The sequence below is a fragment of the Zosterops lateralis genome, assembly GCF_965231275.1.
Source record: "Zosterops lateralis genome assembly, chromosome: 14".
Taxonomy (NCBI): Eukaryota; Metazoa; Chordata; class Aves; order Passeriformes; family Zosteropidae; genus Zosterops; species Zosterops lateralis.
In genome coordinates, this window is record NC_139774.1 from 521897 (window position 1) to 664199 (window position 142303).

Below are 142303 nucleotides of genomic sequence, written 5' to 3' on the forward strand. Positions count from 1 at the left end.
GCAAAGAAAGGTAAAGTTGATCTTCATCTAAATCACTGACATGGATTATTGCAATTGATTACAATGAACAAAGGGCTTTTCAAGTTTCAAAGTTATGTGGTCTTTTATTTCCCCAAGTAGTGATCTGTACTGTTTAAGTTATTGCACAAGAATCATCTTAGCGAGAGCTGTCCATATTACATTCCTTTTTGAGAACATTTTTGTGCTAGGCTGTTGTGATTCCCCAGCACCATACAGAACTTTTATTCCTTCTGGTGGCAGAAAGGCACTTGATTTTCTTCACTCAGTCCAGATAGAGAAGGAGGAAGAGGAGCATTAGCTGAAGCTAATGCTTGGGAAGTTGTGTTTTAATCTATATTTGGAAAAAATCCTATTTTATTTATGGTTTTATCTGCCATTATTCCCAAGCTTAACCTCCTAATTGGATTAGTGTGTTACCCATTTCAGGACACTTGTGACACCTGGGTATCCAGACAGCAGCACACAAGGGAAGGATGTGACCTAGCTTCACAGCATTTTTCTGACCAGTGATTATGTGCAACTGAGAAAAAAAATGAGGGGAGCTGTTAGTCTGTCCTCCCAAATCACCCAGCTTGCTCTGTGCCAGAGCTTGCTCCATGCACTTCAGCCCTGCTTTACAGCTTGATGTCCCTCAGCATTTACACTGTGCTCTTGTCAGGCAGAGACTTGCGCCCAAACTAATCTTTGCACCGCTCAGGAGCCTTTTGAAATTATGTGGTTAAAATCAACTCTGTGTTTGCAAGAGTGATCCCTCAGCTTGAATTTAAGATGCTAACTTCCAGGTACTTCCACAGGGCAGTAGGTGCCAACATGGTCGTGAAAGACCCTCTGTGTCTTCAGGGAAGCCTAGCAGTGTGTCTGCTCTGCTTCTCTCCACTGCTTCAGGTCTCTTCAAAAATCCACACCAGCTCTAAGGGCAGCAGTTCTTAAAACATGACCCTGAAGCTTAACGGAAGGACTAATTATTAGTTAATAAAGCTTGTGGTTTATGGACTGGAGTGATAGAGAAGGCTGGCTCAGTACAGAGCTGTTAAACACCAGGGCTGCTGGAGCGGTTCAGCTGCTTTCATATGAGCCAGAGGGCCAGCCCTTCAGAGGGTGTAAATCAGCAAAAGATCCATTAACTTCAGTGCATCTCATCTACTTTACATCAGCTGAGGACACGACCCTGAGAACTTAATTGGTGGTACAATATAAAGACATTACAGTCTCTTGTTCACCTGTACATGCCGTTCCCATTACTGGTAATGGGAGCAGCCTGTGGGGGAATGCCAGCCATGGGTGGGCACGGCTGGTGCCAGTCCTGGGCTGCTCCCACCAGGGCTGCTGTCCTGTTAAGCTGCTCCCAGCCTCCAGAGAGCCCATGCTCTCAAGTGGAGTGGGAAACCTAAGCAAAACAGTTAATAATTAAATAAGCCTTCTACTCCCTTGGACTGGTGGGATGGAGCAAGAGCTCTGAGGGCACCTGTGAGGGCCGGGTGTGTGCTGTCGGCCTCACCAGGCAGACACCCTACCAGCAGGGCATGAGGCTGGATGGATGGGAGAGCAGCTTCTCTCATGCCATCGCTGCAGGCCAGCATGAAGCATGGCCTGAGCTGTGTTTCCCTTGGAAATCTGGAAAACAGGGAATTTTAGCACAGCAGAAAATATTTCTAGATCTGGACAAAAGGTATTCCAGGAGTAGCCTGGGATAAAGCCTCCTGACTGCAGCCCACAGGCAGAGGTTCCAGGTTGTTCAGTTCCCCCATGCCAGCTCTTCTCTTGTCCCCCCCAGATGTGCCCAGCTCTGGCCCTGGCAGCACAGGAGAAACAGAAAAGGTGGGGATGCTTTTGTTGTCACAGAGCTGCAGACTGGGTGGAGGAAACAGTGATCCTTCAAGATTTCATCAAGTCCCTTTTCTTAAGTCTTTTAGACCCTTGAGGCTGGCGCACGGGCAGGCAGGTTGATATGTAGGAGATGGTTCCTTCATAGACAGCAGAGATGTTGTGGTAATGCAGCAGACATGTTGTGGTAATTCATCTTGTTTTGGTTCTGGCACCTAAAAATCTCTTTGGGGAGCTGCAGTCCTGCACCCTGCTTCATGGATTATCCTAATCTGTGCTCCAGATCAGAACTTCAAAGCACTACTTAGGCATGCTTTTTTAAGGTTTTGTTTGTTTGTTTGTTTGTGTTTGTTTGTTTGTTTTAGTTTCTAAAAATACTTTTTTTCATCCTTGTGACTTGTCTTCTGTGGGTATCCTGTCTCCATGTTGCCTTTCTGCTCCTGGCTGAGGCACATATTGTTTTCTCTCAGGTCACAGCCTGCCATTTCTGGTCTTGTGAAGCTCCTCGGCCTTTATTTTCAGTCAGTTCTGCCAGCTTCTGAGGCTCCTGCTCCCAGGTTTCCTCTGCTCCCAGCTTTCCTCTCTGCACAGGTGCATGGCTGCTCTCTGCCTGGAGCCAAGGGACCCCTCAGCATTTTACTGCTTAAATGGCACCCTAATGTTGTTCTGTTTTCTTTTTGTAGAGTTGCAGGGGAAAAAAAGTAGGATGTTGCCTCTTGCCCAGAGAAGCTGAGATGGGTAATTGATTCTGAAAGCAGTTTGCACAGTTGGGGACTCGCTCACTGAAGCTGTTGCATTGCACTGGGGAGCTTTGCTGTTTTGGTGCTCCAGCGGAGCAGCTGTTGTACCCAGCATTGCTTCCAGATTGTCACGGGCTGTGGAGGTTCCCCTGTCCTCAGACTGTTCATCAGGAATGCTTTCAACTTGAATTTGTCCACTTTAGTCAGCAGGAGGCCAATGGTGAGTGTGGGGCTTCTGGGGGAGGAGCCTTTTCTGTATTGAATCAGCACATCAGGGTTAGTGGTTTCACTTTGAAACTCCATTTTAGAGCCTTCAAGCCCAGTGCATCCATGTCCCATGCTGACTTCCCATGTGGCAAAAGGAGATTGTCTCTGAGAGCTCATGCAGGGAAAAAGCCTTTCCCACTCTTTCTAGGCTGAAATATTATGGAGTACCTGATGTAACTGAAGTGTTCAGGATAAAAACAATTGCAGGACTTTTTTTGGAGATCTGAAATGTGATCCTCCTCTAAATCATCAAGGGTGGAAATTGTAGGGGTTTAGGGCTTTTTCTTCTGCCTTGTCATGCTTGTGGCTTTCCTACATTGATCTCAGTGAAGTTGACCTTTTCTGTCTCCAGCCAAGTGCTCAGAGGGGAAAGGATGTACTTTTGCTGCATGGAGGGGCTGGGGTGAAACCATTTTAACTGTCATAGGGAATAAAGCAGGGAAAATAAAGTGTACCTTCCTCATATCAGGATTTTCCTTCATGCTGCAGGCAAATTTTCAAAAACATTCTTAAATGGGGCTCCCAACCCCTGTGTGACTGACTCTGTCAAACTGCTCCAAGGGAGATCATTATGGCACAAATCTCTGTTTGATGTTGAAGCTTTTAGCTTCCTGTGTTGATCAAAATTCATAAGAACAACTGTTTTTCCCTATTTGCTCTGCAGGGTCCCCAGGCAGGCCTGCAAAGGCAGTTGCCTTTGTCACACCACACAGAGCAAAGTCCATCAGCCATTTGTCCATCCAGGCTTGTGTTCCTACAGCTCAGATGAGACTTCTATGAGACTTCCATGAGTGGGAGCTAAACCAGAGGAAACCGATTGAAGTGCACAACAGAAATCACTGTTCACTAGTTCAGATGGAAAAAAAGAGACCCTCCCTCAGTCTCATCCATCTCTGTTTACTTCTGCTTCCTGACTTGCTTTGGATGCCAGTCTGCAGTTTCCCAGCTGCAGCTGGAACACCTCCCACTGCGCTGGCTCATTTCCTCAGTGGTGTTTGTTGCTTTGCTCTTTGTCTTCATCCCTGGCCAAGACTTTTCCTTCTTATAAATTCAAATTAACAGTGGGGCAGAAGCAGAAATGCACGAGGTGTGATCCACATTCTGGCTGTGCTGGTTGTGGCACTGGGTGAGGTGGGAAAGCTCTGATGGTTTGAGGGGGAGTGGAGCATGAGCTGGTGGGACTGGAGGGCAGGAAGTGATGGAAATGCAGCAAGTGGGAAAGCTTCAGAGGAAGATCAGAGAAAGGAGACACCCCAGACCTCTGTGCATGCACAGAAAACTGAGAAGGAGGGGGAAAGCCAGGAACGATCAAGAAGAGCAAAGCTGGAAGCGGGAGTGATGGGAAGACCTGGGAGAGAGCAGAGGAAGGGCTGTGCAGAGTTGTCGTGGTGGGGAAGAGACATGAGGATGCCTGGAGCAGAGGGAAACTCTACCGTGGAGCTCTGCTGGACTTCCAGTTGGGGAAAGGAATCCTTTTTTGTGTTTAAAACCTCAGTGCAGTGCGGCTGTACGTGAGCAAGCAATCGGGTACTGCCTTAGAAATGGAAATGGCTTGGCATGAGTTCCTGCTGAGGGCCAGGGAGGGAGTGCACAGTGCACTGTGCTGGGGTCCCACTGGATAGCGAGCACTGGGACAGCTCCGTGGTGAAATCATCAGCACACCGGGCAAGACAGAAAATAGCAAAAAAGGGTAAAACGCGGCAAGAAGGGCAAAAATCCGGCAGAGTGCAGTAAGCAGGGGTTGCAGAACAGCTGAAAAGGGAGGGTGGAAGCAAAAGAGAGCAATAAGACCCGAGGAAATGCAGGCGAACTCCCCCGAACAACAGGAAGCTCCGAGAAGCGGCTCCAGCAGCACCTCGCAGCGAGCGGCTGGAGCAAGGCCGGGGAAAGCGGGGCCGCGCTGCCCAGCCGACATCTGCTCTCGGTGACAAAAGCACGGCCTGACAAGTTCATTGTGGCTCGGCACGGGGCAGCAGGTGGGAGAGGCAGCATGTGCAGCCACCTGCTCAGCCGCCTGTGTGCTCGTCCCCCCGGGCTGCCGCAGGAGCTCTGCCGCACCCCAGCCCCTGGAGGGGCGGCCCAGGCCCGGAGGGCGGCCAGTGCTTCCCTCACGTAGAGAGGGAGGCTGACACTCACTTATGGGGGCTGTGCTGGAGGGAGGCTCTTAAGGTAGCTGTGGAAGGGTCAAGCTTCTAGTTTTTATAGATTTCACTTGGGTAGAGAGCAACCTTTTTTTTTTTTTTTTTTTTTTTTTTTTTTTTTTTTTTTTTTTTTTTTTTTTTTCTCTCTCCTTCATTCCAAAATAATAAATCTCCTTTAAGATAATTTTTGTGTTTGGAATTCAGTGACGTGTCATGGAAATGTGTATGAAAACAGATGTATGAGCGTGTATGAAAACAGATGAGGCAAAAACAAAGCAGCCAAGCCAAATCCTACACCTGTAACTCTTCCTGAACCCAACAGGCAGTGGAAGAGCTCAGCTGCTCCCAGCCCTTGGCTGGTGCCGCCTGAATGTCATTAGCGTACAATAGGGTTTGATCGGAATTGGCATCGCTCTTGCCAGGGAGTGAATGAGCTGAGAGCGACTGAAGCAGCCGAGGATGCAGCCTCCTGCACCGAGCTTAGTAAGTACTCGAGCAGCAGTCAGCTCTGGTTTAGAGGCCAAAGTGAATTCTGAATAACACCAGTAAACTCGGGCTGTGCACTCCCGATCAGCCCTGCCGTAGGCCAGGCAGAGCCAGGAGGGAATTTCCCCCCTTCTCTGTGTGTAAGTGCCAGGAACAGCAGGGTCTGTCAGAATAGGGCAGCATGAGGAACTCGCTGTGTCGTGGTGGTTGCTGCACAAGTCTTTGCGGAGCTCTTCGGCGATTCCTCGTATGCTGGGACAGAACGTTCATAGAGATGTTCTGATTTACCGAAAATCTGGCTCACGGGCCCCATTTCACAATCCCCTTGGCTGCCAAATTCTTCAGTGCACGTTTCAGTTTGAGTTTTCGCCTTCATAAGTGCATGCAGTTTTGCAGATCGCAGCTCCAAAGCTTGGTCTGGAGCGAGCCCCGCGCGGGAGCGGGCGGCGGGGGCGGCTCCGGCGGGGCTGCAGTGACCCCCCTGGGGGCTTCGTGCGCCCTCGAGGGCAGTGCTGCAGAGGATGCCCTCAGGCTGAGCTGCACACAGCTGCAGGGAGCAAACACAAACCCGACCGCACAGATCCCTCTTCTATGGCGGCATTAAAATAGCAGGCTTGCTTCTGGTGCGACAGCCAAAACCCCCGCTAATCGGGAGGGGAAAGGGAGGCTGGAAATGTTGCTGTCTTCGTGCAAAAGCCAAGATCCACGTTGCTGGTTTTAATGGCAGATACGGTATGGTAGAGCTGGTTTCACAGGAACAGCTGCTGGGAGCTCGGGGGATGCAGCACCTTTAAGGGGGTCACAGCCTGTCTGTCCATCCTCCTGTCCCCTCACGCCTCCGGTCTTAAACTGGTCTTAAAAAGGATTGCAAAGCTCGCTGCTTCAGCCGTGCAGCCGTGCTTGCCCAGCTCACGGAGCACAGCACTCTAGTTCTCTAATTAAAAATGTATTTCCAGATTTCAAGGGATCTCAGGGTTACAAATTTTTTGATGCCAACCTCCGGCGTTTTAAGATGTTTGCTCAGAACAACAGGAAGATCTAAATGGGCGTTTTAAAAGAAAATCAGCCTAAGGTATTTAGAGATCTGCTTTTAATTACGAAGCGTAAATTAAAATGTAGTTGTTCCATGGCAAGGTCATCTTAATTCAGTGTCTAATTATACAGGTATTAAATTTCTCCCAAATAAAGCCTTATTTGAGCTAAGATAATTCATTTAAAAAGTAATCCAGTCTTGAATGAAATATCCCTAATGATGAAGAATCTATTCAAAATTTAAGTACTTAGTCACAGCCACAGTAAAAATTAATATAGTGCGCTTTTTTTTTTTTTTTTTTTTTTTCCCTTTTCTCCTGGATTTGTATAATTTTAGCTTCTAGCCCTTGGAACCAGTGGCACGCTTGTTTGCTCAATGCTACCGAGTCCTACACAGGAGACTCACGTTTACATCACCCCCTGGTTTCTCTTTGTTCAACTTAACAAACTGCTCCCGTCCTCTGACTTTACTTCCAGAGGGATCTCTCCCGCTGGAAATGTGCTTTGTTGGAAGCCAAAGCAAAGTCCTGGAGCAGAGGATGCTCTCAGGAATAAGTGTGATGCTTCCCTGCTCCTGACATATTCTGTTCAACAGCTTCAGGTTTTGTGCTGTGGCTCTTCTAGAGGCTGAATTAATCTTGCCAACATCGAAAATTAGCAGCCTGTTACCAGGATGGCTTTAATTTGGTTCTCTAGGAAATTATACAAGTGACCTTATTTTATCTTCGGGTGGCGTATAACCACATCAGAACCAGAAACTAGTGGAAGACAAACTGGAGAGCTGAGACTCCTCCCAACAGCTCTGAGAGCATGAAGGAGTCGTTTTGGCAATGTGGACTAAGAACTGTAGTTAGATCTTGATTATGCTAAAATGGCCAGGAGTGAAATAATTATACAGATATTTGCTTTCTCCTGAGTTTCAGCGTTAACAGCCCATTCTGCCAAGCAAGGCTATCTCATGTGTCAAGGATCCTGGATGCTTCAGACACGGAAAGTCTCAAGAATATTAATCTCTCTTATTTTCGAGACTCGAGGGTAGTCTGAAACCAATTAAATTAAAATTTAATTCTTGAGCTGGGTTTGTTTCCCAGTTCTATGAGCACACGCGCGGCGCCTCAGGGTAAAGCCAATCCGGCTTTTTGTGCTCCCGGGCTGGGGTGGAAGGGAGTCAGAGCTCGAGCGATCCTTGGGCCGGTTCCCGGTCCCCGGGAGCGGGGTCAGACCTCACCTGGGCCGGTCTTCGCTCCCCGGGAGCAGCGGCGGCGCAGCCGGACCCCGGTAACGCCGGGCTGCCTCTCCTCAAAGGCGCTCTTGTCCTGCCTCGCCAAAATTTATTGGTGCGAGGGCTGATAATGGATGGCTCTGAAAGCTGCATTGTGGGGCTCAGCCGCGGGAGAGGGGCGCGTTAATGGGGCATTGTGCGGGCCCCCGAGCCCAACATGCGCTGTCGGCTGGGAAAAGTTAGCAAGGAGAAGCCTTGTTCCACCCGCGCTGCCTACGCTGATTTACGGCGGCTCCCCTGCTCTCGGAAGTGCTGCGACATTCCCCAGTAAATAGGGATGTATGAACGATTCTCTTTCCCTCCTTTCCTCCTCTTATCCCCTCTTCCCAAATATGTAAACTTTGAACAGGCTTTATTCTTCAATGATCATTCAATTGTCTCCAGACTCTATCTTTTGGCAAATTTATTGCTGGCTATAAAAAAAACCCCAAAAAACAAACAAACAAACAAAAAAAAAACCCAAAACCCCAAACACAAACCAACTCAAATGCATTTTGCATATTAACATGTAACTCTTGTTCCTGTCTGCTCAGTTTCAAAATGGTTGGATTGCTTTTATAAAGAAAAAAATGGCTAATAAAATTGGCCTCAGCACCGCTGCTTTGCAATTCTTATGAACAGTAAAGTGCCTCTTACAGTCATTGATGTTAAAAGCTATTTCTAAATTATGGTGCCATTTATTATCTCTAGTGTCCAAAGTAAGTTTAAATGATGCTTATAATTCATGTTTTACCAAATTTCCTTTTCCCCCTGAGGATACCTCTGATTAACTTATGCACATTTAAGCGCTTTTTAAATTCTTCTTTTATTGCCATTATGCTCTGAAAATCTCAGCGATTCTCAAAAATGGGTAATAAACTTGAGATAAAATGCTGCAGTTTTAGATCAATGCTGACATATCACTGTGGTGATTTCTTCAGAGCTAAAGTGATAATGCTTCATATTTACAGAATATATACTAGGTTACTACTACAATATTACCATTTTGTTCTAAGATGAAATGAGTAATTTACCAATTTATTAAACAGTTACATTTAAGTATTGCTTAGGACATTACCACCCCAATCTGTTTACTTAGCTTGAAGAGTTACCATTAAGAAACCCTGTTTATTTAGGTAAAATTTGTAATGATTGTCCCCTTCATTAAGAAACTTATTTTTCTGCAAGCCTAATTGCCTGGAAATGAGTTTCTCCTTATTTACTATGGTGAATTTTGTTAAGACAGCTAAAACCACCACCCTCACAAGAAGTGCTGGAGAAATTAATAATACATACATGGAACAGTTTTAATTAGTATAATGCCAAATGTTAATAAAAGATTTATGATCCAGTTAAAAGTTCTAATGATCACAACAGGAAAAGGGCTGAAATGTGGTGGCGGTGATCTGTTAAAAAAAAAAACAAATGCTGCCAAACTTTCCAAATCGAGGATAGAGGATACTTTTCTTCTTTTCCTGCCCCTATGTGAGTCCTGGCTCAATGATCTGTAAGGTCAGGCTCTGGCCCCACAGAAAGCAGAGTAAATCCAGAATGGCAGGAGGATAGCCATGGGAGTTATCCTGTGTGACAGGCAGGGAGGGAGATGCCCAGTGCAGGGGGAGAGGCTGCATTTAACTAAGCTGGTGCCACTGGACTGGGAGCAGGCAGCTCCTGCCTGGGAGACCCCAACCCCAGCCAGTACCAGGTGGGTTTAGCCCCAGGTGGCTTTAGCAGAGCTCCAGCATCACTGGCACAACCTTTTAGCCCAGCTCTAGGAAAGGAGTCCATGTAGCTCAGAAGGCCAGTGGTGGAGGATGCAGACCGAGTCATCTTGGCTCCAGCCAAAGGCAGGTGCAATAAGCAGCAGTTGAATTTCCAGAGGTTATTTTCTCAAGAGGAGCCCACCAAAAGGCCTCTCAAATCACAAGTATCTCAGATGCACCTTGCACCTCTGCTCGTGTGGAGCATGGACAGCCCCTGCCAAAGCTGAGCCAGCTGGACACACAGATGGAGGAGCCCTCACAGAGCTGGGCTGGGGAAGGAGCTCTGGGGAAGGACAGCATCAATCCAAATCTTTGAACATTGGAATGAGGATCTCAAGTGAGACCCTCTGTAACTGCATGGGTGGTGTGCCTGGGGAAGGACCTCTGTGGGGGGGACACTGGTCACTGCTGAGACCTGCTCTGAGAGTATTTAGTCAGATGAGATAAATTAAGATCCTGCCTTTATCCTGCCCCTGGAATATGCCTGGCTGGATGTCGTCCCTGAATTTCTTGCCTTCAAGTGTTTGAGTCTTTGCAGCAGCTTCTCACGCTGCTTCATGTAAACAATATTTTATTCTTAGAAATTATCTGTATGTTTTGCATTCTTGTTCTCTGAGAGAGAACTTGACTGATGGTCATATTGACAAATAGAGTCAGGAGGTTGTAACCTCCTTGGGCCAATCTTGGCCGTCTGTACAAAATGTATATAAGCCTACTGGAGTCAGATAATAAAGAGCTTTCCATGATTCACCAAGCTGCTGCCTGCTGTCCTCTGTCAAGGTCCGCTCCCACGTCACAACGTGTTGCCCCTCTAAAAGGCTTGGGATAACAGCTGGGCATCTCACTGGTGTCTTCAAGATGAAGCCCCAGAATATGAAGTTGGAAACGTGAAGATTCAGAGCACAAGTGGATATTGCTTGCTTGGATTTGGGGGATTTTGGGGCAGGACCAAGTGCTGTGATTTTTACTGTTTTCTTGAATGCTGCCTGGATTTGTTTCCCAGAAGCACTGACAGGAGTGGGACTCTTCTGGCACAAGTGTGAGGATACTCAAAGCCAGTATCAGAAGCAGTACTGCATCCCATCAAGGTGTTCAACCTCAGAGAGCCCGGTGGGATCTCACTCCCTGTGCAGGTCCAGCAGGAGCAGAGCCGCTGCACTGTGCACAGGTAATTCCTTACCTGGGCCAAGAACCAGCACATGGCAGCAGTGTGACTCTGACCGAGGGGCAGCGAGGCCAGAGGGGGGCTGAGAATGAGCATTCCCAGCAGACTGGCTCCAGCTGAAGGCCTGCCACTAGAGGATGAATGTGTAGAGTGTGTAAGATCACAGAATCACAGAATTAACTAGGCTGGAAAAGACCTTTGGGATCACTGAGTCCAAGATGAATGTCTTGCTGCTGGGGTTGGGCTTCCTTGCTGCATTGGGTGAGGCTAGTACTCCAGAACAAATAACTGATGGAAAAGTGCGTGTCAATAACAAAATTGTAGTCGTATCCCTGTCACAACCTTTGCTTTTGGAGCAGTGAATAGCTGAGTGGTTATAAAACAGGACCAGTTTATTGTTTCCTTTTGCCAGAGTGCTGGGATAGACACAGCTTGGGGAGGGTTGGTGAACTTCTCTTGTTCCTCAGCAGTAAAATTCTTAATTGCTCACCGTGCCAAACCCTTCAACGTGACACTCAGCATGCTGGAGAGGATGTATACTGTCTACTGGGGCCTGTTTCCTTTTTAAAAACTCCTCTTAGGAAATTCCCTGTGAAAAATCTGAACTGAAGTCCTAGGCTGAGTCCCCAGTGTCGCCTGTGCAGCCTGGGAATGTACTTGCTCTGCTCTGGAGAACAATTGAATGTCAAGAGATTTACTGAATTGTCTGGGCAGAGATTTTATTCATTCCTAAACTTCAGAATGTGACTTTCCCTATTTGTTCTTTCCAAGGCCAGAAAAGGAAACACCATATTTATTCTTGCTAATGTAGGAATATTGATTAAGTCATAAAGCACATACAAATACATATTGACTCATACTACATTAAAGTATCTATCACTACTTGCTCCTAAATAACACTATAGTTATATTAAAAAAATGCATTAAAATTGGCATTACCTCAAGGAGAGTAGGATCTGCCATCATTATTAATATTAGGTTTTAGTAGGGAAAAAAAAGCTTTAAAGAGGATGTAAGTGTTAAAAATGGAAACCCACCTCCCTTTTCCCTGAACAGTGACCAGATACTTCTGGCTGTCCCAGTCTTTTGGTCCCAGGTCCTGAGCTCTCAAATCAGTACTTTGGTTGTGCTGGAAAACTGTGCTGTGGGTGATGTCCTGCATGACAGGATGAGGGGAGTGATATCCGTCAGCATCAGCACATCCCTGCTGAGCTGGGGGTTGGAAGGAAGGGCAGGTTGGTGCTTGGCTGGGTGTTGGAGCACAGTGGGCAGCCTCCTTCTCAAAGACGTGTTTGCAACTCATCTGCTCCCACTAAACAGAAGTTTAAAGCCTGAACTGAAACTTGAGATCCTCAGAATCCCCACTTAATTCTAATGGTTCCTCCCAGTGGTGTGCCCTTTGCTTTCTGTCTCCCAAGTCTCTCAGGTGCCAGGATTTTGGCAGGTCTCAAATGCTGTCACAGATCACTTCACTCTGGTTGTGTGCAGCAGGCATTCGGCTGCATTCATGATAAACCCTGAGCAATGAACAAGGATGGACAATGCCATCATGTTTTCCCACTGGAAGTCATGTGCTTCTTCTCAGAAGAAGGTCCTTTTTCCCTGGCCCAGACAATGATATGAGGTGGTATGGAATAACCTCCAGGTCCTGGCCAAAACCAGGACAGAAAGGTAAACCTCATATTTGGGAGTATAAATAGGGCAAAAATTGCAGGAAAGGCACTCAGTTTCTTGCTGAGGGAAATCAAGCATTTTTGGACATCAGGGCTGGGTGAGGTGACTTTGATGAACACACCAGGTTGATAAAGAACTGAGTGCACCCAGGCTCCAGGAATGCTCAGGAGCGTCTGAGCTCCTGAGCATTTAGAGCTGCTCCAGAGGAGGAACATGGCCATGGCAGGGGAGTGAGCAGGAGGTGAGTGGGATGCACTGTGCTGCCTCACTTCTCCTCTGCAAAGCCTCCAGGACCTGGAATTGTGTTGCAGGTTGATTGTGCAGAGGTTTAAGGATTTGTTAGTTTGAAGAAGTTGGTCTGTATGCGGATTTGGCTGCTGCTTCATACAGCCTGGGAGATTGTCTGAACATATGCTGCCTCCTCATGTATAGCACTAAATTAGGGAAACCAGAAGAGAAATTGTTTTAATACCCATATTTCTTTTTTGCAGAATGTGTTTAGCCTTTTCTGTGCAAAGAAAAACTCCAGCAAAATACTGTCCACATGGCTATTTTATGCTTCTGCCCATCTTTTCTTCTCTTTACAATTATCCTAATATGATATCTGATCCCTGCTCTTTTTAGTGTTTGTGTGCCAGTCTGACAGCCCTAGTGCTGTTATTTCTTAGAGAAGTTAATCACTTCTTAATGACTGGACAAGGTATCCTTATTTAACTGCATAAAGAGATTTAACTTTTCCTGTTAAGATGTGACAACTGGATTATGTTTTGTTAATGACATGTAATGTTGGTGTGAGGCTCAGGTGGTACATGTCAGAGAGGGCTTGGGTGTATGGTTTTAGAGGCTGTGAAAGAGGTGGGGAGAGGAACTTGTTCTCTATTAATCTGATTTTATTAGGAAAGCCCTCTTGTGAGCCTGGTTAGCTGCTGCTCTTGCTTCATGGCCCAGTGTGTGGCCACAGGCTGGTACTGCAAAATCAGAGGTGGGTTCAAGTGACCTCACCTCCTGTGTGCTTATGTTTGAACACATACACAAGTGCTTATTTGTAGCATTAAGTGCTTGCTGAAGATCATTGTAAGATTACTATCTTCTAATCAACAAAATAAACATATTCCTAAAATGTGGGAGCACAAGGAGCCATGGTCATTTAGATCCATGTGTGCGCAGTGCATGCTGGCACGGTGCTCACTGCAGCAGGCCTGTCTGTGCTGGGCTGGTGGAAGACGGGGGATGCTGCTGGGAGCAGGACTGGGGACAAGACAACTGAATTTAAAAGCCTGATCCCCTCTACCCTGAGATAAAGGACCCAGACACAGAATGGGCTGTTCACCATTGTGAAGAAATGTACTTTCAGGGTAAGGTGTACTCTGTGTAAAAATGAAAGAAGAGAATGAGGCCAGTGAAAATACAACAAAGCATTTATCTGAGCTTCAAGAAGTTACTGGAGATTTGTCCAGGAACAAAACTCCCAGAATCTCTGAGCTTAGAGCTCATGAGTCCTCCTGCTCCAGGTCCACAAAAGTCTGCAGATGTAAGGGATGAACTGGTTTTATCTATCAATCCCCTGGGCATATGAGTTCTGGCTGCAGCTCCAAGCTCACTGTGGGGCTCTGAGACTGGTTTTTTTCAGCACCATTTAGAACAGAGCTCATAGAATGCAGCAGAAACATGACATACTCCAGGCCTGAACCCAGGTGTGCTGTTGCCTTCTTGGGGCTGGGTCCTCTTCTAGGGCAGGAGAAGGAGTACTCAGATGGAAACCAGGCCCTTTAAAGCATCTGAAACTGGCCTGCCAAAACTGAAGACAGCAGAAGCCCTTCCCTTCTTTATTTGAAAGTTTTGTCCCTAACATTTCTGAGTATCCTAAAGTACTCAGCAGCAAATCTGTATGCCTGCCTGACAAGAAAAAGCCAGGCCATTCCTTGGAGTTTTAATTTTACTGGCTGTCTCTTAATGTCAGTCTTATTAATTATGTCTTTTCTTCCCTGGTAGCATATTCTAACAAGAAACTAAATCATAGAAAAAGCTTCTGACATCTCCATTTTGTGGGCTTTTACCTCCATCTACAGCATGTTTACAAGAAACATTAATTGCTGGAGTGCTTGCTTGCAATATTGAAAGAGCTGATCCCGATATTTTGAAAACGGGGTCCTGCTCTGCTTCACAGCCTGGTCCTGGGATCAAACCTGGACCAGGCTCTAAACCACACCCTGGAGCTTTGGGCCTCCAGGCCAGGCACTGGGAAAAGAGAAGCAGCTGGTGAGTCACTGTAGAGGAGCAAACAGATGATTCAGCTGTACATTTGGAAGTAGGTTGTGCATGCACAGAGCAGAAATGGGGATCCTTGGGTCAGATTTATGAGGGTTTCAGACCTGGAGTAGTGTGGGTGGTGAAGTGGTCTGAGTGTGAGCAATGGAAATCCAATTCAGAAACACAAAACCCTGGTGGGGGCACAGGGATGCAGTGGCAAAGGGGAGAAACATCTGATAGTACTGATAGTACATCTGTGTACTGTAAGGAACTCTTCAAACACAACAGAATGGGGCATCTTATGGTGTTTTTAGGCTGTGCTGTTGCAGAGGTGTGAGCAGGGCTGGAACAGACCCACCAGCCCATGCCAAACCCACCCCCACCTCCTGACTGCCTGTGTGTCAGGAGCATTAATACCCTCTTTGGAGATCGGTGAATGGGGGTAGCAAGAGGTCAAGTGGCTTCATTAGGCCCCAGAGGGTCTCTCAGCGGGAGCTGAACACGGAGTGTGGCGCGGTGGGAGTGCTTTGTCCCGCTCTGCCCTCACAGGCAATGCTCACACGCTCTCATCTTGCCCTTGAACTCGCACTTAACTCTGTCCCTCACAATTTTGGCTGCCGGTGTGGTGGGTGCTTAGGGTTTCTGACAGGGCTCTGCAGGCTCCCGGGGTGGCTTGGATGCCCTCACCATGGGGTGTCTCTGCTGGGGACACTGCCATGCTCATGTGGGATTCAGCCTCCCCCCATACCCTGCAGGGGCCCAAGGGGCAAGAGGCATCTATGGGCAATTCTGGCATCAACTGCAAGAGTAATAACAATTAGCAATTTTGCAGAGTTATATGCCTTTGGTGCCTATTACAAGCATCAATGAGGAGCTCTGTTTCCTACTTGTAGCTGGCCTGATGATGCATTTTAATGGCAGATGCTCTGAGATAATTAGAGTGGCTGCAGATGAACCCCGGGGGTGGTTTGCTGCTGCTGCAGTGTGGCATGGCCACTCAACCTTCCCAGCCCTCTAGCATGTGCCAAGCCCTCGATGGTTGAAAGCCACGTGCCATATAGCCTGTATTTTGGAGAAGCGGGGGGGAAAAAAGAGAAATGGTCTCTGCTGCCCACAGCAGAGTTGTCCTAGGGTCCATCTCTGGGAAAGAGAACTGGATGGCAGGTACTGCTCTGGAGCTGTGGGGCCCGCGGGGAACAGCACTGCTGTGTCCTTGCCTGCTGTGCTGTCTGCAGCTGAGGCTGCTAACAGAGAAGGTGAAAATGAGGGCTGGGAGGCTGCAGAGCTCCCGCCAGCCCGCAGCACTCCCTCCCCGCTGGCGCCGGGAGCAAACGCGCTCTGCGAGCAGAGGAAACACAGATCTGTGCTGCAGCTTCTCCTCCCTCCCTCCAGTTCCCCGAGAAAAAAAATGGTTAATGTAATATTACATCAGATTGGACTCTGAGGAGCAGAAAGACAATTTTGGGGGAATGTGAGCCAACCTACATTTAACTGGGATGTTGATATTTACTGTTGCAGTGATCCGGGCCTGTAGCATGGGTGAAGTCACTGGCTGGGGATTCAAAGTCCAATTAGGCAGTGTTAATAGAGGAGGCAGTGATGCTTCATTGAGAGGAATTACTAAAATTGTACTTTCAGGACAGTCAATTAGCTGTGTTTTGACAAAGCAACAAAAAGATGAAACTGAAGCCCTTGGAAAAAAGAATGAGAGAATTCAGAGAGAACATGTCTGTTTGGGGAATCCTAATATTTTTTGTTGAAATCATTAAGTGAAATTAAATACTATTTTAAACTGAAGGGATAGAATATCTAATTAAGATAGAAAAAAGGTTTGGGGAAGGGTATTGTTGAGGGGATTAGAGAAATGGTTTACAATTCATGTTGACTGAGGTGGGGCCCCCTGAATGTATTAGGTATATTAGTAACGGGAAAAATTTCTCAACAAGCAAATCTGAAGTTTAGGAAAGGGTTTCTTTAGGGTGACTCTAAGACTCACAGACTCCAGAGTAGTGTGGGAATGAAGCAAGGGAAATCAAGGTGTGGTGGTGGAGCTGCACTGGAGCTCCCAGGCTGTGCCTGCTTCCAGTGCTGGTGTGGAGTTGCTCCTCAAGCCCTGGGGTGGACAAGCAGCAAGGGGGAGGAGGATCTGGGCAGTCCAGGGCCCCCTAAATGGTGGGAGCAAGGGAACTCCTGCCACGGGAGAATACAGACAGTGGCCCCATGGTACACCCTGTGCTGCAGGAGCCTATCCCTGAGCCCTGGCTGAACTGCTGCCAGGGCCCTGGAGAACACATGGCAGGAGCTTGGGTGCCTTTGTGTGCTCACTCTTCATCCGGTTGTGTTTATTCTAAGACCTTCACCTCTGCTTTGCCTTTATGGTTCCACAACTTGGTCTAAGACCAATGTGCTTTTCCAGAGCAAAGAGTGGGAGGAAGGGCTGGGGATCCCTCCTGGCCATTTCCATGATGATTTGTGAGACCCGTGCACACATCAATCCCTGGAGCAAAGCCCCAGTGCATGGACATGGCTGGCTGGAAATGTCAGGCTTCTTTGACAATTTCTCAGTAACCTGGGATGATTTTCCCATATTATGCAGCCAGTGTTCCCACTCTTAACACACAGCTCCAGTAAAACTCTTCTGCCTAAAGACCTCTCCTAAAGAACTCCTTTTTTGACTGATATCATCCCACTGCTTAATTCATTTGATATACAGAGACAGTTAGAGAAATATGCATGCTATATTATATTAAAGAGAAATGTAACCTTCAATTGGTATCTGATGTGCACTTTGCAATAACTGCTATTAGTTGTCTATAAAACTCCTAGACATTATTTGATTTTATTACCATTATATCATTTTACTTGGGAACATATAGGAGGAGTGGTGATTGCAGGTCTTCAAGTGCTTACTGGGAAATATTTAACACAGAATGTTTTATTTATTAGCATAAAGAGACACAACAGATTGTTGGTGATTAAAGTGATGATACTGCTGCCATACTTGTCAAAAATATAGACCTAATTCAATAGAAAGGCGACAGTCAGTCTCTGTGTTGATCTATGCTGCAGCAAACTGCATCTGAAAGCAGTACAAAGCCTGAATTGGCCTCTTAATTTTATGCTCTAGGGCGTAGTATAAAAAAGGGAATTCTTTCTAAGTGCCTGTAATTGCACGTTACCAGAACCTAAAATATAAGCCAAATTTTTGAAATCATAAGTGTTAAGTTTTCCATTTCAATTCCTTCCCCTCCTCCTCCAAAAAATACCATCAAAACAGAAGAGCTTTAAAATGCCTTGCTGTCCCATGTCATTAATAAAATATAGAGTATACTCAGCCTTTAATTGCAAATGTACATTTTGAAAGAAAATACTTTTTAAAAAATAACTCATTTTCCTTCTCTCCTGGGCATCAGGCACTGGAGCAGGAACCTGCTGGCTGCGCTGTACATGTCACTCTGTGTTCTGCAGTGGTGTGTTTTAAACAACAGCAATGTCCTGCCTGACTTGGGTCTGCTTGGGTGGGCTGGACTTTTATTTCCCTCCCTGAGCTGGGGAAGGCTGGGAACTAGGTAAATCATGCAGGTCACTGTGTATTAAAAGGAGGGAAGCAGCCCCACAACCCCCAGGTGGGTTTGGGGTTACTTGACCCAGGCTGGTGATACTGGGGCTCCTGCCACCTCCCAGAGGTCGAGTCAGTGTAGTGATGCCAGGGACATGGCTCAGCAAGGTAGGTCCAAACCACTCAGATGGAGTAGCTTTCCACTGGGAGTGTGGAGTGGGAAGGACTTGTGTCCTTCCTTTGCCCTGTGCTAAAATTGGATTTGCTTTGCACAGACACAAATCAGGATTTGCCTTGAAAAAAGTTCAATGTATCTCCCCTGCCACACTCCTTGCATGGATCAGTGTTTACAACTTCACTCCTCTGAACAGACAGCAGGGGAAAAAAATAAGATTAACCATTTTGTACACTTGATGGCTTCATTGGACAGGCAATAAATCAATACAATTGAATTGAAGCAGATAGTGTTCAAATGCTATTATTCGCCTCTCTGTTACTGAGCTGGGATCCTTGGAATGACATAGAGAGATCCCTCCAGCTCCAGGATTCCCTTCCCTTTCCTGCAGGAAACCTGCAGGATTCAACCTGTTCCGGGGTTCACCTGACCCCACTGGGCAGCCCTGCACTTTGCTGCAGATTTAATCCTTTCTGGGTTTGTTACCCAAACCTCCTCCATTCTGGGTTTGCTGTTCTATAGTTCAGACATTGCATGCAAGCAGAAAATCATCTTAACTACTAATGCTGGCAACAGTGTGAGACCCTGTGCTCATCATGAGAGGAGAAGTCCACTGGCAGAGCCGAGGGTGGCAATGCTGTGTGCTCCAGGAAGTGTTTCCAGGACTAGAAGCAGAGGCTTTGGAGAACTCATCTGCTCCTGTGTGTGTTTGTTGCTCTCTTGTAGTGAGACCACCAGTGAAGGTCAGGCTGCTGAAGTCCGTGCAATCATGGCCATTTATTAATTCAGGCCTGCTTTGAGAGCACAGGGGTTTTACCAAGGAATTTCCTGGTGCTCCCTGCCATCGTTCAGGTGTCTGTATTTCCAAAAATTCTCAGGATAGATGATGGCACTGGGAAGTTTGGTTTTCGCAGAAAGTAAGAGTCATATGTAAAAGCTTAAGATACTCAAAAGGTCAAATTTAATGTTGATTAAATGGAACTGCAGCACAGTCACACCTTCGTAAAAGCAACTGAACCTTGCAGTGTTCAGCCAAAACCTGAACACTGCAAGGACTGAGGTTCAGTTCAAGACTTGAGCTATGTTTTGTTAGCACAATGTTCTGTTTCCCTAGCACAGAGTTCAGTGTTTGGGGGTCATGCTCCCATGAGGTTAGGGTTCAGGTGCAGTGTGCAGGTGCTGTGTCCAGGTGCTGTCTCCAAGTGTTGTCCCCAGGTGCTGTCCCCAGGTCCTGTCCCAGGTCCTGTCCCAGTCCTGTCCCAGGTCCTACCCCAGGTCTCCTATCCCCAGGTCCTGTCCCAGGTCCTGTCCCCAGGTCCTGTCCCAGGTGCTGTCCTGTTGGGAAAGATGTGACAGGAAGGCCTTGCATGTATAATAGCCTGGCAAGAAATACTGGAGATGTAAAAACCTGTGAGTGAAATAGAAATGAAAGCCAGCTTTGAGATGTGATCATGGCAGGCAGGAAGACAGTGATTAGCTGGAGATAGGTTGAGGGATAGAAAACAAAAGGACCCAAGGGTGTAGCCCCTCTCCACCCTGCCAAGGTATCAGGGAAAAAGTAGATAAGAAAAGTAGTCTTTAAGGTTTAGAATATAGGATGATATGGTAATATAGTAGTTCTCATAGGCTGCATGCAAAGTTTGGAGGTTTTGTATCTCGCAGCGGTTGGCCACTGTAAATTAGAATATTTAACACAAAAGGAGATATAATGTATTGTAATAAGGTCCTTGCCCTCTTACTGCTCTTACCTGTACCAGCTCTCTTAGCCCTCTTAGCTCTCTTAGCTCTTTTACCTCCCTTACCCCAGCTATCTCCCTTACCTCATACCCCCTCTCTCCATTTCTCTCTCTTTGGGGCTTCCCTTCAGCAGAGGCTGGTGGCTGAAAGCAAGCCCTTTTTACCCACGATCCTTGCAATAAAACCACGTGTTTCTAGAATATCTCAGGTCAGCAGGGTTCCTTCTCCCTGCCGTCCACGGATGCTCCTACACTGTCCCAGGACCTATCCCCAGGTCCTCCCCCAGGTCCTATCCCCAGGTCCTGTCCCCAGGTCCTCCCCCAGGTCCTATCCCCAGGTCCTGTCCCCAGGTCCTCCCCCAGGTCCTATCCCCAGGTCCTGTCCCCAGGTCCTGCCTCAGGTCCTATCCCCAGGTCCTATCTCCAGGCCCTGTCCCAGGCCCTGTCCCAGGCCCTGTCCCAGGCCCTGTCCCAGGCCCTGTCCCCTCTCCCGCCCGTCCCGCCCTGCTCTGGACGCGGCTCCCTACGAGATCTGCGGTTCCAGAGCGCCCTCTGGTGCCCGGACACCGCCACGGCCCCGCCGGCCCTGCCCTGCCCCAGCTCGGCGTCCACTCAGCCCCGGTCCCCGGGGAGCCCCCGATTCCCGAGCAGCCCCCGAACCCACGGGTGGCTCCCGGACCCAGGAGCGGTCCTTGGACCCAGGAGCGGCCCCCGGAACCACGAGGGGCCACAGGTGCGAGTCCTTAGCCTCAACTGCACAGCCATGAACTCGGCTTGAGCCCCTGGGAGCTCCCAGACTTTGCATTAGTTAAGGAAGAGTTCTGCTGGTCTGATGGTGACATCAGAGCCCAGAGCTGTGATAAAAATGGTTTCATGTTGCTACTGATGAGAAGACCTGGAGCATGGGGCCTTGGAGGGCAGGGGCTGTCTCAGGGGTGACACTGCTCTCGCTCAGTGGGGATCCCAGCATGGAACGTGGCTGCAGAACTGATCCAAATATACCAATGTATCAACAAGAAACAAGTGAGCCAAAATCATCCTTGCTCTGCGTCCAGTGGGTTTATCTGGAGGATGATATTCTTACACAGACTAATGACATTTATATTAGCTGAGACTCTGATCTGTTTTTCATTACACGGAATGACTTTTTTTTAAGGTCTATTAGTTTTGGAAACATAAGTCTCCAACAATGCTATGTCCTGTAAAACAAAACTAGTGGAACCTTTGTGGACCAGAGGCCTCAGTACAACAGGGAGGAGCAGGTGTGTTATGGGATGGTTCTAGGAGCATGATGGCTCTGCAGGGACCTTGGATCCTGGCAGCAGGTGGCAATAAAGTGTGCCAGGTCTAACAAATGAGTGTCAGAGACCCTCTCAGTTGACTTTTGCTCCTCTATGGCCAATATATACATGGTGGGTTTGCAACTGCATCTCTTTAGATTGTGTCTGATACCACCTGTTGTGGGCACCATGATGCCCATAACAGCACAAGGAGGACTGGGACCTCATGGACCTTGAGGAGCTGATCCACCTGGTGTCCTGCTCAGCTCCAGCATTGCCACGTGCCCCTTACTTTGAGGGATGCCTCAGCACATGGGAGGTGTTCCGGCTACATGCCAAGACCAGAACATACAAGATGATGCAGGTGAGTGTCACACAGTGACAGCACATGGGTTGACACAGTGGCAGCATATAGGTGCAGTACAAGACAGATGGGAACTCTTATTTTGAGGTTGCTGTCAGCACTCAGACTTCCAAATTTGTGATGAAATGGAAGAATTTCTTCTTGAAGAAGCTGGATATCCTTTTTTGAAAGGAAGCAATATGTTATTTTGAGAGCTAACATACCACAGGGCCCCAACCACTGGTAGACCCACCACCCACTTTTTGAAAACCTACATCTCACAGACATGCACCATTCACAACCAGGTTCCCAACCAGCTTGGGGAATGCAGAGAATTAAACATGGAGTCTGTGTGTTTTTCATTTGTGTCATCCAAGAACAAGGGCACTGGGTAACCTTCCTCCAGGGATTAGTTTTCCCCACTATAGGATACAGTTGTGAGAAGAGCATTGAGATAATTGTATGAATATTTTGTCACCTCTCTATCTTTATCTGCTGCAGATTACCACCAGCAGTACAACAGAGACTTCATCTTAAGTAAGTTTCTGATGCAGGTGATAGTACAAGCATGTAGGAGCCCCTGCCATCACTGAAGAGCCTTCCACTGTGGAATTGCCAAAGCTGGCTGCACTTGGATGGAAACAGTCGGCCAAAATATCCTAAACCTCTGTTCTGTGTGACCAGCCTCAAAAATGGACTCTGTTCTGGACGTGGATCTTGCACCCAGCACTGTGGGGCCCACTGGACTGGAGCCCAGCCTGGGTCCAAGCGCTTGAAGATGCAGGTGCTGGGAACCTCTGTCTCTGTAACACCACATCACATTGAGTGCTCAGCTAGCCCAGTGTCTCCAACAGTGCCTGGAAGAAATGTGTGAGAGCAGACTAAGATTACAGTGATTTTTTCCCCAGAATACCTTCCAAGGATTTATTGAGCCACAGAACAGCATATTTTGCTTATTCTCTCTCACTGCTTTTTCTTTTCCCATGAGCGCTGTCTGATGCTCATGAAGTTCTGACGTCCTCAGCATCCTGTGGCAGACTTGCACCATTCTGCTATGTGTTGGCTGAGGATCTTCCTCTTTATTTTTTTTATATTTAATCTGCCACCTACAAGTTTCATTTTATGTCCTCTATTTCTTGTATTAGGGGAGACATAAGGCAGTTGTTTCTTGTTCTCCATGCTTCTTGTTATTGAATAGCCCTTTATTTTGTCTTTTTTTTCCCCAACATGACTATTGCTACCTACAGTAGGCAAGATGTGGTTGTATCCCACACTCATACAGACCTAATGATATTTGCTGTTTATCTCCCAGAGATTCTATTCAAGTTGATTTTTGACTTTTGCAGTGCTTCACACAGATCACAGAAGTGTGTATTACATCTTTAAACTCACACTTGTGATCAGAGATCCAACCAAAGCCCTTTGTTTCATCTTTAAGATTTTTCAAAACTGTTGTTTGAAAATGTGATAAATGTTCATTTGTTAAGTAAATATCTTTGTCCATAAGCCTGCTGAAGCCTATAAGCACACATATATACATATTGATATACATACAATCGTATCAAGTGATCTGTGGGTGTTTTTTATGCAGGAGCCAGTAACCCACCCTGGAATACTGCTGTGATGATAAAACCCCATCATGCTGCCCCAGCTGGACACATTCAACCTAGTCTGCAGAGTGGTTTAATACTGTTGCTCACATTAGATAAGTTTAGGAAAGTCCAGGAAATAAATTGATTCATGTGTATGGCTTTAAATATACATCATGTTCTCCCTGGTTTTGAGAGCTGTGATCCAGATCTGTATGTATAACCACATGGCTTCAGATTCCTGGTTTCCAAGAGTGCCCTCTAGCTCAAGCTGGGAACAGGGAACTGTTTTAGTCTAATGATCAAGTAGAAATACAAGAGTTTGCCACATGTATCCCCCATAGTACGGTTTTCCTGGCCATGGCCTTGTTGATGCAGGAGGTGCTGGATATATCAAAATTCCTTAGCAAGAGCAGTCAGATACTTGGTGTCCTTCTGTTTCCTCTCCTGCAGCACCTTGAGCCTGCAAGTTGCCCTGATGAAGAGTCAAGGAACTGAGAGAAGGCAGTAGTGAAATTTGCACATTGTCCCAGCTAGGATGAGTAGAGGCACAAAATGATACTGCTATCAACATGATACCCTTCTGCCTTTTTATCCACCACAGGGGCCCTGGAGACTCTTGTGAAGAGGGTGAAATGCAGCAGTGGAGGAGCTGGGATGATAACAACACATCAACCTCTCCAGGTTTGTCTGTGGATCCAGCAGATGTTTTGTGGTGGGGTTTTTTTTTTTTTTTTTTTGGTTGGTTGGTTGGTTGGTGTTTTTTTTTGTTTTTGGTTTTTGGTTTTTTTTTTTTTTTTTTTTTTTTTTTTTTTTTTTTTTTTTTTTTTTTTTTTTTTTTTTTTTTTTTTGAAGGGGTGTAATGGGGAAAAGAACATAAGGGCCCACTGCGCTTTGGAGGTGTGGAGATGCCTTTCTGCCTGTGCTTGAAGTTGTTGGCCATCTCCTGACATCTGTATTATGACCTGTACATGTCAGTGACACCCTGGGGACAAAATACCACCTTTGGCTGGTGTGCTTGAGGTCCTTACACAACATGTTGACTGAGGTCAAATCAGTAGAACCAAGCAGTGAACCAAAGGGAAGGATGAGAGGGGTTATTTTCTTTCCCTGGACAGATTTATTTTAAATGTGGAATCTGCCCAAGGGGGCAAGTAAAATTCTCACTGAGCCAAATGGGGTCTGGAACACAGCTCTGCCACCTTTTCTGGCCTAGGATTTAGTTTGGATCACACCACCCCAGCTCTGAGCTCTATGGCTGGGGCCAAGGACAATCAGCCTCCCCATGCGAGACCTTCTAGTAAACAACCCTCTAGTAGGAAGAGTGTAGTACGCAGACACAGACAGGCAAACCTCAGCTGAGACACCTGAGGCATGGATGAAACTTGGGAGAAGGCAGGCAGCTGTGTAGGAAGCTGATTTGGAATCACTAGATGGTGCTATCGACCTTGAAATGCAAACTGACAGTGCTGAGATGAGGGAACATCCTTCTTGAACTTTTAGCCAGAGCATCTGTGCAAAGTTACAGTTGATTAACAGCATCCTGCATGTTACTCAAACACCAAATGGACACCCTCAGGCTCTGGGAGTGAAGCTGTACAAATGGAGTATAACAAACACAGGAAAATCAGAAACTGGACACGATTGTGCTGGCCCCATGGCCTTATGTCTGCTCTTCTAAACCCTGCAGGAACCATGGGACACAGGGACAATATTTCAAAGCTTGTGCTGCAGGAGCAGTGGGTGTGAAAAGTGACCACCAGAACAGGCTATTTTTATGTGGAGTACCAGGTGTTGCCTTCCATCTCCATGGCCCTGGCTCCCTATGGGTGGTCAGCACAACTCATGTACCCTGGCAGTGGTACAGAACATCATTTTGAGATTGAGTCCATGGGGCTTAACAAGCAGAGCAGTGCTGTGGGCTGGCAGCAGGTATAGTGTCAGTACACAGCAGCAAATGATATTGCAGGGGGAGTCGTGGCTCATGGGACAAGGAAATCTGGCATCGCTGAGGAGAGAACATTAGGTGCAGTCTGCCTTGCCAGCTTTACAGACACATGGTTTATGGAGCTCTTCACTGCAACCCCCCTTCCTGATGCATCTGAGCCCCACCATCTCCAAACTCCTACTATTACTTCTACTGGGAGCTGGCCTTGCCTTTGGAACCTGCAGGGCATTGAAAGTTTTAAAGTGTCCTGGCTTTTCTCCCAGTTTCAGTCAGGACAGGGTTAATTTTTGCAGTAACCAGGAAGGGTCATGGCCAGGGCCCAGAGGCTATTCTGTACTGAATATTAAAAAAAAAAAAAAAAAAAAAAAGAGAGACATTTCAGGCTATCTCATTTTTTACTGTTGTGACACTGATACATGTAATCTGTGTAACCTTACTTCTTATCATCACTGATACTTGAGTGCTTCCCCTGTGTCCTGGCTCATCTGTCATTCCTCCCTTTTATGGCTGTATGCCTGAAATTGGGCCCTAACAGGAGAAGGATCCCATGAAAGCTCTATGCAAAACCACAGAAGAGATGGAGCAGCACAAGCTGGGTCTCACCAGCCTCCCTCTGCTCCCCATATGCAGCATTTTCTGGTGCTGAAGGACCTTCTGATGCAGCTCTTCATGCTGATCTGAATGATTAATGTGCTACAGGCAAAGCTGGAGATGGAACAGGCACTACAGAAAGAGGGAAGATGAAGACTTCCAGCGCCACTTACAGCAGGGTCAGTAGCAAAAAGCAGACTGTGGGTAAGAAAGAAGACAACCAGGTAAGGATGGTCCCTCCATCACAGCTCCGTCCTGAGCTGGCTGCAAACCAGCCTGCAAGTGAAGGGAAATTACAAATGCAAGGCCAAATCTTCTCAAAGCAGCACCAGGAGATGCAGCACTCACCTGTGTTCAGGGTGTTCACCTGGCACCCAGCAAGGCAGCTCTGTCCCTGCTGCCACCGCGGTGCCCAGACAGCACATTGCTCCTTCTGGTACCCCCAGTTCATGGGGATGAGGACAGCTAACACCTGCCTCTTGCTGCCCTATCTGGGGATGGCAATATGCAGCTATTTCAGGCTAAAGTGAAATATTTGGATTTTCTGGTGCGCAAGTGATCTCTTTTTGAGATCAAGAAGGCTGTTTTGATGCCACTTAGATTTTAGCCCTTAGTTCACTGGGACAGAAACTGTTGACTGGTGAAGGGAGGAGGAGCCCAGTGGAGAGGTTATGTGACAGCCATGGGGCAGGGCAGCTGAAGATTATTTCATTATGTCAGTGTGTAAATTAAGATTGCATAGGAAATCTTTACTCTCTCTGTAGCTTCTGATTGTTTGATTACAACTGTGCTGTGGTTTTAACCATGCTTAAAGTACAAATTCCTAAGTTTTGTAAAAACTCACTAAAAAGAGAATTCCATTAAGGGAAACTCCAATTTTCCCTTAGTTGTCCCTGTACAGCTGTTTTTAAATCACCTGTAAGCCTTTGCTGCTGTGCCAAGTATTATACAGCACAGAGCAGAGCAAAGTAAAATGATCGATATTGTAATGGACTTCTCGTCCTAGTACCATAGCAGAAATAATAAATGTCATGATATAGGACAGCCCTTGTAAAGCCCTATGGAGCCAAACAAGACGTAGTAAGCATATATCTCCTACTTCCTACCCTTGTTTTGCTTCTCTGTGTCTGTCCTTTGTTTCCTCCCACATTTATTTCCTCCAAAATGGAAGAATGTAATTGAATTAAAAGTGACTCTGCATGCAGGAGGACATGCTGTGGTTGCACTGTTCCCTCCAGCAGACCGGAGTGGACTTCGGGAGCTGCAGTTTGCGGGCTGCTCGGTGCCCTGGAGGCAGGGTTTTGGGTGGGTTTGACCAGCAGCCATGTCCTCCTGTTGACATTATACCAGGTAACTGTAATTCACTCCTTTCCACTATTACTGTGTAGGATTCACCTTCCAGCTCCAGTCTGACATGAGGGTCATGCCATAACTTGAAGTTTTGATACTAGCTCCCATTTTCAAGCCAAACCAAACAAATGCCTCATCTGCACAGCTCTTAAGGCTGAGATGTCTGATCAGTTAATGGTGCCTCTCTCTGCCAGGGATACCAGCCACTGCTCTCTGTGTGTATCTTCCCCATAGTTGCTGCTCTTCCTATCCTAAGGGCCACACTCAGCAGTAGTTACTTTGTAAAGATAATAAGAAATTAACCAAACCAAATGTTACAAAATGAAATAAACAGTTTGTTCCCTGGTTCCTTGTGAGGTTTTAAGGGGAGTAAATGACAGAATATCCATCCTCGCTCACATCACAGAATCACAGAATCACAGAATGTGTAGGTTGGAAGAGACCTTCAAGATCATCGAGTCCAACCCAGCCCTAATGCCTCAAATACATCATGGCATTGAGTCTTTTTTTAAACACATCCAGGGATAGTGACTCCACCACCTCCCCAGGCAGACTATTCCAGTATTTAATCACTCTTTCTATGAAAAACTTCTTCCTAATATCCACCTGTATTTCCCTTGATGCAGCCTGAGACCATGTCCTCTTGTTCTGTCAGTTGCTGCCTGGAGAAAGAGACCAACCCCCAGCTGTCGACAACCACCCTTCAGAAAGTTATCGAGAGTGATAAGGTCACCTCTGAGTCTCCTTTCCTCCAGGCCAAAAAACCCCAGCTTCCTCAGTCGTCCTTCATATGGCTTGTGTTCCAAGACCCTCACCAGCCTTGTTGCCCTCCTCTGGATGCATTCAAGCATCTCAACGTCCTTCCTAAACTGAGGGGCACAGAATTGGACACAGCACTCAAGGTGTGGCCTCATCAGTGCTGAGTACAGGGGAAGAATGACCTCCCTGCTCCTGCTGGCCACACCATTCCTGATACAGACCTGGATGCCATTGGCCCACTTGACCACTGCTGGGTCATGTTCAGCCGGCTGCTGACCAGAACCCCCAGGTCCCTTTCCTCCTGGGCACTGTCCAGACACAGCGTATAATGCTGCAGGGGGTTATTGTGGCCAAAGTGCAGGACTCGGTACTTGGACTTATTAAACTTCATCTTGTTAGACTCTGTCTACCCATACAACCGTTCCAAGTCTCTCTGCAGAGCCATCCTATCTTCCAACAGGTCAACACACGCTCCCAGCTTAGTGTCGTCCACAAAATTACTAATGAAAGATTCAATAGCCTCATCCATGTCATCAATGAAAATATTGAACAGAGCTGACCCCAGCATGGACCCCTGAGGAACACCACTGGTGTCTGGCCGCCGGCTGGATGCAGCACCATTCCCCACCACTCTGGGCCCAGCCATCCAGCCAGTTCCTAACCCAGCAAAGAGTGCTCCTGTCCGAGCCCTGGGCTGCCAGCTTTTCCAGGAATGTGCTGTGGGAGACAGTGTCAAAAGCCTTGCCGAAGTCCAAAGAGACAACATCCACAGCCTTCCCTGCATCCACCAGGCGGGTCACCTGGTCATAAAAGGAGACCAGGTTGGTTAAACATGACCTACCCCTCGTAAACCTGTGCTGGCTGGGCCTGAGACCCTGGCTATCCTGTAAATTGTATGTGATGACACTCGGTATAAACTGTTCCATTATCTTGCCAGGTACTGAGATCAGACTGATTGGTCTATAATTACTGGGATACTCCTTCCCACCCTTTTTGTGAATGGGTGTCACATTGGCCAGTTTCCAATCATCCAGAATCTCACCAGTGAGCCATGACTGATTATAAACGATGGAGAGTGGCTTTGCAAGCTCATCTGCCAGCTCCCTCATCACCCTGGGATGGAACCCATCTGCCCCCATAGATTTATGAATATCCAAGCATCTCAGCAGTTCTCTGACTGCCTCCTCTTGGATAATGGTCCCCCCATTCTGTTCCCTGACACCATCAACCAATCCAGGAGGACAGTTGTCTTGAAGGCAAGTCATCTTCCCACTAAAAACTGAGGCAAAGCAGGCATTAAGCGCTTCTGTCTTCTCCTCATCTGCAGCTACTAAGTTCCCTCCCTTATCCAATAGAGAACAAAGATTGGGCTTACCTTTCCTTTTATCATTAATATATTTATAGAAACACTTTTTATTATCATTTACAGAAGTTGCCATTTCAAGTTCAAACTGAGCTTTGGCCTCCCTAATTTTTTTCCCACATGCTCTAGCAGCTCCTTTAAATACTTCCTGAGAGACCTGACCCTCCTTCCGAAGATGATACATCCTCTTTTTATTCCTAAGTTCCTCCAAAACCTCATTGCCTATCCAGGCTGGATGTTTACCTCGTTGACCCATCTTTCGGCACTCAGGGACAGTCTGTTCCTGTGCCCTCAAAATCTCTGTTTTGAAGAACAACCAGCTTTCCTGAACTCCTTTGTTTTTAAGGGCTGCCTCCCAAGGAACTCTCTGAATAAGTCTCCTAAATACGCCAAAGCCCGCCCTCCGGAAGTCCAATTGATGTACCTCCTGACTTCACCAATTATCGAGAACTCTATAATTTCATGATCACTCTGCCCCAATCGTCCTCTAACCACCACATCTCCCACCAACCCATCTCTATTTGCGAATAACAGGTCTAACATAGTCCTTCCCCTGGTGGGCTCACCCACCAGCTGCAACAAAAAGTTGTCATCCACGGACTCTAAAAATTTCCTGGACTGCCTCTTTTCTGCTGTATTAAGTTCCCAGCAGATGGCTGGCAGGTTGAAGTCACCTGCAAAAACAAGGACTGATGATCCTGAAACATTCTCCAGCTGTTTATAGAATAAGTTGTCCATCTCTTCCTCCTGGTTGGGTGGACGATAACAAACTCCCAGTAGGATGTCAGCCTTGATGGCTTTCCCCTTAATTCTTACCCATAGGGATTCAACTCCATCTTCATTAGTTTCAAGATCTGTGGCGTCAAAAGCCTTCTTAATATAAAGGGCCACTCCTCCACCTCTTCTCCCTTTCCTGTCTCTTCTGAAGAGCCTGTAGCCATTGAGTGCAGTGCTCCAGCTACATGAGTCATTCCACCATGTTTCTGTGATGGCGACTACATCATAGCTTTGCTGTTGCACCATGACCTCCAGCTCTTCCTGTTTGTTACCCATGCTGTGTGCATTGGTATACATGCACTTCAGCTGGGCTACTGATTTCACCCCTATGCTAAGATGCACTCCAATTTATTCCTGTACCTTGTTTTCGCACACAATTTAACTGCTATTGAATTTTAGTCAGCCTGTGGCAATCCACCTGAAACACTTCAGTGGACAAACTGCCCTAATATTAACAGGATTGTAGAGGATTATATCCTGGTGAAAACATCACTCAGGTAATCTCTGATTTGGAAAAGTAAATTGTATTTTTCAAATAGGAGACTTTACACTCAAAACTAAGCTGGATGTGTATCCTGTGGAACTTTTTGTATTTTGTATTTGCTGTTTGCAAAGGGGCCAGCTTCGTGGAAGAGTGAGGAAGGAGAATCTTAGGATAAGTTTCATTTTCCCACTGTGTCAGTTATTTTTCCCTTCCGTTTGTGTCATTTTCAGCAGCATCATTTAATGTTGTTCCTTTATGAATGCAAATGAAGGAAACACGAATACATTTCAAATCAGTGGAAAGATAAGAGCACCAAGAGCTTTTATACTTTTTTTTTTTTTTTTTTTTTTTTTTTTTTTTTTTTTTTTTTTTTTCAGAGTAAGTGTTCAGGTAAGTGTGAGATTAGTATGCAAGGGACCTTCTGTGCAGACCAGCCCTCAGACACGATAGCTAGGAATGTGGAGATGGTGAGCCCAGCCCAGGGCCAGTGGTGGCCTCCAATTGCTGCGGCAAACAAGTCTTTCCAGGGCTGGTGGCTGTAAGTATAAAATAACCCTGTGACTTATAATTGTGCTGTGACAGATTTCCCCGTGCGTTAATTCACATTAAGAAGTGGTATGTTCCCATCACACACCAGCTGAAAAGGAGGTTGCCACAGTGTTGTTTTCCCTGGCCTCCAGAGCCAGTAGCATAGGGAGCAGTAGCTCGAGATGGGAGCTCATCCTAACAGGTATTGCACAGGAAATAAGCTACTTTCGTTAATTTATTGTCTTAGTCAAAGATGACAACAGCAACCAGCTGCCGGCACAGAGTGAGGAGAGCACGTTCCACTGCAGCCAGGCTCTCCGGCCAGCGGAACCGCTAGGACTGGTGCGGCTGCAGGCCCTGTGCCACGCCCAGGGCTGTGGCGGCGCCCCTCAGCGCCCCACGTGTGGCGCGGCCGTGCAGAGGAAGGCTGCGGTTCCCAGCCACAGCTCTGCCCCAGGTGTGGTGCGGCCCTGGGGCGGAACGGTGCGATCCACGCGGCACCAGAGCAGCCCCGGCTCCACGCCGGCGGTCTCGGGCCCGTGCGGGGCAGGGACCCGGATCCTTCACACGGCCCCAGCCCCGCGACGCCCCCTGGCGGCCCATCCTGCCCCGCGTGCGACTACCGTCCGCATGCGCGCGTGCGCAGGGCAACGCGCGGGGCCGAGGGGCGGGCCCGGAGCGCTGCTCTCGCGAGAACTTGAGGCTATATCAGCGGGTGGGCGGGCACGGGGCTTCCTCTAGTGCGCGTCCGCTCGCAGCGCAGCAGCTTCAGTCAGTGGTGACCCAGCCCCGCGATGGAGGACAGCAGCATGGACATAGAGAGCATGGGCCCCCTTCGCCCGCAGACTTTCCTCTTCGGTAACGTTCATCGCGGCTGCGCTCTCCCTAGGGGCCGCTGGCCCCGTCGCCGCCGCTGGCCCCGTCGCCCCTGCAGGCCCCGGGGCCAAGCGCCGTGCGGGCGCCTTGCGGGGCCGCGGCCTGTGCCAGCGTCGCGCCGCCCCCCGCGTGCGGGGCAAGGGCAGGGGGCTCGGTCGGGGCCGGGGGCGCGCAGCGGCCGTTCCCGCGCGCTCCATATGCGGCGCGCGGCCCGCACGTGGCGGGGCCTGTTCCGCGCTTTGTTCCCGGTGTCTCCGGCTGTTCCTAAGGACGCGGCGCGCCGGGAGCGCCCGCGGAGCACGTGGCAGCGCGGCCGGAGGCGGAGCACGTGGAGCGCCGCGCGGCCGTGCGCGCCGTGCTGTCCATCGCCCCGGGCAGGCCTGGCCGCCCGCGGCGGGCGATTACCGAGGTGCCATCGCCCCGGTTACCGCGGGGGACGCTCGGCGGGGATGGTCTTAAAGCTGCTGGGCTTGAAAGGGCCGTGCGGGGAGCTGCGTGGTCGGCAGCAGGCCGCGCGCTCGCCTGAGGGTTTCCTCACCCCACGTGGTCCGCTCCGTGCGTTCCTGGAGTGCCGCTAGTTCTCTGTAAGTCCGAGGCCTTGGAGCAGCAAACTGCGAAATAACTCATTAGCAAATACTTGCGTCTTCAATGTAACAGTGGGCTTATAATTAAATTGTCTTACAGGCTGCGAGCTTAAAGCGGATAAGGAGTTCCAGTTTAAAGTAGATGATGAAGAAAATGAACATCAGTTGTCTCTGAGAACGGCAAGTAGTGTTTGGTTTTTACAGTCTCCATTTTAAATATGGTGTGCTGTGAGATGTGAATTTTTAACGCGTAACTTATTTCTCCAGTCGTAATTCTAATGATAATTGTTATGTAAATTTGTTAAAAATAAACGTCTCTTACTGACAATAAAACATATTCTGTAATTTCACATATTTTCTGTATTGAACTAGTTTCCGCACTGATGTTTCATTGTTGACAGCAAGCAAATGCAAAGCTGGAAAAAAATATAAATCAACTTAAAGTGGGTTGATAAATATATGCTTAATAGAATTAAATGGCAGGGTATACCCTCAGGCATCACTAATGCAAATAGTGCAGATGCTACAGGAGCACAGGGGGAAGGATAGATTTTTAAGAGTCATACATAGGCACATTCTTGTAGAGTACTAGAAACTTAATTTTGAAAACCATTTCAGTTTCTTTGCAAACGTAACTCCCTCTTTCTTTCCCAGAAGCAGATAATAAGTAAATCAAAAAGTTTTTGTTTTGATTTATTGTCCTTGGTTTGCTCTCTCCAAGGATGTAACTGGGAAACCCCATTTTTCATTCAGATAATTAATCTAACAGACTCCTGGAGAGTTCTTGGCTATATCCTTGGAGCTTTCTGGTCCCACACAAACCAGACACAATATTTCAATGTTTTTATTCTGGACTAACCGTAGTTTTTTTGGGTTGCAGAGCAATAATATACCCTATCTTAACACACAGGAAATTAAAGAGTTGTAGCATTTCTGTTGCTTATTGCTGTGTTAATTTAAATGCAAGGAAATGCTTCAAACCTGGAAGCAAGAGAGTCTTAAAATTGTGGAGTAATTCCTACAGCAGAATTGCTTCCTGGAGGTCACTTGCATAATAATGATTTCCAAACACTTAATGGATTTAGTTAAAACACTTCTGTGTTTGTTATGCGAGTCATATGTTTTTCATCCTTGAATATTATGAAAAGTACAGCCTGGACTTGACAATTACAATTCCTTTTGATGGAAGAATATAACAGTAATGTATAGTTCAAGTCCACGTGCAGGATTCTTCTATCTAAATGTTTGTTATGCAGATAGAATTAGTGATACTTAAATTGTACTGTTTTACTCAAAGATTCCTTTTCTATTTATTTATGTTTTCAAAATTACCTGTAGTATTTCTTCTGATGTTGTACACTGTGGGGGATAAAGCAAATCAATCCACACCACTACTTTGTTGTTAGGCTTGTGGGGGAATAAAGTCTTATGTCATTACCCTCTTCTCATAGAATATAAAAGAATGATGGGGGAATGGGATTAAGATACCAAAGGACAAACTAGAAAATATTTAACAGATCTGAAGACTTGGAAAGTCTGGGACATGGTTGCAAACAAAAAAGACATTCAGTAGAAGAAAAACTTTAAGTAAGGAAGGTGCAAAGGCAGCAAATATTTGGGGGCTGATCTGTGCTCCTGATAAAAGCTCAGCTAAGTAAAGAGAGTGCCTGTTAAAATACAAAGTGTGGTGGTAGACTTGGGCATGAGGTAAAACCAGATGGGGAGAAAAGAGGGCTAAAGGGAAAAGAGGAGGATGGATGCAAGCAGTAAAAGTGCTATGGGTTTCTCTACCAATGACAGTCAAGAACAGGGATGGTAACTGCTTCACCACCTATTCAGCAAGCATTCCTTCTGTGTAGAAATTAAAACAAGTGCATGGATGCTTGCCAAATGTGGCAAATTAATAAAAAGTAAGTGGTATAGTATTGAACTGGGGCAAATGACAGCCTGCACTAAAATTTTTGTCCCACTAGGTGAACAATTGAGTGTTGTTGACAAAACACTTAAGATCAGAGATGCAGTTTCACCTCTTAAAATTGCTAATAACAAAATTTGTGAGAAGTTGTGAATCCAATATTCCATTTCCCAGCCTTCAGTCTAAGTCTGGACCATTGCAGCCTCCTTAAAGCTCAGCTCCTGGAGAACAGAAACTTGTGTGCCTCTACATGAAGTGTTCACACCCACATCTCCTGTGGGGGTTGGAAAGCTTTCTTTGTTTAAACTTTGGGAAAGGAAACACAGCCTTACACACTGCTGCTGGGAATAGTTATAGTACAAGAGATTTTTGGTTTTCACATCTTCTGCATGTAGTCCTGTCTAAGAGGTTCAGTGAACTGGAATTTCAGGCCTGACTGCTGTCACTCACTCACTTGTATCCTTGCAGCTATGAGTTTTGACTTTTCAGAAAGTGCCAGACTCTTACTCAATTCAGAGTAAGGATCCAGGCACTTGGGTTTAGAAATGCTTTGGGACAGCAGTTCTTGGTCCATGGTAAACTAATGTGCATAAATTCAGGTATTCAACTAAGTTGCTGTTAGACTTGAGTCCTCAGTGAATGTCAAATACGCAAAAGGTGCACACTGTGGTAAAGGGAAGCAATTTGCAGATAAAATGTGGCAGGATGGGAAGGCTATAGGCTGTGATTCTGTAGAGGTGATGTGGTTGTACTTCTTTCCTTGAATCATCCGTAGAGCTGACTGAACTTCCCACTGCCTCTTTATAGTGCAGTGATCCAGCAGCAAGTGACCTGATTAAACTGTCATCACAACTTGCCCGGAGGTGCACCTTGGAAGTTTCAGTGTTGTGGAGAAAGGGTATCAGCTTGGAATGGAGTCTGATGGAGTCATTCATAGTCAGAAATGCAGATTTCAGTATTGATCGATGCAGAACAGTGAATGGAGTTTGGAAGGTTTTAAAATGTTTGGGACGATGCTCAGACTGTGCCCTGTTCTTGACTTCACAGGTTACTTTAGGAGCTGGAGCCAAAGATGAATTACACATTGTAGAAGCAGAAGCACTGGACTATGAGGGCAACCCTACTAAAGTGGTACTGGCATCTCTGAAAATGTCAGTGCAGCCTACAGTAAGTGCAGAAACATCAGAACATCTACTGTAAATTTGGTCTCTACTGAGAATGAATTTAGAAATGGCTTGGGTCAGCTGAATTTTAGTGAAACTAACCAGTGTGTTTAGAAAAGTGTCTATTTCACTGATAGTAAATACAAGCATCTTTTTTGTGCCTAGTAGAGTGACTTGAGTCATCTGGAGATAATTGACTTGTTCAAATTACACATTTTTGAAGTTACAGTAATTGTGCATGGCAGCTATATATAACACGTCTAGGCATATGCAAGCAGATGCATCTTTAGGTTGTGATGCTTTCTTTAAACCTGGGATGAGAACAGCTGATTTTTTTCTGCAACTATTATTATCTTTGGCAACTCTGAAGATAATTGCTACTCTGTTGATTTAAGGGCAGCCTGTTGTCATTTCTGCTGTCTGGAATGTAATTTGACTCAGTTGCTGATAGTGAACTATACCATGCTGGGGCAAGTTGGGATGGATAATACTCAAATTGACATTGTCAGGTGTATTGGTCTGGCTTTCATGTGCTTAAACTGGGATAAGCAACAAGTGTACTAAACCCCTGTTGGTGGCATATTGACCCTGAGTTGACTCTTTGACACTTGCGGAATGCTCTGTCAAATGGTAACTTGAGGGCAGCTGTTAGCCAAGGAGTCTCTAGCTGTTAATGTTGTTTCCGCTTAGGTGGAAGTGCCTGTTGAGTAGACTTTGCCTGCAGTATTCAACTGAATACCAATGCTTTGTCCAACAGGTTTCACTGGGTGGCTTTGAGATCACACCACCAGTGGTCTTGAGGTTGAAATGTGGTTCAGGGCCTGTTTACATCAGCGGTCAACACCTCGTAGGTATGTATGTCTGCTCACTGCTGTGTCCTGGCACCTGGCTGCACCAGCAGAAGTTAAGGGACATAGAGCTGTTGCCTCAGGCAGTGCTTTTGCTGGTACTGGGCCTGAATCTTAAAGGCATTGAGTGGCTGTAGGGCAGAAGTTCAGAATGCTTGCATGCATTTGCTTGGTGCTTGGTTTGTATGGATAAGGGGCATTTATCAGCCTTGCAATTTCAGTTCTAATTTCTCCATGTAGAAGTGGGTGTTAGTGTCCCACTGTAGGCTTTCTGCTTAACAATTGAGTGTGGGCAGACTGCCCATGAGATAGTTCTGGTTTTTAACTAAACTAACCTAGGAGTAGCCTTCTCCTTTGGAGAATTGTCTTTGCTCTTTTTCTCTACTCGTTCTGAAATGTATCTCCTTAGCAATGGAGAAGACGTTATTTTTGACTTTCTATGGTTTGTGGAGTGTTCCGAGCAGTGTGTGGAGTGGTTGTTCACTTGGTTGGGATGTCCCTGTAGTAGTATCTGCTTCAGTCAGCTGGAAAACGTCCTAGTCAGTGACCTCCAGATCATTAGTGGGAAGCTTCCTGCTATCAATTCAGCACCTCAGCCAGACCAAACCTACTCAGTTGTCGGTGATGCTCTTTGTTTCTTACTAGCAGTCTTGCTTTATATTGTTAAATTAGGTAAGGTTTTTACACTTTGCCTTTGCTTTATCAGCATTAGAAGAAGAACCAGAATCAGATGAGGAGGAAGATGATACAAAAATTGTTAATGCTTCAACAAAGAGACCAGCAAGTGGAGGAGGAGCTAAAACACCACAGGTATATGGACTTGGAGTCACTTTGTTTACAACATTTCCTTTTAGTCTGGTATTAGTGCTGCCTCAAGGTGGAAGCAGTTAGATGCCTTGCTATTATAAGTGGGAAGGTATTATTTTGTACTAATAACAGAAGTGTATTAAAGTACAGAAGGTCCCCAAAGTTTTGCTGAAGGATTAAATATAATGGCTACTTTTGTAGAACTTCTGTCCTCTGCAGTAACTGCAGATTGTAGTATAAATATCTGTACTGCAAGAGTTGAAATGCTCGTACTACAGAGAAAAGGTTTCTATGGTCAGAACATACGCAGTGACCTTGTCAGTTTGGACTTAGTAGCTGTAAGTTCCTGGATTTAGCTAGATTGATGGAAATTGTACTTACTCCAGAGTTGTTGTGGATGGCAGTTGCACTTTATTACCACAAAAATGGTACCAACACTTAACAGACTTTATTTTTTAAAGAAAAAACCAAAATTAGCGGAAGATGATGAGGACGATGATGAAGATGAGGATGATGATGATGAGTATGTATTCTTGTTTTGACAATGTATTTTAAAATACAGGGCTGACTTTCAGAACATGAATTGTGTGACATAACTGGATGCTAAGTGAAAAAGCTTCTGTATCTTGGCTAGGGAAGAAGCATCCTTGCCTTATTTATCTCTGCAATGCTGTCTAAATTAACATTCTTCAGATATGTCGTACTGGGCTTCCCGCTACACATTAACTTTTAATAGTAGTAGTGGAAGTCCCTAGGATATATCCCCTTAGTATTAAAGAGGAGGGAATGCATTTAACTGTTTTAAAGGTAGTATTTGCCCTAGCACTTAGCCATGTGTTAAGTTATAAAGTAAACTTGGAAAGATTGCTTGCTTCCTTCATGAATAAAACATTTTACTGGGAGGGAGGGGGAAGATAATTCCTAACATGAATCTTGAGTTATGGTGAGTGACTTCCTTTCTAATTGTAGTGATGAGGATGACTTAGAGGATGATGAGGAAGAAATTAAAGCACCAATAAAGAAAGTAAGTGGCTAATACTGTGATATGACAGTAATCGAGCAGGTAGTCCCTTAAATTAATGAATTAGCACAGCTCTCTGGAATGGGTGAATGAGGGTTGGATTAGGTTTAGCTCAGTCTGTGTAAAGAAATTGTAATAGGGTGTGAGAACACTTCAGAGTGAATGTGCATCCATCCAGTCCACGTTTTATTTCCTTGGCTGCAAAGGGGTGACTGGGTCATAGCAGCACAGGGTTGCAGCTGTCAGACTGGTGTGGACCTATATATATATATGGCAAATGAAATCTTGCTCAAAGGGGGTTGTGCTTAGCAGTTCCAGTCATGCATGCCATGGAAAGGACCTTCAGCGATTTCAGCTACAGAAGGCTGTAAATGGGTGAGCCTCTGGAAGGATTCACTGCAGTTCAATACAGAGTGGATGCGGTGTGACAGGGAGGTGCCCGGAGGTGCCGGTTCATCGGCCCTCGAGGGCCATCTGGTGGTGCGGTGAACGCACAGCAGAGCAGGGAGGCATTTCCGTGTTCTCATGCTTGAGTACTTTCGGCTTGAATTTTTATATTCACACCTACTGTTTAGAAACAGATGTTTAATGTTTTACTTCACTGTGTGCTGCTCTGTCCCTACTGAATTTCCATAGATGATAATGCACAATGGCCTGGTAAAGACAATCTGAACTGAACTGCAGATTCCTGCCATCTGGTGTGATCTAGGGTGACTGAACAAAATGGTCCTTTGATTTATATAGGCATTTTAGACTCCATGTCTTAGGATATGTGTGTGGTAATATGCCTCATGCACATCCCAGACAATATTTTTGAATAAAATGCCAAATGAGGTAATGTTTGTATTACAATAAAAACATAGCACTGAATGAGGTCAGGTAACTGCAGTGCCACCAAAAATTAATCTTCAAGCAGTATCTGCCTCCAAAGACTGCACGTTGATATATAAGGAACAGTGATCTATTTAAGGAGAATATGGTGGGAGCTCCACACAGTTGTATGGTATCATAACAGAACTTGTTCTTTGGTGTGTGATTGTGCTGCACCAAGAGGTTTTCCTTCGGGTTCCTGTAACATGCTATCTTGAGTTTACTTGCAGTTCAAATGAACTTGTATGCTTGCTTTTCAGCCTGTTCGTGAGGTTGCAGGAAAAAATATGCAGAAGGCAAAGCAAAATGGAAAAGACTCTAAGCTGTCCACGCCAGCATCTAAATCAAAAGTGAGTGAAAACAGCTGAGTAAAACAAAGGCTTATTCTAGTGGGGAAGCTAGTTTTCTTGCCTAATGGTAACTTCAAATAGCATAGTAATTTTCAAGGTAGGTTTTTAAATCTTCATATGAAGCATGTTGATGATAGTGTTCACTGCTTCATGTTCTCTGTGAAACTCTTCTGTGATAAATATGTAGCTACAGTGGTCAAGATCAGACATCCTATTCCTTGAGAATATTGGTAGTTCTTGGGTTTGAAGGACTAAATCTATTGTTTTTGAGCAGCACCTTGTATAGGAGGGTGACTGCCAAGTGTGTTTCCACTGGAGGCTGCTGCTGCCAAGGATCTCTGGTGACCATGACCCACTGCAGGACTGGCGGTTTCATTGTTAATGCTGTCTAATTGTGCCCTGCTTCCTTGCTGCATGTTCTCAGACATCATGCCAGGAAGGTTCATACAGAAATGAGCATGGCATGCATGGCAGGACAGCATCTGAAAAGCACTGCAGGTGTGCCTTTTAAAGCATGACCTAATCTGGCTGCAGGTGTGGAGTAAATTCTGAATCACTAAATATTTTGTCTGATTTTGATTTAATTTCTTTTAAAAGAGCTGCGGAGGCACTTGCCCAGAAGCATAAGATACCAGCTATGCTAACTATAATTATAATAAGTCCAGACTTGAAAATAGTTCTTTTTCGTTCATGGACTGTGTGGGAAGCGTGAATTTAGGTTTTGTGACTTTCTGAAAACTATATGGACTATCAGTATGATAGCTAGTTTTATAAAATTTATCTTCTCTGTTGCTTTATGTTCAAGTTACTAATGAAATGAATAATTTTCAGACTCCAGATTCCAAGAAGGATAAAACTCTAACTCCAAAAACACCAAAAGTCCCTCTGTCATTAGAGGAGATAAAAGCAAAAATGCAAGCATCTGTAGATAAGGTAAGTTGGGAATGAGGTTTCTCAGCGTTACTTTTACACTTCTGCAGATGAGAAGAATTGGATGTTTTAAGAAATGCTTATGATGTTGTTGATTACTGTGCTGTTATTATCAGTGTCTGTTGATGTTGAAGCTCAGAGAAATGAAAACACATTGTGGAAAATAAATCTCTGTGCTTGTGAGAAACAAAACCACTTTGTGTGTTTCTCTAGTAGTGCTGATTAGCAATTTGGTATTTCTTGGTGAACTGTCTCTGTTAAGGTTAAAAAAAAAAAAAAAACACAAAACCCCTTAGGTGATATTTATTGTAAAGATGACTTAAATAGTGCACATACACTTTAGGTTACTAAAGCAAAGTGGAGTAAGTTCCACACATGCTTGGAATGCCTTGGTCTTGAAGCAGTATCCCGATGCCTGTATGGCTCAGTAGCTTCCAGGAGAGGGAGATAGGTGCTTGTGAGATGAGTTGATGCACTGCTACTGACCTGAAAGCATTTGCTTTCTGGACAGATCTGGGGTTCAGTCTCGTTTCAGTGAATGCTTTATCCTTTGAAGGTGTCAGGGCAGTCACTTGTTCTGGTTGTTCAGTTTTGACCAGTACTTGGTAGTCACACATGTCAGAAATATTCTTAACTGCTATATAAGTGTAAAATAAAAAAAACAGTTGTAGGCTGGTTGGGTGTAGCAGGGTTGAAGTGCACAGTGCATGGGCTGTGCTCAGAGCAAATGGGAATGAGGGCCTCGCTGTGGCTGTACTTTGCTGCCTCAGAAGTGCCGATATAGGTGCTAGGAAGCATTGTTGGTTTGGTGGGGTTCTTTTTAGTTCAAGATAATACACTTTTTAACCCCATACAATGGCAAACAGAGGTAGCCTAAAGAATAAGAATAATCTTCTGCTTAGATCATTAGTGTTTTGAGGCTACTTTGTTCCAGGAATGCAACATGAGATCAGAACTGTTTAAATACAGGGTGGATGGATGCAGAGTGAGCAATGACAGGCTGTGATGAGGATGGAAATGCACAGCCCCGGACTGTGAGCCTGACATGATGGATGGGCCCATCCTGGTGGGTCACAATAAGCTCTGGATGCTGCTGTGGTGTTTGCAATGACTCAAAGCAGCCGTGATTAGTGGTGCTTCTGCAGTGTGGGCACAAGTGGCTGAGCTGCTTACAGTAGATGTGTACCTGCAGAGGGAGGCAAGCAGAGCAGATAACTGTTAAAAAGAGGTTTAAGATGCATTATCTGGTGCTGAAGAGTGTTTCTACTGGGAAATGCTGTCTTAAGCACTGTAGTAGGGACCTTAATGTAATGTTTTATCAATATGGTGCTGGAGCATCCCTTAGTATCTGCATTTTGTGTACACAGGACTCCAGCTGACAGCCAGCAAGTAACAGCTTTTAAAGAATTCCTTACTAGATTCAGGGCAAAACTCTTGTATTAAGTAGGTGTCAGGAAGCTAAGAGAAAAGCATAAAGTAAAGCAGTGGCCAAATCCAGGCTTTTTGGTTGCAATATTGCAGTTTAAAATACTTCATGTGTTGCTGTTTCCTTTGAACAGAAATTTATTGTCTTGTGCAATGTGTTAAATAGCAGCTAATTGTGCTGTCCTAATTAATGTGGGAAATTTCAACTGATTCACCTGAGAAATTAGGAAGTAGTTCTCTTGGGACATGTGAAAGCAAATCGGTGTCTCCTAAAATAGCATGCTGTATTATTTTCCCTGGAGATATTAGAAGACAACCTGATAAACCTATATCTGTGAATTACTAACTGAATCTGCCTTACATTTGAGCATGTGCAAACACAATTTCAGGGATTACAAGAAAATGTTTTTAGAACTGTTCTTTAAATTAATAGTAGTTATTAATGAGTAGTGTATTAGTGAGTTTTAAAGGATAGGTGAGAGGTCAGTTCATGTTTTGCTTTAGAGAGCTGAAGTTAAAAAACCTACCTGTGAAGGGTGTTCTCCCGTTGTGTGCTGCAGTAAAGAGTCCATAAATATGGAATTAGTTCTAGCTTACCTGAGTAGCACGGGGCTGTTGACTGTAGACGAGGTAATTTTAAGTGGTGAATGCTGTTGTGCTCTTCAGCATCAGCAAATAAGTCTTGGACCGCAATTCAGTGTGTAGCCACTTCTGTGAGAAATACCTGGCCATGGTAGAAAAAATTTCTTAAATGATTTAAAGTAGATTAGTGTGAGAAGTTGCAATGTGAGTTCAAATTCCATGTGTGTTGCAAAGGGTTTCAGCTTCAGTGGTTATTTATTGGAAGCATTAAATGATCTGTAGACCCTAAAGCTTGTTTTTTTTTCCAAATAGGGTACTACCCTTCCTAAGCTGGAGCCCAAATTTGTCAACTATGTTAAGAATTGCTTCAGGACGGAGGACCAGAAGGTAACTGAATTTATCAAAGCTTGATAAAGTCCAAAAACTTTTATAGGCTGACTTAGGGATTCTTTCCCTCTTCTTAATCTTTAGAAGCTTTTGACTGTTTCAATGGGCTACAAACAATACTTCAGATTAAATATATGGGAATGGTTTTAAAGGATTAGTTGGCTAAGATGGGAATGCTAATATTTTATTACATTTTTCCAGCTTTTATATGGTTGGTAAATTATCTCTTGCTTACTAAACCCACAGAATTTTCCCTTTGGCACCATATTAGCTAAGGAAATGAGCTGCGGTTTCCCTTGCTGCTCAGTTTGGCCACCTAGGCCAGTCTGGTGTTCAGCCTTTTGTTGGGGAGAGTGTCTGGGAGGGGGAGCTGTTTTGTGATGGAGATTATGGCACTCTTACTACATTCCCTCCCAGAATCTTTAAAAAGCACGAACCAAAAGCTGGTATCAGGAAGCAATTTTCTGATTTAGTTACTACTTAACACAGACTAAGGTGGAAATGTCTTACATTTCCCTATCAAAATTCTTTCAAGTTAATTTTTTAGCAGTGACAGAATTGCTTATGCTTTTCTGCTTCCCTTTCTCTGAACCCTTAGTAGTTCAGAATAAATTTGTCTGATGGACAAATTTACATGTTCCTGAAGGAATGTTGAAAAGCAGTCAGCCTCAGCTACTGGAGCTGCTGTGGCATTAGCCAGGGTAGGCAGAGTTCATCCAATATTTGTCTCAGTGGTCCACACCCATCCTCTCACCTTGACTGAAGTCTTACTATTGTGACCTAGTGTGAGTAACAGCCTCCTAGTAGAAGGACCCAGTGTCATGCTTTCAACTTGATTTTCTCTGAAAGGAATGTACTTTTGCTGTAATTTAATGTCAGTATTTTAAGGAGTAAGTGGAGATAGTAAACTAAAAACAATTTTTAAAAATTGATTTCAATTTCTAACCTTTTGTGTACACTTCCAGGTCATTCAAGCTCTCTGGCAGTGGAGACAGAGTCTGTAAGAAAAGAAAACAGTTTAAACAGTTCATTAAAATCTGCAGTCTTATTTCTGTAACCATTATTTGGCTGTTCTTTTTACAAATGCTGAAAGAGCTTTCCCTCCTGTGTCTGATAAATGTCATCCAGATTACCTTGCCAAGAATGTGTTGTCCAAAATGCCTGTTTAGTTTTTAAAAACGGGACTCCACCCTCAGCTTCATTTTAAGTATGTATGGAATGTTTTGATAAGGCATGGTGGTGGTCAGACAAATGGAAACGGTGGGGAGACTAAATGTATGTGGAAAAAAATAAAATTTAGTATTTTAATAAAGTACTGTTGTTTCTTTTTTTATGGGTGGGGGGAGTCTGCATACTGAACCCAGAGATAATGGGGCTTAAAAGTTCTTTCAGGAATTACCTTTGAGTATTTTAGCTATCCTTGTGTGTTGTCAGCTTCAAAAACAACTCCAGATCCATGAGCTTTGGAGCTACTGAACAGATGATTGGTGAGAAGACTGGAGAGGCAAGCAGGGCTTTATTGTCTGAAAGGGACCACTAATTATATTATTGCCTAAAAGAGCCCTTCCTGCATCTCAGTTTCTGACCTTCATTGCGCTTTGGTTTATGGGTTTCTCTAATTACTGGGTTTAGAGGGCCTGGAACTGCACTTGTAAAATGCAATACTTTTGATTTGGGATTTCTGGCTGCGCTGTTCTTCTGAGGAGCTGCAGAGTCTGAGGTTGCCTCAGATAATGACTCCTGTGAGGGTTTTGTGGAGAGAAGAATTAGCTTGAATGCTTTCAGGTGTGCCTAGAGAGCTCACTGTGGATAAATTCCTGGGAATGGTGAGACTAATCTCCAGCAAATCCAAAACCTTAGATGAGCCGGAAGTCCTCTCAGATCCTCTGGCCTAAGAGCCAGAGTTAAAATTTTGGGCCATTCTTGTTACATGAAGTGAAAACCTCAAAGGTTGTAAGGGCTTTTGGGTGAAGGGAAACATGGATGACAAGCCTTGAGGATGAGACTCCTCAAGGTTCTTGTCTCAACGCTGTGTCATTTCCAATGATTGACTGTTCCATCTTGTGTCCAGTAACTGCAGCAATGGGGTAGAGACTGGAAAAATATTCAGAAAACATTCAGTTGTACAGTAACTGTTAAACTTTGCCTTTAAACTCACATCAGGGAACCCCCCGAGTAAAGCAGGTTGAGGCTTTCCCCGCTTCAAGGACTTGGACACTTGGGTCCTGTAGCAGGTGACTTTGCGGGACATGTGAACACACTCACTTGTGCTGGTTGGGTATACAGGCTGTTATACTGAGCATTCTTTACAAGTTGTTTAGGTAGTATCTACAATTTAATTAGTAAAATTGCCACTGAATTTTATGTTTGCTATTATAAAATAAAACCATTCTTATAGTTAAGATGCTGGGTGCAATGCAAAGCAGTGCAAATCTTCAGAAGCAAATAGTTCTTTTTGGGAAAACATCCAAGTGAAGTGCATGGTAGAGAAGCAAAATGGTGCAAGTCTTGTGTCAAAGATTTAAGCTTGAGTATAATTGCAGCATGTGAAATGGCAGGGTATAAGGGTTTGAAATGCCTGTTTTGGTGGGGTTATGTCAATAGATGATGTCATATGCACAAGTGAGAGCAGATTTCCCTGGTGAAATAGAGCTAATGGCACAGACAGGCTTATTTAAGCAAAATTGCCCTCAATTTTGGCTGAAAGAAGTGAAAATTGTACAGTAATTTCAGTGAAAGGCTTCCTAGCCAGTAAAATATTCTGATTATTAAAGTTTTAAGAAAAGCCACGGTGTTGTCTGTCTGTAGATGACTGACCAAAGCAGGTCTGGGGTGCAGCCATGCTCTGCACAAGTATTGCAGGGGGAAGGTGAAGCCTGTATAGGAAGCTCTGAAGGAAATCATTGCTGTGCTGGTTCTGAGGTGTAGTCTAGGTCAAGATGTCAGGCTGCTGTTGAGCCTCATGGCATAAAAATAACTTCCCTTGGCCCTGGTTAGGTCCTCCACTGTTTTCTGCCAGTGGAGTAGTGAGGGATGGTCACTGCCCCACTTCTGGCCTTGGGGCCCTATCCCTAACTCTGCTGTTATGCTGGTCATGTCTCCAAACCCCAGCTCCTTTTGGGACTGACCATCTGATGGCTCTGCATGCAGCTGTATCCTCTTGGATATACATGTGCAGCTGCCAGTTCTTTCACTTTGAACAGAGCCTCAAAGGTTGAATTAAAAAAAAGCTCAGATGTGAAAATACCTGTTGAAAAGACTAATACCAGGTGAGGGTTGTTGAAGTACTGCTCTTGACTTCCTGCAGAGTTGAAACGCGTTCTTGCCGTGGTAATAATGGCAACAAATCTGGAGTGTTTTGATAGCTGTGTTGAGGGTTCTAAGCCTCTGTGTGAACCTGGTCCTCTGGGATGGCTTATCTGAGGGCGTGGAGCTCCACAGCCGAATTTCCTCACCCTGTGATGGGAAAATAACTTTACTTCCTTTACGGGATGGTGAAAAGCCTCTCCAGGTAGCAGTGCCTTCACCTTTCCTTTCTACGTGAATTTCCTGTTACTGCTGCCTTTCCTGTTGCAGAACTTGTCTGTTTTGGCTTTCTTCATGTTTCATTTCCTTCGAGTCTTTCATTCCTTAGAGTGAACAGATAGCTGGTGTCTCCCCATGTGGGACAAAGGGAAGACCACCCAGCTGAGTGGGTGTGTGTGACCATGGAGGGTTGGCTGCTGGTAGAGCTGCTCCATATGGGTCTACTTTGTTTCCAAGTCTCTGGTGTCTCTTGGCATCTCACTGCAGAAGAGGTGATAACAGGACGCCATCCTGTCAGGAGCTCTTGGTCTGTGCCTTATTCCTAGGGGTGTTTAAGAGAGAAGTTCTTGTGGCCACCTGTCATGGGGTTCTGTTTGCTCCTGTAATCCAGCAAACCTGCCAGAGTGGCTTTTCAGAATCCAGGAGCTGTGATGAGGGTGAGGCTCTTATTTTGCCTGTGCTCAGAAATTTTTGCAGCTTTTGGAGAGAAGCAACTTGAGCATGGCTGGCAGGAGGGTGGGAGTGTGTGTGGGCTGAGGTAATGGAAAACAGGGCCAGGATGGGTGGTGGTTCTGGGCTCCTTGCCACCCAGACAGTCCCTCAGGGGCTAAGTTCATGCTCCTACCCAGATACCCCAAACCATGTCCTGTCTCTTTCTCATGTGCCATTACTGACTAGGAGCCAGACTCTGTCAACTTTTCCTTCTCTCTCTGTGGAACCAGCACCTAGATCCTTATTCTCCTTTTTTCCCAAAAAGGCATTAGAGAATGGATCCTACTTAGAAATGTCAGAAAAAGTTGCAAAAGAATGGGGGGTGGTTTGGAGCTCAGTGTTGGATGGAGCCCAGCACCTTTATTTCTGCCCTTGGCTAGTGGGCAATAGGTTCTGGCAAGCAGCAGCAAGTGCAATTGGTTGTATTGAGTGAGGTTTGGAGGTTTTGTGATCTGGTACATAAGGATTGCTTTGTCTGAGCCTGGTTCTCAATGTGAACAAGGAGAGCTGAGCAGCATGTGTGATGGGGTGCAGAAGTGATGCTGGACTTGCAGGTGTGTCTGAAGGGGCCTGACTTACCCTCCTGTTTCCACATAGCACAGGGAAACCCTGCTGACTGCTTGCTGGTTTACTTGCATGGACACTTCTAGGAACAATTCTTTGTTGTGTTGGATCAACTCTTCAGTGGCTGGCCTTTGGATTGTCTTATGTAAATGCGTTTTAAGCAGTGCCAAGTTGGGAGCTAGTCAATCGATCAAATATATCAAATGTTCATTAAGATGTGTGCTGTAGGGACCACATGTATGGCCTGTGCCCAGTTGTATGAAGGTGACTTTTCTCCTTTCTTCAAAAACTTTTTTCTCTCCTTCCACCACTTCTGTCACCTCTCCCCGACCAAGCTATAAGAGCCTCTATGAGAAAAGGATCCTAGGAGAAAACAAGCAAGAAATGGCAATGAATAAAATAAGGAGGGGAAAGGTGGCCCAGGGTCAAAAGTGACAATGGGAAAAGCAAAGGCCCTGAAAGGGATGCTCAGCAGGGCACCTCTGACTGGGTGTGCCCACCCACACTGAGCTGGCTGTGCCAGTGCTGTGTGCTGCTGCCCAGAGCCTTGTCCAGAAAAAGGGCATGGCCACCACCCTACTTGAACTGCAAATGACAAAGAGAGAGAACAGAACCAGGCCAGAGTTAATGCACCTGATTCACCTCAAGTGATTTGTTTATTCTGGTACTAGAAATAGTCTTTGTTTTAATTGAAGGCAATTTTGTTAGAAGGGTCCTGCAGTCTTTCTCAACCAATTGCTGGGGCCTGAGGCCTGCTGAGCCCCATACAATTCTGTTGACTTACTGCATTTAAGAGAAAACAATTTCTCTTGCCTGTTTTCAAATTAAGCCTTAGGTTTTACATTGATTTGTTTTTTTTTTAACGAGTAATGATTGCAGGGAGAGTTGAAGGTGTATTGTAGCTGTTTAGGTATTTGGTATTTCACCACTGCAGCCACCTTTATCTGTGCCTACTCAGGAAACTTTTCCCACTGGTCCTTACATTTGTCCCAAAACTTGTAATTGCATTATTTTCCAAGGAATGTCCTTGATGAAAGGCTCCTAGCAGCCCTTATTGTGCTATTTTGAGGCAGTGAATGTTATTCGGGCACTGCTGTGAGTGGTGTAAATGTGCGTGAGGACACCAACAACAGTGCACAGCTACAGCTAATGAGTAAAGCTTAATAAGTTTAAGAATAAGGCCACCTCTGGTGTTTAGGACATTCTTCCCTGATCCTTAAATATTCTCATACTTTCAAGCCTTTCCTTCCAACTTTCTACATGGAAAATAGATTTTAACTAAATGGCTGTGGTTAAGGGCAATAACATGTCATGGAACCACTATAATGCAAAACCCAGCCAGTCCTTGTGATCTCCAGAGAGCATAGGACAGAGAGACTGGGGGATCTTGACCTCCGTTTTAGGGTCTTGAATTAGGAGAGATGCTTCTACTTGTTCCCTCTAGCTTCATGGTTCTAAATAGTTCTTCCCAACTCTACATCTTCCCATAACCTTCTCCTTGCTTTAGTCCTGCACTGTTCTTCAGACTTTTCAGTCTTCTGATCCTTTTCAGTTTCTCCTCCAGTGTTCCCTAGCCACTGCTGTTGGAGCAGCATGGCCTTTCCCTGCTCTCTAGGAAAAGCTTGGGCAGCACTGCAAACATGGTGCTCTTGCATTAATCTGTCCCCTTTCTGGGTTGCTTGAGAGCTGAGAGGCCAGCTGTGGCTGGTGCCCTCATTGAGGCTGTGGGGGAAAATGCTGATGAAAGTCCTGCTGCTCTATCTCTGAGTGGGTGGAGCTCTGTTTGTAGGAGATGCTTGTGCATGCCCCAGGAGAATGGGACTTCCAGAAATGTCTCTTTACTGATCCGTGACATTGATTTTCCAGAAAAATGCCATTTTCCAATATATTTTTGTGTAAATCCACCCATATGATATTTTTTGAATTCTTGCTCTGATGCAAAGTGTGGCTACAATTCCTCTTCAACAAGATTAGTAGAAACATAGTTTTTCTAGCTATGTTTTCAGAAACTGTCCTGTATCACAGCCCACCCTGAGTTCCTTTAGGGTCAGTCATTCACTGGTGCCATCACTGAGGACAGTGACACAGGGCATTGAAAGGTCAGTGATGTCACTAGTCAGGGCCTGCATCAGCCCTGAATTGGCCCTGCAGTGGCACTGCCAGCTGTGGGAACTTGGGTGGTCATGCACGTTGTGTGATGTCCTGCCCTGAGCCAGCAGCTGGGGCAGAGGACAGGAGCCCAGGGTGGTGGTGTGCAGAAAGAACGGTCACCTCACAGACAGGGTTTGAGATGGTGACTTGCTGGAGACAGTTTAATTCAGGAGACTTCAGTCAAAGAGGTTTATGTTTAAGAGCTGTTGAGCTGAAAAGCTCAAAGTTGAGGAAATACTGAAGCTTAGCAGCTTGTCTTTTTTTTTTTTTTTTTTTTTTTTTTTTTTTTTTTTTTTTTTTTGGCGGGGGCGGGGAGGTGTTTCTTGGTTTGGTTTGGGTTTTGGGTTTTTTTAGGGAAAAGTGAAACTATTGAGGAGTATAAATCCAAGGAGCCAAGCCTTAGGATTTAATGCAGTGCAAAGGCTGAAAAGTGGAATTTCCCACTGTTTTGTGTAGGGCTGTCTGCAGACATTGGTTTGTTCTTGCCTCCCTTCAGAAGCATTCTAGCAGCTGCCACATGCTTTCAGAGGGGAGCTGCAGTGCTCCTGGGCAATGGGATCAAGGAGAGCCCATGTGTGCCAGACACTGGAGCAGGGTGGCCGGTTTGGGGGACACAGGGTTGGGGCAGGCTCTGGCTAAGAGTCCCTGCGCACTGGAGAAGGGCTGGATACCCAGGAGAGCAGGGTACTGAACTGGTCTGCCCTTTAGCTTGAGATGTCCATCATTGTCTGGGATTTTGTTTGCCTCATTGCTCTGCTGATAAAGCCCTGGGATTTGTTTCTGCGCATGCTGGAGCTTTTAGAGCAATCTGAGGATTCAGTCCCCAAATCCCATTGAAATCCAAGGGGTGTTCCAGTGGAATAAAACTTCGTAAACTCTAAAACTTTGCCTGCTGAATTATGCCTGCTTCTTGGGTTTCTTTTCTCTTACAATGTTACACATCAGAATAAGGGCTGTAGCATGCTGGGTTCTCCCTCTGTGAGGAGCCACAAGAAATCCCTGTGGTCAAGTGCTGGAAGGGATGCTGCAGTTGCTTCTGTTCCCAAGAAGTCCAAGCTGTGATGGCTGAATCCAAGTCCTGACTGTTCTTCACCATGTTTCTTCTGCAAGACTGTGCCTGAATGTGGTGGAGCTGAGGCTGAAGTCCTGTTCTGGACAATTCAGGGTTGTTTTGAGGTGCCTCTTCTGTCAAATGGCAGTAACTGAAAAGCATCCCCTCTTTCCGTCTGTCCAGACTATGTGGCAGAAGTGTTCCTTACCTTGGGATGAAGTTGTCTTTTTGTGTGTAAACTGGATAAAGACAGAACATGCACCCCATCAGTCTGAAAGTTGTCTTTCCTTTTACCAAGGCTTTCAGATTGAGAAAACCTCTTCAGCTGCATTTTCTTTAAGGAAAAGTTTGCTTATAGGAACAACCTAAGGCTGGAGATGCAGATTACAGGAGCAAACCATACACGGATTTGCTTACCAGAAGCAGGGCTAGGATATAGAGCTGAACTTGGTCTATGTAAAACATCAGCCCAGGCTTTTCATTTTAATTTAAATCTTGGTGTGCCAGATGCAGCGTGGCTAGGTCCTGGCTGTTTTGGCTGGCTTCTCTTTCACATTTCAAAGGGGTGTCTAGGGTGGGAAGGCTTCCCCCTTATGCATGCTCTTAAGTCCTTGGCCCCATTGAATGGGCTCCATGCTCTGTGAAATGCCCATTCCTCGTGGGATATGGACCAGTGGAGCAGGGTGAGCGAAACTCATTTCACTGGGAGCACCTTCGGTGCCCTGCAAGTGAAAGGTCAGGCTGCTCAGACTTTGATTTGAGCTGCTGAAGAGCGGTCACTAATCCGGTAAGCCACTGGGACACTGTAGGACACAGCCTTAATTCAGGCATTTGCAAGGGTGAGTGGAAGGCAGTAACCCCAGGAGCTCACAGGGCATCCTGCAGTGCACAGTCCTACCTGGCCCTGTCTTGCTCTATAAAGTGTTGAGAACATTAGGCTCTCAGGAAAGTGCTGTGCCAGCCTTCACACCCTGAGCATGCTATGAGAAAAATAAACAGCCTTAAAAGTTTTCCAATGGGCATTGACTGTTCTGGCTGGATTTGTGCTGGGAATCTGATCATACAAGAGCCTTCAGCAGTGGAGCAACAGGTCTGGGTGTGGAGCTTCTAATATTATATATATATATATATATACATATATATACACACTCTCACATATATTCATAGCAGCATACAGCTAAAGGATATTTCTATTTTTTCACAGACAGATGTGAGCTGCCTCTTCTCTATTCTGTGCCCCAGTTGTTCAAGACTGATAGTCTGAGGTTCACACACTATTGCTATTATTCTCCAGGTAACTACTTGGATATTAAAGATTAAGGCGTTTTGCCAGACTACTGAGGTACAAAGGATGGATCTATTTTAAATAAAGAACTCGTGTGATTATAAATGAAATAATTGAAAGAAGAAAACCCTCCTGGTGCCCTCTTTAAAACAACCTCTGGTGTTGCCCTATCAGTTCTTGCTGTTTGAGGTGTCCAGGTCCTCCTGGCCTGCATGGATCCCAGTCTTTTGTGTCATGGCTGTGGGGATAGCTGTGCTGCCAGCACGTGGCTCCTCAGCATGGTCTGGGCCAGAGTCACCTGGGATGAGTTTTTCCATGCGTAGCTCACAGCTGTGTTGTAGCTGCTGTAATTTTACCTGCTGTTGGGGCAATTAGAATGATAAATGTTAGCAGCAGCTTCACAAGTTCCTTTTCTAGCTATTCTGCTTCCAGCCAGGTGCAGCAGCCCTGAGCCAGCTTGGGTGTTGGGCAGAGCCATCCGTTGTCGTCGTCTGAAGAGCCTTTTCTTGGAGGCAGGTGATGGGGCTGCCACAGTGAAAAGCCTGAGGAGCAGTCAAAGCTCACACCCACAGGTGACTTGTGAGGGTTTTGGAGGAGTTACTGCCTCTGGCTTTGCAGAACTCCTGTGTGCATTGGGCAGCAGATACTGGACTTAACAAGGTGAGGGGCTGGTGCATGTGGAGATACTGGACATGACCCTTTGCTGTGGATACCTTTCCTGTGGGACTGAGCAGCACCTACTAGCATAAGATAGCAGAAGCACAGGCTGGGCTTCTGCCACCCAAACTGCTTCCAAGAAATGAGGTATTGGTGATGATTAGGGATATATGGAATATTTTCACATCTCAGCTAAACACTGTGATCTTGTGAGTCCCCAGATTCTGTATTGTTCCAGCGTAGGCATCTCGGTGAGCTCAACTTGTAGGGCTCAGGATGGTGGCTCTGATGTTCTTGGCCATGTGTGAAAACAGCTTTCAGCTGTGGCAAGGTGCCGTGGCACTGCTGGGACAGGGACGCATGGGGCCTCTGATGTCAGTGACATCAGCAATGGATAGCAGTTTGGGTTTTGTTTTTTTTTTAAACTTGCAGATCCATAAGACCAGAAGTGTGAAGTCTATTAGATACATCACAGACATGTTAGTGCTGGAAGTTTTATAAGGACTTGCTTTGATCACTGTTTTAAAACTTAATGTTTTCTGTGCCTCTTCCACCTGAAACTATGGGCTGAAAAACCCTGTGACTTGATACCTGAAGGCTCCCAGTGACAAACTCCAGGGATTAAAGATGCTGCTTGATTTGTGGCTGAGAGTGCCAGGGGAGCAAGCGCCTTGGTCCCTGCAGAGGTGGGAGCAGCTGGGCCCGACACGCTGCACTGATGTACGCTGTTATTCGAGTGGAGAATTTGGAAAGCTCAGAGTTCTGAGCTATGGTTATGTTCTCACTTAACAAGGTGTTAACTGACGTTGGGTGCTCTTTGGAGAGTTCAGCTGTGCGTGGAGGTTAACAGTTCCTGGCATCTTGTCTGTATAAACGAGCTTTCAGACACGAGGAAAGAGTTACCATGAGCGTGATTTTTTTTTTATTTTTTTTTTAACCTAAAGCAAGCCCCCAAACAAACCAAAAACCTCCCCAAAGCTGAGGCGGGGGAAGCCTGCGGGCTTTCCCCGAGGCTGCGGGCGGTGCGGAGCCGCGGAGCGGCCGCTGGAGGGCAGGCGAACCGTGCGGAGCGGCGGCGGCAGCGCCGGCAGCCTGGTGCTCTGACCCCGCCGTCTGCGTCCCGCCGGGGAGCGGTGCCGGGCCCATGGACCGGGCGGCTGTGGTTGTCACGGCCCGCGAGGGGCCGTTCCGGGGCTGCCGAGCGCCGCTGCCTCCTGCCCGAGGCTCGGCGGGCACGGGACGCACTCCTGCCCCGTCGGAGGTAAGGGCGCACCGGAGCCCGGGCACCCGCACGTGTCCGTGGAACGGGGCAGCGGCCGCCGTACCGGGGATTCCGAGCCCCTCGCGTCCCGAGCGAGCGGCCGCGGCGCCCGCTCTGTTGGGCCGAGGAGGGCTCGGGGGAGCCCGACCCCTTCCCTCACTTACTCTGTAAAAAAAAACGCTTTCCCGGCCGGCGCTGCCCGCTGCCGGGCGGTGCCCCCTCCGCGCAGGCGGTGCCAGCCCCGGGCCCGCCCGGGTGGGTCCCGCCTCCCGTTCCGCGCCCCGCGCATCGCTATGCCGCCCGTCCGGAGCGAGCAGCGCGGGGTGCGGAGCGGAGCGGGGCGCGGCGGCGGCCGAGAGGCTCCATCCGCCCGGCGGGGCTGGCCCGGCCCAGGGGGACGCGGGGGGGTACTTGCTGATGATCGGAAGTTACTGACAATAAGCACCTTCATCCCCCCAAAGGCGGAGAGAGGGAGAGGAGGAGGAGAGACAGGGGGAGAGGAGAGCTGATGCCTGACGAGTCACTCGGCGGAGGCAGAGCGGGCGGTACCACAACTTCCCGGCGGCGCGGAGCGGCGCGGAGCAGCGCGGCGCGGATCGCAGCTCGCCGGCCGGATCGCTCCCATGTCAGCGCGGCGGCGGGGGACTGCGCTCCGCTAGCGACCAGCCGCCGGCCAACCCCCTCCTCGCCCAGCGATGTATTCACTGCTCTCAGCCTGCACTTGCCTGTAAGGATTATGGCATATTTCTAATTTTTTTTTTAATTTTTAAAAATATTTTTAATTTTTTTAAACTTTCATTTTGAGGCTCTGGTTGCATTTTCCTTGCAGCCAGTGGTAATGGGGACCTGAGCCTTTCTATAAGCAGAGCATCGCTCTGAGCCCTTTAAAAATTGCTAACAAAAACAAAGAAAAAAATCAACTTTAATAATTCTACCGCATCATTTGATCTTTTGTTGCCTTTTTTTTTCTCCTCTCCAGATGTTTACATTTCCTGCTGCTGTGCTTTCAGGTACAGGTACGTGTCCTTTCTGTCCTCTCTCGCTTTTGGTTGTAAAATAGAAACAAAGGCGGCGTGCTGACCTCGAGTGCCAGGCAGGTTTGGCTGGGGCTTTCACTTGTTTCCCTCTTGTTTTTATAGCTGTATTAAACCAAGCCCCCCCACCAGATGCGGGAGTGTCATTTGCCCTAGACCGGGGTTTCCCCCCTGTGCTCAGCTCCCGTTCGTGCCCGGTTATGCTCGGCCGCCAGTGCGAGCAGGGGTGCAGCCGGTGCGCCGATAGCCTGCCGTAGCGGGATCCTCTGGAGCATTAGCATGGCTAATGATGTGAGAGGGAGTGCTGGACTCTCCTTGCACAGTGTTGATTGATGCACTTGCCTTGGAAGAGCAGGCGCTCTCCTGTTTGCCCTTTTTTCCTTTTTTTTTCTTTTCTTTTTTTTTTTTTTTTCTTTTTTTTTTTTTTTTTCCCCTCTTCGGGAAGTCACTCCCAAAAACTGATGCTTTGAAAAACACAAGTTTTCCCAGCCAAGAGAAGGAGGCTGCGAGCTCCCTCCCCATTATTCAGTAGAACGCCGTCCAAGTCAGCTCCAGCCTTTGATCCTGCCTCGGCAGGAATGAGGCCGTTGGAGCAACACCCTGAGCGAGGCTCTGCAGCCCAGGTGCCCGTGAGACGGGGATGGCAGCTGCCCCCGTGGCCATGCACCCCACAGCCACAAGGATTTTAGCTGGGCGTGCTGGAGCAGACCCACCTGCAGGGCTGGGCAGAGCCGGTGCCACTTCTCCAGTGGCTCCAGCCACCCTCCCTCCAGGGCTGGGGGACACTTGTGTTACCCTTGGCCCTGTAGTTCTGCTTTGGCCGGGATTGCACCTGCTCACCCTCTCCAGATCTACAACGGCAGCAGGGGATGATCCTGGATGAGCACAGCCTTGGAGGGGGCTCCATACCTCTGGCCAAGCTAAAACCCAAACTGGCCCCATCCCCTGCTCTCCCACCTATCCATAAAATCCCCGATCATATTTTTTTCTTCATCGCCTCCAAAAACTGCAGCTTGAACCCGACACCAGCAGAGCCTCCCCTGGTGGAGCAACCTCCCCGCAGGAGAGGATCCGCAGCTGTAAATTACGCTGCGGTTGGAAGGTGTTTGCTCTGTTTCTCTGGTGCGTGTTTTTTTCAGCCCAAGGAATCACAGGCTGCACAGGGCTCACAGCACCGGAACCCTTTGCAGCGGGGAGAGGATTTTTTGTGCTTGTGCGGTAACTGAAGTTAATCAGCCCTCCAGCCCCTTTCCTCTCCCCCTCCCTTCGGTGCTTTTAGTGAATCAGAAAAAGTTTGGCTGGCTGCCTGGAAAGCACTTGCTAAAATCTGATCTCTTACTTCAGCAGCCTTAAAACAAAGTTATTGGCATTTATACAGTTGGAACTTGCAGGCTTCCAAAGCAATAAAATAATAAAATAAAATTAAAAAAAAAAAAAAAAAAAAAAAAAAAAAAAAAAAAGGCAAAAAGCTCTCGTGCTATTAGAACCATACTTGCTCCATTTTGTGCTGATTTTGCAGCATTTTGGGGGCTGCAAGGTGGGATGGCTGCACTGGGCTCTGCAGAGGTGTCCTGGCTGCAGCTGGAGGGGCGGTGGAGCTCAGTGGGTGTCACACGCAGAGCGGAGCTCCTTCAGCAATTGGTGTGGGGAGCCAAAACATTAGATTAGTCATACTCGAGGGCCTTCGAGTGAGTGTTTACAGTATTAATGGTAGATGAAAAGATGTGAATGCTGTAAGTTTTTATTGCCCATTTTGTTACACTTTCTTTCTGGATTTATTAATGGGATTACATGTTTTGAGCCTGAATGGGAGTGAGGGATTATAGGATTTCTTTAATAATGATCAGTTTGGGTAGGAGTTAGCCTTTGGTGAACTGGAGTAAATTAATGCATCACTTAGGTTTGATATTTATTTAGTCTAATGGAAGTTGTTTAATTTTGCTTAAAGGGCTCTGTATTGTATTGGGGAGATTTAAGAGCTTCTGAAGTGGATTATATTCTAAGGCTGCCTTTTGCCCTGTGTTCAAGCTATGATCTGTGGCTTGTCCCATGTGCTGGTCTTAGAATTATTCTGTTCTGCTGCTGCCTGGTATCTGTGGGTCTGTGTTTAGAGGTAGAAATCCCTCCAGCATGTGTGGGGCTGGAGGGATTCTGAGACAAAACACCATGGTTTGGGTATGCTCTGTGTGTTCTGGTGGTTCCTCGTGTATGAGGACTGTGGTGCATTGATGTGTGAGCTACTGCACTTCTGTGGTGGGGGCTCAGCTCTGGCCTAAAGCTTTCCCATAGACTGCAAGGCCACCCTGCAGCTGCAAGTGGGTGACAGGGCAGGTGTAGTATCTCCTGTGGGCAGGTTATGGCAGCACTGGGAGGTGTTCCCCAGCCCTGGCCACAGGGAGGTTGGAGGGTCGGGAGTTTCTGGGAGTTTCCAGGAGTTTCCAGTTTCCAGGATTTAGACCTCTGGATGAGTTGGACTCTTCCAGGGCTTTACCATCATGTGACATTTCCACCAAGGAGCAGAGTGACTAACAGATGGTGGGGCAGAGGGAAGCACTGCTGGAGCATGGGTGCAGCAGAGCCCTGGAGGTGGCCCTGGACTTTACAGGGCTGCCTGGAGGACAGGTCATTCACCAGTCCCTTCTCCTTGTAACAGCAATGCCCTATCTTGTTCTCTTCTCTTGCCTCTTAGGAAGTCAGTCTGATGCTTGGGGTTACTGCAGTTCCAAAGCAGGGACACTGGATACCCTCGCAGACCCTGGAGACATTAATTTATTTAGGCAGGTTGTTCTTAGGGATGCCCTTTTGTTACTGAACTTAGGGATGCCCTTTCACTGATGGTTACTGAACTCTCCCTCTATCACGTCTTTAGCATTCTTCAGTTTATTCTCCTACCTTTTCACACTTGCAGGAGCAATTTCTCTTCCATGTGCTTTTTCATTCTGCATGTCCCAGAGTGGTTTTGGGTTTGGCTTTGGACTCAATCTCTGCTCTTCAAGCAAGTGAGAAACCCCAGAAGCACCTTGTGGGGTTGGAGGGGATTGCCCCATGCTGTGCTGGCTCTGGCAGCACCTGTGACCCTGAGGATAACAAGTTTGTGGATATAGAACCTCAGAGGGCCCCCTTTGCCAGGGCAGGTGGGGGCTGGAGGCAACTTCAGTATAAATTGAGGAGTAGGATCTGAGGTTCTGAGTGCTGTCCTGGTTTGCAAGAGGTTCCAGCTGTTCTGTCCCTGAGTCACCTCAAGTGCACGGTCAGGCAGAGCATGGGGCAATGCTGGCACACACAGCCCTGGCTGTACTGCAGAGCAGAGGGTGGTCCTGCCCTGCCTGATAAACCTTGCTGTGTTCTCCTACACGGAGTGCATCTGTCTTAGATTATGAAGAGGTCCCTGATAGGGGCAAATCCTTTGCTTTTATGGCTCTTGTAGGTTAAGATCCAGCTTTGGAATCTGATCCAGAAGCAAACAGGAGGTCAGAGAAACACACAAGGCAGCACTGGGCTATTTTCACATCTGCTGGTGTTGTGTAAGAGGAAGGCTGCTGTGCGCCATGCCAATAGCAACTTATGTTTCTCCTAAGCTCCTGTGCAGTGACAGACAGTTATTGTTTGGGGCTTTGTAAAGTGAGACACAGAGAAGTGTTGCTTCCACACATTCAGTGAGCCAGATCCTGTGGTCTGGCGAAGATAAACACAACACATGTCAGAGGCGTGAGCCTGCTGAGCAGCTCTCTCCCCTCTCCCTGCCTGCTGTTCCATGGCCGTCCTCACTGGGACAAGCAGGACAGGTAGTGAGGGCCACCAAATGGCTCTGGGGATTCACTGTGGAGAAGCCAAAGGAGGTCCTGGTCACAGCCTGCCCAGCTTGCCTTGCCTGGCCACTCTTTCTGCGGGTGTCCCAGCAGAGCCACAGCTCCCTGCCTGCCCTGCCCTTGCCCTCCTGGTGACAGCACCAAAGGCATGGTGCTGGACTGCACATCACCAACAAGATTATTCTCATGTCTACCCTCTGTGCAGATGGGCACTCACCTGCCTTTGTCCTCTTTGGGTGGCACAATGTCTGTCTTGAGGCGATGCCAAGAGGCTGCATATGCTGCCAGGAATGGAGCTTTGGGCATCCCCACATTGCTTCTGAAGTGCTGTGGGATGGGGCCTCCATGGGCTGCTCCCTCTTTGTGGTCAAGCCCTGCGTGCCAAGACTCAGTGGGGCCCAGAGTCCTCCAGGCTGGGTGATCCCGTGCCTGCCCTCTCTGCTCGGCCTGGATTTGAAACACCACAACGCTATCCTTGGCAAAGCATTCCTGTGCCAGCACCTGCCTCCTGCTCCACGAGGGTGGAGAAGTCATGCTGAGAAGGACAGAACGTGGCAAATGTGATCTGTGAAAGGCTGGGCAGCTCTCTGTTCATATTTTGGATTGCACCTGCCCTGATTACTAGGCAGTGAGAAGACCAGAGAAACTGTGTGAGCAAAACCTGAGTTAATGAGCAGAGGAGCTCAGCAAAGTGGTAGTGCGTGGTCCCATCATGGGCTGGAGTTGATGGGATGGTCCCTGGCTCTGGCTCCGTGCTGTGCTGGACTCATGGTGATAGATGCAGTTCCTGATGGTGTAGCTCTGCTGACCTGCAACCTGCAGGGGCAGGGTCCTGTTGCACATGAAATTGTTTGTTCCAGTTTCAAATGCCCTTGCTCTCTAGGAAACAACCATGTGGCTTGCCACAAGGGATTTTTATTCCCTGCTGCTGACTCATTGCACCACACTATGAAGTGTTGTGTCCTGAAGCTGCCCTGTGTATCCTGCTTCTGCCTCTTGAACTTTCGAGAGCTTGGGCTTGTGGAGAAGGAGGAGGCATGTTGGAGCAGTTGCCTGGGCTGGAGCAGGGAAGCTGAGTGGCTCTGGGCTGGTGCCTGGGCTGATGCGTGCTGGGGTTGTCCCATGGGAGAGGCGAGACTCAGCTTAGCTCGCGTGAGTGTAGGTGTGGGTCTTGCTCCTACACAGATGGGGATGTGCAGCCTGTGCCCCACCAGCAGCTCTCAGCTGCCTGCCCTGGGCACACCCTGCCTTTGCTTCTCACTGAAGGTCCCCAGCCCTTCAGAGTGCTGGGACAGGTTCTCTGCCACAAAGACCCCTCAAAGTCATTTAGCAGAAAGATTTGCAAAGCTGTTTCCAGATTCTCACTCCAGCGGGGCTGAACACAAATGTGAGCTGCTTCAGTGTTTGAGGGCTTGGCTTCTTGGGTATGCTGTGGCAATGGGCAGAAGAGCAGAGCTGCTTGAGGGCTTTGCTCTGCCCCGCTGCATGAGTGCAATTTGCTCTTCCAAAGCTCCAGAGATGTGTGAGATGCTTCAGAAGAACAGAGATGGACATGGGTGTTTTTGAGGAGAGTGCCTAGAAGGACACCATGATGTTCAGATTTTAATTGGATGCAGCATGGTGGTTGTATTGTATTTTTGTTTTGCTTTCCTTATTGCACCTGACAAGTACAAGACTGGATGGAGGCCAGGGGTGCAGAGTTTGGAGCAGTGCAGGATTTGAAGTGGTGTGAGGTTCAGAGCAGTGTGGGATTCTGAGTGCTGCAGGGTTCTGAGAGCTGCTGGGTTTGGAGCAGTGCTGGGTTTGGAGTGGAGTGGGATTCACAGGAGGAATTCCTGCTCAAATTCAGAATTAGTTTTTGCTTATAGAGCAGCTTGGCTGTAAAATACCAAGGTGGGAGAGAAAGGGTGGCACTGCCTGAGCTTTGCAGGTGGGGCTGGGATGTGGGATGCAGCTAGTGTGGGAGTGACTGTTGGGGGTTGCAGGAGGCTCAGAGAGGATGAGCAGCACTGAGGAGCTGGGGCAGCCACACTGAATATTTGATTTTCTGTAAGCTGATAGCACCGAGCTGGTCAGCTGGGCCAGTGGGTATCTCCCTGTGCTGTGGGAGACTGAGCTCAAGAGAGACACTCCCCTGGGACTGAAAATCGTTATTTTGGATCTATAAAGCTACTTCCCAGATACCTGGGAATATTTTTATGTATCTCTTCATTTCCTTAGGACTCTCTCCTCTTCTCCCTTGCAGAGCTGCTTTTGCTTTGTTTTTCCACAGATTTGGATACTTTATTACGATAAGTGCAGGTGAAAAATGTGTTTATGGAATGTGATTTAAAAAGGGGAAAGATGAATGGTTGCTGTTGGTGCCTGGACAGGGATGGAGATACCTGTCTGGGGTGTGTGGGCTGCTCTGGCCTTGGGAAGCCTGGGGTGGGTTGTGCTGGGGGAGCTGGGAGCTCTGGACCCAGGGAGGCACCTAAATGCCCTCCTGCCTGTGAGATGTTCTGCTGCAGGGCATGGCCTTCCTGTGCTCTGATGCTGACACCAGGGGCCTTCCACCTGGGTATTTGTGGCCTGGCAGGTCCAGACATGATTGTTTTTCTTTCCTTCCCTGGGTTTTTGTGTTTTGATCACCTTCTGTGCCATAACAGCAGGTACAAGCAGAAATTATGCAGAGCTATGCAATGTGCTGCCTACATGGCATGTCGCCTCTGTGTCCCAGTACCTCTCCAGATGTCCATGGAGGATTAGGCATCCGGCAAAGCAGCTGGAAGGGAAGTAAGAACCCACCCACCCCCCCCCAAATATAAAAGACTGTCTGGCTCTGCCGAAGTATTTCCCTATTGCCATTCAGCCTCACCACAGCATGAAGAGAAAGAAAGGGGAACAGAGAGGAAGTAGGAGGCTTAGCCTGTCATGGTCTGTGTGTTTCCCTTTATGCTACCTCTCACAACCCCAGGGGCTCTGGTGGGTGGGAGCCAACGTGCCAGTCTTCCTCCTGCAGGGGCTGGGCTGTGGGTCTGTGTCCCTGGTGCTTCCATGTGGGGCTGGTTCCCTAGGCAGTGCTTCCTCAGCCCCCTGCCTGCTCTGCCCACACAAACAGCTGCATTTCAAGCTGAACCACATGGCACTGTTGCCTGTAGTGAAAGCGCATCCTCCCCTTTGCCAGACTCTGCTCACACTCTGTTCACTGTGTTTGCTTTTTCATGGAGTTCCTGGCTTGGTTCTGCTGCAGCTGGGAGAGCCAGAATGCCTTTAACCTCTGGAGCTCAGGATGCAGAATAAGGCTCTGATGATCTCCTGCATGAGGCTCCTGCCTGGGCTGGTGCTACTCTGGCTGCAGGGCTGGAGCTAGGCTGGTGCTGCTGCATTTGCTGCTGATGCTGCTGGATGTGAATGTTGCTTTGGAGGCTGTGGGAGGAGAGGGGAAGATCTGAGGCTGTGGCATTGAGGTAAAAGGCCTCAAGCTGTGCCAAGGAAGGTTTAGATGGGATATTAGGAAAAAAATTTCTTCAACAAAAGTGTTGTCAAGCACTCGAAGAGTGGAGTCACTATCCCTGTAAATGTTAAAAAGATGTGAGGATGTGGCACTCAGGCACATGTTTTAGCTATGGGCCTGGCAGTGCTGGGTTAACAGGTGGATTGGTGATCTTAGAGGATTTTTCCCACCTAAATGATTCTGTGATAAGAAGTGGGCAGTGAGGAATGGCCCAGCACATCTTGCTCACTGTTTTGTGGCTGATGATGACAGGAGACGGGGCAGAGTCCCATCCATGGGCTCACCCACAGGGAGATGGAAGCAGGGGCAGGCTGGGAATGTTCACACTTGCCCCCTGCAGAGCCGGAGGCCCCGTGGTGGCCAGGCTGAGGGGCTGGATTTGGAAACAGTGAGGGGCTAGCACTGAGGATGAGCAGGGTGGCAAGGGGCACCAGTGTGCCCTGTGATTCCTCTGCTCATCTTTTAAAATCCAAATGGATGGATGCTAAACCTTGGTGAAGGTCCCAGAGAAGTGCATATTGTGTGTTTACAAATGTTAGGATGCAGCAATTTATAATGGATTGCTCTCCCTACAAGGTATTCCCAGCACTCCTTAGTCCTCCCAATTCCTTTTTTTCCCTGCTATGTATTTCAGATCTCTTTTCTCCTGCTGGAATATTATCTTTGGCATCATTTTGAAGGACAGATTGTTAAAAAGCTTTTGTATCTTTTGGAATACTCTGAACTGCTCTTGCACAGAAATCCAGAATTAAGAGAAAAATGCAAGGAGCAGTGGTGAGCCTAGTCAATGACCGTGTGTAGTGTGTGTACTGGGTGTCTGTGGGCATGGCTGCTGGGATGGGAAGCCCTGGAAGTATGAATTAGAAAGTGGCATGAAGGACATTTTTGATAGAAGGTCATTTTGCTACTTCTCAGATGCTTTTTATCCATTTGAGGAGAAGGGTGGTCTGGAAAGCTGGCAGTGCTGTGGCCACAGGGACTGGGGTCACTTCCTTCCTGTCACACTCTGGGTGATCTCCTCACGGTGCGGCTGCATCGCTTCTCCCGTTGGAGTGTTGGGTACAATCCTGATCAGAGAATCATATTTGCTTTCCCAAGCTGAATTCAAACCATAGCTGGAATTCAACTAGGCTGTAGGAATGTAGGAATGAACAGTGAGTGGGGTATGTTCTCCATTTCCAGCCATGTTCTGCAGCTCTAACATCAAGCTGCTTTTGACCCCCTGGCTCTCCCAGGCCAGAAGGTTATGATCCCACATGAGCAGCCTCAGTCCCTGGGTGGGAGGCTGCACCATAGGACTGTACAGGGAAGTGCAGTATTGATTAGCTGTACAATAAATTATGATGTATGTAGTGCAGGTTTCTCACCCCGTGGTCGCGACCTTGGGGTGATTGGGAGAGTCCTGGCCAGCTGAGATCAGAGTAGCAAGCAGCCCCCAGCAATCGATAGGAAAGCAGCAGCTCTGCTGCAGGGGCAGCGCTGGGTGCTGCATGCACATGGCACCTTTGTCCTGGGGAGCAGGCAGTGCTGCCAGCTTCCCCTGGAATTAAACCTGGAACTATGTGTTGGGAGCTGGGCCATGCCAGCCTGACCCCAGACTGTGGGGATGGGAGAGACTCCGTGTGTGTTTCCATCGAGATTCTCAAAGCTGGAACATCTCAGGCTGGAAGGGAGGAGTGAAGGCAGCTCTAGTCAGCGTGGAGAGTTTTCCCTGCTCATCACAGAACCAGAATGGTTTGGCTTGGGAAGGACCTTAAAGCCCATCTTGTTTCACCCCCTGCCATGGGCAGGGACACCTTCCACCAGCCCAGGGTGCTCCAAGCCCCAGTGTTCAACCTGGCCTTGGACACTGCCAGGGATGAAGCATCCCCAAAGCTGCCAGAGCTCCAGGAGCATTTGGACAGTGCTCCCAGGGATGGACAGGGTAGGAATGTCTGTGCAAGGCCAGGAGCCAGACTGGGTGATCCTAATGAATACCTTCCAATTCAGAATATTCTATGATTCTCTGGGCAATCTGTGCCTGTCCCTGACCACCTCCGAGGAAAGAATTTCTTCCTAACATCTAATCTAAATCTCTGCTCTTTTACTTTAAACCCATTCCCCCTTGTCCTATAATAAATAGGAGCAATCTGCCAGCAAGGCAGAGGGCTTGCTTTGTGCTGTTTATGTTGAAGGAGTAGGTAATAGGAATTTAATTGCTGTTTAAATGTAGCAAACAAGAAAATGGAATTTATTTGCTCAGCTTTCATTTCTTGGAGCCTAATTTCCCCAATGTGCAATATCACCATGTGTGCCAAGACACTGAACACCACCAAGGTTCAGTTGTGGGGTTTCACTTCTGAAGAAAATTTGTGCAAAGTCTCACCTCAGCTCAGCAAGGCTGAGCTGGCAGAGCTGCCCTGTGCTAGGTGGTGGCCCGGGGGGGTGGCACCTCTGGGTGTCCCCAGACCAGGCAGGGACCTGGGAATGTCTGGATGCAGCACGGCACCTTACATCATCCCAGTGCTGTGGGTGTGGATGCTGGTGGCTCAAAGGAAGGGCTCTTGGGGGATCCCCAGCCTTCATGCCACAAGGTCTTGTGTCTGTGTCTGCTCATGTTTGGCCTGAATTTGCCCCCAGCAGCATTTTCCTACTGCTGGTGACTGGTGATGGATGGAGCAAAATGTGTGGCATTCTCTCTGGTACCCCTGAGCTGTGCAGGAAGGCAGCAGCCCAAACCTCAGTGATTTTAACACCACTATATTTTTTCCCTTATTAAAACATTTCAAAAACATTTATTTTCCAAAACTGTTGAGAATTGTTCCCTGAAAATGGGAAACCTGCAATCTAAATTAATTAATACCAAATGAAGCTTTTCCCTAACTCAACAAAGCAGAAAGATAAGAAATCCTATTTGCCCAGCCTTTGCAGTGTAAATATTTCCAGGCAGAACCATGGCTAATAGAGATCAGAACAAATCTTCTGTTAGAAAACAAACCCTGCTTTTCTTTTCTGGCCCTCAGCTCATGTTTGTTATATGGGATCCTGAAGGCTGATCGACAGTTTGGTTTGGATTAAAGTCAACACATGGTTTATGCCATATTTTTGATAAGGCTCAGTAGTAATCTGATTTCTTTTTCTGGGTTTTCTTTAGTACATAAGCAGCAGAATTGTCCATTCCTGGGAATATTTCTGCAGTGAAGCTATTGAGGAATTTATTTCTGGAGGGAAGAAAGTATTTGTTTTAAAAACTCTTAAAATCCCAAGTAAAGTTGAAATCCATTAACTGCAAGCTGTAAGCTTAATGTGAGCTGGGGAAACTTCAAGCTATTTTATTAACTGATCTAGAGAGTGTTTTCTTTAAATACCTTTGGAAACGCAGAGAGGAGGGGACTGGCTAATGCAGAGGGAGAAGAGCAGATCCCTGTGCTTTACCACCAGCACCCAGCTCCAACCAGCAGGAGTAAAAACTGCCACCATTTTCACTTGTACGTGCTTGTGAGCTCAGGCTTCTTCATGGGAATAACAGGCATTGCCACTGGCTGCCGGTTCCCTCCTTGGTGTGTCCCAAAAATGGGCTTTGGGTATCCTTTGTCCCTTGGGTACAAACAGCTGTGTATTTCTATGGTATAGATTTATTCTGTTTATAAATAGGCTTTAGTCTCCAAAATGAGCATCCTATTTCCTAGAAAGAAAGTGGGGAAAAAATTAGAAAAATTTTGAATGGTGAGGACCAAAGGTGGAATTGCTCGCTGCCTTTGAACTCTGTTCCTCAGCAGCTCTGTGCCTGGAAACCCACCTGCAAAGCTCTGGGTCTGTCCTCGCTGGAGGATCCAGAGAGCTGTTGTGGCTCATTCTGTGGCCATTTCCATGTCTGATGCCAGTGTGGAGACTTTCAGATGGGGTTTTTTTGTCAGGATGAAATGGATCGCAGAGTTGTCTTTGGTGCTTGAAGGTAGCTGGTGCTGGCAGGACCCATTGGTGATTGTTCAGTGCTAGAACTGAGCACTGGAAAAGCTCTGACTTGATAGTGATGCTGAAAGCAACTGAGATACCTGTACCAGCTGTATATTAACTCCCTTGAAAATGGAATTAAGGGAGCTGAACATTGCCTGCATCTACATTCATTTGAAGCTGCCTCCAGCAGTGAGTTGTGCCCAGCAAGGGGCTCAGGTGAGCTGTGCCCTGAGTGACAGCTCCTGGGATGTGTCATAGGCTGAGGTCCTTGTCTCTCAGCAAGTGGAGTGGGTTCCCTGCATCCCTCCATGCTGGATGAGTTGGAGAGCTCTGGCCTCAAATGGAAAATGTGTGTTTGCACCATTAGCATGGCCCTTTCCTTCCCTGGGAGCAGAATGGTTTATTGATTTCTGTGGCCCACTCACCCCCACCTGTTCAGAATAATGACCCTTCCACCCCAACTCTAAATCATCCCAGCCTACCTTGCCCATAAGCCCTCTAATCTTTTTGGGTTGTTGTTGGTATGTATGCTCATGGAGGTTTATGATCTGTCAGCACTGGGTGCTGAAATGCTTTATTTATCCATAGGCTGGGCCACACAGGGAGCCTTATTCTGGTATCATGTTCAGGATACTGTAGTTACAGGTTGTGTCAGCACTTCCATGCACAAAACTTGTTATTCAGGGATTTTGCAAGTCCATGGAAAAGAAAACCAGTGACCTGGCACAGTGAGGAGAAGCTCAGAGGCACACATGAAAGCCCAACAACCCACTGGCCATTTAGGGATTATTAGATGGGCAACCTCTTTCCTTGAGGAAAATAGCCAAAAACATCCTGCTCCCTTGGTTTGATTTAGTGCAAAGAAAACCATCTTTTGTGTGGTTGTGTTGGAGTTGGATGGGGAGAGCACAGTGAGGCAAGACACTGGCTGGGATCCTCTCTGGATGCTTAGGAAACAGACCTGTGGCTGGTGCAGAACAGAGCTGCCTTCTCCTCAGAACATGCAGGTGTGGAGGGCTTGGGAGCTGCTCCCAGGGTTCAGCCCTGGCCCAGAGCCCTGGGAACAGCAGGTGATGGGATTTATAAATGTGATTTATGGCCCTGTTAGTGCAAGAGTTTGTGGGCTTATAAATTATTTGGAGATTTCTCTGAAACAGGGAGTGTGGTATAAACAGGAGAGAAAATAGGGCTTGAGAATATATTTCAAAGTGCTTTTGGGGAAGGAGAAGTTCTGTGGCTGCTGGCAGGTGAGGGCTGATCCTGGATGTGCTGGAGGAAGAGCTTTCACAGACCAATGCAGCCTGGATATTTTTTATTTCTCCCTCTTAATGGTGATGGATTTTGTGGGTGCTCAATGGGACAGCTTAGAGCAGAGTTTGTAACTTGCAGCAAAAATGCTCATGGAGCCCCTTGGTCTGGGACAACAGGCTGCGGTTGGCATCGAGGGTGTCTTGTGCAAGCAGAATTGATCAGTCCTCAGGCAGTGGTGAAGCTCTGAGGGAGCTGACAAAAAAAAAAATGGAGAGAATTTACAAGGTGATGTAGTGCCAGGACAAAAGGGAATGCCTTCACACTGCCAGAGAGTAGGTTTAAATGGGATATTGGGAAGGAATTGTTCCCTGGGAGGGTGGTGAGACCCTGGCACAGGGTGCCCAGAGCAGCTGTGGCTGCTCCTGGATCCCTGGAAGTGTCCAAGGCCAGGTTGGACGGGGCTTGCAGCACCCTGGGATGGTGGAAGGTGTCCCTGCCATGGCAGAGTGTTGGAACCAGGTGATCTTTAATGTCCAGGCCATTCTATGATTCATCCTGTGGTTCCTTAGGAAGGGGACTCTGGACACAGGGTTGTCACAGAGGGAAATTGGGATGCCAAATTGCTGCTTGATCCTTTTGTTAGCAGGTGCAGGGCTGGTGTGACTGGCAGGGACTCCTGAGGGGGCCCCTTCCCCTTGGCACCATTCCCACAGAGGGTCACTGGGTGTTACCTTGTCAGAATGTGCAGGAATGGAACTGACTGGAGCTTAGTAAAAGATTTCCAGAGAGGACACCTGATAGAGGAAAGTGACATGGGACAATTCAGTCAGGTCCCCAGGCATTTCTGCTGAACCAGCTTTTAGAGAAGCCACCTCTCCCCTGATGTTAGTGCTTGGGAATTGCTGTGTGGACAGTTGTTGGCCAATTCTCTGTTTTCTTTGCAAATGCAATGCAAAAAGGTATTTTGTGAGTCCTGCCCTGACCTGGTGTGCACTGCTCGGCAGTTGCCATGTTTTACCCTAGAGGGAGTTGCTTTTCTGCAGTGGGAGCAGGGATCTGTGTTCCTTGGAGGATGTCAGGGGACCAAAGAAAGTTGCTCCCAAGATAAGCACTGGATCACCGCTGAGGTGCTGCCCCTGCAAATGATTATTCTCTTATGGGGAGATTGGTCTTTGATGATCTTCCATCTCCTTCTGATGGCAGTTTTTTCCTGAGTATCCCTCGGGTTTTCTGTATCTTGTGCCTTTGCTCCTGTTTTTGTGGAGGTCTCAACTGGGCTGGTATCAAGCAGAAGAGCAAAGATGTCACCTTGAACCTGGCAGGCCCATGCTTCAAACTGACATTTTAAGTCCTTGTGGTGAATAACTCTGCCTTTTTGCAGGGTTTAGAAAATGCCTGGCCAATTTCAGGGTAGTGGGCTCAGAGTTTCCCCTCTGCTCTGCTGCTGTGGCCAAACGGGTTTGCAGCAGGAGCATCTGCCCTGGGGAGAGGGGAAAAAAGGTCAGGAGTGCTTTGAACCTGGCAGGTTTCTCAGTAATTGGACTCAGGTCTCACTTGAAGAGGTGAACAAATTGCTGGTAATGTATTTTTAGTGAGATGCTGCAGCTTCTGTCCCAGGAACCCAGGATCCCCACTGGGATCTCTGCCCTGGTCTCCACTGCAGCCCTGCAGCTGTGGCCACCCAGGCTCCTCCAGCCCTGGGTGAGCCAGGTGAGCAGCAGAGGGCCATGGGGACAGGCCCTGTGCTTGGCCAGCAGCACCCTGGGGTGGGGTAGGCAGCCCCTCAGCCCTGTGCTTACCTGTGCAGAGCCACCTGTGCTGGGCAAGGTGCATAATTCCTGCATAGCAGGGCAGGTTATTTCTGCAGGAGTGCTTTCTCCATCAAGAAAAGATGTTTTTCTGTTAAGGTAGTGGTGGCAGTTGTAGCATGCTAAGCTCCCTGGTCCATGGTTTCACAGGGGTTGGTGGGGGCTGTTCTGCAAAGCCTGCTGCAGATTTCTTTGCAGCAATACCAATGCTTTGAGGAGGGACAGGGACATGAAATGACCTCTGAGAAATATCTGTGTCCTGGTGTGAGCAGTGAGGAGTGGTGGCAGCAGCACTGAGCCTCTTAGGGATGTGGGTCCAGCATGGCCCATGTGAAGTGTGAAGGACATTGCCACTGGTCAACAGAGCGTACGGGACATGGATGAACATGGAAACTTCCTCTGGAGTAGAGAGTGCACCCCGGGGGGAGATGAGGTGCCAAAGCTGGAGTGGTCACACCTGTGTGGTGTCAGGTCAGACCTTCCAACCCTGACCTCCCTGGCAAGCCCCAGGCAGTGGCTCAGGGAGGCAACACTTGGCCAGGCACAGGGGAAGTCAGAAGGACCACCCAGTTCTGATAAGGGCAATTTAGAAAGGAAGGGGAAGATTGTGAAAAGAGGGGTAAAGGGGCACAAAGGGAAGAAAAACCCACCCCACCGCTGAACAAAACTGAAGATCAAGACTGCTGTTAAACACACTGCCTGCGAGGGAGGTCTCACCATGCCTTTTCTAATCTAGGGCCAGCCAGGATTGTATTAACAGCTTCAACGCAATGGAACAAATTAATCCCTGATGTAATTGAAATCGGTGAGGTCTCACAATAGGTGAGTTTGACCCAGTGGGATAGAAATAGAACAAGTATTGGAATGAAGGAGTGAAACGAAGTCACACTGTTCAGCCATTGGTATTTCATTCCTAGAAACAAAGGCCAGACAAATGCAGAGAATACATGGCTCTGCTGGGCATGGTTGAAAGCTGCTCAATAATATCAAGCTTTGAAGGGATATTTCTGTGGGGAGAGGAAGTATATAGCAGAGATATAACAAGCATTAAAAAAGAAAAAGAAAAGACAAAGAAAGAAAGGAAGAAAGAAAAAGCCCTGCTTGCTCCTTGCCTGATGGATAGTGAGGTAAAATAATACCAGCTGTTAACTAATAATCATCATCATCAAGATATATCACAACTGGAGAAAAATAAGAAAAATAGTTAAGGTCTAAACTGTATTTCTGGAGACTCAAACTGTCAAGAGCCCATGGCAAGCTGTGGCATCCTGCCGATCTCTCAGCTGAGGTGCATGGGGTTGGTTTGCTTTGGTAAACACAGGTAGCAGGAACTGCTCCCACTGGGAAAGAGCTGCCTTCGGGCACTGGGAGGGGGCTCAGTCTCAGCCCCGTTGGTGCGGCAGAACCAGGGCACAGCTTAGGGGCATGGGGGACACTGGGGCTGCCTTGTGCAGCCAGCTGAGCTGTTGCTGCTGCTCATGGTGACATTGTCAATAATGTGACCTGGGGGCTGCTGGCAGGGACCTGTTCTGACCTGGTGAGAACAGGCAGGTGCAGGGGGAGATAAGAGGCTGGGGGTGTTGGAGTCCCTCTGGGAGCTGCATTTCAGCAGCTCGGCAGCACTCTGGTGCTGGGCTGTGCCATGGGCAGTGACATTTTGCTTCCAGCTGGGCTTCCAAAAGTCATTCATTAAGGCTGAAGCCCTGCTCTTCCCCAGGATTAACCATTTCCCAGGGTGCAACAAGTTTAGAATCTCCTCATATCACAAATGGTGCATTTTCACAGTTCTGGCTATTGCTCATTCCACCATCAAAAGGAGAAACTTAGTTTTCTTGAAGGTGGCGTCATCTTTCTCTAGAAAATGGTCAAATGCTGACTGATGGGCCATAAAACATTCATTTCCTAAAACTCTCAGGTTCCAGTTCTTTGGCACTGCCTCCAGCCTCCCTCCTGGTTTCATACCAGGCTCAGTAACACTGCGCCTGCCATCCCAAGGCCGATGGATGCGTTGCTTTTGCAGTGATGCATGGCTTTGGACAGCTGGTGGGGTCTTGGAGCTGCTGAAAGTGTGGCTGAGGGATGGCTGCATTTCTCAGAGGCCGAGTGTTTCAGAGAGAACAGAGGTCTGACAGTGCTCGAGGAGATTCAGTCTGCCTCTCTAAATGCACAAGGCAGCTCTCTGGAGGAAAGGAGGTTTCGCTTGCAGAGCAGCTTTTAGATCCAAAAAAGTCCAAGCCCTGGAAATGTGTTCTCTTTGGGTCTTATTTAACATTTCTGAAATCCAAAGGGACAGTCAGGCTTGACCCCCTCATCACCCCATTTCCTTCTCCTTTTCCAGCTTTCTCATCAAAAAGAAAAAGAAATTCCAAAAATCATTTCAAGTGAAAGACATTGTAAATGCCATTGGTAGAATGTTTTGTGGTGTCTCGTATCTGATCACTTTGAACAAGCACTTCCACAGTGCTCCATGCCCTTTCTCACAGACCATCCCAAAGGGTGTACAATCACCATCCATGGTGACATCTCCCATGGCTTAGAGTGCAGCTTAAATTTTTGGATATTTATTTTTCAAGGAAAAAATATTTTTCCATGGGTATCAGGAAGAAACAAACACCAAAGCAAAGCTATAAGTTCTGTTATTTGGAAAGGCTCAGCTCCATTTATGGAATTCTGGCAATGAATTCTGGCACTGAATTGCACCACGACCTCTCTCCTATTGGATGTACAGACTCTGCATTTCTGAGCATGGAGCTGCTTTTCTGAACATGCTCCTACACCCAAAGAAGGGACCATGCCCAAGCCGTGCTCATCCACTCCCATCTGGCTCCAGACGAGGCTCTGTGACACAAAGGTAACAACATCCTGGTGATGAACTGACGTTGCAGTTAAATGGAGGAAAAAGGACTGCATTGTGTTTCACTGGCACACTGTGTGTGCCGAGGGTGGCTGTCATGCGGAGCTAGCAAATCCTGCTGTGATTTGCTTATAGAAATTTTGCCAGAGTCATGGAAGCAAAGTGGTTTGTTACTTGCCTTTGAGGGCTTGAGAGAGATCTGTCTTGGATATCCTCTTGTTGACCTTATTGAGTTATTTTCATGTGTTTAGAAGGTCATAGAGAAAATCATTAATATTAGGTTGATTTGATGGCTGAAAGGTAATAAGTATTTCCTACTTATCAGATGGGGTTTGAGAGGACTTTGAATAGCCTGATTTGTTTATCTTTGGCAATCGGTATGGCCCTTAGAGAGAGGGATTTTGTATTACTGGTTCATCTGGGGGGAATGACATATGGTTTGCTCCCTTTTGAGTGCTCTGTAGCATAAATAGCAAAACACCAGGAAATTCTGAAGTCCAGCTCCCAGCTAACTTGGCCATGCTGTGGGCCTTGGACATCTCATGCTGTAATGCTCTATGACATGAACAATAACAGATTAACATCCCTTGTTACTAGAAAGCTCAAAATAGAAAATCCAAAGTGTCTGGAGGTTGGTTGGGTGGAAAGCCAAATCCTGTAAACGTGGCTTGGCACAGCCAGGGTTTCATTGACCTTGGCGGGGCTGGAATTGCTCCATTCACAGGAGGCATCTGAGAGTGCAGAGATGGGGCATGAGCCTGTGCAGGGCTGACATCACAGTGCTGCTCTTGGAGGTTTTTGCTGTTCCTGAGCTTTTCTTGGATTAATGCACAGTGAAACCTTAGGCTGCATCAGCAAAATGGTCTCTCCCTCACTCTCCGTCTGGGATTTAACAAAGAGGGGAATCATTCTTTAAGCTGAAGGATCATGGAAAAGCCATTTAAAATGAAATCCACTCTTATTTGAGAATCATTTGGCAAAAAAGCACGTTAAAATCTTCTGTTATGGACTCGCTAAAAGACAGATGTCATTTCTGGTTCCTTTGGCTGTTGGGAAAGGACTGAATATTCCACCTTGAATGACGGGGCAAAGACAAGGGAGAGCAGCTTCTTTTCAGGAGTGAGGCTTTTCTGTTGCTTCTGGGGTTTGAGGTAATGGTTGTTTTTAAAATAAATGCTGTTTATTCCCTTGTATAAACTCTGGGTAGCCAACTGTATTTGTAGCTGAAAGGTGTAGTGACAAACTATCTATCACTGAAAGCTGTAGTGACAAATAAATAATAAGTGGATAAGAAATTGATGGAAAAGAAAAAGAGAGAGAGAGAGAGTGAAAATGAAACCAAATTCAATGCTCTGATTAAACAATTGGGATTTTGCAGGTTATAAATTGTTGCCAAAGAATGAGATGGAGTTATATGAAACCACTATCCTGAGATGCTGAAATTGGCATGCACAGACAGAGGCCCATACCAGTCAGACAGATGCCAGACAGACGATAATACAACCCCAAATCCCTGGAGGAATCCTGTCTCCTGTGTCCGAGAGTGCTGCTCAGGAGCTAGGAAGTACGAGCAGCCCTTCCCCTCAGGGACCTGTAATGTGGAGCTCTGGACCCAGGGCCTGTTTTGCTGCCTACACAGAGATGTGGATGATCAGACTGAAAGGCAAAAAAGGGCTCTCACTTTGTGTACAACATATTTATGTGCAGTAATAGCATTTCTATAGTGAAAACAAAAAAAAACCAACTTGCTTTGGTGAACAGGAGTGAAAGCCCTTCAGTTTAAAGGACTTAAAGACATTTCTGCATTCAAGTATAATTAGGGTGGATGTACTTGGTTTCAGGTGACCTCCCTGACTGAGCATTGGCAAACAGTTGCCAAAGGAGATATATGTTACTAATTTTTATGAGATTTATAGAAGAGTCTCTTTTATGGTATATATACATGGACTTCCTTATCTCAGAGAGGATTGCTGCTTGAGGGAGTGTGCCCTGTAGGGAAGGGGTCCTGTGAGAGTGGATTTTAGCAATGATCAAAGAGGTTTTATCTCATGAAATCAACACTGCGTGAAATTTTATTTCTGGGTATTGATATTCTCTGCTGCAGGCCAGATGCAGCTCAGGCTGGCATGGTTAATTCCCTTTTGGCCACCCTCCAGAAGAGCATCCTGTTTCCTTAGGGTGAGCTTATCTTTAAGCAGGCAGCTAAATCCAGGTGGTTTCACTGCTGCTCTGGCCATGACTTCTGGCCAGGGGACAGTTCAGCTGCAACGGGAACCTGTAGTGTGTTCCCCCTCCAGGATTTTTGCCCTGGGTCAAAACTGGGCACTTCCTAGGGAAGTGGTGGAGGGATACACACTGGGCTGACTGTATTTTGGGGTCAGCATCACCTGCTGATTCCTACATCAGCTACTTCAGGGCTTAGCTGAGGGTGATGCCAGCCAGCTCCTTGGATGGGAGAGGAGGAGATGTCACCCCCTATGCTGCTGGTGCCTTCCTTGCAAAGGGAAGGGGCACTTAATTAGCTAATCTTAGGCAAGACAGAGGTGACAAAGGTTCACAGGTGTGTTGGTGACATGTTGGAGCCGAGTGCTGTGCAGAATGCTCCGTGGGTGCTTCTGAGCCCACAAAGGCACTGAAGCTACAGGCTGAGGCCTTGGCAGTGTGAATGCTCCAGAGACAATTAGAAGAGAATTAAAACACATTTTGGAAAACAGATTGCATTTTTTATTTGGAGTTTCCAAAAAAGCAAAGCAACCTGCCCTTCCCCCCACTTCAAATCCCACCTGTTTGGGTTTTTTTTCCTAGAAAAATGTGAAATTTTTCTAGGAAAAATGTGAAATGTGGTGAAAGCAATGTAACAATCTCATCTTGATTTAAAATCTGTTTTAAATCTTAAAATGATGGAGTTAGAATTTTAGCTGCAAATAGCCTTGCTTTGTGGGCACAAGGCAGACTGTCAGCATGACTAGAACATCTCTGGGTTTGGTAGTTTAGCGTCCTTTGCAACAATGGCATTTGAAAAGAAAGCAGGAAAAGACATAGCAAGAAGAAAAAGAAATTAATATGAATTGACAAAAGCCAAGTCCTATGTGCTGTGCTCAGGTGTAGCTGTGGTGCCTGGGGAGCACTGGGCAAGCAGAGCCCAGGTCTGTGCTGGCCAGAGCTCTGTCAGCATCGTGCTGTGGTACCCTGCCATGCCCTCTGGCCAGGGGTGCTCCTCCTCTCACATCCCCAGCACTGTGTCACAGCTCTTGGCTGTGCTGTTTTCTAAAAGTGGGAAATATTGTTACCCATGTCTGTCACCTCTGACATCACTGTGAATCTCCTAGCATTGCCCTGAGCCTCCCTTGCCCAGCCTGTGCCTGTGCCTTCAGCTCCTTATGGGCTTCTGACAGCAAAATCAGAGCTAAATCACTTTCTCCTCAAAACGTCAAATACCAAAGTCACAGCTTTTAGTAACAGCACCGAAGGCAATCCCGCCGCATCACTGGGCACCTCATTCCTATTGCTGCTGTGCTGAGTCTGGAGTGGATCTGAACAAGGATTTATTGACTTTTTTCATTCTCATTGCCAGTTCCCTCCCCCCACTGATACATCAGAACACTTTTGCTTGCAGGCTTGTTTTGATATTTCTTGAGAATACTTAAAATAGGAAATGAAACAAAAAGTTTATGGTAATATTTTAAACTGTTGTGAACTAAGGTTAATTTACTCCCTTGGCCAGAACAGATGAGGTGGCTGAGGCTGTCGGACCCCTGCTGATCACAGCCACTGGTGGAAAAGCTGGTTTGACTCTCACCACTTCTCATGATCTCTCCCCAAGAGAGATCTCCTGTGGCCCTGTTGAGGTGGACAGAAACACATGCATAGATGGTGACCATGAGGTGGCTTCACTGCAAGGCAGAGCTGGCTAAACAGTTAAGCTGAAGAGTGTACAAGTAACACTTCTATTGTAATGGATTTTATGCCAGCGCGAAGTTCAAGTGCACTCTGCTAAGGGCAGCACAAAGAGTTTTTCCCTTGACTTCTCCCTGCAGTTAACCCAGAGAATCCATGCAGCTGCTGAAGGTGATGCACCAAATCTCTGAGAAGGGGTTTGTTGTCCCCACTCTCCAGTTTGCACCCATGTAACCTGGTAGAGGCTGTGCATATGCAGTGGAAAGCCTAATTTATGGTCAGTGTGGCTGACCAGGATTAAATCAAAGCAGGGACGAGCAGAAGTTTTTATTCAAAAACCCCCAGTTTGATTGTAACCCCCCAGGTTTGGTTTACTGTGGAGAGCCAGCTCTGTGTGGAATTACACAAAAGTCCCTGACACCGCTGCCAAGTGAAGGGCAGCCAAACCTGAGTCCCCTAGTGCCAGTGCCCTTGGCAGGCTGGTGTGCAGTCCCTCTGCCCCAGAGCCTTGTCATGTTCACAGTTTGTTCTGTTCTCTCTCCCCACTCCCCACCCACCTCAGATGTTTGCTGCTGAGGAGAATGTGGATTTTCGAATACATGTGGAGAACCAGACGCGGGCAAGGGACGATGTGAGCAGGAAGCAGCTTCGGCTCTATCAGCTCTACAGCAGGACAAGCGGGAAGCACATCCAAGTGCTTGGCAGGAGGATCAGTGCCAAAGGAGAAGATGGAGATAAATATGGTAAGAATATTTACTGGAATCCCCCAGACTTCAGGTCAAAGGCTTTAATCCAGGGTGTTGTGCTAAGAACCTCTTGGGAGAAAAATAATAAGAGCAATAAAAACCAAAATAAAAGGAAAGTAACTCCTTCCAGGTTAAGAACATGAGGTTTGTTTTGCTGGCGCTGCCTTCAGCTGTGGGCAGTTCCCACAGTACTGTCATGCCTCAATTTATTAGTATACGGTTGAAGAGAGGAATGTCTTTCTGCCCAAGCCATGAGCTCAGTGTGCTTACTGCAATTCATAAATGATATCTAAATTGGTGGTTGGGGAAGTCCTTTCCCCATGAACTCTTGGGCTCGTGTCTGTGAGTCCAGTGTTTGACTGAAGCACTCTCATCTTTTCAGGTGGTAGGATATTTGGTTTGAACTGAAAGTAGACCTTGAGAGCTTTAAGAGTACCCCAGAGCTCATGCTGAATCTCTGAGTGTGTGGATCTTGCAGGTAAAACAATACCCTGTGCCAGCAGCACATTCAACTATTCTTGTTGTGATATGCACACAAGCAACATGCTGGAAATGGTGCTAGAGGCTGGGCTATGAGAAATACTGTAATTCTGGTTCATTTGGAGATGGTTACTGCTGAGATGCTTTTATTCTCATTAGCTGTTGTGAGGATTTTAGGACTTTCGAGAACACTGGTCCTGTTCGTGTTTGGGATGTGCAGCCCCGTGCATTCTTGTGCTGCTGCAGAGGTGTGTGTGAGAGTTTGCTGGGTCAACCATTCGTGTGGGATTGTCTGGTGCAGCACTGGTGAGTTGGAGCTGAGCTACGAGGAGGGCAGGTCAAAATCTGGGAGCAGTTGTTCCCTCAGGAAGCTTCAGGTCAGATGAGGCACATGCTGAGCACTGAAGGCAGCTGCTGCCACTGCCGGCGCGGGTGCAGAAGCAGCGTGAGCTGTGCCACGGGAAGCGACAGCCAGAGGCCACCTGGCAGGTAGGAAGTAACACTCCAAGGCACTTGTGCGGGGTCAGCTCCTCTCTGAGAAAGCCCTGCCCTGAGGTCTCATCAACCTTGTCCTTTGTCATTCCCAAATTTCCAGATATTACAGGAGTGAGAAGTGCCACTTGGCTGCTAATTATTGTGTCATTTTATGGCATTCATCCTCCTGAATTCTGATGTGCAAACGAGTCGCTGGGCGCTGTCGTCGCCGCCGCCCGGGGACGGCTCCTGCCCACGGTGGCTGTCAGGTGCCGTGATGGAGTTTTCGACTCGGTGAAAGAAAGGCGGGCATTTACAGTGGGTGCAGCAGGGAAGTGTTCCCGGGAGCAGCTGACAAGTGCTAATTTATGTGTCAAAGCCCATCTTGTCCCCTTCATACATATGCAAGCGTGTCTGAACAACAAACCCGCGCGTGCGGGAGCGTGCTCGTGGCCGAGGGCGGTGCTGCCATGGCAGAGCCCGAGGTTCCCGGCCGGGAGCTCCTGCATCTCTGCCTGCCTCCGAACCCTGCTCCCCCATCCCTGCCTGCCTCCGAACACCGCTCCCTCATCCCTGCCTGCCTCCGAACCCCGCTCCCCCATCCCTGCCTGTCTCCGAACCCCGCTCCCCCATCCCTGCCTGTCTCCAAACCCTGCTCCCGGCTGCCACAGTGCTTCGGCCGTGGGTTGTTTGCCTGCAACCCCAGACCCCTCCCGGCTCCGTCCGGAGCCTCCTCAGCAAACGCACTGAGGCTGCGGAGCCTTCTCGCCCCCAGCCCTGTGAAAGGTTATGGAAATCTGCTCTTGGTCCTTGGCACGGAACACTCAGAGCATGATAATCGGGGAGACAGTGAGGTGGGGCACGGCGGGTCGGGATGGGACAGCAAAGCTCCTGTCTGGCATAATGGAGAGGGGAGAGATGTCAGAGTTACTGGAGTGAGAACCATCTGTGTTACAGCCCAACCTGGACACAAAGGCAATGACACAGGGTTCATTATGTGCCAGGAACCCCGCCCCCTGAGGCATTATTGTGGAGTAACCTTTGATCAAGACCAGAGAGAGGCTTAAACGGGGTCTGGGGATCTCAACAGTTGCAAACTTTTGATCCACATCTCCGTCTTGCCGGTCAGGTCTGCATCTGGAGGAGGACACCTCTCCTCCCACGCAGCAGACGGCTGAGTGTCCCCCTGCCCTTTCCCTCTCCTGCCCTCTCCGGCTGCCTCCTTGTCCGTGCTGGCACGGTGTGACAGAGCCGGGCTTCGCTGACTTCAGGGCTGTGTCACTCCCGCAGATGGTACCTGCTCCCCCGCCTGCCCCGGCCCTGCTGCGGGAGCGCACGGCGAGGGGGTGTGGGTTGGTGGCCTGAGGATTGCAGCTTGGGAAAGGCTTTGGAAGGACAAGCATGTCTGAGAAAAGGCAAGAGACGTAGGAAAAGGTGCCCGTGAGCTGGCTCCAGCTGTGAATTCTCTCAACAGCCCGGTCCATTTAGGAGAAGGTGACATCAGGCAAGGGCCACGCAGGCTCAGGGTTCACGTGGAAAGCTGTCAGGGCGAAGGTCCCTGGTGCTCATCATCAGCATTAGCACCAGCCCGTTTTCAGGATAGCGCAGCAAATAATGTTTTAGCATTTTAGCACCTCTTTCCCGTCTTCCCTTACATTCACGACAGTGATGCCTTTTTTTTTTTTTTTTTTTTTTTTTTTTTCTCAAGATATCCAGCTTCCAAATGGGAGGGCTGTCCTGCCTTTGAAGGGAGGTTACTTTTATCGCAAGGTTTGTTGACGTCTGTAAAACTTCTCACCTCTTGGTTGCAGAGAACTCTTGGTTGCAGAGAATGCCCAGAACAGAGGGGAGGTGGCAGATCTCAGGCAGGGAACTGCTACTTTCCAAGCAGCCATCCCAAGTACAGGAGAATGAGCAGCCAGCCCTAGCTCAGGGAGGAACGATGCTGCAGGGCTGAGCGATCCGGCCAGAGGAATCCCCCTTGACTTTTATCCAGGTGTGCAAATGCCACGCCTGAGGCTAAATGCATGCTCTGCAACGCATAATTCTGCTGTCAATAATTCTGGTGTGTAATTTTTGGTTTGTGCATTCTTTGGGGCCAAGATTTGGCCCCGTGTGTCAGATTATTAAATGGCAAATTAAGTCAGTTAATAGAATTAATTGAGTCGATGTAATCCTTTTAATCAGATGGATTTGATCCCTTCTCAGATGAGTTAGAATCCATTAACAGGTAAGTCAATTATTGGACTAAATTAAATCTAATAAAAATGCCTGCTGCTCACAGCAGCACTAATTAATCTAAATACACTTACCTGACTCCCAAGGTTGTTTTTTTTTTTCAGGCTTAATTGATGTTCCTTAAGTGCTCTGAAATCTTTAGATAACAGATTATCTATGTGAGCAAAATATTATCTCTTAACAGACTATAGACTAATTAAAGGACTGATCTATTTACAAATTGCATTTTTAGTTTAATCTTTTCAACCTATTGAGAAAGAATTTGCACCGGCCCAGTAAAACAATATTCCTATTATAAGCTTATTATTACTTTACAGGTTCCTAAGTGGTCCTTTCATTCAGAAAATGAAAGGGTGAGGGAGAAAAAACAACCATTAAAGTGCTGACAAAAAAAAAAAAAAAAAAAAAAGGACCTGGAACCTTTATATTCTATCTCCGATAAATGGTACAGATAGGGAAGAGAGGGATCAGTGACCTGAAACCTTAGATCCTTTCATTTATTTTCATTTCACAAAAGGCAGAAGACATTCTATCCTGTTTGTTCACAATCTGTGTATCCGGCGCAGTTGGGCAGAAAAAGCTCTCTTGGTTGGGTGAAGGCATTTTTTGCCTCATTTGTATTTCACAGCCATGGGGTTTTTGGTTTAATTTATCCTCAGCTACTGCTGTCCTCCGGGATACTAAGCAGTGATAGCCATCAGTGCAGAGGTGTGAGATCCCTTTGCTCCTCTTGGTGGAGGGAGCTTTAATTTGCGGAGTGTTTGGGTGTCCCGAAGGCTGGACTGTGGTTCTTTCCGGGTGGTGTTTTGTCCATAGATCCATTCCATCACACTTTCAAAACCACTCTCAGGTCCGATCCCTCAGGAGGTTATAAACCCCGTGTTTTATAAACCTTCCCACTGATACAGCATGGAGGCTTTATTTGGGGACACTCTGTGCGAGGGGCAGGGCACAGGTGGGACATCAGCATCCCAGCACTGGGCACTGGGGCAGTGCCAGCCCCTGACGGCTCCCCCGGTTTCAGTGGAATTAGCTCAGAACTCCCGTGGGACAGGAGGTTTGAGGGCTTAGCAGAGCTGGGGTTTGTCAGAAGGAAGGGAAGGGAAGGGAAGGGAAGGGAAGGGAAGGGAAGGGAAGGGAAGGGAAGGGAAGGGAAGGGAAGGGAAGGGAAGGGAAGGGAAGGGAAGGGAAGGGAAGGGAAGGGAAGGGAAGGGAAGGGAAGGGAAGGGAAGGGAAGGGAAGGGAAGGGAAGGGAAGGGAAGGGAAGGGAAGGGAAGGGAAGGGAAGGGAAGGGAAGGGAAGGGAAGGGAAGGGGTGCACATGATGCCGGCTGTGACCTCCATGTGCCATGGCCGTTCTGGGCACAGACATCACACCCCATACAGATGTGCTTCTTTGGGTGGTATAGAGACAGCAAGGAGCTGAGGCAAACGGGTGTCACTTCCTGGGGCCACTCCAGCCAGGGTGCTGAGCCCTGCAGCCCCCACCTCCTGCTCGAGCTGGAGCTGCCCAGAGATGCCAGCGGAGCTGCTCACGGAGAGCACATTACAGCTGTCTAGACATCAGCCACACTCCATCCTGCCAGAGATTTCATTTGTGGTAGAAGTGGGCTCTGTTCCATGAGGAGGTTGTAATATGTGTGGAAAATATTATTAGAGCAAAACAGCCTCCTTTAATTGACTCTAAATTTTGCAGGATTCCTTCCTAGGTTTGGGTAGTCCGGTGCTCTACAGAATTAATGGCTGACATATCACTTCTTCGGGCTTGGCAGCCTGACAGCTAATTTAGAACTCCCTAAACTCATTTCACTAATGACTCCCATTTGTTCTCTCTGAAAGCCTGGAAACAAATGCAAAATACCAGTGCCATTGTCCCATTTTTAGCAAGTCATTCTTCCCCCTCAGTATTTCTGGCACCTTAACAGCAAGCTGCCTTGGGAAATCTGATTAACCCATTCCCTTCCTGGAATAGTTTAAATCAATTTTGATCCCTCTCCTGGGAAGGGCAGGAGTAACACACTAAATTCATTGTGGCTGGAAGGCTCAGAATTTATCTGCAAGAAAGATGAGATATAGTCCAAACAGCAATTTGGATTTGTGAAAAATTGCTGCATTTCCACCATTTTTCCACGTGTATTTCCAAGCTGCTTTTCTTGCCAGGAACAGGTGCGTGCAAGGGTTTGTCTGCCGGTGCAGCTCAGCCCCAAATCCCGCATGAGCTGGGATCTGTTTTGTAATTTATTGTGCTGACCCATCAGGATGGCTGTTTCCCATTTAAACGATGTATCGCTGCATCCAGTCTCTTCCTATTATAGTTTTGACATCACAACAAGACAAAATTTTAAAAAGACCTTTAGTCTTCTAAACAATTTATTTTCACTTACTTAGCCCAGGGGCAGAGCTGACCTCAGTGTAGGGGATGATCATTCACCATGGCAGCTGTACAGTCATATTGGTTCTGGGGACTGGCCCGAGCTGGAGCAGCCTTCGCCCTCCAGCTGCGTGTTGTGGCTCTGGGCTTTTCCCTGCTTGCCCAGCAATCCCTGAGAACTGTGTTATTTTTTGTTCCTTAAAACGTCATCTTTTTCATCTGCAGCAGGGCAGTGGTGAAGCTGTTCCTTGAAAGCAGATAAGGGGATGAACTGAGCCTCCAGGCAGGGCTTTGTGACCATGCTGAGGCAGGAGCCTGGGCCAGGGCTGGGGCTTGGGCAGGAACTGGGGCTATGGCTCCCAGCTTGCCCTGGGAAGTGAGGGCTCTTGGCTGCTCTCACCTTCCTGGTGGCTCTGAACGGTTCTGTTTGAAACACACTGTAATGCGTGACATTACATTCCATATGAAACACGCTGCAATGAAGACATTTTCAGGTTTTATTCCGCCATATCCTGTGCCTGTGCCAGGGTGGGGAAAAGCCTTGCTTAGGCAGGATGAGAAGTTTAAGAAAAATCCAAGCCTTTTTGATTCATTACAAACCTATTTTGAGCAATGAATTTGTTGCCAATTTCCTGTACTTTTGATTTTGATAGCTGTTCTCCCGAGCTCCTGCTGCAACCAGCATCACACCTGAAGCCCAGTCTCTCTGCAGCAGTCCTTGTTTTGTACCTGCACTAACAGCAAAAGCATTCGTTTATTTTCCCTCTGACACCACGTTGATTTTGGATTTTCCTACTTCTGGATCTGGAGATAGCTTAAAGAACCTTGACTTTCATGGGGAAAAAAAAAATAAATCTCCTTTTAACTCCGTGTCCAAACTTCAACTGTCCACAAGCACTGGTCAGGGTTTGGAAAGCATTGTCCTGTCTGTCAGCAAATATTAAGGACCCAGAAATAACGAGGAGAGGTAGTTTAGAGATCTGCTGATAATTTGTCATTTTTAATTTCTGTGTGGAGTGGAAAGTGGGCTACAAAGTGAAAAATCTTTATTTTCATGCAAGTTATAAAAGGGTTTTTGTTAACAGTTTGTGCGTGTGTATATAATTCTGCACTGTGATTTAAGTGTTCCCATTAGAAATGCAGAATAGGAAATAGGATCCCATCTGTGAGCAATTTAAGAGGAAGTGAGACAATGGAGTCGATTGCTGCTTCAGTTTAGATAATCAATACAAATATTATTAGTATAGTGATTTATCTTCTTAGACACTTTATGAAAATGTGAATGCCAGGCCCTGAAGACAGGTCAATATGATGTTATCTGTTCCTGCCTTGCTGTGTTTATGGTGCTTTCCCATAAAGGTCAAGCAGCCGCTTTGTTAAATGTTCTTCCCTGGCTCTCATGAAATAACACAGAAACAAACTTAGGGCTTTCCTTTCTCCTCCATGGCTCTGGGAACATGCTGTGCTTGTCAGTACAGTGATTACTTCTGTCTGAAATCTGTAGCAGGGACTGCTGGGGGGACACTGGGAGATGATCTTTAGGGTCCCTTCCAACCCAAACCATTCTGTAATTAGGTTCTGGAAGAAGTTTGCATAATTTTAAATATATTTGTAGTCCAGGAGTGACTCTGTGCACAAATGCTGAGAGCTCCTTTGGGTTTATAGCAGTTGTTCTCTGTCGGTGTCTGTTACCAAACTTTGTTTTGTGCTCTCTGAGGTTTTCCCATGTCTAAGCATTTGGCCAGTCATTGACAAATTCAAGTTGGTTCTTGGGGTGCAATTAAAAGTACCCTACAAATAGGCTAGTCTGCATTTCCAAGAGGGTTTTTAATTGCTTTTACTTTAGAGAGGAAGGAAGGAAAATGTCAACATTTTGCTTGGGGTGAACATTCCCGTACATGATGTAAAGTGGCCAAAGAGATTTTTTTTCCTTCACAAGAAACACTTGGAAGAAATGAGAAATGTCAATAATCCTATTAAGAACTGCCTAACTAAAGACAGGATGGGAAATACAAAAACTTGATGTGAAGATTACACTTCTCCTTGAAGGTACTGTGGAACCTCCCTTGGCTGTTTGAGACTCCTAAAATCAGATTCTTGGAGACTCATGGTAGTGTTGGCTTTGGCCTCACCACTCACCTAGAGCATCTCCTGCTTCACTTGGCTGAGCTGGGGTGGTGGGACGCTGGGGCTAGACCCTTCAGACACTGGACACAAAAGTAACTTTGTTCCTTGCGTATAATGAAGCTATATGAATTTCATCATGTCAATGTCCTCATGTGTCCCTCCCTCAGCCCAGAACCCCCTAACCTCGTGGTGTGCCAGCAGGATGAAAGCTTTGCAGATGGAGAGATGATAAGGAGACCGTGCTAATGGAGACCACACTGGCAGCCTGGTTAGAAGTAATTATTTAGTGCTTTGAGGTGCTGTGAGACCGTTCCTGTTTTCAGGTTGGGGTTTCCTCAAGAAAGGTGTTAAATTTATAAAAAACTAAGGACTTCAGTTGCTCGGATTTTACCTTGGCTCTTTGAAAAACCAGATGGTCAGGAATTTCCGCAGCTGCAAGCTGGAGCACAGCAAACATTTACAACGCCAGTAGTTTCTGCATGGCTGTCTGCAAGAACAGGGAAGGGCCCAGGTCCTACAGAACTGCACCGAGCCACAGGCTCGGCAGAAAGGTGAAAAATAACGAAGCTGTGAAGGAGAGGAACTGCTGATGCATGACACTTGGAAAGCTGGAAGAGTCCAAAAAGGGAGCTGAAAATACCCCCCAAAAATGACTATCTGTGGCTTGAACGAAATAGTGTCCGATCAGCATTCAGAAACCGCCGAATCCAGGCCGTTCCAATACTGGCATTTTCCAGACTGCTTGCCAGTCGGATGCAGAGGAGAACACGTGTGGAGTGTCTGTGGTTGCAGTGCTCGCAAGAAGTGCTCAGAAGGCAAGCTGGATGTAAAGGCAGTGAGAAGTCCCAGTAAAAAAAAACAACACCTACTTTTTCTTCCAGTGAGGAAGAATGGGGGTATTGGAGTTCAACAGAGATGGGCACATGGCTGCACTCTGCGATCATCCATTTTAATGAGCTGTGCCAGCAATAAATAGTGCCCACTTTGGTCCCTGAAGAACTTCCAGTATTTTCTGAATGCCCATAATAGACAGTTCATGCTTTTATGTGACATAGGAGCTGAGACCTTCTCAATATATCCTGAGCTTTGTGTCCTTGAGTTGTGCTGTAGTGGCCTTGGCAACGTGTCTCTCCTCTTTGCTGTTGCTGCCTGGGGTGGTGGAGTTTGGGGCATGACTGGGTAGTGCTCAGATTATTTTTTGCCCTTGTCTCCGTGAGTTGAAATGTGTGCCCAGAGGCCTAAAAAGCTACCAGCTACCAAAAAAGGCGCATTTCTTCCCAAAGCAATACAAACAGAACTCAGCCATCCACCATCACCCTGCCTCTTTCAGCTATGACGAGCTTTGGAGTTTTGGGTGTTCTCCCGCAGTGACAGCAGCTGTTCTAGCTGGGAGGGTCTGGCCCCAGGTAGGACTGTGGAGAGGAGTCCTTGTTCTCTTCTGCTGCTCAGCTCCTCTGGCCTTATCCCAAAGCTGGGCTGGTGGGGCAGAGAAGCAGCGGACTGTTGCTCCTGAGTGGCTAAATTGTGATATGAGCCTTAGGTGTTTGACCACGTGGTGTGTGACATGCTTGGGATCCTGGCTTTAAGCTGGTGTGGTTTCGTTTACACCTGATGTTCTTAAGTGCTTTTGGAAGGAGAAGCAGGATAGGAAATGGCTGTTGGAATGTGAGAGGGGAGCTGTAGCATCAGGGGATGTTGCCCACAACTTCTGGAGGCTGTGAGGACCTTAGAGAAGAGAAGCAGCAGGGAAGGGCTAGAAGTAGGATGGCAAGTAAGCACCAGATGAGTCTAAAAGATATTGTCCAGGTGTCCCCAGTGTTTGGCCAGAGACAGCTGCAAGGCTCACAGTGTGCAGGAGTGAGTGCTGAAGCAGACTGGGGGATGCTTTGGGCTCCTGGTTTTAGATCATATATTGGGTTAAGTTAGAGGGTGAACACTGCAGCTCCTAAAAGCTGATCTTGTCCTGTTGGGATCAGTGATGTAGGCCCAGGTTCCAGTGCCAAATGAACTTGCATAAAGGTAACTTCAACATAAATCCCCACTAAGGTTTCTGCTGGTTGCATGGAGGGATCACAGGGCTGGATCTCTGTTACAGCCAAGGCTTGATTATCCTTTTTCCTACACTCCTGAAACTCCACCGACTTCAACAGAGCCATTCCTGGAGCTCCTGTGTGAGACTAAAAGGAGATTAAGTGCCCAGCAGTGCCTCCCATTCCTCCTGTGTCTTGCACCTTTGTTCAGACCTTGCATTTCAAACCATTTTAGCCGGTGGGAGGCAAATCAAAGCTGTTAGGTTTGAGCCGGTGACAATGGCCTGGTGCTGTGTGGTGTGCCCAACCCCTTGCCTTTGTGCAACGTTTGGATTCTTGCCTTTATTTCATTTGCTTCGGCATCTGCATTTGTAACCCTTTTTTTCAAATGAAGTTTCTGACTGGTGACTCATTAGGAGTAAATAGGCAAAAGGATATTGACTTTACACCTACTAATTTGGGGGTACTAACAAGCACATGTAAGAGCTTTATAGTCACCGGGTAAATTGTCCCACCTGGGGAGGCTGGAGGAGGGGAGATAAAAAGCATTACAAAGAACCAGTGCTTTTGTTTCTAGCTTCTAGCCTTGGCTGTTCCTGCTGCTACTGGAGCTGGGGTGGATATTTGATGGTCGCCATTGCCGGAGCCTGTTCTGCACTTCCCCATGATTTTCCAGCACCATTAGACCTGTGTGGGCACAGGACTAAGATCCTAATGATAGGATGCTAAATGTGTTTGCTCAGAAACGAGGTGCCCCTTACATCGGCTGGGAGAACAAACCCTCCTTCCTGTAGTGCGATTCAGGGTGTGCTGTACTTGGAAGGGCAATTGGAGACAGCGTGGCTTGGACACAGCCCATGGAGGTTCTGCCAGCAGCAGTGCAGCAGTGTGAGATGGGTACCTGCTGGCAAATGTCACTCCCTGTGGCTGCGAGGGTGCCAGAGGCTCATGGTCATGGCCAGGGGCAGCTCACTCTGCTAGGGTTAGTGCTCAGTCCTTCTGGTACTGGGGCCCCAGTCAGCTGCAGATGTGTCTGTCCCTCTCCAGCCATGCCTGTGATACAGTATTGCCACCCTTAGTTGTGCTTAGATCAGGATGTCACTGGCTCAGAGAGTGACCTGTTGCAGGGCAGCTGGAGCACAGCTGGGAAGCGATGGTTCCTATCACTGGTGGTCCTACTCAAAGCAGAGGGTTGAGCTGGGTCACCTCTTGAGAGCCTTCTCAGCCTGAATTATTGCTTTGAAGAGTGTCTTTCAACACTGATAGTCAGAACTGGCAGGTAAAGCCATTGGTGATCTCTTGCTCTGAAGGCAGTGATTTTTTCTTTGGATGCATTCAGTGGGATCCTTGGGAAGTGACTTTTGTGGTTTGTCTCCATTTGTGATTTTTGTATTGAGATTTTTAAGAATTCATATTGCTTTAAAAATTTGAGATATGGAAAGTTTTTCTTTCTCCCTCTTTGGTCCTTCTGCCCTTTTGGTCAGCTTAGGGTGACCCACTTGTGTGGAAGGGATGATACCATCTGCACAAGGGTGTGGAAGCTGTAGTTTATCTCAGAAGGCGTGTGCTGAGGAGGCAAGAGGCACACTGTGTATCAGGATGAGAACCAGCTGTCATCTCTGCTCCTCTCTGGACACGAGTCTGGTGTGCTATGTGCTCAGAACAGAAGGAAGCCACCACCACTGGCTGTATCCGATGTCAGGCTCTCACTCTCTGGCTGTGACTTTAGCCTCACCCCTTCTCCTCCTATGTGCCTGACCTGGCTGCAGCCAATATCTGTTTCTCAGCAGGAGGACTCTGAGGAAATGCAGCAAACTTCAGCTCCTGGGGCTAACTGTTGTGCTCTCTAACAGCAAACTGTGTTGAACTAATTGACAGCCAGCTTTAAACGTATCCCAGTCAAGCAAATGCATTGATTTATTTTTTTCCTCTCTTGCCGAGCACTAAGCAGCTTCCAGCTTGGTTTCCTCCCCAACAAGTGGATAACTCATCTATTGTGTAGTAAAACTGATGGGCAGTGTTGACTTCTATACAATCCTTTCAGTATGCTTAGGGAGGAAGGAGTTCTTATGCTTCTATGAATGTTTGACCATTTAAAAAACAAAAAAAACCCAAAAAACAAACAAACAAAAAAACCAAACCAGAACCACACAGAACAACAAAAGATGATCCATTTTCTCTGGATGTCTTTGAAAGAAGCTTAGTTTAGAGACAGACTGGAGAGAAAGGCTATTGATTTTGTTTGACCTCCAAAGAGACTGCGGTCAGTATATTTTCCCTGCTGGAAGTGGTTCAGGGCTCTGAATTTCTGTGTCAGCGTTTGTATCCTGAAGCACACTCAAGTTTTTGCTGCTTCTTCAATAAATAGCAAGCTGTAGGGAAAGGTAATGCTGGAGTAAATTATTTCTCTCTGGATCTGCCTTTCCTTTTTCTTTCCTGTGTAGCTTGGTCGTGTTGCTGATGAGGCATTTACAATCTTTTTCATTGAATGCTGTGCAGGTTCGTTGGTTAAGCTGAGACTACAAGCATAGCTTTGTAATCCCTCTCTTGCTTTTTCCAGGGCTGAGCCAGGTCCTTTCCCAACCTCTTGCCTGCACCAGCAAGGAGCAAGATGCCTTCCTGTGTAGAGTAATAAATGCTCTAAACTGCTATCCTCTCTTCTACCCTAATTATTCTCAACTTTTGCAGAGGAAAGCCTTCCTGATTTTCGCTTAGTCTCCTGAAGAAACAGAGAAACAGATTATTCTGCCTGGGGACTTGGTTGTACTGGAAATGCTCTGCCTGGTACAGGTCTGTGCAGTTTTATAAATAGTCTTGTAAAATGGCTTCATGACAACTGATATGCCCTTTCTCTGGGAGCCACCTACCAAAGGATGGCTCCTAGAGATGGCAATACCTGTGGGATAAGTCAGTTGTCAAGTCTAAAGGAGCTTCTTGGAGGTCCCTGTGAGATGAGCAGTGCCAGTGGACATCTCTCCATGCTGAGGTGTCAACTGCGTTATCTCCTCCTCATTTAACAAAAGGCCTCACATGGTGTGGTTTTGGGGTGTGTGCTTCTGCCTGCGTGCCAGAAGTTCAACACAGCCAGTTTGCTGCTGTCAGCACATCAAAGGGCAGCCTGATAAAGCTGCCACAGCATCATCAAATCATGCTAAAGAGTTGCTGATGTTGGGTACCAGCTGCTGAGCTCCCCTGTCAGCTTTCCCAGCATAAGCCTAATTTCTAACCCACATGGACAGAGCTTCTGCTTGAAATCCCCTCTTTAGAGGAAGGGTTGGTCTTCCTGCCACTGCCAGCCTCACCTCTGCTCCTGGCTGTATTCTGGGTCAAGGTGGAGGCTGCTGCTGCAAGTGTGCGAGCCCTGCAGTGTGTGTGGGCTGCTGTCAACTGCAAAGCACCAGTTTCTAACTTAAGCACTCCATTTCCCAGAGAGCAGTGGCCCAGTGCATCCCTAAAGAGCAATGAACAGCTGAGGGTCTATTTGTGCAGTTTGTGCCAAGCCAGGCTGAGGCTGCAGCCTGTGTTGCATGTGTAACTCTGCTGAGTCCTCAGAGCAGGACTTTGAGGGTTCCCCAGAACCTTTCACTGCTGTCTTTAGCCCAGCAGCCCCTCTCCCCACATCTGAATATTCAACTACATTAACCCCTTGCAAATGGCTCAGCAGTCACCTCCAGGAGTGGTGAGAAGAGAGAGCTGGACCTCTTAAGCCTCTGCACAAACACGAAGGCAAGGAGCTGATGGGAAGAGCTTGTGAGAGGGGGTGGATTTGCAAGTGGTGTCCTCTGATTTGCACTGCACCACTGGGTAGGACAGGGCAATGCAGAGCGGCTGCCATGGGACAGTTCAATAATATTTATTACTAAATTAATACAATACTTACTATAATTATTGTATCAATTTATAATTATTACTTATAATAATATTTACAAATACATACAATCATTATTATTAAATTAATTCAACATTCATCAATGCACTGCTTACTTTGGGAGTAAGTAGTCCTGAGCTTGTGGTCTGAGCACAGACTGGGCTGTTTGGTATTGCCCGCCTCAAGGTCATCATGACACTTTGTTAATTAATAAGTAGGAAGTTTTGCCAGAGCTCTGAGCAGCAGGTGATGGGCCAGCTGAGCATGTTGCTGGAGGGACAGATAATCACAAGGAAAGCAGCAATGCTCTGTGTTACCCTGTTGCAGTGGTTTCCAGAGGGCGGTCAGCAGGACATTGTGATGATGGATCGGAAATATGACAATTCCTTGTTAATGATCAACATCAAAAACTAAGAATATGCAGAAATACAAAGATGTCCTTGTGTCTTAAATGCCTGTAATCTGTTTCTCAGAGCTGGGTGTACCAGAATATCCCTTTGCTTCTCAAAGGTAATTGCACTTCTTAATTAGCTGGAGAAAAAAATTCCCACTGCCTTGCTATATACATTATAATTAACCCCTTGGCACTGGAAGTTGAGATTTCCTGCCCCAGAGCACAAGTGCAAAATGCATTAGCAGCACTTGACGTCAGGCCCCATGCGGCCCAGGGGTCAGACTGCTACTCCAAAATCAGGCTGTGCTTCCCAGAGCAGTGGGGAAATGGCAAGGAAGCCACGGGAATCTAAGGGGAAGCTCTAAATACACCATTTGAGGGGGTTTGACCTGTTTTCTTTTCAGAGCTGCTAATGTCCCAACAGGAAGGACAACACAGAAAAAATCAAACCCAACCCTGGGGAAGAGCTGGGAGTGAGGAGAGGAGTGTATTTTTGAGGCGACATGGCCGGGTACCCCACTGTGAGAATGACGCTGGCGCTGCCGCCCCAAACACCTTCAGCCCAGGCATTGTCTGGTGCCAGACACACTTGGCTGTGCCTGTTGTGTGCAGGGCTGGGCCACCCACTGCTGTCATTCACCAGCATCCTGCTTTTTTGTCTCCTTTTCATCACGCCTGCTGGAGGATGAGTGTTAACTCCTCACACCGGAGGTGACCTATGGTGAAGTGCCAGGTTGAGCAGCTGGTGGCAGGGAAGTGACAGCGTGGCTGGGGCTGGGGGGTGGGGGCTGCCCTGAGCCTGTCCGCACCTGTGACGCTTCCCTGCCCGCTCCCTTCATCCACACTGTGACCTCAGCAGAGGCCCAGGTCTGCCGAGCACCTGGAAAGCCACTCCACAGTCACAGAATGCTTTGGTTTGGAAGAGATCTTAAAGGTCAGATAGTTCCCCACCAGGAGCTTGCATTGGAGCTCCTTAGTCCCTGTTAGCTGTTTTGTTTCCTCTTTTGGCGTCCTGGACGGAGAAGTGGCTCCCTTTTGGCATAGGTCAGGCTGCAGCTTTGTGCTGGGCTATAAAGCCCTTGGAGAAGGTGGTGTTGGCCAGGGACTGTCCCTTTTCCCACCACTGTGGTGTGTCCTTGGGTTCCTTTGTGCTGGTGGTGCTAGTCGTGAGTGTCCCAGCAGTGGTTGCTTAGCTCAGGTGGTGGCAGCAAACATGGGGAGACTTGGTCACCTTGACAGGGTTCAAAGGTGGCTTTGTCCTCCCATGCCAAAGGTGGGGGCAGCCAGTCCTCAGGCTTGGCACACAGATGTGTCCAGCGTGGCTGCCTGCAAATATTCAGGTCTGTGTAGGGTTGGGCAATTCCCTGGGCACTCCAAAGGCTGGAGGGAGATACAAAGAGGGGAGTCAGAAGGTGTCCTGGCGGGGAGGAGGGATGTGCTCACTGGCATGGGGTAGCAAGTGTTGGAAGGAGAGTTTGGTTTTGGGTTTGTCTTCTGTCTGTATGTCTGCAGATCCTTGGAGTGAATTCTGTGCTGACTGCAGAGCTGACCAGAGTCCTCTAAGCTAAGTGAGCTCTGTCAATCCCAGTCTGGATGGGTGTGGGCTGCACACCTACAGCAGAGATGCTCCCTGCCAATGTGGCACCCACCATCTCCAGGGTTCTTTTGCCATCCAGATCCTTGGGGCCATCCCTTCAGGGTGGGGAGAGGAGGGCAGGATGGTCCCTCCCAGCAAGGACAGAAATGGCGGAGAGAATTTTGGATAGAAACATGGGGTTAGTCAGAGCTTTAAAGGTGGCCTGGGTGTCTAGATAAACTGAGATAAATAACAAATTATACAATACGGATTTTTCTGCTGTCAATGCTTTAAACTCAGAATGCCCCCCCACCCCGAAAAGCTATTGGAGATATTACCTCTTTTCTTTGCTGCTCTTTATAATGCCACAGATGAAGACTGGCTTAGTTCTGTACTTGATATATTTTTTATATTAAGATTTAACATGGGATCTGCTTTTCTTAATCCAAACACTTATGGTTTGAATGCAGAATTATATTTGAGATTTTTAAAGTACCTTTATTAAAACATAAAACTAATTTTACAGTTCTGACAGGTCTTATTTAAATACCCAGTGCCAGATGCTTTTGTCCCAAATGACTTCAAGAAAGAAAAAAAAAATACTTTTAAAACTTCTCATGCAATTAAAATGCAGTAAAAGGGAAGTATATAGTCTTACATATGCTAAGGACTAGGGGTAACAGTTTAAGAGAAGTCCCGTGATAAATGTTTCCAAAAATAAATAAGTGAAACCAAAGGTGCTAAAGGGAGAGTTAATGTGATACCCGATTTTGGTGGTAGTTGTGTTATTTCTGTTGCTTCTGCCCTGAAAACAGTTGTGAGAATTGTGCTGTGTCTGTTAGCAGAAACCTCTCCATAGGGGCTGGTGCAGAGGACTTTTCTCCAAGGTGCTTCCCGAGGCACTCTTCAGGGTTCCAGAGCCACAAGAATCCTACTGAAAACACCAGAGCATCCTGCAACTTTATTTTCAGCATATTTTTCACTTGTTGGAAGAAGGAAATGTTACAATGAGTCCCTTTGAGAAAATGCATAAACACACTTATATTCTGATCCATAAAATTAATTATCCTAATTTTAGCTTTTGCTGGTGCAGAATAAGAACCCTACTTGATAGATCTTAACATCTTTGTCTATTGGGCAGGTCTAATAATCTTAATTCAGCCTATACTGCAGATACTTTACACATTTCTCCTGAGTAGCCCCTTTTTGGAGCACTCACAAACACAACAGTGGAGCCTGGATGGGCTGACTTCTGGAGTGTGTGAAACCATCTTGGTGTTGGGATGTGGGAGAGATGTATGTGTTTGGGACTCCTTGGAAAGGGGAGATGGTGGTGCTGACATCACTCCTACTTCATCCCTAGGGATGAGCAGCCAGCCAGCAGCTGCGTGAGGGAGGTGAGCAGTGCTGCAGGGTCCTCGTGCTCTGTCCTGAGCTCCTGGGCATAAATGGAGCATCTCTGCAGAGACACAAGAGCACACAGGGTTCCTGGGCTGGTCATTCTCTCCTTACTGTTATTTTTGTGTACATCAGTGTTTTTATTGGGTCCAGTTGAGACTAGGAACAAGAGAGTCAAAATAACTTCACTGGGGTTTGTTCTTGCAGTAATTCTAACCCTCTGCAGGGATGGGAAAGGTTCACACTCTATCCAGACCTGAGAGACTCCAGTGCTTTGGATGTGTTTCAGCGAGGAGCTCAGGGCCGTATTCTGAGGTCTGTTGGGCTTGACTGTGTCAGTAGGAGTTTATTCAAATGAGAATGATCAAAGGCATAAGGGCTTGGCCCTTTATTTTTCATTTTAGGTGCTTTTTCAAGCATAACAGATCTGCTGAACTTTTTTGAGGCTCATCCTTCAGTAATTCCAGACTCAGAGCCTGGCAGCTTGTCAAGCAGTTTTCCTGCCTCTGTAGGAATACTGTCCACTTGAGCTGTGCTTGGAGGCAGCAGGACACCCTGGTGAGATAGAGGAATTTCTGTGCTAACATTCTGAATGTTTCTCTTTCCAGGCTTTTTTCTTAGTCATGGCAAGTTTGCAGGTGGCGAAGTTCAGGGCAGAATTTGTTCACCGCTGTCCCTGCCCTGGCATTTCTAAAGCACACAACCTACCCGCCTCCGCTTTTACTGAATCTTGTCTAGATAAGCTTATTCACCATCATTGAAGCAACTGCCAAAATATTTTTAGTGTCGCTTATGGTGAATTATGTATAAAACATCTGCAAGAGGTAAAGTCTGATTTCCCACTGTCTAATCCTATTTTCTTAGATGTACAAAAGAGTGCAAATGGCTCCATGTTAGAATTACAGTATTTTACATTCATTTTTCACATGGCTAAGGGATGACCAGCCTCTGGGTAGTGCCAGCTTGGGCCAGTAATAAGGTACTTATAGCTATGATGGGAGAGGTTGGAGGGGATTCTGTGTGTGTTTGGTTGGTTGGTTTGTTTTTCACAGAACTACAGATTCAGAGATATACTAAAGTTTTATTTAAGTTAGACAAAAATCTCTTAGACCTACCTTGGTATTTATTCTGGTCTGATTCTTTTATATATAAATATATATATATATATATATTCTTATATCTGCTGAACTCTCAAACAATTTTCATTTGTGTAGGCTAATAAAAGACCTCAAATTAGCACATCTTCATTTAAGCTTCTCCCAAGATGTGGTGACTGGAGTTTGTTGGGAGTATGCTTGGAAGCTTTGTCCTCCTACAGGAGCCTGGGCCGTTTGGGGAAGAGGATTTTCATGTTTCAGAACCTCCTTTTTACCTTGATAGTGCCATTCTGGCATAAACAACACATCCCTACAGGGTGGGGAGGCAGAATCTGCCTGAAATGGTCCCTGAGATGCTTGGGGACCACCAGTTCAGCATCCTCCCCTGGGTGTGTTTTGTTAGCCACTGCTAAAGTGATAGGGACATTTTTTGGGTGGGCATCCCTACAGGTAAGAACTCTGTAATGGTCCAGGCCAGGTTGGACAGGGCTTAGACCAACCTGGTCTAATGCAAGGTGTCCTTGCCCAGGGGATTAGGGCAGGCTGAGCTTGAAAATCTCTTCCAGCCCAATTGTTCTGTGATTTCTTGTTTCTAGGAACGGTGTGTCAGGCTTAAATAGAGAGTGATCCTAAATAGTGAAGAGTGATATTAAATAGTGTGAGAGTGATATTAAGTAGTGGAGAGTGATATTAAACAGTGTCAGAGTGATAGTTTCTGCCTGACCATCCTAGGCTGTGCACCCTGTGGGTTAACTGCAGCACAGCTGTCCTGCCTTCACAGCTGGCTTGGGCTGGGCACCCGGGCTGGTGTGCTTGGCACCAGCACGGAGATTTCTGCATGTCTTGGCCCTGTGTGCTGCAGACAAGCCCAGGGAGCGCCAAGGGATAGCTCAGAGTGCTGGATGTGGGACAAGAGCCTCCCTGGTATGAGGTGGTGCTTTGAGAGTGGGAGTGCCCGAAAGCATCACTCATAGGCCTGCAGCTCCTATCGGCTACTGCAGAGATGAAACCCCGAGGGAGGCGTGCCAAGAGGGAAACGTGGGCTCTGTGCCAGGATCCTGCACCTTTCCCCATCCCGCTGCCCCTGGGGCGGTGCAGGTGGGCAGTGAGCAGCACACAGCCCTCGGGGAAAGCTGCCTCCAAGCCTGTCCCAGGCTGTGCTCCCACCCTGCAGGCGCTGGCAGACACGGGACCCTGAAGCCGCGTAGGGGTCTTTATCAGCACTCAAGGCACTTCCGATGTGTGTGAAGTCCTTTGTGTGGAAGTATTTACAGGATCAGGTTGCTGTAGTGGAAGTGCCTTTGAGGTCTTTGCTGCATTATAGATTTTCTTCTGATGTCTCCCATGCAAATATTTAACCTGTCTGGTTCCTGAGAGCTACCGAGGCTGTTCTGCGAGTGGCAGGTTGTGTCTGCAGCCTGTCCTTTGTTCACACAAAGCCCTCGCTCCTGCATCACCCTGTGATGGGGCAGGTAAACGTGCCTGGGGACTTGGCACTCGGTGTATATGTTGATGCCCTGAGGGCCTTACACCCTAAAAAGTCTTTGTCCCCAGGTGCAACAGTTAGGATGCTGACTGAGTGAAAGCTAGTGTTTAACAGAAATCCTCATTTAGAGTAACAGCACCTTTCAAACCCTGGGTCAGGACTAAGAGCTGCTCCCTGGGCAGCCTCTGTGCTGACACTGAGCAGTTCCCTGTCTCATGCAATGTGGTGGCTGAAAACAGAAAATATGTGAAGCCTGGGTCTCGGAACTGCTCTTTGTCTTCCTCCTCACGTACATCCCTTTTAATACTTTGACGTGCATATTGCTGTGCTCAGGACAGACAGGATAAGCTCAGGGCAGTGGTATATGGGTTAGAACTCTGCCCTCCTGAGCACCAGCCTCACTGATTGGGATGGTTACTCTTAATTTGGACCTGAATATTTGAGAAGGGAGTTGGTTTCTGTGGATTATAACTATTAAATACCATTCAGTTTGCAGGACTATGCAAGTGTGCAGACAAAACTTAGGGATGCAGCCTTAGGTATTTCCTCATTGGTCCACAGCCTGCAGGCTTCATTAGACTCTCCAGAATTTACCTAATTTGGTGTTATTCCCTCATCATTACATCATGGCTGTGGAGACAGGGTCATTCTCTCCTATGTTGTGATCATGGAAGGGATTCACGTGGTTTTGGTAGGGGCAGGCAGTGTTTGAACAGATTGCAACTATTTTAAGCACTGTTGCCTGTGCTGGGAGTCTCAGGAGGAGATTCAGTCTCAGCAGAGAGTGGATTTTACTCTCCATTAGATGTGATCTATGCACTGTGAACTATGGGAATGTCCTGGTTCACAGCATCAGGGTAACAAGCTGTGAAAGCTGCCCTCCATCCCAGGTGCTATGTTCCCAGCCTCAGTGTATCAGTGCATCCTCTTCACTCACTGGAAATGGTTCCAAGTCTGAGAATGGTTTCCCCGACTGTTTCAGAAAAAGAAGTACAATCAAAGCAATAAAATCTTGGTCCCCTCTGAGATCCTTTTCCCCAGGAAATCTGTTGTATCTGGCCAGCGGCAAGATCAGACAGTATAAGCAGCTGTGTTCCCTCTCCCTGTGGCTCCCTTTTCAGGAGTTTTACCTGTAAAAAACCCTAAACTATGGGATAGACTTGAAGCATCCAGTCCTTCTGCACCCTTCTTATGTTTTTCCCTTTATCTCTTTCTTTATCTGGACCTGAGGATTTTGTGATTGGTACTTGTAAATCTTACACTTCTCAGGTGCCCTCTTTCTCCTCCCTTGCTCCATACTTTTCTGGCTCCTGTCCTCCCACTCTCAGGAAATATCTAAAAGATAATTTGGCATATTTTCTGCCACCTTCACATATCTCCCTGACTTATTGTTTTCTTAGCTGGTAGATAGCTTTTCAACATATATATATAATACTTTTCACCTAGACTTGTGAAGAATTCTAGTCTCTTCCAGTGGGAGTTTTCAGGAGGATTTAGGTTAAATGGGCCAATAAGGCAAAACATGTAGCAGGAGATCTCACCCTTTAAAGACATCTTTTCTCTTTCACTCTTTTTTTTATTCCCCTGGAAAATATATCAGAATATCTAGCTGTCAAAGAATTTAAACGATAACACCTGATCTGAAGATTGGAGCACAGGGCCTTTGAAAATAAAGATTGTAATCTCTGTGTGGTGTGTCCAGGGATAGATGGGGCTGGAAGTCAGGTGTCCTGAGCAGCAGAGTGCCATGGAGATGCCATGCTCTGGCATGATTGAGATCATGCTCTGCCATGATTGCACTCATTTTACCTGAGCTCTCCTGCACATTCTCTTGGATTTTCCCTGGCACTTCCATTGTGCCATGGCATATTTATCACAGGGCAGGACAGCATTCCAAGTGCAGTTTGAATTAATGTAACATGCATTGGTGGTGGCTGCTGTGTTTGAGTGGAGTGGGATTCACGAGCACCCCCTCATGCTGGGTCAGCCTCCACCCCCCAGGAACTCTGGTTGCATTCTTCAGGGCTGGGATTCATCCCAGAGGATTTTAGATATATTGTTTAAGGTGCCTGTCCCTGCTTTTGAGAGAACTTAGGGAGATGCGTGTTGCACAAAGCATCAGCTGTCCAGGGCACTGCAGACCAGAAGCCAGCTGGGTTGTAACCCACCCTATGGATCTCTCTTGTAGAAAAGGGGGTCAGGAAATAAGAAGATGTTTCCAACATCTTGAGACTCAAATTTTGCAGAAGTGGGACCCTCTGTGAGGCCTTGGCCTGTCCTAGGGCAGCTCAGGTCACAGCAGGGATCAGACATCCTCCACCAAACTCCTGCCCTCTGCCCACTCCTCAGCACTGCGTGCAGGATGGTCCTGGGGGGTTTGGGCTGTCTGTCGGGGCCCCGGGATGGATGCTGCTGTGTTTGCCAGCACAAATGTCTCACTGGATGCCTGCTTATCTTCTGCTGCTTGGGCTGTGCTGTGGCACTTGCCTGGGAGGGATCCCAGTGCTGTCGTAACCTCTGCAGCCCACCGGAAAGGTGACTTCCATCTAGGTCTAAATTATGACGTTGTTTTATTAGATCTTTAAACTTTAGTTAATTTTTTATTTAAAAAGGGGGAGGAAGGTATCATATTTTAATTAGTAGTGGTGCCAAAGGAGTCCTAGATTAATTATTTGAAATCACTCCATCCAGATGGTTTTAATTTTCACAGCAGGGAACCGGCATCTTTTTAAGGTGATATTTTTCAAATTAAAATCAGCTTGGATATTACTTATACTGGCTGCAGAATGAGGGGGTGGGGAACACGAGCCAGTGTGCCCTGTGTTTGTCCATCTGAGCACAGGCTGCCAGGGGGACCTGTGTCAGAGAGGTGGGAGCTGCTGAACAGTCGTTCTATGGGACCACAGCTCACGGCTCTCATGGTAGAGGGTTTTGTCGGTGTTAGCTCTTCCTTTGGCTGGCCAGAGCCTGCATCTGATGTTCAGAGTCTCTCTCAGCAGCTTTTTACTCTCAGGCTGAAGTGGACAGGGAACATCTCATAGCTCAGAGGGAGCTCTGCTGTTCTGTTCTTGTCTGACCCCTGTGCTGGGTGGCCCTGCACCAGTGTTCGTGCCTGGGTGGTTTGGCCATTGGACATCTGTGGGCAGCTCCTTAGTGCACTGGATGTTGGCTGTGACTCCTGGAGCAGGCTTTGCTGACTCCACAGCCTTCACTCGTGTGCTGGCTGCTGGTCTCCCTCTCTGAGGCTGACCTCCATCCTCTGCTCATGTGAGGAAAAGTCCTTTCAGAGTCACCTCTTTAAAGGCAGACAGTCCCACCTTTGTTGTTCCCTTGTCTGTTAGTGCTGCATTGCACCTGAGCAGCCTCCCTGAGCTTCCTGGAGCAGTGGGCACTCACTGAGTTCCAACCATACTGCTCTGCCTGCCCCTGGAGGACCTGTCCTTGGCCCTGTGCCATCACCCCCCTCTTGGCTGGCTCACTTTGATATCCTCACTTTGGGAGATTGTTTCTGCCTCGGGACTCTTCCTCACAGAACTGGTCACAGGTTTGATACTGCCCTGGCAGGTGAGGGGATAAAGTGAGCAGCACTCAGCTGTTGCTTCACGCTGCTCTCCGTCACAGGTACCTAAACCCATGAGGTGTTTCTGAAAAACTTCCATAAATATCCATATCTGTGCATGATTGCAAGTAATATCTTGCTGTAATACAGACATTATCCCACTTGCTGTCAGAAAAAAGTTATAATTTAAATATCCCCTGTGATAACAGATTTAACAAATATATCTAAATAAATGTAAGCAACTAGTAACTGGAAACCCCTGAACTTACAGATGTGACTGAGCTCTGAGGGGAAAATGTTTAGGGCCCTTGCGAGTTAAAGGTTTGTGATATTTGCACTGCTGCAGAAGCCAAAAGCTGACTTTACAAGTGGGAAAAATATTAATGTGTTTAAATGAAACAAACTCCTATTTCTATCCCCATGGTAAATCCTTACAATTAACATATTTGCTCTTAAAGGGCTTTAAAGTTTGAAATATGAATGCCAAAAAAGAATGTGACTTTTTGCAGCACAGATCAAACATTTTCCGGAGTTTGGCAAAAGCTGTATTTCTATGATGGAGCTCAGAACTTACAGGCGTGAGTATTTCCAGAGCAGGAGCATGGAGCTGCACTTGCTGACAATCACACATTCTTGCATTGTGTTTGAACCATGTCTCCTTTCTCCTCCTCCATGTCGGAGATGGATCTGAACCAAAATGTCCAGTCTGCCTGTTCCTGCCTCTCTGGGGAAATTCCTGGAATCCAAATCTTGAGCATGACTGGAATTTGTGTTTAGATTAGAGATGGAAGAAAAGGCTGGATTTGGATCTGTCTGAGTTTTTGAGACGATGATTAAGATGGCATGCCGCTTGTCTGGGTGGCAGCCTCGCCCCTTCTGCAGGTACAGTGGTGGCAGAGCAGGGGGTTTATGGAGATGCAGCAGAAATCTGTGCTTTACCCTGGCTCCTGCTGCAAACCAGCTCTGGCATCAGACCCTACAAGACACTGAGATTGGCCACATTTCTCTCAACTAGAGCCGGACACCTGGGCCTAGACTGCCAGAGAGTAATTTGTGACCTCCTGGAAGCACAACCAGGCATGGAGGACATGTGCAGGGTGGGTGTGCATCAGACAGAACAAGCAGTGCCAAATTTCTCCCTACTAGCTATTGTGGTGACCTTCAGGAGATCACTGTGATGTTTTGCACTGGAGCGTGTGGCTGAACCACTTCTGTGCAGTGTTTGAGGGCTGCTGGCTGTGGGGGAAGGATTTTCTTTCTTGTCATGCAAATCTTTCATTTTCATGAGAATAAAATCTATGTTCTTACCCTCCAAGGACCCTCCTGCAGTGTGAAGGAGAGCGTTGTCATTGGTACAGGCTGTCCAGGGCAGTGGTGGCATCACCCTCCCCGGAGGTGTTTAAAAGCCACGTAGATGTGACAGTTGGGGCAAGGGTGTAGAGGTGGCCACAACAGTGCTGGGGAAACAGTCTGACTTGATGATCTCAGAGGGTTTTTTCCAACATAAGCAATTCTCTGGTTCTATTAACCCTGAGATAATATTGCTGGTGAGGTGGTTGATGTGACAGACAGAACCCAAATGTGTGTTGGTTATTCTGTGGTAAACCAGCTCTAAATGCAGGGTATCTGTATGGGAGTGAGTGGAGAGGTATCAGTCCTGCACCTGCGGGCCATGAGCTCAGCCACTGGGTGGTCACTGGGGCTGTCCCCTGCAGAGCACCCCGGTGCGGTATGGTTCAGTGGGACAGTGCCCTGGGGAGCTCTGCACCCTGTGGCTTGTGGGTCCACATTGGTAAATGCTTTCTTTTCTTCTTCCTTTCCAAGCCCAGCTTCTAGTGGAAACAGACACCTTTGGCAGTCAAGTCCGGATCAAAGGGAAAGAGACGGATTTCTACCTTTGCATGAACAGGAAAGGCAAGCTAGTGGGGAAGGTAAGTGTTTCCTATTAATTAATTTGTAACCCGAGTGTTACCTTGAGCAGCCTCCTCAAGGCTGTAATGATGTGTTGAGCCTCATCTGTCAGCCTCAAATGAGAAGCAGGACGGGGGATGTGGGGTTTGCAGGGCAGCTCTTGCTGTCCCAGGTGCTCTCCTGATGCTCTATTGAGCCCCCGCAGCGTGTAAAATGAGCCCTGTAGCCCCATGGGGGTCTCCAGTGCTGCTGCAGGTGTGCACAGGCTCATGCCTCCCATGAGATGTCACCTCACCTTCCCAGTGCCATGGCCACCTCCACAGTACCTTCCTCACCTGATCTTTCTTTGGGGGACATTCAAATACGAATTTCCCTCAGAATTCCTTTTGGGAGAAATTCAGCATAGAAGGGCAAGTAGAGCCCTTGCTGGTGGTTCGTGCTGGGCAGCAGAAAGCTCCTTCCTACCAGCCAGGAGCCAGGGACTGGTGTGGCACAGCCAGGGCTGGAATCTGAACATCCGAGGATGCCTCCCCAATGGAAGCATGTAACAAATAGCAGAATGTTCTCCCCTTCAGCCCAACTTGTGTGCTGAAGTAATATTTTTTGTGTATTAACTTGTTTTTGTAATTCACACAGTCCTTCTTTATCATTGGAAAAGCTGGAGGCTTGCTAACCAGGTAGAGGCTTGTGCAAAGCTGAAGTGCCACCAAAAAATAAATGTCAAATAGAATATTCCAGCCTTCAAACCTCTGCTGTCCTCACTTTGCACCATCAGGAGTTCAAATCTTGCATCTTTGTGGCTATGAAAATGTCAAGCTGAGTTCTGTTTTGAGTCAAGGCAGTGAAAGCCATGCTCCCAAACAAAAATCAAAAGACTCTGATGAAAAATTATTTACTGTTGTGGTCCCAGGAGTGACACCTGTGGGATACTGCTGTCCCTGGAGGATCCTGCCCTCTTCCACTTCTCTTTCCTTGGGGAGCAGATGCTCTGAGGAGGCTCAGCTCAGGTTATTTGCTGCCAGACAGGGCCCTGTGCCTGACCTGCTTTGGAGCTGCTTGTCGAGGCAGGAGGCATCCTGGGCACTGCTTAAATCAGGGAGAAGTAGAAATCAGCACTCTGGGATGGCTGGGGCAAAGCAGCCAATTCTCTCTGCTTTCCGCACTTGTGTTATCACCCTGCATGAGACCCCATTGTTTGGTCTTGGACAGGGAAATTATTTTCACTGGATTTAAACCACCTTGGATGCTTTTGAAGGTTGCATTGGACACAAATTGGCATTTTTCTGTGCCTTAATTTTCCCTCCTTTAAATGTGATCATAGCATTTTCCCCTGAAATCTTACAAGGATAATGTTAATGTTTATGAGGTGCTGATACCAGTCATGGAGACCTTAGAAGCACTACCTTTTTCTTCAGCAGTCCTTGCCCCAGGTGGGTCAGCAGTGGCACAGGGCAGCCCTCAGCCTTTCCTGTTCTGCCCAGGAGCATCCTGGCAAAGTCAGCATCAGTTTTTCCAAACATACCATATATTTGTATGGAGTGTATGTTTAAGGCTCATCCCTTGATTTGGGCGCTGAGGCAGGCCAGTTCTTTAGCTTGTCACCTTTCAGGCAGTGTGAATTTTTTTTTACTCCCGATGTGCTTTTCATGGTGTTAAGCTTGCAAATGTTTTGTGACAAAGAATAAATAAGTCTGCTTTTGTAAATACTGCTGCCCTCCTGCCCCAGCCCATGACAAGTTCACAAAGCAGCTGACTTGGGCTGGAGGGAACACAGTGATGGGCAGGAAAATGTTCTAGACCTGTCGCCCACTTTAATAGTTCCTCACGAGCAATAAAAGAAAACAATAGCAGGTATTCTTGTACCAAAGAGTGTGGGTTTAATTAATGTCATGGTTTCAGCTCCCTTTGTGGCAAGCGTTTGAGGGAATGCTTTTTAGCCTGAATGCTCTAAATAGCCAGTAAACCCAAGGAAAACATGAGATAAAAGGTACACCTGGGCTTATACAAATATTTAAGTTCATTCTGGGGGTGGAGGGGAATGAAGCCCACTAAGTGATTGTTCCGCGGTTGTCCTGCTATGTTCCTTTGGCAGGAGAGGAGCCATGGGACCAACCTCGGCCTTTCCTCTGCTCATTTCCTATTGCCTTACACTGCATAATCCCCAACCAGACCAGCACATGCCACCTGGCTTTGTTCTTCTCCTCACTCAGCAGTTTTGGATCCCCCTCTTTGAATTTAGCCCCTTTTGTGTCCCATAATCACCTACAAAGAGTGCCACAGTCAGGAGCAGGTTGTTGTTGTTCTCAGCTGGAACTGGTGAGGAACACAAGAGCTCCAGAGGTGGACAGGGCTTTTCCCCACCTTGGAGCTGGCTGTGTTGCAGGGAAGCAGATTAACCCCCCATGGGTAAGGAGAGCAGCCTTTGTGTCTTTATTTCTGATAATTGCACCTCCACCAGAGTTTCCCAACAGAGCTCTCTGATGGAGCCTGCTCAGGAGCCCCAAACCTCATGGGTTTTGCCTCTCTCATGTGTTGCACGTGAGTGTGTTCACAGCCAGCAGTGACCAAAGGGCTCAGAGCTGTTTTGGGCAGGCTCCTGACTGTGTTATAACCACAGCTGCTGAGGTCACTGGCACTCTGTGATGCTTTGGAAAATGAGACAGGGGATGTGTTGTACAGCAGTGACTTCTCTGTTACAGGTGAGCAGCACCTGGGGAAAACAAACTGGAGTGTGATTTTGTGGATTCTTAGTGTTGTTTTGGAGAAGGCCCCAGAAACATTTGATTTTATTTCTTTTTACTTCTGCCCATATGTTTACCTATGGGGTTTTTGGTGCTACATGAAAATTGTAGGTCCCTGAGTGTTCTGGTCTTCCTCAGGTTTTCTGTGGACTACTGAACTTTATTATAAAAATAATCACAGAATTTTTGGGGGTTGGAAGGGACCTTAAAGCTCATTCCATTCCACCCCCTGCCATGGCCAGGACACCTTCCACTATCCTGGGGTGCTCCAAGCCCTGCCTGGCCTGGCCTTGGACACTGCCAGGGATGGGGCAGCCACAACTCCTCTGGGGACCCTGTGCCAGTGCCTTCAAAGTAAAGAATTTCTTCTTTATATTTGGTATAAATTTATCTTCTTTTAGTTAAAGCCATTACTACTTGCCCTATTGCAACAGGTCCTGCTAAAGGTTTGTCCCCACCTTTCTTTAGCCTTTCTTAAATACTGAAAGGCTGCAATAAGTTCTTCCTAGAGCTCTCTCTTCTCCAGGCTTTATGGTGAAATCATACTACAAGGAGAGAGATGAAAATATGAAAATTCAGAACAAGAATGCCAGCTGATTTTCTGAGGAATGTTTTTGTCTTAAAAAAAAAAAAATTAAACCTGTTTATTTATCTCAGGCTTCTTAAAAACATGGGAGGAAGAGGACTCAAAGGTGCAGTTCTTCCAAGGAGAGGCATGATGTGACTTATCCACTTGTGACAAGGTGACAAATCATCTAGAACATGACAGCTCTGAACATTGGCAGTAATTCAGTGCCAGAGACAAAGAGGAGCTGATGGTCTCTTTGGAGGAGCTCTTGAGCTTGTAACTGGTTCTCCTGGGGAGTCCTTCTGTGGTTTTTCTCTCTGCCTCAGCTTCTCTTATCTTGTGCATTGAGATAAGGCCATTGGTAGAGTGGGGATTTCATGTTTGCTGAAGGCTGACAAGGGTAAATCTTTGAAGTCTCCAAGAGCGAAGAGTAGCCTGGCCTGAGCAGGTGGCTCTTACCTGAGCTGGGCTCCAGCTGCTCTTGCTGAGTCTGTCCTTACAGCACATCCAGCTCTCTAGAGCTGCAGGACGCTGCAGAGATTGCCTTTCCCTGCCCTGTCCCATCCTCTGGCAGGAGAGCATTTTAGTCAGGGGTCTGTGTGAAACCTGAATCATCAAAGGATGGCCAGAGCCTGCCTTTCCTTTGGGCATGGCCAGGGCTGGTGGCTGCTGCACAGGGAGTGGAGCAGAGCAGAGCATCTCCTGACCCCCAGCACTGTCTCCAGGGAATTCCATGTGGCTCCCTGACATCCCCCTGTGGGATGAGGAAGTCTGGTCAATGCTGGTGCTCAGGCTGCAGCAGGTATTTGTGGGGAGGTTATTTAACACTCCCACCTTCTTTCAAAGATCCTCAGCGATCTGGTGTCCACACACTCTCAAAATCATTGAGTATAGGGGCATATCTTGGTTTGGAATGACAGGTATCTGCCAGGGAAAGCTGGAGTTTCCCTTGGAATGGAGAATGTAAACCCCCCACCCCCACCCCCCCCACCCCCCCCCGCTTTTCCCTATTATAAATTTGCAGTTAAAGGCTTTCAGGGAAAGATCTGGGGATAGAAATAACAATTCTTTACTATATGTATAACAAAGCAAACAAAACCAACAACTACAGCATTAATAACAAAACAGTACCAAGAACCTTGAGGGCTTTGCTTCACAAAAACCCAGGGCAGTTTAGTCTCGGTGCCCCTGCAGGACCAGGCTGGAACAGTGGAGAGTCCCGGGCTGGTAACTGGAACGGCAGGATGTCCCAGCAGGGAAGGGGGGTGCAGGGTCACACTGTAGCAAATAGAGTAGTGCCAAAGAAGCCACGACAGCAGAGTAGGGCTGGCCCAGCTCCAGCAGGGCAGGCGGAGGAGCTCAGAATTCCAGTGCACGCGAGCAGATGATGGTAGAATTCCCAGTACTGGACTTTCCGGTGACAGTGAACTCCTCTTGCAGCAAGCAGGGACCCAGCTGTTCTCTCTCTCTCTATGAATGCCAAAAGCCAGAGAGACCAAGCTGCCTCCAGCTCTGTCCTTTGCCTGCCCCAAAAACTCGCGTTATCTCCCTCTCTGAGCTTTCGGCCACCTCCTTGTTTTGGTCAAGCACCCTTAACCCTAGTACTTAATCTCCTAGTACCTTATGGGGAAGAAAAATTCTTTAGAGTAAAAAAGGAACAAACCTAACCCCCAACAGGGCATTATTTTTTTAAAAAGCATTTTAATGAGTTTCATTTTATTCCTCCGTTCTCTGAGCTGGATGTAAGCAGAGGGGAAAAGCTGTTTGGTGAAGGGTTGGAAGCTGTGGGCAGCTGAGTGGCTGAGGCAGAGCTCTAGACTGGTGACACGTAATTTGGGTTCCTCCTGGGAACATGTCCCCTGGCACTACATCTGCAGCACTGGAGCCCTCCCAGCATGCTCAATGAGCAGCCCTGAGCTTTGGTCCCCAGGCGCAGTCAGCTTCTGAGCAAAAGCTGTTCCAGCCAAAGCCTGGCTGTGCCAGGGACATGTCATTGGTACAAGGGACAGGAGGTGGCACGGCTGTGCTGGCCACCAGTGCCTCTCCCAGCCCTCTGTGCTGGTGCCACTCACAGCAGAGACCTGCCTCTCAGACACTGGATTTTTGCTGGTGTGATAACTACTTTCCAAGCCAATATATTTCTTAATGTTACCAGAAAGTTGCTAATACCATATGGCAAGGCTCTCTTGTCTTTTTGCAGGACAACAAACAAATTGTTGCTAGATGCCAGACTGCTCTGGCAGAGCTTTATCACTGATGCCTGCCAGCAGTAGCCTTTAGGGGATAGTAATAATTCAGGATTGTTTACATTACAGCTTCAAAATAGGGGTTTTCTTGAGGCATGTGTGTGTTTAGGCAGGAAAGTTGGCTAAAAAAACTGACCGCATCAAAGAGTGAAGGTGCCCAATGTGGCCTGTAAATGCGCTCTTGGCCCCTGAAACTCCTCTGGCCCCATGGGAGAAGGAGCTATGGGGGCTTCAGCAGGAGCCTATCGGGAAGAAGACTCCCCTGGGTGGGAGACACCAGGGGATTCTCCAAAGCCTTTTTGCTGTACCTGGAGGAGGTTTTCGTCAGTTGGCTTTGAGGTTTCATCAGTTGACAATGAGGTTAAGCTTTCTTGAAAAGCTGTCTTTGGAAAGCTGCTGGTGGACACCCAGTTCCTCACTGGAGGGCTGGGGGTTGAGGCAAGGACATTCTAGGGTGAGCCCTGAGCCTGGTGTCCTCCATGTGCCCCAGTCCTTTGTAGCATTTGGGTGCCAGTCCTCCTAGTGCCTGCTGTGCCAGGGCCATCCTGGCAGCTAGGGATGCTGCAAAGGTTCTAGGAGGTGTGTGGAGAGGGCAGGGACACCCCGGGGTTGCAGTTTGGAACTCTAGTGCAGTACAGGAGATGTTTGCCCTCCTCAGCTTGTACATTTAAAACCACACATAACTGCATCTTGGATTTGGGGCACAACTCTAAGTTTCACTGGGGTTTGATGCTTTTCTAGAATTTTTCCAGGAGTTGCACAGTATTCAGGTTGCTTGAAAGAGGCTTGTAAAACCTAACAATTTCTGAATGCCGAATATGCAACATAAACAGCAGGATTCTGGAGTGTCAGGTTTAATAGCATGCATTTTGTGGATCTCTCTGTGACATGGTCAGCCATAAGCTGTTCTGACTTGGCATCTCATGTGAAAGCAAAATTTGACATGGATTTTGCTGGACCTCACTCAGATCTCATTTGGAACTGCAATGTGGGTCTTCACTCTCCTGTGAGTTTGTTTTAGTTCAAGTCATGTAACTAAACACATGTACTGGACCCTGAAGTCAAGCAACTTTGGACATTGCCATACTTTGGACAGGGACACCTGATCCAGAACCGTCTCAAGTGTCCAAAAATCTGGAATCAGAGCCTGCAGGATTCCAAAGGTCTTAAAATCAATGAGATGACAAAACCACTTTTATTTTGGTTGGGCCATCAGAATCTTCTACATTTACCTGATCAGGCTTTTTTCCTGCAACCTGTGGAAAAAAATTTGAATTATTTTTCTGAAAATTTAGAAGCTGAGATTCTCATGAAATTAAAAGTGGTAGTTAAATAACCCTCCTCCGTTCTCAGACCCTAAACGTAATTGAGAAGCTTGAGAGGAGCTGCAGGAAGCGACCTGGGGGTCCTGGTTCATGGCCAGTTGGATCTGAGTCAGCAGTGCCTTGGAGCCAGGAGGGACATCCCTGTCCTGGAGACACCAGGGCCAGGGAGGGATTGTCCAGTTGTGCTCTGGGCTGGGGCAGCCTCAGCTCCAGTCCTGGGGCAGTTTGGGGTGCCACAATATAACAAAGTAACCTTTTTGCTATCTGTGAACATCTCCAGTGAACTTAAGCTTCTCAGCACAGCCAAAATTCTTCAAGTGTTTTCTCTGAAATAAAGCAAGTGGTCCTTTTATTTAAAAAAAAAAAATCAAAATCTTCATATTATTTTTTGATAAGGATTTGCACGTGCTCTGTTGGGGACGTGTGTCCTGGCTGTGTCAGGTCACCAGAGAGCTGTGTAACACATTTAGAGATTTATTGTGATTCTCCTTTAGGTAATATCATGTTTCCTTTGGACATTTCTAAGAAGCCCCAGTTCTCTCTCAGACTGAGCTTTGCAAAGTCAAGGTTCACTTGCAGACTGAGCTTGTAAGTCTCAACCTCTGAATCTTTTCCTTATCCCATGGCTGGAAGATGTCTATGCCCTTCCAGGAAAGAAAACCATCTTCTTGAAAGCTGTGTGATAATTTAATTTAATCTTTGCGGTGTTCAGGAAGCGTCATCATAAAGCTGCTGACCTCCTGCCCCCTGTGTTTCATGGTGGCTGCAGCTGTGTGTCCTGTTGGACTATTTCAGTTGCCTAAGGTTTAACGTTAATTAAAATTACTGATGGGGATCCCTGAGCCCTGGTCATGTCTTGTCTTGTCTGGGTGGGGAGGGTGTGCATCTTGTGCTGACAGTTATCAAGTTGGATTTAATTGCCTTCCTCAGAGCATCTCATCTCCTAAGTGCATTTTTTTGTTGGTCTTGAACATCTCTTAAGATAAGGGTGAAGTTTCTTCTAAGCACTACTTAGCATATACACTGATGTATTTAACTGCAAGAAAGAAAAAGCAGTGCAGCCTTGTCTCTCTCAAATGGGTGTAGCTGAGAACACATTTAGGGGACTCCTGCTCCTCAAGGACTGTTTCTCCTTGGCTTGCAGTTTGGTTTTGGAGAGGAGGTGAGGAAACAAAGGCTATTTTTGCAGTGGAGAATAAAACCTGTGCTCCAATAGTAGCAAAATAGCATCTATTTGATATAGCAGTTACAGAACTATAGTTAAGGTCAAAGAAAAATAGATCCTGTTTAAATACATTTTTGTTCTTGAGATTCTCTTTCCTTGTCTTTTGGATACCCAAAGGTACAAAGTTTTCCTGAGGGAGGGCAAGTCTCAAGCCTTGCATTTGTTGCATAGGGGTGGAAGTTGGTCACTCACAGGCTGGAACAAATCTGGATGATTGTTTTTTATGGATGACACTTAATTTGATGATGGATTTCTCTCTTTTCTTAGTAATATAACTTGACATGAAGAGAACTAATGCGATCCTGCATACAAGCAGTGACCTTTCTTGGTTCCCCCCATTAAATTCCCCCCATTTAAGCTTGCCCCAGGGAAAGTGGTGTCATTACTGGAATCTTGGCTGGATGAGATTGCATTTGTTTGAAATTACAACATACAGTCAGTGTTTAATGTGAATAAATCTGACAGACCTAGGACTTGCTACGAGGTCAGCAACTGTTCTAGTCTTGTTATCCTACTACACTCATCAGATGATGTTTTGATACCTGGTGTTTTAAACAATTTTTTAAGAAAACATTCCCTATAGTGGCACAACTCTCTGTATCACAGAATCACTGAGGTTGGAAAAGCCCTCCCAGACCATGGAGTCCAAGCTGTGCCTGATGCCCACCTTGTCACCAGCCCAGATAGCACCACTGAGTGCCACATCCAGGCCTACCTTGGACACCTCCAGGGCTGGGGACTCCACCTCCATGGGTGAAGAGGTGTCTTGTTTCTGCCTTGGCTAGCCCTGACACCTCAACAGTAAAGGCTACGGCTTGGTAGCAGGATGAACCTCACTGATCCCTGTGAGTTCTTGCTTGCCCAAAGGAGTGAAGCAACGACAGCAGGAAAAAAGAGGGAGGCTGTTCAGGGTTAACTGCTGGCTGTATTCATCAGGGCATCTGCCCCAGCAGACACCCCTCAGCAGAAGCAGCTGGGAGGAAAGGCAAGGGAAAAAAAGGCAGGAAACCCCCTCAATGTAACACCTTTTATTAGGAGGAGGAACTCAGGGATGGGTTTAACAGGGGACAAATCAGGGACCAAGGGGGTATGGCTCTCCAGGTAAATGACATACATTGTAACAAATCAATAACTCGGGTGGGGAGACAGCTGAAGTCTTGTCCAATCACTTGGGGTCCTTACTGGAACTTTCCAGACTTTTGGGAGAGACCCCAAAGTGACAGACAAGACCCAGGGGCTGTGTAACTTATGATTGACATATAACTGGGATTGGGGTAAAACCAAAAAGGGTGGAACATGGGTGGCATGGAGCAAGCCATTACAATTTATAAAAAAGAATATAAAACAAGGAACAAATACATACATAAAACTGATAAAACCAAAACCACACCTCTACACATGGGCAGCCCCTTCCTATGTTTAACAAATTCCCCATGATGTCCAGCCTGAACTCCCCCAAGTCTGAGGCTCTGTCCTCTTATCTTGTTGCTTGTTCCCAGGGAGAAGAGTGACCCCCACCTTGCTACAACTATATATTGAATTTAGGCCTACATGAAATATGCTGCTGCTCTTAGATGGCTTTTACAGAAAGTTCAGGACAGATTTGTGGAGGCTGGAAATGACTGCTGGAAAAGAGCTCCCAGCAAAGCCCAGAGGTGCCCTTCAGCAACATGTCGTACTTTGTGCAGGGCGGTAAAAACACCTTCCCATCCCTTACCAGCTGCAGCCCCTCCCAACTTCCGTGTAACTGGACCTGGTGAGTGCAGGTAACAGGAGATGCCATAGATCTGCTCAGATATCTCATCTGAAACCTGCCTGGGGATTTGGATCCCCTGAAGAGCAGTAGCTTCCTGCTCCAGGAAACCTGCAGTTTTGATTTAAGTTTCCTAAATTTTCTCTTGGTTTAATAAAATTCATTTTAAAAGCAGTTGATATTTCTCCTCATTAACAGTAAGTACATGCACCTCTCTGAGATGCAGTTAGGAATGTCTGTCAAGCAAATGTGCATCTTTTCAGCTGAAGCCACCTGGTTTGCCCTAATTCAGACCGTGGCCACCCTGCTGCAGTGCTGGCAGGAGCTGTGGCAGTGACGGAAGGAGCAGGTGAGGAGGTCTGTCCTGGTGTAACCCCAGCCTTGTCTGCTTCAGCCGACAGAGACTCCTTTAATCTGTGTCCTCCTGTTTGTCCTGTGACAGAGAGCTCTCCCAGGGCAATGTTAGGGTTAGTGAACCTAGTTAGAAAAGGGGAATTTTGGAATGGAAGGTAGAAGGAAAGAAAAACTTTAAACTGTTCTCTTCCTTCCTTGGATCCTGCAGGCTTGTGTCTGGCACAGACAGGCACAGAGTTCTGCCAAGCCTGGATGTCCTGACCCACGCGTGCAGGACCATGACCTTTTTTGCCTGGTTTTGAGAGGGATGGGGTGTTACCAGTGTGGGGGGGAACTGGGGGCAAACATGGGCAGGGCTGCTTTGCAGTGGGGCCTCTGGAGGGAGATGTGCCCTCCACAGAGCATCTCCTCCATGTGGTTTTGTGTTACTTCCCTGCCTCATGAATGCACTTAGATGTCCTGTATACATAATTAACCTCTCCACTGTGCTGGCAGACACTTTTATTGAACTGCCCATCATGACTCTTAAGTATTTTCCTCGGAGGATTGTGCAGGTTCAGAGGGCAGAGAGCTGGAGGAAATGCGCATGAGGCTGAGTGACTCTTGGCAGTTATGGATGCAGCTTCCCTGATTTACAGCCTGCTCTAGGAGCAGGAATGTGCATTTGGGTCAAGAGGTGTCTCTGTGGTCAGGGTGCCTTGTCATAAATCCAGGATCCTGAGCATCAGGATGCTGCTCATGGATCTGTCCTGATAAAGTGCAGGGGATGGTTGAGCACTGAGGCTCACTGCTGTGAGCAGGTTCTGCCACCCCAGCACTGCAGGCTCTGGCAGGGCTGTGCTCACCTCCCCATCCCATCTTCTGGCCTGAATTTAGAAGATGTGTGTGTTAAGTGGGACAGGGGCAGTGCTAAAAGCTGTGACCTTAACACTGCTTCTGTATTGCCTCCTTCCAGCTGGGATTTTCCAAGCCATGTGGAGGAAGTCTGGAGGAGGCTCCAAGCATTGCCCCTCTGACTTTGAGCTAAGCTTGTGCAAAACTGCAGAGAAGGAACTTCCTGAAAGCCACACATCACTGGGCACTGCTGGAGGAACAGCTCTGGGGCTGTCAGGGGTTATCAGTGGTGCTTGGGGCACCAGCCCTGGGTCCTCAACTGCTCCTTCGGGAGCAGCTCGTGGGGACTGCTGAGCCATGCTGCTCCTGGAAACCCAAGCCATCACTGCTGTGAAATTTAGGAGACATGGGGTGGGATTTCTTCTGTGTAATGCAGTGGGTGAATCTAAGAGTGTCAGTGTCTGAGGGAATTTTCAGCAGCCCTTTGAAATTATTGCTGAGGTCAGTGGATGTGCCTCACACCTGGGGGTGGCATGAAACCCAGCATGGTGGGGAACCAGTGCTTGGGACACCCCTCTGTCTGTCTGTCTATCTGTCTGTGGAGTGGGAGAGAAGGATGGGTGCAGGAATGGTCCATTTTCAGTAGTTTTCCTTGTAAAAGCCTGGGCGTGTGCAGCTCTTGGAAACCTTTTGCTTGAGTGGCAGCTTTCCCTGTGCTCCAGGATTTCTGGGAGGTGGGGGCTTGCTTCCCTTGCAGAGGGAGATGCTCTTCATTGTACGCAGCACTGGTGTCACCACAGTTTGACTTCGAGCCAGGGGGCTGAGCTGGCAGAAAGGTGATAATTAGACAGAAACTCAGCTCCCTCTCACTTGGAGTGCTGAGGCTTGCTGTAGCCTGTGCCAAGCCAGCATTCCTGGCTTGCCACAGACATGTTTGGTGGCATTTGGGATTTGTTGTTATTTGCAGCACATCACCAGTCGCTCACCCGGAGCGCTCCTCATTGCAGCAGCTTTCGAGGAGGGGAAGTGTTTTAACCTAAGCTTAGATAATAACAGCTTGATTTGTGCCCTGATCTTTGCAAATGGAGAAACTTTTCTGTCCTGGAGGCTTCTCTCCGTGCTCGCCGATGTTACCCAAGTTGCTGGCGCGAGCTCATTGTTGCTGTGAAAGCCGAGGGAAGTTTGGATTTTCTGGTGCCCACTGCACCACATTTGTGAAGCGTAAATGAGAAAACCTGCCCTGGCCTCCCTGTGCCATAAAGAGCTGCTCAGGTGGCTCAGCATGGCAGGCTGCGGGGGGAAGGCGGAGGCGGCTGCTGCACCTGCTGATGCTTTGGCTCAGGCTGGTCGCACAGAGCGGCCGCGAATTCCCTCTGAGCTGCAAGCTGTTCGTGGCAGGAATGCCTCGCACCAAGGAGCGCTCCTGCTACAACAACAAAGAGCTCTTTGATCCTTTCCATTTGGAGAACTTAAAACGAGAAAGCCAAACTACAATAAGACCAAGTTGGGTCATAAAAAGGAGAGCAGGAGCACCAAAGCGCTCCCGAGTGTAATTGTAGAAGCAGCAAATGCTTTGGCACTTAATTCTGCTTTAGTGTCAGTTCAACATGTTTCATGTTTAAGACTGGAGAGCCCCTCGCCAAATGCTCTGCACAAACAATGCAGGGCTGCTCCTTGGTGAGCCCCTGGCTCAGCACGGCCCCTCTGCTCTGCTGCCCTCAGCTGCAAGCAGGGTGGAGTTGGCTCACAATGCAGAAATTCTCCTCAAACACTTGGGTGCTACTGCTCTAACCCTGCTCTGTAAAAGCTCTGGCACCGTTCAGGTCCCTGCCTGGCACTGGGAACTGACCCACTGCCAGTGGGGCTGCTCCCCAGCCCTTGTTCTGGGAGATGCTCTGCTGGAGCCAGCCCTTGATGCTGCTTAGGCTGTGCTTTCCCTTCACTCTGCACAGACATGGGCCACGCCCCAGAGATTTCCCTGGAAGGTGGCATTTAGATCAGGCATTTCATAAAGCATTAATCATTAATTTGGCTAACAGATACCACGTCTTCCCAAAGCTGTTGAGGTGTGTTTAAACAAAACATGCTGTGAATGATTTCTTTGAAAAGAACTGACCTGCTAGGTGACACAGCCTTGTTGCATGGCCAGGCAGCAGCCCTGGGCCAACACCAATAATTTGGTCTCCTTGCAGAGACCTTTGCAGGAGCAAGGTTGTGCCTCTGCTGTGCCCTGCTCTGAGCAGGGGGTGTGGCTGGAGCTGCTGCCAGTGGGATGGTGAGGCCAAAAGGCAGGAGCAGCCAGTAGAGCACACATGAGGCACGTGAATCCCTCATCCCTCCTGTGGAGGGGACAGAGATGTGGGGCTGCAAGTAGAAACTCCTCTGTCCTGTGGCCAGACCATCACACTAGGCCAAATGTGCAGCTCTGGGGCTTTCAAGAACTTCTTTATTGTCGAGAATCAGTTGAAAGCACTAAGTTCAGTGTTTTGGAGGATGAGTGCTCTGCAGGGCGCATCCCTGCCAGTGCAGTGTGTGTGAAATGTGGCTTGGCAGCAGCTCCCAGCTGGCATTGGTGATGAAGGGTGCAGCCCTGGGTCAGTTGCACCAGGAGCTCCTGGGGAAGGGTGGATGAGCCTGTGGCTGGAGCAGGGAGTGATGCTTGACCAAAGCTGTCTCCCTCTTCTCTTCATGCCCTTCTTTGGAGGAGTGAGGGAGTGGTTGACGGACCCGAGGAGTGATTTGCTATGGCTTAAATAGGGAACTGATTAAATTTTAAATGTTGGGTACCTGATGCTTAAAAATTACTGAAAACCTTCACAAATTGATTTTTCCCCTAATAGATTACTGTGGGTACAGCTCTTGTGTGAATGATTTATCCCGTTGGGGATCATAAAAGAAACTGTAAAATTTTCTTGTCAGTATTTGAAAATCATTTGTGTGTCTGTGACGTGTCTTAGCACATACAGGAATGCTCTGTTTGGGGAAGTGAGGTCCTTATCCTGATTTATCTCTAGGTACTTGTAAATGTTACTGTAATTTCATGTCATCAAACCATTTAGCTCTTCCTCTTCCAGAACTAAGTTATTTTATCTCATGTACCTTGTTTACTTCAAATTAGCCCTGAGGTTGGCCTGGAGTTGCACCTTGTTATTCCTCTACCTCCTGTCTCCCTCTTAGGCTCTGTTGGCAAATTTGAAGGTATAAGTAAATACTTCTTTGTTATTAATAGAATAAGTTCCCCCTCCTACACACATGTTTTCTCTTCATTCCCATCTTCATTTTCTGTGAAAAACTGATATTGCAGTACAAGTGGAAACCTCCCAAATTGCATGAAAACCCCTTAATTCTCCTAGCAACAAGGTCAGGGCTCAAATCCAGTCCCTTTCCACAAGCATGGGGGGAGCAATCCTTCCAATTACCTGCTCCCCCTGTGGTATGGATCCGGTCGGTTCACAGGCACCTGGGTTTGGGTGGATTTGAATCCCAGCCATGGTATTGTTTAAAAATTCTCCACTCACTGGGGAAGGGTTTGTAGTGGGCTGAGCCCTGAGAAACCTGGAGCTGGTTTTATGGCTTCCCATTGAAATCTGGTGGAACCCTGTGGTGTTGACTGATTTCCCCTATTGCCACTCATGTGGCTTTGATCAAACCCAGGACTCGGAGGATGACACCCCCAGGAACTGGAACCATTGAGCTTTGCCCAGTTCTGCTGTTCATTAAAGTGTTTGTGAGCTTCCAGTTGTGGATGGTAAAATGAGGACCTTTGTTCCTATCCAGGATGGAGACTCCTAGTCCTAAAGCAGAGCCCCTGTGCAGGCCCTGGATTAGCAGAATTGTTGCAAAAGTTGCCAGAATTCTTCCCCTTAATGAGACCTTCCCTGGTGCCGAAAGCCTTGAGGCAGGGGGATGCAGTGCTGATTTCAGGGCAAACATCACCTTCTGTCACACGGATGGAACCAAACCTCTGCTAAAGGCATTGAGTCCTGGAGGAATGGCTGGCCCTGGGGGCTGGTGATGACCAGTCATCCTGGTTTTCCTCTCTTGCTGCCTGCAGCCTTGGTCATGGTGCCTGATGGTTCCTATGTCATGGCTGTTTGGAGTGCAGGGAAGCCTTTGCAGAGTGGCTCAGAGGGGTTCCCTCCTGTTCCATGATCCCCTGCCCTTCCCATAAACTGCAGCAAACTCCACAGGGGTTGTGCAGCACATTTTAGGATGACTCCCTTGGAAGGGCAGGCTGAGCTGTCCTTAGGGAAGGGATGGTGACCATGCAGGGCTCAGGTCCTTGCCCAGCCTTGTACCCAGAGGAGCCCCTGAGCAGAGCCGGGACTGGGGGCTGAGCAGCTCACCCTGCTGCAGCTTCCCTGCCCCCTCAGGATTCGATGGCTAAAGACTGAGAGGGTCTGACAGTGTTTACTTTGGGTGTTAGTAGGGTTTAATAGCAAATGTTGGCCTGCAGTTCTGAAAAGCTCATTTGATTTCAGTGGGAAGCTGAATTTGGCTATGATGGAAATCCTTCCTTAGGCTTTGCTGAGCATTAAATGAAGGCCTGTGCAATGGTTAATATCTACTTATCCTGAATATCATCTGATGCATAAATCAAAGTGTGGGTGCACATGACATGTGGCATTCTAGGTATAACACCAGTAATCAGCAGTTAAAGGGCAAAATGTTTTCTGCCGGAAGGTTATGGGTAAGAAGAATTTCCTTTGTGCTTAAGGACTTGAAGATGCAGTTGTGTGATGCTGTCATTCCCTCCAGTGCTGCCTGTGCTCTGTGAGAGTCCTGAATGCAGAGATTCATGTTCTGCCATGTTCAAAGCCCAGTTCTGGGTTTGGTAGTCTTGATCTCCAGGCTGAGCAAGACCCAGTTTGGCTTCAGGGCTCTCCAGGGTCCCAGGACTGAAGTGGGGCCAGAGACCCCAGTGACTCCAGCACCTCTGGGGCACCACGTGTGGTCCATCTACTGGAGGTTGCCCTGGGATCACATGGGGGAGAGTTTTCAAACTGCTGCGCAGGCTTAGACTGAGGCTTGCAATAATTTTAGTGGGATTTGGGTAGTTTGTGGGTGAAAATCCATAAGGTGTTTCAGAAAACATCAGAAGTGAGGGATAGAAGGGGAAATGCTGTTGTTTGGGCCATGTGAGATTCTGGGGTTTGGGTTTTTTCTGACTAAGTATGATGTTTCCCTGGCACGAGTTCAATTCATCCTCTCTCCCTAATGGAAAAAAAGCAAACCTGGATGTCTTACTTTGCTTGCAGTTGAAGACACTGGACTGGATAAACTTAACTGTTGTCTTTGAAAAATATTTCTCCCCTTGAATAAGAGCATTTAAAAAAAAGAAATTATGACCTCACACTTTCATGCTTAAAACAAAAAATTCTATTTCAGCTGATGCTTGTTATGGCTCTTACTAACAATGTTTGAACCAAAAAAGAGGTCCAGATGTGATGTTTTTATTTATGCCAAATTGGGTTTTGGTCACTGAGCTTGCATTTGGATTATTTATTTTTTCTTTTTTCTTTTTTCTTTTTTTTTTTTTTTTTTTCCTTTTTTCAGCCTGATGGCACCAGTAAGGAGTGTGTCTTCATTGAAAAAGTCCTAGAAAACAACTACACGGCACTGATGTCTGCAAAATATTCAGGCTGGTATGTTGGATTCACCAAAAAAGGGAGGCCACGGAAAGGGCCCAAGACCCGGGAAAACCAGCAAGATGTACACTTTATGAAGAGATACCCAAAGGGGCAAATGGAGATACAGAAACCTTTCAAGTACACAACAGTCACCAAGAGGACTAAGAGGATACGACCTACTAACCCCAGCTAAAAATAGACAAAAATAGTGTCACAATAAGAAACCACAAAAAGGAAAAAAAAAAAAAAAAACTGCACCAGAGGAATATTTTTACATTAAAAATAAGGAAGAGGCTCTATTTTTGTACATTGTGTTTAAAAAAAAATAAAAATTTAAAAAAAATAATAAAAGACTAGATGGCAAATGCTGGGGAAAGCTGTTTGGGATTTATTGTGACTTGAAAAATGAAATGAACTGCTCTATTTAAATTGACTTCTTGTTGTTGATGACACACAGGTGCTTATTTTGCTTTTTTTGGAAAGGACAACTTCTCAAGCATATCCCCAGAGGGGGAAAAATAATAATAATAAAAAAATTACTAAAAATAAATAAATAAAACCAAAGGAAACCAAAGTTCTTTCCCAAAGTTACTGAGACCCTGCTCCGCCAGGTGCCGATTGGCAGTAATCTATTTATTGCCTGCTGCCCGCCGGCCAGGACAGGCGGTGTGAGCTGCAGGGATGAGGCCCGTGGAGTTCTCAGCGCACCGATCCTCTGTAACCCTCCTGACGACATAGGGAGTCACGGCTCCGTGATCCTGCATCCTGCTCACTTCTGGAGAATGCTGCTAACTACATTCAAGTGACTACAAGATGACCTAGTACACCAATGATAAGGGAATATTTTAAAACCAGCTATATTATATATATTATATATATATAAGCTATTTATTTCACCTCTCTGTATATTGCAGTTCCATGAACCAAGTATTACTGCCTCAACAATTAAAAAATTATTTAAAACATGTGTACATATTTTTACTGTTCACACTTCTTTCCCCTCCCTGAGTAGTGGTTTTTTAATGCATATTTATCCTTTATGTGAGGCCTGCAAGAAATGTTCAGAGCAGTTTCCCCACTATAAACTTCATTGCTGATTCTGTAGTTCCTCCTGTTCCTTAATGCCATCTTCCTCTCTTGTCAGAAGGAAGAGTCTCAGTGCAGTGGTGGAGGGCTGAGTGTTGAGGGAATCCACACCAGTGTTTTTCAAGAGCAGCACATTTGATACTTTTCAGTTCAAGGAATATTTCCTTGAACTTGTGGCCAAGCAGAAAGTAAACTGGAAAATAAGTATCTGACTGCATTAACACGTACTTACGTGTGGCTTGTGTTTTCTTCCTTAGAGTTTTTAGAGGGCTCTTGCTTTCAGCTGTTTAATTCAAAATTACGCCTTTTAAAACTTGCCCTCAGCCACACAAATCCCACTCCTTTGTCCTGCATGGTTTACCCAACTCATCCAGGGACTTGTTTCCCTGGTCAGTCCAGCCAGCATTCCTTCCAGGAACTCTGCACAGGATACGGGTGATGTAAAGTGCCCCACAAACAGAAAGTGGGGAAAAGAAGCAAGATGAAATATCTGACCTCAGATTTTAGCTGGAATGACAATGGAGCCCAAGTGGAGTTTTCAGGAGAAGCTCACTTGGCTTTTCCTTCTCTCTGTGTGCAGACATGGCTACACTCCCTGGTTACAGCCAGGGCTGGAAATGCTCAAAGCCACTAAGAAAGCTTTTTCTTGTTAATCAGGAGAATGACTCTCCCCAGAACAAGCTTTCCCAAGATAACTTTAAGAGCTGCAGCCAAATCCTGTAGATCAAAGCTGTTTGGGAGATGGTGCAGATAAGCATGCAAGCTTGAGGATGCTTATCTGAACCAATCTCCAAACCTTGCAAGCCTAGAGAAAAATGAGCAGTGTAAGCAGAGTAACTCCACACTGCTCCAGGAGGAGCTGGGCAGCTGTACAGGTGATGCCTCAGACCAGCTAAGCACGGGAAGTCACTCAACAGCCCCTGTCCCAGGGGATCATTGGGAGCTGCTCTTCTGGGGCACCTGGAGACAAGCACAGGAGAAGCACCCAGTGGTGGAATTGGTTAGTGGGGGCTGGAAGGCTTTGCCAGCTTTGTCTTCGGATTGATTCATGTGGGAAGGATTTGGGGAAAGTTCAGAGGAGTGCTGGGGTGGAGGATTGGGAGCAGCTGGAGATTTGCTGTGTTAGTACCTCCAAGAGGAGACACCCAGTTGATTTCTAGAACGAGAAAGGTTTTATGGGTGCCTTTTTTCTCCTTGAAATATTGCCATGGCTCTGATGGTTTCACTGTTAGAACAACAGGATTTTTTTGCCTTTGGAGAAATTTGTAGGGGTGGGGCAGTAAAGGCTGGAGAAGTCTGGGCAGAAGAGATCTCCTCTTCCAGACTGAGGCTGGGGATCAACCAGGGAGGATCTACTCCCTGTCCCACAATAGGAGATTGGCACATGGGAATGATGGGCCACGCAATTGGAATGCAACTGGGGCCTCTATCCCTCATTGTCATCGGATTACAGGAGTATTTCCTGCACAGCAGTGGGACAGATTCCTCAGGCTGTGGAAAGGCAGGGTGGTGAGGAGATGGATGCTCACCTGGATTAGGTGATGCTGGAGAGATTTGTTGGCTGATGGTACACATTAAGTATTTGTATTTGAACATCTGCTTTCAGGCTTTATCAACAACAAAAGCAGAGGGAAAATGTGAGAAGAATTCACGCCAGATCCCCATCAGAGGACCTTCACATTGGACAGAGGGGTGCTCTGGGTAGGAGACATTCAAGGACTGAACAAGAAATAGAGGAAATCCATCCTGTGCCCAGTGAGGGACAGCCCTGTGCGTGGGGCACATGGTACTCCTTCCCCGGGCTATGCCTGGGGGTCAGGCCAAGTTAGAGGTGAAGGTTAGTGGTTAGAGGTGGGCAGTCTGCTGGACAGGTCCCTCTCTGACCTCCAGAGCAGAGAAGTAGCTTGTGGTGTTTATTTTGTCCTTTCAGAAAATCTTCAGTCATTCTGAAGATGAGCTAAGATTTCCCATGAAGGCTTTGCATTTGATTTACTTTATAACTGAAGATTGCTAATGAGGGATGTAACACTCTGTGATGGCATTAATATGTGTGGAGCTCTGAGCGGGCATACTTTAACCAGTATTCTGCTTTAATAAAAGTGTGTTGGAGCTCTGCCTCAGAAACACTGCTGGATTTGTCACACTGTTTTGATAGCTGAGATCAGAGAGAGGCATGGGTTGATAATGTTGGGCTGGCTTTGTCAGGGTCAGGAGCCACTGAACCCAGGAGGGAAACTTTGTGGGTCCAAGGAAGATTTTTGAGCATGTTGCACAAACCAGAGCTGTTTGATGAGACCTTCTGGGTGGGTGATTGATCTCCTGTGCTGTGCCTGTGAGGGTGAAGGGTCAGTGATCACAGCTCAGCTAGGCTCAGTCTGGTCCAGGCAGGGCAAACCCTTCACCACGGTGTTGTTGTGCCCTGACTGGGGCATACCACTGGCCAAGAAGACAAAGAGTGTCCTGGTCCCTGTGCAAGGTGTCTTCCAGCCTCCTTCCAAACTGCCCTGGCTCACAGAGCTGTCAGTGGGTGACTGAGTTCACATCACTACAGCTGGAGCACCAAAGTTGGTGTGGCCTTTCCTGCCCAGGAGAAGAGTTTTGTTCTGTCTGCCTTGTTGATACAAACACAGGTGCCATGGCAGGCTCTGACCTGGAGCACTCCAACAGAGCCTGGTCTGCCCCTCTCGGCCAGCAGCGGGCTTTTGGCAACAATCCCTTGGGAGCACAGGCATGGGAAATACGTGTTTGTTTCCTTGCACTGTCCTTGCAGTCTTTAGCTCAGGATCACCGCCATGGTGCTTGGTCACACAGACAGTTTGGATGAACTTTTCACAGACATGAAGCAGCGGGGCAGCCCAGGACCATGTTCGCAGTTTTAGCCCTGCCCTTCTGCATCTGCCCAGGTGTAGCCAACATGTGACAGGAACTGATCCCTTCAACTGCATGTCTTACACACCAGCATGTGTGATATCTGTGCAGTTGTAATTGTAACATCTTCTGGGACCATGGCTGATGCATCCTCCAATAAATGTCATGAGGTGGGACAAGGGGAGAAGGAAGCAGTTGGGTCAAAAATAATGAAGTTTTGGGAAGGGGTGCTGCCCTAGTAGTTCAGTGACAAGAAGACCCAATTTCTATGTCCCTGGCTTCTGGAGTTAAGGCCATGGTCAAAACAGGCTGGATGCTCTCAAACCTGTGAGCCCTGTGTGTCTGTAGGGGTGTTGGAATACGGTAGAGTGTGGGGGAGGACCCTGAAGGCACTGTGAGGCTTGAGCTCAGCCCAGCCCTCCCTGTTGCACTGCTTCAGTCTTTGCAGCAGCTTATTTACCTGGGCTCATGGAAACATGGCAAGGTGGAAGTTAGGTCTGGCTTAGGCAAACAAGCAGCCTAGACCAGCTCTTGGAGCAAGGCTTGACAGGCACACGTGTACCCATAGGGATGGTGTTCTGCACCATGTGCCTGGTGATGTCCATCAGCTTTCCCTGATTCTCTGCTCAATTTGGTGTACTGTACTCAATTTGTACTTTCACAAAAGCAGAGGAACAGGATTTCAACCATGATTTTAGACTCCAGCTGGAGAAGATGGTCTTTGTGTTGTCTAGGAGAGTTTGTCCACCAAGGAAGATCTAACTGAACAATTGGAGTCAACTGTAGGTGGGACGGGTTGGGTAACAGAAAACATGGGTTACTTTGACTCCCAGAGCACGCTGTGTTACCATGCCTACCTTTGAGAAATAAGGTTGGAATAGGTGAAAATGTGTGTGCGTGTAGTGGTGGTTGGGCTTTTTTAGGCCACCAGATTACTATACAACACAAGTGTCTGCTGATACAGGAGGAAGAGAAACTCCGTGTGCATGTGGATCTGTACATTCCCACTCAGTCATGCTCATCCAACAGAGGGAAGAGGGTCATACAAAGCAAGGGGGGTCCCGCAGGAAAACAGCTTTTCTCTGCTGTCCACTCTCAAGGTATTAAACACCATGGGTTGTGTCTGCTGTGAGGCAGAGCAGGTATACTCCTATGCAGAATTTCCTGGTCCTGTGCCAAAGGGTGGAAGTTTATACTTAAGATTCACAACAGCTGTTTAAAGTGCCTATGTCTCGTGCCAGCCATACCACCTGAATGGCCAAGGGATATATATAAAACTTCAATTATTTTTTGAATGTTTGTTGTTATTCATTTGGAGACAGATGAGAGGAGATTCCTCACAAATGATGTAACCTATGTAGACTGTTATTTCCAACAGTGTGAGCTGAAAAATTAGGGAGGAAAAATCAGGTCAAACTGAAACTTTTCTTTTTTATTTTTAAGTGAGACAAAGTACTGAGTGGAATGATTTGGGTTTACCAGAGACATTTAGTTCATTCTATTGAGGTTTTCTTTAATTTCTTTAAATACATGTGATTTCATAGGGAAAAAAATAGAAATTTCAAAAGTAATAAACAATTATGTGATGTGTAAAAAAGTCTCCCCTGCCTATTTGTCAATTGAAATTGATTTGAGCCCCCCACTGAACCTTAAATCCTATATGGCAGTTTTCTATTGCTTTAACAAATGCTGCCTCTCTCCACTCGCTGAAGCCTCGGATGTGTGGCCCTCTCACTCAGTGGGGCCACAAATTGCAAGATGGGTGTGGACCCTCACAGAGGACAGCAGGCAGCAGACATGGAAAGCTTCTTTATTTTTCTGACTCCATTAACTTTATACACTTTTTACAGAAGGCCAAGATTGGCCCAAGAAGGTTACAACTTCCTGACTCCATTGGTCTCTCTGACCATCAGTCAAGTTCTCCTCTCAGAGAACAACTATGCAAAACACATAGATAATTTCTAAAAACACATATAATTTACGTCAAGCAGTGTGAGAATCAGGCTGCAAAAATTCAAACACTTGAAAGCAAGAAAATGCAGGGCGACATGGATGGAACTTTTTCTGGAGCCCACGGATGGGTGCAGAGCCCAGACCTTCTCCCTGTCCCACCCATTCTTGCTGCCCTTCTTCTGCCCCTCCGTTAATCAGGGGTTGAATCCTGGCTGATGGTAGCAAAGGTCAGAACACTGTTTCCTTTCTCTCATGGCATTTTAATCTTGCAGTGCCTGTGTTGAGGTTCCAGCCCAAGGAGATCTACACTGTGAGCATCCTCCACAGAGTTCTCATCCCTCAGCAAGGTCTGGCACATACCAGGCTCCATGACCATCAAGACCTGTGAATTTAGTGCTAACTGACACAGACAAGTCAAGCTGTGAGCTCTGGGCTGGTGGTGACCAGTCTCTGACTGTGTTTGTTGTGGGTGGGACTCGTTTCTACTCAGAAAATTATGGAAAGTTTAGTCCAACCAGTGCAGCATGAAGGTGGCTGGCACCTGCCTGGGCAGAGGCTGATTCCCAGCCTTGGAGCAGACTAAAGGGTAACTGTCTGCACATCCCAGTGGCTGCCAGGCTGGAGGACCCGTGGCTGAGCCACAGGAAGCATAGCTGAGTTATACTGGGCTTGGAAAACAACCGGTTGAGTTTCCCAAGCCACATCAAACCCATCTAAAGAGAGATGAATTGGTCTGCTCAGGCCTAAAGGATAGAAAACACTGCCTTTGTTTTGAAAAAAACAACTGTAGCGGCCAGGAATAACAGAAGACGTAACCGCACCAAAGCCTCCGATGGGAGTTTCCTCCTGTGTTAAGCGGCGCAGGCATCCTGAGGTTTGCGGTGTGTTTTGAGGGATGTCCTGGATGCAGGACAGCATGGCCCAGCTAGGGGAAGCACTGCTGGTGATGCTGACATTCCCCTTCCCAGCTGAGGACTTGTTCCTCCCTTGGGATGTGTTTTCAGCAGCTTGTGCAATCCCAGTCTTGGAAGAGCCATTTTTTTTCTGCTGAAGAGTAAATTCTGAACCAGCTTTTGTCCCAAGTGAATGCAATGAGCTATGGCAATCATGGAAGAAATTTGTAATTGAGAAATTTCACCCCAAAACTTTGCAGCTTGGGGATTCAGAGACATGTGCCCATTTTGCAGTACACCACTATGACTACCCAGGAGAGAGGTGCCACCAGAAACTCTGGCATGAGTGGAGCAGCAAGGGTGCAGGGAAAGGGTGTCCCAGTGTGCTGTGAGGCTGTGCAGAGTCAGCAGCCGCTGTGGTGGCCAGTTTGGAGGTGGCTGGGAGCAGAGTCCACTCTGGCCAGCTGGGAGGTGACCACGGTACAGGACTGGAACTGCTGCCAGCCAGAGGGATTTGTGTGTGAGGCCAGAGGGAGCAGCCAGGAACCAGAGGGAAGGCAATGGTGTGCGAGGAACGAGCCATGGCCCAGCCAGCAGGGCCTGAGTTCCTGGGAGGTAGCACATGCTACTTTAAACAGATGATCGGATTTGCATGAATCAGAATGTAGAAATCTTGGCTGAGGTTTACAAAGGAGTCTAGAGAAATGAACTGCCTCTTTATCTGTGTATCTGACATGAGCACAGAGTGAAAACCCTTCTACTCCTTGGCAGGACCATTTTCCAAGGAGAGACAGCTATGTCGAGCTTAGATGTTGTTTACAGCCATGGCAGGCTTTTGCGCTGTGATCATCTCTGCTCGAAAGCTTTCAAAAGGATAAAATGAGCCTCCTATTATAAGGACTGAAAATAATCCTAAATGAATAACACACATGCAGCTTTCACAGGCACACATTTCTGAGCCATTGGAAATGTTGGCACATGCAAACAAACAAAAACACATGTCCCAGGCCTCTGGTTTTCATAGATTTCTGCATGCCATGACATTTGGGGGGGAGTGGCATTGCCAAGAGCTTACAAACCAGATTCCCAGGCTTGATTTGCAGAGCTGGCTCAGGGATGCAGGGACAGAGAGGGGAGGCCTTTGGGCTGGGGACAGGCTCTGGGGACCACAGCACCACAGGAGCCTGCATGGGGTGCTTGCCCATGGTGAGACACGGTAGTGGGGAGGGCTTATTCCCATGGGGCAAGATGGGCAGTGGAGAGGCTCCAGAGAAGAATATGCAATGGGAAGACTCTTTAGAAGCAACCTGAGACCGGGAATCTGAGACCCAACTCCTCTGGAAGGCAAAAAGGTGATGGACAGCAATTGTTTGGAAACCCACAGCTGACAGCAGTGCCTAAAGCACTCTCTGGAGAGAAAGTCTGGGTAAGTTGTCTGTGAGTTGCCTCCATCTGACCTTAAAGTTGCCATGACAGTGACAGTGGCAACCACCATCAGAGCCAGCACCAGCCTCTAGTGACCCTGAGGGTGAGGGATAGGGACCCTGCATCTGCCTAGAGCCGACAGAGAGCTGGGCTTATGCAGGCCGCGCCCCGCAGAGCAGCTGGGTGCTCACACAGCTTGTGTGCACCATCCGTCTGCCTGCCTGCCTGCCTGTCTGGATTCCTTGGGAAAGGTAAAACAGCATTTCCTGCAGGGTCAGATATTTTGGAGGGGGAAGAAAGCAATTTGTGGCTGTGTTGTCTGCCTGATCAAAAGTGTTACCGGACTGAGCTACACAATGTGCACTCTTTAAACCGGTCCCAATTAGCCCTTCTTGCTAATGCTGCATTTCATTCCTGGGAGACTGCACTGGGAGAGCTGTTATGACTTTGTGATTGTGCACATACCTTTATGTGCTTTCATTCTTAATCCCCTTTTTGCAGAAGCCAAAAGGTCTTCCAGCCAAAAAGGAAATCAAAACCTTTTGTTGGCTGCTTCATAAGAATTAAGGGTGGGATGAAGGTTGTAGCAGGATCTTAATTAGCCATTGTAAATAACGAGAGCGGCAGTGCCTGCAACCATATACCACCTTGGGTTGAGATATTGTCAGACCACACAAAGCTAGGTGAATGGGCAATACAATGGCAGATAAAACTCACCCCTGATAACTGCAAGGCAAGGCATGGCAAGGAATAATTCAAGCTGTGCCTGCACTCTGTCGGGTTCCACATTAATTGTAATCATTTACACTCACAAAACGAGCACAATTACAGCCACACTGGGGTCTTTTTTCCTCTTTGCTGTTGTGAGAGTAAAACAAAATATGAAGATGGCTAAAGAGAGGGATGTAAAATATTCCCTAATTCCTGTCTGCTCACAGGATAGGTCTGGAGGAGACCTTTGCTAACATGCTGAGCTTCTTTCTGGATATCTGATCTCAAAAGGGGATATAGTGGACATAATAAGTGTTCAGTGGCTGACAATGAAAATACTTAGAGGCCTGGTGAGGGAATGCTTTATGTAGGTATTGAAAGGACTGTGCCTGCTTCATTTAGAGACAGGAAAGTAATGAATAGTCTAGACTGTAGAGAAAGTAAATTGGGATCTCTCACTCACCTGCTCTCCCAACACAGAGAAATTCAATGAAAGGCAGCAAATGTCAAAACTGCTGAAAGAGAGGGGTTCTTGACTTGGGGAAAATTAAGATGTAGCATGGAAATTAGCTTTGGGCTCAGCTGGTGGGAGCCTGGAGAGCAGCCTCAGAGGGGCAGGGTTGATGGGCAGCACACCCCCATTCAGACTGGTGCTTCACCCATCCCATCCAGTGAAAACCACTGGGGTTCAACCTTGTTTCATCCACGTTAAATAGCTCTGGAGATAGAATGAAATAACTCCACATGTGCTCTGAGTCCTACCCCTGTCCTGTATCACAGAGGCCTGCTGTTCTCACACTCCTGTGTTGGCTGAAGGAGCAGCAAAAATGCTCCGTGATGGACTTGCAGGACACTTGTAGGATCCATCCTCAGTCTTTCAGCTTTCTATCCCCACAAGAAGCTTGACAGGCACCTCTTTCCTAGGAGACTTTTGCCCGTGTGGCAACCCTGATTGCAAACCCTACCTTGCCTTTTCTCTCGGTACTTTTTAGATTCCAAGGCCCTTCCTGTGTCACAGAGGGACCATGCCATTTGCTCATGATCAAGATAGTGCTAGTGTGGGATGTGGCAGGGATGTATGGCCATGTGTTGCATGGAATTGGAAAGGAGAACTGTCCTACCCCTTCACAAGGTGACCCAGACTTGCCCAGACCTCACTGCCTTTCACATCAGCCAGTCACACAATTGAGCACAAGTGGTCCCATTCTGGAGGTGGAGAAGATGGGATTACTTGTCTGTTCTTGAACATAGCAAGTTTTGCCTTTCGTGTTTCACAGCCTGATCTTACAAGCTCCTCACACATATTTGGGCTGAGATCTTTTGTGGCCTGGGGGCTTTGGGTGTTCAAATCCCATCTGTTTGGCACCTTGAAGCCAGATTTATCCTGTGGTTTCAGGAGGAGATCCATTCATGCAGCAGGCTCTTTGCTCTGGGGATCTAAATGGCTGCATGGCATGGTTTGCTGGAAAGCAGCACAAACAGCTGCTAGGCAGGACTGAGTCTGGCTTCAGAGCTCTGGGGCCCTGCCGTGGCTGGGTGTCTTCTCCAGTAGCAGCTGGGGCTGGGCTGGGCAGCTCAGCTATGGGCCCAGCCCGGCTGTGGGCCCTGCTGTGGGTGCTGTGGGCCCAGCCCGGCTGTGGGCCCAGCTGTGGGTGCTGTCGGCAGACACTGCTGTGGGTGGTCTGAACATGGCTCAAGGTGCCCTAATCTCTGATCTGCTGCAGCAGCCAAGTGATTCAGGGCTGGATGTTTGCTTCGTACCTGTGCAAGGTGTGAAGCCAGATTGTGACCTGCTCGTGAGAGAACATAGTGAGGGCAGACCTTCACTCTTTCCAGGTGGCTCCTCCAAACACAGGGTGGCTTCACCAGCGTGCTGGGACCGCCTGCCACCAGCTGAGCCACAAAGCCAGCAAAGCCCTTCTCCCACTCAGGGCATCACTCTTCAAGTGCATGGAGCAAGCCAGATCCCACAGGCAGCTCCCAGCTGCCTCAGGAGGTAGGGATCACCTTCAGGAAGTGACTGACCTGGCAAATAAACCAAAACCCTGCCCTTGGGTGGAATTCATGACATGTAAATTTATAGGTGACTTTTGTGTAGTGAGGGAGCAGTGATGGAGTGAATGCCTTATGGTTGTGCTTCATTAAATACCTTTCCAGCTGAGCCAAGAAGTTCCTACACCAGAGCAGTAATCAAAGCCTCTCCTGGCAGCCTCAGAGCCACAGGGAAAAGGGCCATACTGCCCCTGGGACACAGACAACAAGCTCCAGGGTGGGTTTGGCAGTGAGCAGAGGGGAGAAATAACACCTGAAGTAGCCCTGCTGGTGTGGTCTGTCCTGCTCAAAGAGGTCAGAAAATCATTGCTCCAGGAGAAATTACCCCAAGTCCTTGAAAATGGCAGAAAAAATAGATCAAAGGAGTGCACGGGATGAAAAATTAAAAGTCATTTGGTTTCCAGAGAAGTGGTGGTGGGTGAAGGTGAAAATGTGACTGTGGCTAGAGGTTAGAGAATCATGGGAGGGCTGTGCCTCTGTCTGCTGGCAAATATCTGAACTGGAGCATTTTGTTCTATTATCTCCTTTTGGGAGTACATTATCAGCTTCACATCTGCTGTGCAGCTTCTCTGCTGTTTGAAAGGTGTAGCTGGTTCCTGAGCAGGAAGTGCATCTTCCTGGTGGGCACAGGGACACCTGCTAGAGATGCTGGATGTGCTGGGATGATGGAGGAGAAAATGTGAGCACCCACCTGTATGGGGAGAGTGCAGGGCCTCCCGTGGGGTGCCTTGCTCTGCTGGATCTCAAACTCATGCATTCAGTGTCCTGCAGGATATCAGGGGTAAATTTAGTCAATTATCTCCCACCATCTCTGTTGAAAGTGGTACTTAATCCTTTCCTTTCAACCTTTTATCTGACATTAAATGGTCATTAGTTTAAAAGAAAAAAGTTAAGCTGACTCACTTTCCAGCTGGAGAAACCTTTATAATTGCAGTAAAAATGCACCAAGGGCATGTACTGATAACATTGTTTTAGGGAAAAACTAAAACTACCACCAGTTTTGATTCATTATTTTTCTGGGCAGATGAATTAAACAAACAGGATCACTGGTTTGTAACTTGTGAGCACATTATTGTGTTTACTATTAGACCTTCCTGAAAATTTCCCATGTTAGAAGAAACATTTAAATTATAACCAACTACACATTTCTGGTGGGAATCTTTCCCAGTCATAAATAGTAAGGAAGTCTTTAGGCTGATGAGAAGGAATTCAGATTAATCTCCCTAATGTTTTCAGTCAAACCCAGGAACCCAAGACCCTGCTGCTCTGGGGGTGAGCAGGGATGCTGCTGGGGATCCAGAAGTCGTTGCTCAGGCTCTGGGTGCAATGGTGAAAGCTGGAGATCTGACTCACCTGCCTGTCCTGCTCAATGGACTCATCAGCTGTTTGCATTATTAAGGAATGAGTCTTTGCTTACCTACACCTACACCTTCACCTACACCTACACCTACACCAAACATCTACAAGCAACACCTACACCTACACTGTACCACCCTGGAGGAGCTTAGGTTTTCTCCCAGGGCTTCTCTGGTTGGTATGTGTCACAGAATCACAGACTGGTTCAGTTATTAAAACCCATCCAGTCCCACCCCTTGCCATGGCAGGGACATCTCACACTATCCCAGGCTGCTCCAAGCCCCAGGGTCCAACCTGGCCTTGGACACTTCCAGAGATCCAGGGGCAGCCACAGTTTCTGTGGGCACTGTGTGCCAGGGCCTCCCCACCCTCACAGGTAGGAATTTTCTCCTGCTGTCCAATCTAACTCTGCCCACTGGCAGGGGGAAGCTCTTCAAAGGAACAGGGAGGCAGCCAGACTTGGTGAGAGCTGCTGGGAGGGTCAGTGCTCCCTTCTGTTCTGACCATGGCGTGACCCAGACAAGGATGGGGAGTGCAGTTTGGGCCCTGGAGAAGCTCTCACCCTGCTGTGCACCATTGACCACCTGCCCTGGGCACACAGGGACACCCTCACTTGTGCCTGTCACCACCTCAGGGGACACCCAAGGCCATGCTGAACCTGGGGTTGGACTGGGATGATTGAACAAGGACTAAACATCAAATCAGGAATCAACTAGGAGTCTCGTAAAATATGACTGGAAATTTTGTCCTTTATGCCTTGGAAAGTGCAGCTAAAGAAAAAGGATTACATTTTGCATTTTTTAACCAGTTTTTGTTGTTGTTGTTGGTTGTTTTTTGGTGGGGTTTTTTGTTTTGTTTTGTTTTGTTTTGTTTGTGGTTTTGTTTGTTTGGGTTTTTTGGGGTTTTTTGGGGTTTTTTTAAGTTCTTTGTCTTTTTCCAGCCTAGAAACAAAATCTAGAAATACGGAGATGTGAAAAGAATGCATTTCAGTTCCCATGTTTTCTGCTTTTTACAGAAATACAAACTTCCTTCAATGCAAAATTTTTACTTACCTGTAAATCTGTGGAGCTAACTGCTGTGATATTGATTATTTAGTTCATAAGATTTGAAATAGCAATGCTGAATTTTCCCATGGTTAACAGTGCAGTGCCAGGCCCTCTCCTGGCCCCAGCCCTGTATCGCCCATGGCAGGGCAGCACTGAGACAGAGCAGGGGACCAGGGAGGAGCTCAGCTGCTGGGTGAGTCAGGGCTGTATTGACATGGCCAGTCCAGCTCTTGCTATCCAAGTGTTTGTGAGTAGTTTTTATCCAAAGGCCCAGAGCGAAGTGTGCTGTGACCTCCTTCCCAGGATCCGTGTACTCAGTCCTGGAGGCATCACTTCCAGGAATCAATCCTGCTCCTTTTTAAATTTACTAATGAGTTAAACATTGTGTGGTCCACTACCCACTGCATTGGTGCTACTGAATTTACATGGGAAGGATGAACTTCTGCAGTGGAACCTCTCCCATGGCTGTGGGAGCTCAACTGTGCCCCATCAGCTCCTGCTAATTCCGGGGAAGGTTTTCCACCAGGTAAGTGGGAACTGACTCCAACCTCTAGGCCTAGGTCTGTTTTCACATGTGGACACTTTACTAACAAGCCACACACCCTACCTGTGGCTATCCTCTTAACGTTGGGCAAGTGGGTTATTTGCACTTGTTTGAGCATTTTGCTTCTGCTGGCAGGGAGCTCTCCCTCTCTCGCTACTTGCTCTGCTGCTTTTGCCATAGCCAGGGAACTGGCAGGACCAAAGGATTGTGGAGCTCCGTGTATGTCCCAGGAACTCAGTCCTGCCAGGGTTTTGTGGCAGTAACAGCAATAAAGCAGAACAGCCATGGGACAGGAATGAGAGCAGCCCCCATCCCTGCTGCTATCCCTGGCTGCCAAGCTCTCCTCATTGGACCAAGGTTTATTGAGGCTCTGCTTTTGGGGGCTGAAGGTTTGTCCAGCATTTTGCACAGGGGGCTTTACATGAGAAAAGTCATAGTAACTGAAGGGCAGGACAAAACACGACAGAAATGACAAGAAGCAGGAGCCCCTTCCCTGTGCACAAGAGCTGCTGTGAGAGGCTCCTGTTTGCATAACGAAGAGCTCGGCTTTTGCTGTCTGCCTGACTCATTTATGCTTTTCTGCAGCTCTGAGCCTCAATCCAGCCAGACTTGACATTAGCAGATGCCAAATGAATATTTGCACAAATGTTCACCAGCGAGTTTTTGTGCCACTCCCTCCCTCAAGGTGGCAAGTGTGGGTGTGAAGAGCTGCCCTGCCCCTGTTTGTGAACATGTCCCTTTGAACTCCCTGGCGGGGAGGGTGAAAGAGAGGGGAAAAGGTTTTCCAAGCGAGAAAATAAAAATAATTAATAAAAAAAGTAATCTGAACAGGTTCCAGCCTGTGTTATTTTGTTGTTAACCCAGAAACTTATGGATACTGAAATCTCAGAAAGGAGTGGAGCAATGGAAACAGCCTCAGCAACAGCAGGAATGTGGTGAGAAAGAAAGCAAAGCCGAAAAAGCCTCAAATCATGACTTTGCTTTGTTGATATGAAAATTAGACACATACAAATTAGCTAGGAAATATCCTGTTTCTTTCAGGGTGTTGGGGGAGGAGGAGGCATTAACCTTAGAAAGGGAGCTCTCTGGCCACCCCAGGGAAGGTGGGAAGTAAGTGTTAGGTGATGTGTTGACTTTAATGCAGGAAAGGAGCCTGCTCCCGGGAGCAGCACTAAATCCTGTATCTGCCTTTTGGGCTGTGCTTGTTAACATCCTCCTTTGTCTCTTGGACACGAGGGCCCTGTTCCAAGGGGTGCCCACACCCTGTCCAGGGCACAGGGGCCCCTGCCTTGGCTAGGGAGGGCAGAAAGGGCCGGCTGGGGAGGGTTTGCAGCTGAGGAACCCAAACCTGCTCCCTTGGAGGCTGCCCGTGCTGGGGACAGCAGTGGGTGCTTTGCCACACACAGGTAATCACAGGGATTTGATGGTAGCTCCCACTGGAGCAGGACAGACCCCTCCCCCTTCCCACAGCCCCTCAGAAGCTCAGGTGGGAGGCAGGATCCAGCCACGTTTCCCAGACCTCCTCAGTCTCCAGCTGGGTTTGCCATGAGCCTGGGAGTGGGAGCAGCAGTGAAACGCCTGAGGATGGAAGAGTTAAGCACACCCTGGCAGCGCTCCCCTGCCTCCCCTCCCCAAGCTCATCTAGCAGATGGGGGAAATACTAATTATCTCCGAGCGAGTGGTAGCTGTGTGGTGAGGGTGATGCTGTCCTGGATCTGTGCCATGCTGCTCAGCACGAGGCTGTACTGCCAAGGGAGCAGGGTGAGCCTGCCCAGGGTGACCTGCGGGGACATGGTGGCAACAGCCTGGCAAGAGGATGCTGCAGCAAACTCCATGTTCAGGAATCAAAGCAAGGGCTGGAAATAGGCTTGGCTTTTCCCATCTTGCCATACTCTTGCTTTGGGCATACTGATATCCCTAATTCTTCCCAGGAATTCCCAAAAGAACAAGTATTTTTTAACCAATGCAGTTAATCCTCGCAGGTATCTGGAAAGCTGCTCTGGCAGAGACTGTTTTCTTAAAAAACAAGAAAAGAAACAAAAATCCATGGATTTAGCATGTCTGAGATGCCAAAGGTGCCTTGTCAGCAGGCAGCTTGTCCCTGGGGTTTCCAGAGTGGAGGAGACAGATTCCAGTTCTGTCTTTTGAGTGAGGGTCTGTGCATCTGCACCTCCCTTCTCCTCCAGCTCCCTGCCACCGCTCCGGGCTCTGCAGATGAAAGCTGCATTCCAAACAAAGCATTATTGATTATTATCCCCTCAAATTTCAGAGCGGGCTTGCATTTCATGTACACGCCACAGTCCATGGGCTTGCTGGAATAAATAACACATGGGAGCTTGTTTGTATGCCGAGTCAATAGGGAACTGTCAGCTTTCATGCGATTTCACACATTTTTTCAGCTAGCTCAGCAATCCAAACACAAAAAATCCAGCAAACGGGGACATTGTGTTTATGTCTGACAATCCCTGGAGAGGGCTGCATCCGTAAACCAATGAATGGATTACACTTGTCCATAGATGATGGAGTTTTTTCCTTCTGTGACAGATATTATATGGAAAATCTCCATTTAATATCTTATCCAAGAATAATTCAATACAAGTGAGTAATATAAGTTAAAAATGCTGTAAATTCTGCTTAACTCCTTCAGGGCGGGAGGCAGAAGCTGGTGGAATGGAGCTTGTGTGTAGTATCTCCACTCAGAGGCCTGATATCCATACAGCTTTGAGGAGCACAGTCTGTGACCAGGTGATGAGGTTTGGACCCTTCTGAAAGGCATCCTAAAAGCCTGGCTGGGAAATGAACAAGGGGTCTGAAAGGCAGAGGTTGCAGATGGATCTCAGTCAGTGTTGTCATGATGGTCTTCTGGACTAGTCTAGAGTCCTAGAGAATCAGAGAATCACAAAATGATTGAGTTGGAAAGGATCTTAAAAATCACCTAACTCCAATCCCCTACCATGGGCAGGGCCACCTCTCACTATCCTAGTCTGCTCCAAGCCCCATCCAGCCTGGCCTTGGACACTGCCAGGGATCCAGGGGCAGCCTGTGCTAGGGCCTTCCCACCCTTCTAGGAATAATTCCTTCTCAATATCCCATCTAACCCTGCCCTCTGGCAGTGGGAAGCCACTCCCTGTGTCCTGTCCCTCCAGCTCTTGGAAATTGTCTCTCTGCATGTTTCCTGCAGCTCCTTCAGGATCTGCAAGGCCACACTGAGCTCACCCCAAAGCTTCTCCTCTCCAGGGGAACAATGCCAGCTCTCCCAGACTTTCCTGCCAGCAGAGCTGCTCCATCTCTCTGCTCATCCTGGAGCCTCCTCTGGCCTGGCTCCAGCAGTTCCAGGTCCTTGCTGTGCTGGGCCCCGGGGCTGGGGCAGCTCTGCAGGTGGGGTCTCACCTGAGCACAGGGCCAGAATCCTCCCTCCCCTACTGCCCACACTGCTTTTGATGCATGACATAGATATGGATGATATAGATAGATAGAGAAATATATACCTACAAATGCAGGAAACATACATCCATAAACACACACATACAGCCACAGACAGCCAAACACACTTTATACACATAACATATACACACACATATACACACAAATATACACACATACACACACATACACACATATACACACACACACATACACATACACATACACATACACATACACATACACATACACATACACATGTGTGTGCCTCTCTGTATTCATTGGTGCCCTCCCAGCATCCCAAAGCTTTTGTCCTTGACCCAGTGACGAGCAGAAGAAGAAAGGCAGCAGATGGGTGCAGACAGAGAGTGAGCACAGGGAGAGCCGAGCCAATATTGCTCACTATGATAGACAGTGGTCTTAGCATACCAGCAGCCTAATGCAATATTTCTTGCTGTCAATTTTTTGGTAGATATGCTGGCAACGGATGGATTTAAGGAGGAATGTGAAGCGTCAGAGCTTGCTGCTGTTTGCAGGGATCCTCCTAGTGCAGAAGAGGCCATCAGTGGGGTCAGTGGAGGCATTGGGGCCCACCAGTGTCAGTGGAAAGGAGCAGGCACAATGATTTAGTGCTGAAAGTACAGCTGAATCCAATGTATGTTTCACCTGCCTGGAGACTGGTTCTCCTTCAGATAAACTGTGAACGAGATCTGGGACTGGCTGTGGGCAAAAACAAGGAGAGGAGAAAAATAAGGGTTTGCTATTTATGATCAAATTTCATATGGGATAGATGCTGAGTAACATTTCCCCTTTTCATCCTGCCCCTCTGCCTTCTGAGATCCCTGAGTACCCCACCTTGTCCTTTCAGCCATGGACTCCAAATGACTGTGCAGAATTCAGGAATATTTTGGAGCATACGTTCCCCAACCTCTCTGGGGCCAAATATTTCCCTTTTTTTTTTTTTTTTTTTTTCAAATACAAGGGAGGAAGTAGCTGATTAACACATTCATTACTCATTTCTGGTACAGCATAGTCTAAACATCTCAGGTATAGCTCCTGATTTTTGTGGTGAGCACATTATACACTCCTTGAGCAACAGCTGTGGAGCACTCGGTTCTTGAGAAATGAATTCAATTTTGTGTCTTCCCAGTAAGCAAGAATTATATTGTCATTAGTGTGGAGTAGATTTGGCTAAACCTTCTGCCTTGAAGATGCTTGTTTATAGTTAGAGCCCTGCCAGCTCTGGTGTTGAGGTTTATGGAGCTGTATAATGTTTGTGTGTGTCCCTGTGCCTTTACTGTTTGATCAGTGAGTATTGAAAGAGGAAATCAGATTTGTTAGCAATAAAGTAGTGTACAATAGCTATTAAAATAGAGTAATTACATAATTAGCACTGTAGTGCTAACTCACCCAGCATGAACAACAGCAAAACAGGCCTCTGCTTCCCTCAGTCCAATCTGAGCTGGGGCCCTAACAAAATTTCCAAAATGATTATTTAGTTGAAACACACACAAAAAACTTAAAAGCCATCGTAAAACTGAAAAGGGAGGCCCAAAAAACCACAGGGAAGCCAAACACTTTCAAAGAAACAATAGTAAATTAGGTGTTAAAGATATAAAAGTCTGTTCCCTAACAATTTAATTAGGTAGCATGTCTGTTACAGACATTATGCTGCTAGTTTTGGAACCCATGGCAGGGACTCACAACTCTCAATTCACACTAGCCCCCAAGAGGAGTTTGTTATGAAGGACTGATGTTTTTGCTCTATAGAAAAGTGTGATGGTAATCAAGTGAAAATGGCAGGTAGCACAAGAAATTACTACTTTTCTTTGCAACTTTCCTTGACATATATTTACAGTAATTAAAAGCCCAGTTTGAAGAATAGTCCTGGTTTTAATTAGCACCTGCTTCAGTTTCATCTGAGCTCATTCCCTTGAAGATGGATCGAAACAACAACACTTTCCTGGAATGGGCTTGAGCTTGAGCAGTGTGAGATAAGGCTGCCCCAGCTCCTGTCCTGCCTGCAAGAATGGAGCTCAGCCCTTGCCCGGCTGTGAAGCCTTGCCTGAAGGCTCCTTTAGCTCCTCCTGCAGCCACAGAGCATCTCTCCTACTTGAGAGTGAACCTCTTCTTGCCCATCTGAAATCTGGCTGGTGGGATTCTGACTCCACTCCAAAAAAATTGGAATCCTGGTGGCTTTCATAGAGTCATAGTTTTGCCTGGGCTGAGCCCACTGTTAGTGACTTTTAAGATTAAATTTGTGAGTTGAAGTGGGGACAGGAGTGCCAGTGGAGGGAAGGGTTTTGCTTGTTAAGAGGCTGTGTTAAATGGAAGTAAGTTCAAGTGCTTGCTTCAGTGTTGCTCAAAAAGTCACCCCATCACTGGACACTGTGATAAACCCTGTGCTTTTACCTCTGAGATGTGTTTTTTTCTCTTGATGGTGAAGAGGGTTGCAGTTAATGACTCTTGTAGAAAGAGGAGGATCTTGTGTGAAGATTCTCCCTGACCTTTTCTCAAAGGTAGGACACTGAGCAGTAATTCCTGCTGTGTTCAAGGCAATTTTCAGGGATAAAGTTTCCATCAGAATGTTGTGTGATGATTTGTTCTTCCATCACCTCCCAGCAGTGTTTATACCCAGGAACAGAGAGGCCATCACAAGCTGAGGTGTTATTTATTTTTAGTGGAGTTTCTTTGCTTAGAAATGATGGCACGTGCCTGATGGAGTTAACCAAAGCAAGGGAAGAAGTCTTCTCAGAAGCTCTCTGTTGGTTTGCAGGCTTTGCCTGAACCTTCAGTCTGATTTTATGTCATCCAAAGGTGAATGTGCTGCCCTGCCCTCAGCACACGACCTTCGTGCTGCCCTGCATCCCCTCAGCACTGCCCCTCATCCAGTAGATCTCAAATGAGTGATGTTGTCACCAAATGAGGCCAAGTCCATTGGAGAGCTGTCTCTGCTCCCTGCAGAAAATGGACTCTTTAACCACAGTTCAATATTTGTCCACTCCAGGATGCAAACGTCCAGGTCCACTCCAACACTGTCAGCTGGAGGAGAAGTCAGATCTTCTTTCTTTCACAGCCTGAACAGGGAAGTGTAGGAGCTGCTGGGCTCAGTGCGCTGCAGAGAGGGGTGACAGCTCTTCTGTAGTATTTTTTGAGGCTTCTAAGCCTTACTTATTCCTTTGCACTTTCAGATCTCTAAAGCTGTGCTCAGCTGGAAAAGGGAGGAGCACTTTAAAACAGGACAGGTCTGCTTCAAGCACTTCTTTGTTTCTGAAGGCAGTGTATGGGAAGAAAGCAGCTCCCTTGAGGAAGAGCTGCTCCCCATGGCCCAAGCACGGTCCCTGTGTTTTGGGAACATGCACCCCCTTGCTTTATATCTAGACAATGAGCCTGGGCTAGAGTGCCTCTGCTTGAGAGGCACTGCAGGGCTGGGGCTGCTCCCATAGAGCTATGAGAACTGGTGCAGGCATAGCTGGATTTCAGTGGTAGTGACCAGCAGGGTTGGATGGAAGGACTCCTCTGACCCCATCGGCCGCCCAGCTGAGTTGCAATGCTCAGAAAGCAAAGATCCAGTGACTTCTCTTACTCTGGTATCCACATCCAAAATTTCTCCCCAGGGCACCTAGAATCCACTTCTCCTCCCAAAGTAGCTGGCAGCAGCTCCCCTCCCCAGGGAGCAGAGGCTCCTGCATTTCCATGCTGTTGTGTGTGTTGTTTGCAAAGAGCTTTGGAGTGAAATCTTTCTCACAAGGCTTTTTATTTTATTAGCACTTCATTGTTTTTTCAGGGCTGGAAACATAAGCTCAGCCATCTCGATGCTATTTTGGACCTAACACCTCTACTTGACCTATGAAAACTAAGGACAGCTGCAAAAATACAAACAAACAAATAATTTAGAGCATTGGATATGCTTTAAACCACTAATGAGCCGAGCCTAACAACCCCCCTAGGAGGCATATGTTAATTTATATGTTTTCATTAAGTCTAGTCTTTAGCTTCCCGATTTGCCTGTGCAGTGTGGCAGGGTCCTCAGTCAGCAAGGGAGACAGCACTGGGACTGGAACTTTGGAGAGAGCTGGAGATCAGAGCATTTTCTGCTATTAAACATCTGCTGGAAAGGACAGTGACAGTGTTAGGGTGGTGTGATGGGATGTTCTGGTCATTGCACGTGCACAGTCATCAAGCAAAGAGCTGAAAGAATGCCCATAATGGTGCCTGGTGGGAAGGAGGATGGCACAGATCTGCAGAGGCTGCCTCAGCCCTCGGTCAGACTCGGGACCAGGGTGGGACTCCTTCCTGCCAGAGCTGCAAACCCCTGCCCGTCTCACTCCACCTTCTTCCAGCTGAGCTCAGATTTCCCACAGACAAGCACTGAAATTGAGGGAAAAAAGTCAAACATTGGAGAAGGAGACAATAATGTTCCCCCTCATTGCTTTTTGGTGTTACTGGATGTCAGCGGTTCTGGCATAAACAGCTTGTTCCCCCTTCCTAGCTCTATTTTCCAGCTTGTTCCTGTGGAGCAGCAGTTATTCGTGACTTCACTCCAGATCGATTGCTCTGGGATTTGGGAAGTGCTGCCACTCCCTCAGCCCACATTGCTGCTGTGGGGTGGGGAGAAGGAGAAATGGGGAATAAACAGAGCAGTCACCTTGCACAAAGTGGCATATGGAGCTGCCTGCACCACCCTGTGCAGCTGCAGCCCTGAGATGGGAGCCAGGGCTGTGACCAGAACCAGGACATGCAGGAGCTGAAGGAAACCATCACCTCCATGTATAAATAGCAGCATGAGATCCTTGCATAGCAGCTGAGATAGAAAAGCACTGGACACGTCCATGCTCTGCAGCTCCTCCTCCGTAATTCCTGGAGGCTAACGCTGTGTGTTGGGTCGTGCAACAGCAGGGTCAGTGGCTGGTGAGGCTGCTGCAGCCTCTTGTGCTCACCCTGGGCTGTTTGATCCATGGGAAGTCCAACTTGCTCCTCTTACACAGTGCAGATGCAGCCACTGGGATTCAGGCTTGAGTGGTGTGACCTGTGGAGGCAATGCTGATGACCAGGGGGGAGCTGAGATGATCAGGGGAATGTTGAGATAGCAGAGGGATACTGATAGAGAGGGGAGCCAGCACTGCTCATTGCCCAGCCCCACTCCAGACATTGGTGTTGTCATGACAGGCAGCAGAACAGAGTCCACTGACCCCAAATGTCTTTCAGATTGGAGAACTGAGATGGGTAAAAATAGCAACTTACTGTTGAGGAAAACTGCTTCCTGTCTGGGCCTGATTTCATCGCCCAGGCCAGTGCAGCTGCAAAACCACAGCCTGGCTCTGTCACTTCACTCTCTCCTAGAACATGGCTACTTCACTGTAATCACTGCATTTCAGAGGGACCTCTAGTCCTCAGGGCTCTGCTTCAGGGTAGCCAGCCTCAAATATTTGGGGCTCCACATCAGTCACATTTGAAATATACTATTTGTTTATTTGCACTGAGATTGCCCTGAGAAGCTTCATTGCTATGCTAGGAAGTTCCCACCCTGTTTTACTTATGATCTAACCTTGTAGTTCATAACCCTCTGGCTGGGGGTGGGTACCCATGAGAGGGAAAACTCACTGCCCCTGCTTTGTTTTGTGAGCGTGGTCATTTCACAACTGGGCTCAGCTCCAGTTGAATGACTAGGGGGAAAAGGCTGGAGGGAAGTGGAGAGAAGAGCAGGTCACAGACTGGACACATTCCTCTTGAAATAGCATCCAAAGTCCCCAGCCAGCTTAGGTGCAACAGCATGCTGGTGGGTGTAGGAGCAAAGGCTGAGGGAACTGGAACCATTTGGTCAAGATCAGCCTGGGACTAGCTGATCCTTTAAATTGTCTTACAGGCCAGGTTCTTCACCTCCTAGGACTGGAACCCTTGGTTTGCCTTGCAGAAGTGAAGTAATTTTCTGGGTGATCTTAAAAATCGCCCCTGGAACAGGATTGAAGCCTTTTAGAAGGCAAACATTCCCTTAGGTGCTACTGGATTTCTGGGATGGCTCCTCTAGAGAAGTGTAGAACCATTGGTCTGGATCATGTCTCATCCTGCCAGCTTGTGCTCCTCTGTCTTTCTCCAGATGACTGTCACCTCATGGTGCCACAGCCTGTATGGTCACCTGCCCTCTGCTTCCTGCCCTGCCAGGTTATCACCAAACACATAGTGAGGAGCTGCAGCATCTGAAACAGGGCTCAGGCAGATGGCAGATGAGCTCCAGCAGGCACAGGGCACCTTCAGAAAAAATGGAGCATCTCTGTCCCAAGAGTGGAAGAGGGGAGCAGCTGAATCTCATCCAGATCTGATGCTCTGCACTGAGCGGTCTTGTGTTTCACAAGCATTGGTGTTGTGACTTACACCAGCATGTGTTTCCTCTGTTTTTGGAGGTATCTCATGTGGGTTCTAGCTCCGCAGCCTGTGGGAAGGCTGCCTGTTCAGTGTCATTACTTCGGTGGCCAGAGTTTCTTCACATTCGTATGTCACCTCCCTCATTTCTGGTCAAACTGCATTCAGATTTTCTTTTCTCCTTCCCATCTTAGAAGTAAAATAACTCTGAGGATTTGTTC

The 142303-nt window shown here is 47.4% G+C and overlaps 2 protein-coding genes across 3 annotated transcripts; both read left to right on the top strand.

The window, feature by feature from the left end:
• The first annotated feature begins 31823 nt into the window (after window positions 1-31823).
• NPM1 (nucleophosmin 1) lies at window positions 31824-44176 on the top strand. Of its 2 annotated transcripts, XM_083871687.1 has the most exons (11): window positions 31830-31964; window positions 32667-32746; window positions 35529-35648; window positions 36402-36495; window positions 37199-37302; window positions 37761-37822; window positions 38269-38323; window positions 39451-39540; window positions 40372-40473; window positions 42790-42864; window positions 43830-44176. In XM_083871687.1, exons 1-11 carry the CDS (start codon window positions 31901-31903, stop codon window positions 43866-43868), a joined length of 885 nt encoding a protein of 294 aa, XP_083727813.1. In that variant the 5' UTR covers window positions 31830-31900; the 3' UTR covers window positions 43869-44176. The 2 variants fall into 2 exon arrangements, with proteins under 2 accessions (XP_083727814.1, XP_083727813.1); XM_083871688.1 differs by lacking the exons at window positions 37761-37822; window positions 38269-38323 and having other exon boundaries at window positions 31824-31964.
• Window positions 44177-53733: 9557 nt separating this feature from the next.
• Window positions 53734-118716, top strand: FGF18 (fibroblast growth factor 18; the record flags this gene model as incomplete). Its single annotated transcript, XM_083871468.1, has 6 exons — window positions 53734-53850; window positions 54861-54866; window positions 55066-55119; window positions 76498-76678; window positions 101603-101709; window positions 118292-118716. The coding sequence occupies 6 exons, from the start codon at window positions 53734-53736 to the stop codon at window positions 118556-118558; spliced, it is 732 nt and encodes a 243-aa protein (XP_083727594.1). The 3' UTR covers window positions 118559-118716.
• Window positions 118717-142303: the final 23587 nt, after the last annotated feature.

Bases quoted from the DNA above. Each gene is read 5' to 3' on its own strand.
- NPM1 (XM_083871687.1), top strand. From the start codon at position 31,901: ATGGAGGACAGCAGCATGGACATAGAGAGCATGGGCCCCCTTCGCCCG. The intron at 32,747-35,528 runs GCAAGTAGTGTT...TTGACTTCACAG, and splicing joins ATCAGTTGTCTCTGAGAACG to GTTACTTTAGGAGCTGGAGC. The intron at 37,303-37,760 runs GTATATGGACTT...TATTTTTTAAAG, and splicing joins GAGGAGCTAAAACACCACAG to AAAAAACCAAAATTAGCGGA.